The sequence below is a fragment of the Chiloscyllium punctatum genome, chromosome 41 (assembly GCF_047496795.1).
Source record: "Chiloscyllium punctatum isolate Juve2018m chromosome 41, sChiPun1.3, whole genome shotgun sequence".
Taxonomy (NCBI): domain Eukaryota; kingdom Metazoa; phylum Chordata; class Chondrichthyes; order Orectolobiformes; family Hemiscylliidae; genus Chiloscyllium; species Chiloscyllium punctatum.
This window is the reverse complement of record NC_092779.1, coordinates 50,034,187-50,178,365: the sequence shown is the minus strand read 5'-3', so window position 1 is coordinate 50,178,365 and position 144,179 is coordinate 50,034,187.

The window sequence follows — 144,179 nt, the reverse complement described above, 5'->3', positions numbered from 1 at the left end:
GATGCTCTCATCTTCCTATAGCTCAAAGGATTTAAGTGCTATTAAAAGTCAAAACCACACCACACTTGCCATTTATGATAATGCTCGTCTAGTTAGAAATGCCACACTGGTTCATTATCACACAGATAAGTTCATGAAAGATAGCATTTCAATGCAAGATCATTTATCAAATGTGCCAACAGAACCCAAAAATAAATTGAGATGAAAGTGTATGAGTTCAGCTCATTTAACTCAATTGCATTCTCATCCAGTGCAAAGTCTGTCATTTCTCACTTACCACCAGTAAGGAAGATAGTTTCTTTAATTAGGATGCTGAATACAATCTCAGGGCAGTGCTTAAACAGCAGCTTGTGAGAAATAATATTAAACACCCTGAGGGCTTATTGATGTGAGTGCACAACAACATGGCTACACTGGAGTCTGTGAGGTTTCATTTCCAACACCACAACTGATTATTTTGATTTTCATAGCAATTGCACCAGATTCCAGTCACATCCCAATAACTGTCAGCTGAAACCTGACACATTGATTTCCAACAGTCTAGTTTCAAAACCCTGAGGATGGAGATGAGCTTCCCTGAAAGATGATTTCTCAAAGCTGTGGGTCAGTTTGATAACTATTTCTATAAGTGCACGTATTTCGGTGCGGACTTGCTATAATTAATTCATGCCCTCTGCTTCCTCTTCATCCTGCTTTTCATCTTTTAGTTTAATTCAGACATCCTCAGTCTTACAAATATCTGCTTTTTGTTCCTCTGGCCAACAGCATCTTCATGTTGCTGTGTGCTCCAGCTCACTCCTGACTTAATTAACAGATCCATTTCCCTGTCCATGTTCCTGTCTAACTGATTTTCTGTTTCTTTTAGTCACTTTTGTTCAGTCTTTTATTTGCTCTGATAACATCAGCAGTGACTTTTGGATGTGAATAGACCTTTGGCTGCTTTAGTCGTTTTTCTTACGTTATCGGGAAGTAACAGATCAAGTAGCGTGAATTTAAGATGACTTGAAAATCTCATACCACTTTATTGAACAAGTCAGACTACAACTTGCAGTTACAGATTACTATGTATGCATCCATTCTCCAACATGCTTCTGCTGCACAGTATATGACTGGCGGTCATGTCGTTTCATCCCAGTCCTGGGCTCACGAGCTGCAAAGCAACACAGCTCTTAAACCAATAGCGGTGGTCAGGTCACTCCACGCTGATATTTTAAACCCTATCCCATTCATTATCACAACAGACCAGACACACAAACAGACTTACAGAGGGAGAGAAAGAGAGAAAATGAAAGATCAATGGTGTAACAGAAAAAAGGAAATTGAGAAAAGCAGAAAATCAGTTAGACAAGTAATGGGTCTGTTAATTAATTGAAGAGTGAGTTGGAGCACACTGCAACATGAAGAGGCTGTTGGCCAGAGGAACTAAATGCAGATATTTGTAAAACTGAGGATGTCTGAATTAAACTGAGGAATGAAAAACAGGATGAAGAGGAAGCGGGGGCATGAATTAATTACAGCAAGTTTGCACTGAAATACACGCACATGAAGAAACAGTTATCAAACTGACCCACAGCTTTAAGAAACCATCTTTCAGGGAAGCTCATCTCCATCCTCAGGGTTTGCATTTAGGGTGTTGGAAATCAATGTGTCAGGTGTCAGCTGACAGTTATTGGGATGTGACTGGAATCGGGTGCAATTGCTGTGAAAATCAAAGTAACCAATCGAGGTGTTGGCACTGCATTATTTTTATCCGATGTGTTTAGATTAGGTCTATATTCAGACAAGCTAACATAAATATCTTTATTGACCATCATTGTAAGTAAGCAAAGGGAAGAGAGTCATTGAGTCATAGAGATGTACAGCATGGAAACAGACCCTTCGGTCCAACCCTTCCATGCTGACCAGGTATGCAAACCTAACCTAGTCCCATTTGCCAGCACTTGGCCTATATCCCTCTAAACCCTTCCTATTCCTATACCCATCCAGATGCATTTTAAATGTTGCAGTTGTACCAGCCTCCACCACTTCCCCAGACAGCTCATTCCCTACACATACCACCCTCTGCGTGAAAACGTTGCCCCTTCGGTCCCTTTTATATCTTTCCCCTCTCACCCTAAACCTATGCCCTCTAGATCTAGACTCACCGACCCCAGGGAAAAGACTTTGTCTATTTACCCTATCCATGCTCCTCATGATTTTATAATCCTCTATAAGGTCACCTCTCAGCCTTCGACGCTCCAGGGAAAACGGCCCCAACCTATTCAACCTCTCCCTATAGCTCAAATCTTCCAACCCTGGCAATGTCCTTGTAAATCTTTTTTGAACCCTTTCAAGTTTCACAAATGCACGCAATATTCCAAAAGTGGCCCAACCAACGTCCTGCACAGCTGCAATATGACCTCCCAACTCCGATAGTCAATGCTCTGACCAATAAAAGGAAAGCATACCAAACACATTCTTCACTATCCTATCTACCTGCGATTCCACTTTCAAGGAGCTATGAACCTGCACTCCAAGGTCTCTTTGTTCAGCAACACTCCCTAGGACCTTACCATTAAGTGTATATTCCTGCTCTAACTTCATTTTCCAAAGTGCAGAACCTCACATTTATCTAAATTAAACTCCATCTGCTACTCCACAGCAATTGGCCCATCTGATCAAGATCCAGTTGTCATCTGAGGTAACCTTCTTGAAAGGGTTCAGAAACCTGAAGAAGGGCTTATGCCCGAAACGTCGATTCTCCCGCTCCTGACCTGCTGCGCTTTTCCAGCAAAACATTTTTCAGCTCTGATCGCCAGCACCTGCAGTCCTCACTTTCTCCTAACCTTCTTCACTGTCCACTACACTTCCAATTTTGGTTTCATCAGCAAACTTACTAGCTATACCTCCTATGTTCATATACAAATCATTTATATAAATGACGAAAAGTAGAGGGCCCAGCACTGATCCTTGTGGCATTCCACTGGTCATAGGCTTCCAGTCTGAAAAACAACCCTCCACCACCACCCTCTGTCTTCTACCTTTGAGCCAGTTCTGTATCCAAATGGCTAGTTCTCACTGTATTCCATGAGATCTAACCTTGCTAACCAGTCTCCCATGGGGAACCTTGCCGAATGCCTTACTAAAGTCCATATAGATCACATCCACCACTCTGTCCTCATCAATCCTATTTGTTACTTTTTCAAAAACCTCAATCAAGTTTGTGAGACATAATTTCCCATGCATAAAGTCATGTTGACTATCCCTGATCAGCCCTTGTCTTTCCAAATACATGTACATCCTGTCCCTCAGGATTCCCTCCAACAACCTGCCCACCACTGACATTAGGCTCACCGGTCTATAGTTCCCTGGCTTGTCCTTAACATCTTTCTTAAATAATGGTACCATGTTAGCCAACCTCCAGTCTTCTGACACCTCACTTGTGACAATCAATGATACAAATATCTCAGCAAGAGGCCCGCAATCACTTCCCTAGAGTCCCACAGAGTTCTAGGGTACACCAGATCAGGTCCTGAGCAACTATCCACCTTTATGTGTTTCAAGACATCCAGCACTTCCTCTTCTGTAATATGGACAGTTTTCAAGCTGTCACCATCTATTTCCCTACATTCTATATCTTCCAATTCTTTTTCCACAGTAAACCATTGATGTGAGTGTACTTATTTATTATCTCCCCCATTTCGTGCAGCTCCTCACAAAGGCCACCTTGCTGTTCTTTGAGGGGCCCAAACGCTCCCTTTTGTCCTTAATATACTTGTAAAAAGCTTTTGGATTCTCCTTAACTCTATTTGCCAAAGCTATCTCAAGTCCCCTTTTTGCCCTCCTGATTTCCCTCTTAAGTATACTCGTACTGCCTTTATACTCTTCTAAGGCTTCACCCGATCTATCCTGTTTATACTTTACATATGCTTCCTTCTTTTTCTTAACCAAACCCTCAATTTCCCTCATCATCCAGCATTCCCTACACCTACCAGCCTTTCCTTTCACCCGAACAGGATTATACTGTCGCTGGATTCTCGTTATCTCATTTCTGAAGGCTTCCCATTTGCCGGCCGTCCCTTTACCTGTGAACATCTGCCCCCAGTCAGCTTTTGAAAGTTCTTGCCTAATACCGTCAAAATTAGCCTTCCTCCAATTTTGAAGTTCAACTGTTAGATCTGGTCTATCCTTTTCCATCACGGTTTTAAAACGAATAGAATTTTGGTCGCTGGCCCCAAAGTGCTCCCCCAATGACACCTCAGTCATCTGTCCTACTTTATTTCCCAAGAGTAGGTCAAGTTTTGCACCTTCTCTAGTAGGTACATTCACATACTGAATCAGAAAATTTTCTTATACACACTTAACAAATTCCTCTCTATCTAAACACTTAACACTATGGCAATCCCAGTCTATGTTTGGAAAGTTAAGATCCCATACCATAACCACCTTATTATTCTTACAAATAACTGAAATCTCCTTACAAATTTGTTTCTCAAATTCCCACTGATTATTAAGGGGTCTATAATATAATCCCAATAAGGTGATCATCCCTTTCTTATTTCCGAGTTCCACCCAAATAACTTCCCTGGATGTATTTCTGGGAATACCTCCCTAAGTACAGCTGTAATGCTATCCCTTATCAAAAATGCCACTCCCCCTCCTCTCTTGCCTCCCTTTCTATCCTTCCTGTAGCATTTGTATCCTTGAATGTTAAGTTGCCAATCCTGTGGTACTACTAATCAGAAAATAATAAAGTAGCTCAAACACTTGTAACAGAACATTGCTAACTTTTCAATACAGACTGGAAATTCTTAGATGAGATGACTGATCCCATACTCCCAGCAAGTTCTGAGATCAGATTTGCTAAAGTATTGTAGCCTGACCTGCACCTCCTTCCTAAACAGCACTCCATGCAAAACACAGCATCAGTAAATTTAATATAGTATGCTTTTTCGTTATATGAACAGTGGTATTCGCTAGTTTATTTTGCAAAGACTATAATAGAATATAGTAAATCCACTGTCACAGTGGAGAATGAAACTTAACATTAGTGTATTAACCACCAATGTTGCAGTATCATTTCTAGCTTCAAAGTTATACAACACTTCTAACACACACTATCCTGGTGCTGCCTAAACTAACCTGATCTTATCTATTACAAGGTAACATTGCATCATGTCACTGGTTGCCTGTACAATAAGACTGATTTCTAACACTCTGAGCATATCATCAAAACCCCCTGTTTGAAAAGAATGCTCAGGAAACACACATTTATTCAGAATTCTCAGTGTGCACCTGTTTTAGCATTGCTTTTCTTGTTAGTGTTGCTGCAATAATGACTCTTCAACATCGACTTAATGAAGCTCCTCTTAAGGATGGATGTTGAAGCTGAAACAGTGTCTAATGACTAATGGAGTGCAGGCTGAGCCAGCTCGTTAATGCTTTCCTTTTCTTTGCAGCAACTAATCAAGAGCATGCATCTGAAGCCATGAGCAGCACCTTTTAGCTCCACGCTGTACACAATGTTCAGCCTCCACTGGGAGGCCTGTCATCCACCTTTCACTTTGAATTGTCCATGTTCTGAAGAGCCTGCATCATATCATTTACAATCAACCTCACGGGCTATAAATATTGCTTCAGAAACCATTGCTTGACAGTAATCAGAGTAACTAAAGATTAACCAGAATTTTCCAGTACAAGGTTTCACTCTGAAGAGGGAAAAATCTCTTTTGTTTGTAATTTATCCTAGCTCTAGTTTAGATTACTTACAGTGTGGAAACAGGCCCTTCAGCCCAACAAGTCCACACCACCCCACCGAAGCGCAACCCACCCATACCCCTACATTTACCCCTTATCTAACACTACGGGCAATTTAGCATGACCAATCCACCTAACCTGCACATTTTTGGACTGTGGGAGGAAACCGGAGCACCCGGAGGAAACCCACGCAGAATGTGCAAACTCCACACAGTCTGGCGGGAATTGAACCCAGGTCTCTGGCGCTGTGAGGCAGCAGTGCTAACCACTGTGCCACCGTGCCACCCACCCTCTAATGCATTGTCTTTTTAATATAAACTTTAGGGACCGTGTATCAACATAAAGTACAGAGATTGCAGACTTACCAGGAACTATAGATATTATTTTGAGTATAATTGTTATTCAATCATGCACTTTAATGGATATGCCAGGCTGAAAAGTTTACTTTCTGGAAATATTCCTGTTCTGCTCTAGCAGTAACACAATACCCAACAGACTAGCACCAGGTTGTGAATGTAAAGTCATCAGACCAATCAGTTACAATATAGTGGGTCAGCGAACAGCCTGTCCAGCACTTGAAATTGATACTTAAGGGATAGTCAATCACATATACCCAAGTATAAGAAGTCTCTCTAATCCCTGGCAGTCCTAATACATTGGCACCCTATGTGCTGTACACCGCCCTGTCTCAATCATTATTGACAACTTCATTCAGCTGCAAGCTTTAGAACACAGAGACCAGGGAAAGAATAGGAAACTTTGACCATGAGGGGCAATAATGTCTGCAGAACCCATTGCCCTGTATTAGCAGCTCTCAACAGACATTGATCCACTGTACTTGTACATCAATAGACATGATGATAGGCAGCAAGCTGACACAGTTGCACTCAGGGCAGAAACTCAACCATACCGACGCATTGCAAACCAATAACGTCAGACTTTATATACAGAGTAATGTCAGCTGTGCCACCGAGATGCTGTCAAAAGGATTTCTTTTGCCCATGTTTGGGTCAAGGCTATAATGACGTCAGGAGGGGGATGGCCCTGATCAAACTCAAACTGAGCAGGTTATTCCTTTGCAAATGCCATTCAATAGCAACGTTAACAACACTTAACTGATGATCAAGGGATATCCCAATCACTCAAGCGGTCACTGACAGACCTGAGTGATCCTGCTGGGCAGGCTCCTAAGAGTGCGGGAAGCCCTTGCAGCCTGCATTTAATCCCTGAGCTGCTGCTAAATCGCACAGAATAATCTGAATTAGCAACCAAAAATCCTGCTTGTGCTCCCTGACATTTTCAGGACATCACCAACAAATAGATGTTCGCCTTAGTCTTGAGTATATGGTTGCTCTGCCTTTGATTTTACCACACCAGGCTGCAGATAATCCAGGCCTTGGTTTCTCTCACCACAAAGGCCGAGAATTTTCAGCCTTTTCTTTACATTTCAGAAGAAATATTTGCTCAGAAAATGCTGAGAGTGTAATATGAACAGCTCTGCTTCAGATAATGTTCAAACGTTCTAGAAGGGAGATATAGGGGCGCCATTTAATGCCCTGTTTGAAAAATGGCACCTCTCACCGTGCATGCCCTAAGCACTGCGCTGTCTTTGCAGCCCAGACTTTGTGCTGAAGTCTTCTTCAGGTTGTGGTTAAAGGGGAGAAGGGAGTCGTGATGTATTGGGAGTTGGAGAAATGCTGGGAGGAAGCAAAGGGTTTCTGTATGGTTTCCATATGTAAAGGAAGTCAGCGTAAACTGAATGGGGATGAGAAAAGAGGAGTGTTAGTGGCAGTTGATGAAAAAGAAGAGAAAAAAATGTACCTGTGAAAACAGGGCAGAGTAGGAAGCAGAACTGTTAGTGCGTTACTATGAGAAATATTCAGGTCATCTTAGAGCAAAGGAATAACAAAATTAACAACACTTACATAACAGCATTAAAGGGAATGGATTCTTGACTTTGTAAACTATGCAACCCCTTTCTTTGTAGATATAAGAGGCCTGCATGGGCACTTGCAGGTTTCTGAGTGGTCTTACAGCTTAAGGGAGGCATTGGAGCAGAAGGAATGTTGCTGTTCTGGCTCATCATTGTTTCCCTGGAGGCTCGGACACTTTCCCAGTGTCATGAATCTGCATGGCTGCTTTTTTGAAGACGGGATTTTTAAAACGTTCAACTGGTTGGAATTGTTGCAACCCGAATTGGGAGATGGCAAACTGGCGAAAAATGCTCAGGTCAGAGGTGAGAGAACAAATTAAACACCCTCCAAGCCTGTTAAAGCCTGAGGAAAACGTTAACAAATGCAGAGAATGAGAGACTGTCACCACAGCTGTCACAGACAGACTGTCAAAAAGAAATATACACAGGAACTAGTATTTCAAGGGAGGGTCTGAGAGCTTAGAGAGGTGACAGAAAAGAGTCCAGCTTCCTGTCAAATGAGCTGGCCACGTGCCCAGAGAAATAACCACCAAGAAGAAACATTTGGGGACCTGAGGATTTCAAAACAACTGCAGGTGCTGATTGTACCTGAGGAAGCAATAAATCCACCTTGGGCTGTCGAGTCTGGGTTGTTGAGTATTTTCAAGGTTTCTAATCAGTACGGAAATCATGGGAAAGCCATGAAAGAGTTGTTATGGATTATCAGAATACCCATGATTTCATTGAACCGTGGAGCGGACTAAATGGCCTCCTTCTCTTCTTACATCTTATGGTCATATGGCTCAGGTTTAAACTAGATACCTCAAAGACATTCAAAGGACTGTAAATATGGATGTGTTTGTGTTTTTTCCAGGTCAGCAGGTAATAAAATTCATTTTATTTTCACTCAAGAGAACATTGTATTTGGCTTCCTATCTGCTAATTGTTACCTTCATTTTAATTTGGCAAATAAAACTAAAACTTCGGTTGTGAACTGTTTAGGAGGCGAAAAGAAGGGGGACTGGCTCACACTCCTCACCCAGTCATAATGACAGGTACGTTTGGCAAATCCAATCTCACAAATATCCAGAGCATGGATTGAAACCACTATCTTTGAGTCACTGGTACAAATTCACAACCTTAAAGTGTTAGCCCATTAATGTTGATGCCTATGCTGTCATTTCTTTTTAATCTAGTATATGAATTGTTCCATCATGTTGTGAGCAGAAATTTTCATTACAATCAAAAATCAATTACAATAGTTGGGAGAGACAGACAATAAAATATCTTCATAAGTCCTTGTGACAGCAGAGCTCAGGAAAGAAAAATATCCACCAACTTCCTCCAGGAATAATTTCGGTCAAAAAAAGGTATAGAAACAGTTAATGATTTCTTGCGGTTCGATGGGTTCCTTTTTTTGGTAAGCAATTTCTTAATGAATTGACTTTCACATCCTTCTGTGGCAATGAATTCCATAGATTCACCACGCTCTGGCTGAAGAAGTTTCTCTTTATCTCCATTATAAAAGGTATTCCCTTTCCCTTTCAGGTCCTAGTCTCTCCTACCAATGGAAACATGTTCCCAGCATCCACTCTGCCCAGGCCATTCAGTATTCTGTAGGTTTCAATTAGATCCCACATCCTCTAAACTTCAGCAAGTACAGACCCAGAGTTCTCAAACGTTCCTCACATGTTAAGCTTTTCATTCCTGGGACCATTCTCATAAGCTTCCTCTGGACATCCTCCAGGGCCAGTATATCATTCCTGAGATATGGGACCCAAAACTGTGGACAATATTCCAAATGTGGTCTGACCAGAACTTTGTAGAGCCTCAGAAGTACATCCCTGCTTTTATATTCAACTCCTCTCAAAATAAATGCCATCATTGCATTTGTCTTCTTAACTACTGACTCAACCTGTAAGGTTACCTTGAGAGAATTCTGGACTAGAACTCCCAAGTCTCTTTGCACATCAGACTTCAGAATTTTCTCCCCATTTAAGAAATCATCCATGCCTCTATTCTTCATACCAATGTGTGTGACCTCAACTTTCCCACTTGTATTCCATCTGTCACTTCTTTCCCCACTCTCCTAACCTGTCCAAATCCTTCGACAGCCTCCCCTCCCCTCCCCTCCCTCAAGGCTACTTGTTCCTCTACCTATCTTTGTATCACCTGCAAACTTAGCCAGAATGGCCTCAGTTCCTTCATTTAGATCATTAAAGTATAAAGTGAAAAATTGTGGTCCCAACACCGAGCCTTGTGGAACACTACTTGTCACCGGCTGCCATCCTGAGAGGGACTCCTTTATCCCCACTCTATGTTCTGCCAGACAGCCAAGCTTCTATCTATGCTAGTACCTGGCCTCTCACACCATGGGCCCTTATCTTATTCAGTAGCCTCCTCTGCAGCACCTTGTTAAAGGCCCTCTTGAAGTCCAGGTAGATAACATCCATTGGCTCTCCTTAGTCTAACCTGCTCATTAATTCCTTAAAAAATTCTAACAGATTTGTCAGGCATGACCTTCCCTTGATTAAACCATGCTGACTTTGCCCTTTTTTTACTGTACACTTCCAAGTATTCAGTTAAGTCAGGTTTGGTAGAGTGATTCTTGTTGCAAGGTTGAGCAAGCTTTCTAACCAAATCTTACCAAACTAACTGCCATTCCAGACCCATGGCATTTAGCACATCCAATTTCCATGCCATTCTAGAATTAACTTGCCACTCATCGAACATCCAAAGATCAGAATCTTTTGTGTTCACATTGTCTTTGAATAGGTCACCTAGAGAAGCAATGGCATTTGGCAGCTGTCCTGTATGTAGTGAGGAGAGATGGCAGAGAAGAAGGGCGACACAGTGGCTCAGTGGTTAGCACTGCTGCCTCACAGTACCAGGGTGCCAGGTTCAATTCCCACCTCAGGTGACTGTCTGTGTGGAGTTTGCACATTCTCCCCATGTCTGCGTGGGTTTCCTCTGGGTGCTCCGGTTTCCTCCCACAGTCCCAAAGATGTGCAGGCCAGGTGAATTGGCCATAGTACTAGGTGCATGAGGGAGATGGGCCTGGGTGGGTTGCTCTTCGGAGGGTTGGTGTGGACTTGTTGGGCCAAAGGGCCTGTTTCCACACTGTAAGGAATCTAATCAGGTGACTGTTGCCAGGGTACTGAAGCGAAGAGAGGCTCCATCAGTAGGCAGAGAGGAAATGAGCAGGTTGGAGGAGTGGTTTCAGACAGCTATAAGGAGAGAATCCTCACCTTTTGAGGAGAGTACTAGGACCACTGTTGCAGAAATACTGAAACCTCCATGTCCTGGCAGCCAAGTCAGTACCAATCATCATTCCATTACGTCAGTGCTCTGCAGGGGGTGGCCACTCCTAAGCAATGGCTTTTCTGTCTTACAGCTGCACCAACTCACCAGAGCACCTCAACTCCCCTGACAACAGTGAGGGCTTGCTGGAGGAAACATCTGCAATGCTTCCTCAGACAACCCCCACCCACCAGCTGGGTGAACAACAGTGCTCAGTGTGGGATTGGGAGACAGGGTACTGCACAGAGACCATCCCACAGCAGATCCAGGGAGAACCACCTCAGGATATGTCCGCACCAGCAGGAGATGTTCCTGTACTTTTGTCCATAAGGGACTTCATAGAAAGTGCACCGTGAGGAGCAGCAGCAGCAGCAAGCAGGAATACTGGTCTTCATTGCTGTAAAACTGGAATGATGTAGCCAGTCCTGCAAGACACTGGCCATTATTGTCCAAAAGTTGCAGCAATACAGCCTGTCCTGCGACCTCTGTGGACAGGTTGGGAGCTGACTTGGAGGTACAGGCTGAACACTTTGCCCCCAGACTGGTCCCTATGGAAACAAAGAGCTGGCCATGACCTGCTTCTGGGAGCATAGAGCCGTGGAACCCTGTGCAAAGCCACCCGGATCAGATACCTGACCTTACCTGAAGGTCAGCACTGGGAATAGACTCTGCCCCTAATGGGCACGTGCTCTTACAGACTTCACTGAGACTGCTCCCCCTCAGATGTTCAGACATGTCTGACTACTTGCTGCAGGTGCCATGTATTTGCAAAGGCTGCTGCCGCAGGAGCTAGCCTGATGTCGCAAACTGACATATAAGATGATACACATGCCTAATCCTTGACTGAGGATTACCATACAGAAAATCCACCTGGCTGGTCATGTGACCACACCCATTACCATTGCTAGGCAATGGTGTGCCCACGTCAGTGGGCAACAGGTGGACGCCCACTGAGAAGGTAAAGGAGCAACTCTGGGAGGTAGCCTGGTCATCACCATCGACTGACCTCCTGACCCCTTGTGGTACCTCTACGTGATATAGCCATACACTGCGGGTTGCCAGCATGCCCTCCCAAGACCCCTTGCAGAGCACAGTGTTAGTGCATTGCAGGATACCAGGATGAGAGTGTCCGTGAAAGGCAGGTGCCAGTGTCCTTGGCAGAAGTGTGGGTGAAAAACGATGCTGATGGAACATGCCCTGTCCTGCTCTGCAGCTCAGACATGGACCAAGACAGAAGTCACTTGGAAGTGGCAGTGAGCTGAACTCACCAAGCATCTGCTCTGGTTTCAATGGTGTGTTTTCCCAGCGTCTGGTTTGTTGGCTGAGTTTGGTAAGATAACAACCGGAATATTAACGAGGCAGAAAGAGCCGCGGATGCTGCAAATCAGAAACAAAAACAGAAGTTGCTGGAAAAGCTCAGCAGGTCTGGCAACATCTGGGAAGAGAAATCAGAGTTATTGTTTCAGGTCCAGTGACCCAAAGCTTCTAAGCATTTCCAGCAACTGCTATTTTTGTATTAATAAGGCGGGTTGGGCTGTCAAAAAAGGAATTTACCGAGTATTAATTGGCATTGACTGGCAACTCACCACTGACCAGCAAGAATCGACCCATGCCACTTGTGGAAAGTACAGAAGCTGGGCGTGATGAGCTCAGCATCAAGGTGGTAAGCCGAATAGGTTGGGGCTTTTTTGCACTGGAGTGTAGGAAACTGAGGAGTGAACTTACAGAGGTTTATATATTTATGAGGGGCAGAGATAAGTTGAATAGCAAGGGTCTTTTCCCGAGAATGGGGCAGTTTAAACTAAGTGGCATGTTTTCAAGGTGAGCGGGGAAAGGTTTAAAAAGCGCATGAAGGGTAACATTTTTACACAGGGAGTGGTTCCTATGTGGAATGAACTTCCAGAGGAAGTGGTGGACGTGGGTACAGTTACAACATTTCAAAGACATTTAGATAAGTACATGGATAGGAAAGGTTTGGAGGGATATGGACCAAGTGCAGGCCGGTGGGACTAGTTTAGTTTGGGAATACGGTGTGGATTTATTGAGCTGAAGGGCCTGTTTCCATGTTGTATGACGCTATGACTCGACGTGACTCAATACCCTTCTCTCCTGATTCCGCCCACATTACTCAGGCCCCAACAAGATTTAACCCCCTGTTAGTACCTATGAGCATATCCCCATAATTTATCAATTAAAATTTAGGACAATAAGAAGGAAACATAATCAGGCAATTGTAGAACCTAAAAGAAAAATAGTAAATTTTATGTGATCAGTGGTTTCAATCACTGATGTTAGAGGAAGATTTTGAAAACACGAATGTGACAGCATTCCAAAAGAGCATTCTAGTAAAACCTTCAGACTAATCTAGATGAATGACAATTATTAAAGATCAAGGAAGCCACAGATTTAGCAGATACCCCTGAGGTCTCTCACAGACTGTTACATGTAGGGACATCATCATATGGGAATCCACAAGGAAATGGGGAAATAGAAAATCTGGGAATGGAAAAGGCATTAGTTTTAGGGAGTAAATAGAAGGATGGCAAATATACAAAAAAATCGGAACCTCAAACTGATATAAAGAAAATACTATGCTTCCATTGTAATAAGGCTGGAACACTAAAACCAGTTGTTAGAAGTTAAATAAGAGAGTTATTGCAGTAACGGGAATGCCTAAAGAATCCTCATAAAAGACGTATCGGCAAAATAAATCAATATTAAACTGTAGCTGTTGTACAAGGGGAGCATATTCCTTTACAAGCTAATAAGAAGGGAGAGATGACTCAGGATATTCCAGAAAATTCATCCCAGGATCCCTTCAGTGCAGGTAGAAGCCATTTGGCCCACCAGTCCGCATTGACCCTCTGAAGAGCATCCCACCCAGATCCAGCCTTCCACCCCATCCCTGTAACACCCCATTTTCCCATTGCTAATCCCCCTAACCTACATATCCCTGGACACAACGGGACAATTTAGCATGGCCAATCCACTAACCTGCCCACCTTTAGAGTATGGAAGAAAACCAGAGCACCCAGAGGAAACTCACACAGACGTGGGGAGAATGTGCAAACTCCACACAGACGGCCACCCAAGGTTCGAATTAAACCTTGGTCCTGACATTGTGAGACAGCAATACTAACTATGCTACCATGTCACCCTTAAGTTATGGATAAAGAGAATGAGACCACCAGAGGTTCTGAATATTGTGTTGACTGCCAATAGTTCTTGGGTAAGGATCTGGAGCAGGGGGAAAGGGCAACAATAGGAATACTGGTCATATGACATCAGGGGTCCACAGGAGAGCTGTGAAGCTGCCTCTTATCCTGATTCATCAAACCCTATCAGCATCTTTTTTCATTGCTTCTTTTTCCCAAGTATTTGCCTCCTCTGATGATTTGTATCGATACCATTCACTTCACACATGCCAGGTGGTAGAAAGCATAACCTTCTCAACTCTCTGAAGCTTTTCCTGGCTTCCTTATTTAGTCACTGCCTTATGTTGATTGCCCCATTTTTGGATTCAACACAAGTGGAATCATGTGATAACCAGAAACAACTAAACTGATGAGATCATGATATTGCACAGGCCATATTGACTGATGCAGCACCCAGTTTTCAAATCAACGCTTGAAGTCAATGAATTTGGCCATCATTTATTCAAGCTCAAGGGCCGATTGCTGTTTGGCTGTGCATCACCCAATCACTAGAACGGAATACTAGACGTATCAGTGTGTTTAATCAGCCTCAGGATTCAAGTGACCTCCACCACCCTTCCCTTCCCGAACACCCACCCAAGGACATGGTCAATGTGTTTGCTGCATTAGAATCTTAGCACCCACTACATGACACTTCTACACCTAGAGCTATTTCAGATTTTCAGCATTCCCCATGAGATTGGTATTTCATAATATTTTTGCAGAATGAATTCAGCCCTTATTTCTAGCCAATTTACTTCTTTAAGGTTGTATTTTGATTCAAACAAAGGTCTTAATGACAGTTCAGAATGCTCCAAGGAAGGTAACCTGCTTTGAATGACTGATTCCTGATGAAAGGCTTTTGCCCGAAACGTCGATTTTACTGCTCCTCGGATGCTGCCTGAACTGCTGTGCTCTTCCAGCACCACTAATCCAGTATCTATTACCGACAGTGTAGTAATAGCACAGTTTCCATGGGAACACCAGCAAAATTGTCTGCAACTAATTACATTCATCTCAATTTGACCCTTTTCTGCTCAGCAGAGTTTCCCCTTGTGTTTTTCTTCTCTCTGCTCAGTCCTTTTGTTGAAGTGATTGCGCCTCTTATTCACACAAGGCTACTTCCCTCAGCCGAGAGAGAGTTAGTGGCTTGAGGAGCCTGCGGTCACTTTATGTCCATCCTCATTCCACATGATGCCTTTCAAAACTCCAGCACTCAACCTTTGACTCAACCTGTCTCATGCTGCAGCTCGCTGGAAACAATTCATTTGACACCTCTATTCCACTAGTACAGATACAGAGTAATAATCCGTGTCTCCTTGTAAAATTATCCTTTTACTTGCTTATGGCATTTAGAAATATCATCCACTCTTGATACTTGAAAAAGCACTGGTGAATCCCAAGTTATCAGCTTTTCTGAAAGCTCAGTGACACCGTTGCATTGATTTGGAAAGCCACTTATCATTATCACCATGTTTTCGGCGATTATGCTTGACCTGATATTAATCTTATAGTACAGTCCCAAGTTAAATGACTTGCATTTATGTAGCATTGTTTCACAGCTTCGGGAGGTTCCAAAATGCCTTCCAGCCAATGAAATCGTTTAGAAGCATGGTCAGTGTTGTAATGTATGAAATGCAGCAGCCAGTGCATGTACAGAAAGGTCCCACAAACAGCAACAGGACAATGGCCAGATAATCTCTTGTGATATTGGGTGAGGGATGAATATTTCTCAGAATACCAGGCTGATGTCCTTGGTCCTCTTTGAAATAGTGATATAGATTCTTTCACTTCCGTCTGAGAAGACAGACAGGGCATCAGTTTAATATCAACATCTGACAAAGCCACAATCCCCCTGTACTGCACTGGGACCACTAACCTAGATTTTATGCTCAATTTTCTAGAGTGGAACTGTGAAACCATAACTTACCTATGCAGAGTCAAGATGGCTACCATTGAGCCACGGCTGACACCATAAATTTCCTTCAGCAGTTTGACCTCTTCATTAAAAATTAAAGATTAACATTGCTTGTAAAACAGCAGAGAAAAACACTAGTGGACGCTTTTTATGATCCAATGTTTAGGGCTGCCTGAACATAACAAACTCAGAAAAATCAGGATTCAAGTGTCTGGGGTCTTAATTTCTCACAGTTTTGGAAAGGTCACATCTAATTATATTAAATGGCATCTCAAATTTCTGCTATTGTCTACATTAATATTGCAATACTGAACCTTTTTATATGGTAGATTTCAGACTGAAAATTGTGCACCATTCTAAAAGTTCATCAAAGACTTCAAAGTGCTAGAAAATACACAACTGCATATTGGAGAAAACAGAATTCACCAATATCTTTAAATAATATGAAAAAGACATTGAAAAATCAATGTTATGCCAAGTTTTAATTCTGGAGCAGATCTTTTAAATGTTATTCTCAAACACTTGCAGTGTTTTCAATTAACTGTTTGTAAAAAAGACAGATTCTCTTAAGGATCATGACCTCAAAGCACAGAGTATTATCAGTTCATTAACAAGTTTAAATAAGTTTACCTGTCCCCAAAATCCAGGTTAGAACAGAGATGGTGGCACAGAAGATACAGTATATAAAGCCCGGAAAGCAAACAGCAGTAAAACTTATGAATGACGCATACTGGTCCAACCCATCTTCTTTACCTCAAAATGGACGACCAGTACAGCCAGTCATTTCATTTTCATGTATGATTGGTTTTTCCTCTTTGTGTATAGATACTTTAATTGAAAAAAAAAATCAGCTGGCTGGTTCAGTCCTCTCTCGCCTTTAATACCATCAGGATGACAACTCTTGAGCAATGCTGTCAAGATGTAATAGCTTTTTATTGTGTGTGCGTGTGAACCAAAATGGCTGCCTTTCACTACAAATAACTGGAAAGATGAGTGGCCTAAGAAGTAACATTTGTGAGTGCTTATGTACCGTGACATTAGGCTGTCAAAAAAGCCAGTGGGTGGTAGGAACTGAAATCTATAATTGCCAGTGGCCCCCAGGCTATCAAAAATTTTAAATAGGCTATTAGCTTTTTAACATGAGGAGCCTTCAGTTGTCAAGCTGACTGGCTGACAGAAGGAAGGGAAAAAACTCACCAGGGAGTCCACCTCAGTTCACAGGACTGGTGCTGATTTGAGACGGTGGAGATGTCTGCAGTGGGGCAGCTGTCCTTTCTGATGAAATTGTGAGACTGTTGGTGATAGAAGAGAGAAAAATATGAATCAAATACACATTCAATTTGGAAAAACAAGGACAGGTGACTTGTTCCCCTTTGACTAATTTGAATAGTGTGTGCAGTATAGAACTGCTTAACCTGCCCAGAATATAAAAACAGGATAGATTGATTTAATTTCTCTGGAATTATCCATGTATTAACCATGTGCCAGCATCCTCTCTCAGTGTTTTCATTCTCACCTCATAGTCAGAATATTATGGGTTTAAATCCAATGCAGTGACCTCAGAATACAAAGTGGATTGACACTGTAGTACAATACTGAAGGAGTGCTGCAGTGCCAGGGATACTGTCTTTTGGATGAAATATTAAATTGGCTTTCTCAGAGTGTATGGAAAGATCCAATGGCAGTATTTTATAATCAAATCAGGATTTCTCCCCAAGTCTCTCATCCCTCAACCACTGTCACAAGAGCAGATTATCTGTTCATTTTAAAATTCTCTTAGGGAGCATGCTGTGTGCAAATTGACTGCTGTTTTTCCTACATTAAACCGTGACTACAACTCCAAAGTTCTTCAATGACTGCAAAGAGCACTAGGTTGTGAAAAGTGTTATGTCAACACAAGCTATTTCCTTTTTAATTCTTGTATGAACAGGAACCAAATGGAAGGGACCAGTTGCTTTTGATTTCGGCTTTGTTTCTCTCCTCCGTCACTGGTGTTGGGATATAGATTCACAATCACCACCCTCAGACAGTGCATCAAGCAGGTGCTGATTGTTCAAGGGCAAGCTTAATTAATGAGCAATTTGACTGAGGAAGGCATCAAAGTAAAGCTAATTCTATACTCATTTGGTATTTACACACTTGCACTTTGTAGTTAGAATTTCCAGGAAATGAACAATGTTGAAAATCCTGACAGATTTTCGTTTTCAACATATTATGTGGTTTGGATTTTGCCAGTAATGTCAATATTTATAGATTGACCTTGATTGTCCTTAATGTAGTGGTGGATCTATCTTTTAAACTCCTGTGTTCCAGATTGTGAAGGTATTCCAGCAGATCTATTAGATAGAACTAAACACAGCAACAATAAAGTTACAGTGATAGATAGCAGTTGTGACCAGGTACAACTTGGAGGGAAAATTTGGAAGTTCTGTTGCTTCTTCTGCACTTGCAGCCATTCCTTTTCGGGAGGGTGAAAGTTCTGGCTTTAGATATCCTACCTGTAACGTAGATTATGTGATTTATACTGGGTTTTTGGTTTTTAAGTTAATAATGTGTGGATTTTCTGTGTTAATTATTAACTTGTAAGCATAGCTGTAGCCATGGTGATTTCTCTTAAAATAGTTTTAAAGCCTAGCTTTGGAATGAATGGGTTTTTGTGTGCATTAGTAGAGTCTTTACGACTGGACAAGATTGACAAGTTGGAGAAACTCAGCAGGTCTATTGGTATCTGTGGAGAACGAAACAGTTCATGTTTCAAGTCCAGAACTGACTTCTGAAGTGGAGTCATATTGAACTTAAAACTTTAACTCTTTGTCTCTCTCCACAGCTGCTGCCAAACCTGTTGAATTTCTCCAGCATTTGCATTTTTCTTTGGATTTCTAGCATCTGCAATATTTTGCACTGAAGTAAAATGTTCTTGTTTAGGCCAGGAAAAGTTTATTAAGTTTAAGGGTAGCACCCTCAGCTTACAGAGAGAGAAAGATTACATGTTAGCTCATTTTGAGTTTTGGGCGGATTTGTGAAGTCCTTCGATGAAGATATTTGTATTGACCAGTGTTCCTGAAAAGGGACGGTTACAATGATAATTACATTACCTTGGAATAAAGATTTAGTGATAGTACCAGACCAGAAATGTGTGGGTAAAACCCTGAAGAGATTTCTTAAAGCTGAATACATTTAAACTCAACTATACAATAGCTCCAGGAATAAGCCATCTGCAGTTCTCGTCCCTAAATTTATGTTATAAGAGACTTAAACCTACCGCTAAAGGTATAAATATTGCAAGAGTGGTGTTTTTGGGAATTATATAAAGTTTTTGATATGGTACCAGAATGTTTTTTGGGTGCTATCCAAGGGCTGTTGTTTCTCTTTTCAATTTATAAAGGAGTGCATTAAGATTAATGGGATTATATTTCTACTGTGAGTTTGAAAATCATTGAAGTTGTACCATAGGTACATAGTTTGGTTTATTTGATTTTATCTTTATTTCTTTTGTTAATGAAATTTTGTTTTATTGATGAAGCAAAATCTGCATTGTGTGTACTTATGTTTTAGTGAGAAATCGCTTCATTAAAACAAAACGAAAACAAATATATCAAGCTGATTTCAGTCTGGGATCCGATTTCTCCAATAATAAGACCAGCTGGGATTATAACATACCAAAATGTCTTGTAAATTACTGAAGTTTGTCCTCAGCTTCCTTGGAGATTCTTCAGCTACTTAGTAAAATTAATTTCAGAGATGCAGCATTTGAAATTCCTTCGGAACTATTAGGTCTGTCTAATCGTAAGACTGGTGCCAGCTTTGGGTTTGATATCCAACCTTATCAACATTAGTTTGGCAAACCTGTCACAAGTCTGGGACTAACTCACCGATCTGTAAAAGCTCAAAAACCGATCTGCATTCTCGTGAAATGTTGACTCTGCAACCCTCTCTACAGACGGTGCCAGATCTATTGAGTGTTTGAGCACTTTCTGTTCTTACTGTTGATGTCTGACTGTTTGCTACACCTAAAGCTAAGTCCTGAGGAGCTGAAAGGATAGGCAGCGATCTGAGTGGGACATCGTTGTAGGTTAGCAACAGCTTAAAATCCCAGGAGATTGGCAGCCATTTCAGAAAATCATAATTTTTGGGTACAGAGCTTTTGCCCTAAGTTTTAACACCATTGTTCTTATCTTTGGCAAACATACAAGCTCAGAAATATGGATGATGGTAGCAGGTTATGGATATAATATGGATGAAGGTGTCAGGTTATAGATATAATATGGATGAAGGTGGCAGGTTATGGATAAATATGGATGAAGGTGGCAGGTTATGGAGATAATATGGACGAAGGTGTCAGGTTATGGATGGAATGTGGATGAAGGTAACAGGTTATGGATATAATGTGGATGAAAGTAGCAGGTTATGGATAAAATATGGATGATGGTAGCAGGTTATGGATATAATGTGGATGAAAGTAGCAGGTTATGGATAAAATATGGATGAAGGTGTCAGGTTATGGATATAATATGGACGAAGGTGGCAGGTTATGGACGAAACGTGGATGAAGCTGGCAGGTTATGGATATAATATGGATGAAGGTGGCAGGTTATGGATATAATATGGATGAAGGTGACAGGTTATGGATACAATATGGATGAAGGTGGCAGGTTATGGATATAATATGGATGAAGGTGACAGGTTATGGATACAATATGGATGAAGGTGGCAGGTTATGGATATAATATGGATGAAGGTGGCAGGTTATGGATGGAATATGGATGAAGGTGACAGGTTATGGATACAATATGGATGAAGGTGACAGGTTATGGATATAATATGGATGAAGGTGGCAGGTTATGGATATAATATGGATGAAGGTGACAGGTTATGGATACAATATGGATGAAGGTGGCAGGTTATGGATATAATATGGATGAAGGTGGCAGGTTATGGATGGAATATGGATGAAGCTGGCAGGTTATGGATGGAATGTGGATGAAGGTGGCAGGTTATGGATGGAATGTGGATGAAGGTGGAAGGTTATGGATAAAATATGGATGAAGGTGACAGGTTATGGATGGAATATGATGAAGGTGAAGGTTAACCAAGTAACCTAGTGGCCTGCCCCCCAGGGTCAAATCTCCAAAAACAGCAATGACTGCAGGGAGCTGGTGATGTTATGACAATATCATTGGACTCACAATCTAGTAACCTAGGACAAAGGTTCAAATCCAACCATGACTGATGTGAAGTATTGAACTCAACTAAAAAAATCTGGAATGAAAGTGATAACCGAATTGATTGTTGTTTAAACCGAATCTAGTTCACTAGTATTCTTTAGGGAAGAAACTGCTATCTTTACCTGATCTAGATTTCATGTGACTCCACCCACAAGCTGCCTCCTCACTGCTTTCTTGGCAATAAATAATGGCTTCACCAAAGATACCCATATCTTATACCAAATATTAAAAAAACTCACATGATCCTTGCTTAATACATGCTAATTAATTGTCATACCAACATTTCTGATTATAAAGCAATCCAAGTAGGGAACTGTTACTTGTCTGAATTGATTTTTCTACTTGATTTTTTTTCTTTCTATAATCCTTTTTCCTTCTGGCTTTCATTTTCTCTCTTTATCTTCAATTAAAATTTCCCCTCGTTCATTGGATGTCAGTGAACATCGTTCAAGAACATCAACCAGGTACCTAGAACTCAATGCCACGAAACGGCTTGACACTGTTAACAGAACCAGACAAACAGAAGACCATAGTCAGTGATTTATTTCCATGTTATTAATCAAGAACAAAGCACATTGCATCAAAATTGTTCAGCCTTTTCTTAAACAGATTTTGCATGACCTCCCAAATGGTATCCCACTTTCGATCTGACCCTAAGGAGTTACCTGAGGCAATTCAAGTCTAAAATTTTCATCGTATTATACAATACATATATACATTTTACAGACTAGTTAGAGGGGAAAGTAACAACAATTCAGATTTGGTACAAACTATGATGTTTAGTAATAATGGCTCAGATACATCGATTTTCTTGCTTACTACAAAAGCAATCCTAATCAAATCTTTCTACTGCACTATTGGGACACCCACAAATGGAACAGCATGGTGGCACAACGGTTAGCACCACTTCTTCACAGTGCTAGTGACCTGGGCTCGATTCCAGCCTTGGGTGACTGTCTGCATGGAGTTTACACAATCTCGCCTTGTCAGCATGGACTTCCACCAGGTTCTCTGGTTTCCTCCTATGGTCCAAAGGTGCGCAGTTCATGGGTGGATTAGCCATGCAAAAAACAATGTTCTGGGATGTGTGGGTTAGCCATTGGTAAAACTCCGTGTGGAGGGCTCGGTCTGGTCGTGGATTCAATGGGCCCAATGGTCTCTGTTTGCAGTGCAAGATCCTATGATTCTGAACATCACACTGAGGGGAGGAGAAAGACATGAGAGCTTTATTCTCTAAATATGTGCTCACGGTAGCAAATCTTGACCTACGGCAATGCCGATTGTAAAACAACAGACAGATTGCTCCCCTTTCACTATCGAGTACAGGGTCCTTTAATATGCACAGTCAGTAGATTGAATCTTTCCATCTCCAAATTTGGCAAGGTAGAGAAACCAATTATAACAGTGATTTCATGGTCAAATGGATTTTTCTAGCTTTCAAAATATCCACTGTTTCCTTGTCTCAGCCTTTGGCTCACATGTTGTATTTTGTAGGCATTAATTGAGGGATTTTAAGGCTCATTCGGGAAACTTCAGCATGTGATCTCGCTGTACTGAGGCAGTGCTGTCTCTCTGTGGATAGGTCGTTCAAACTGGGGCATGGTCTGACCTCTTTGGTGAATGATGTGTAACAATTTAAAAGCTTGCAGTGGAATTCGCCCTCTTGTCCCAGCCAATATTTATCCCTCCATGAACATAACTGAAACAGATTAATCAATTAAACAAACTATCAGGTCATTAATCTCGTTGCTGTCTATGGGACTTTGCCAACTGCAAATTAACAACTTCTGTTTCCCTTCATTACAACAGTGATTACACTTCAATAGCACATCTTTCAAGGGCTGTTAACCATCTGAGGTGGTGGTGAAAGGTGTGATGCAAATGCAAGTTTTTTTCTTGTTTGCCATCACTAACACTGAGATACAATACCTCTGATCAACTTAAGTTGCACACGGTCTAAAATTTCTAAATAACCACAACTATATTCTTCTTTCTTCAGTTCTTTAAAGTGCCATTCATCATTGAGTATCCGACTACAAATGATGACAGAAATGAATGTTCCCATCTCCGAGATAAGATCGCCTCTACATGTAACCATTCTTTAAATCTACTGTGCGTACCATCATTGTTCTTTTCTCCTCAGTTTCTTGCCTGGACGTTGGAGATAATATAGAGAGTAATGGATGGGCTGTGTGAATTATAGAGCCTGGTGTGCTCCTGAATTGGTTTTGCTCCAGTATATGCATGAATTGTGACACTATGAATACACATTCAATGACAACACGAACCTCTTAGTCTTCCTGCAGTTCAAGATTTTCGCTCTCGTTAATAACCAATTATTAACGAGTTTAAAAACAAGTTTGCTGCAGGATACAGAATCAACCTCTCAAACCTCCACCTCCCACAACACAAAGTTATCTTGACTTGACTTCAGCAATTAATGAACTACGATAACCTTAATTGTGTACATTTCAGCATTCATACATTCTCTTGGCTAAATCATTGTCTCCTCCAGGACTATTATATGCAGAACACCAACTGCTGATCTTTGTTGTCAATTCTGCAAGGTTTATTTCTGTTGAAGTCGTATGCTACAGGACACATGCCCTCAATGCACCAGCATAACTGCATGTCCATCAGTAAATCCTCTTAGAAAATTAGGTGGGAATTTCACCTGAATCATAGTTTTCAAGTCAGCATGATTAAAGTTGAAGCTCTTGCAATGATATAAGTTTCTACTAAAAGACTCGTTGGTAAAAGTTGAGTCACTACATATTCATTTGTCCCTGCAAGAGGATGACTCTGAAAGTTATGAAAATCACCTATATTGTACAGTATTACAGACAGATTCCTCATCTCCTCTGAGCTGTTCTGTTACAGAAGGGCAGGGGTAATGTGTCATTGGTGCTACTGAGACACGATAATGATGAGGCATTGACAATTCCTCTCATAATATTTCCACATATCAACCTCTGCACACAGCCTGTTACCAGAATGTTATCTCCTCTCCATCTCCTGGAGTCTGTCCCTGTGCAGATGCCAGTGCAGTAATCTTTGTCAGGTCGCTCACGAGACCCAACGAATGGAGTTTGTCAACTGCAAACAGCTCAATAAACAGAGGAGAGCAGCCTGCCACAAACTCAGCTGCGACCACAGGATTGCACCGCGTGGAACTGCTAGCCAGCGAGAAAGAGACACTTACCAAATTTTAGAGATGCACCAGAAAGCACCTGGAAGCATCACGGCTTGGTATGGCAACTGCTCTACCCAGGACTGTCAAAAACTCACGCGAGTTGTAAACACAGCCCAGTCCATCACATAAGTCCACCCACTGACTCCATTTGTACTTCTCACTACTTCAGGAAGCGCAGCCAACGTAGTCAAAGACCCCTTCCACCCCGGTTATAATCTCTTCCAACCTCTTCCAGAAGAACTTAAACACAAGTACCAACAGATTCAACAACAGCTTCATCCCTGCTGTTTTAAACTTCTGAGTGGATCTCTCAACTTAACTTCACTCTTTGTGCACCTTCTCTGCAGCTGTCCTACTGTATTCCTCGCTCTGCTCTATTACTCTAATGCACTTTGTATGGTATGATCTGCCTGTTTTACATGCAAAACAAAACTTTTCACTCTACCTTAAACAATGGGTCTAAACAATGGGCTTGGGTAAAATTTGTGCAAAAATCAGACCAGAAGAGCTGCTAGGTATATCGCAACATCAGGAACATCTCGTACTGTCTTTGATGCTTCTGCTGAGTAGTGTGACAACTTTCTCATTCTGCAGCAGTGAGTAACTAATTCAGGAAGATTACAGATTGCTCAATGCTTTATTAATGGTCCAGCTTGTCTCATTAATATTTAGCTTCCCATCTCTAAATGAGCCAAGAGAAATGAAAGATAGAGAAACATTGATATGAAAATCAGAGCAGGTACCTGGCAACATCAGCTCACCTCTTCCACCAAAGGACCTTCATGTTGGACACTGGTATCTCAGGACACATGGGCACTGGCCACAAGCACCCCACATCCATAGACCATAACATAGACCATTCAGCCCCTAAAGTCTGCTCCATCATTCAATTTTGGTTGATATGTTTCTCAACTCAATTCTCCTGCCTTCTCCCTATAATATCAATCTCTGTCTTAAATACACTCAATAACTTTGCCCCATAGCCTTCTGCAACAATGAGTTGTACAGACTCACCACCCGCTGACTGAAGAAATTCTTCTTCATCTAAAAGGTCATCCATTCACCCTGAGACTGTGTCACAGTCTCTCCTACTGGTGGAATCATCTTCTCCATGTCCACTCTATCCAGACCACCTAGTATTCTGCAAGTTCAATGAGATCCCCCTTCATCCATCTAAACCCCATGGAGTACAGACCCAGAGTCCTCAACAGCTCCTCATATGACACCCCTTCATTCCTCGGATCATTCTTGTGTAACTCCTCTGACACTGGCATCAGCAATGTGCCATTTTATAAGAACCCTCATATCACATCTCTGATTCACTACAGTACATTTCTGCACTTAACTGCTGCACCTTGGTCCATACCTGCAACCATCATTGCAGCAGGGACACTCAGGGACAGAGGGTGGTGGCTGACAGTTGTTTATCAGACTGAATGCTAATGGCCAGTGGTATTCCACAAGGATTGGTACTTGGTCCTTTTTTGTTGTCACTTATAAAAGTGCTGTGGAAGAGGATATAGGAGCCAAAAAGTGTGACGCTGGAAAAGCACAGCCGGTCAGGCAGCGTCTGAGGAGCAGGAGAGTCAATGTTTTGAGCATAAGCTCTTCATCAGGAATGAGAATATAGGAGGCATGGTTAGTAAGTTTGCAGATGACACCGAAATTGATGGTAGAGTGGACAGTGACGAAGGATATCTAAGATTACAAAGAGTTGGGTCAATGGGCCGAGGAGCAGTCAATGGAGTTTAATTTGGAGAAATGTGAGGCATTGCATTTCAGGAAAACAAACAAGGGCAGGACTTATCCAAGTTATGGTATGGCCCTAGGTAATGTTGTAGAACAGAAGGACCTAGAGGTTCAGGTACTTAATTCTTTGGAATCTGCATCACAGTTAGACAGGCTGTTTAATAATGTATTGACCATGCTTGATTCATTGCTCAGACCTTTGAGTATAGGAGTGGAGATGTCATTTTGAGGTTGTACAGGACATTGGTGAGGCCTCTTCTGGAATACTGCATGTAGTTCTGGTCATCCTGTCATAGGGAAGTTAAAAATCACACAACACCAGGTTATAGTCCAACAGGTTTATTTGGAAGCACTAGCTTTCAGAGCACTGCTCCTTCATCAGGTGGTTGTGGAGTATAAGATCATAAGACACAGAATTTATAGCAAAAGTTTACAGTGTGATATAACTGAAATTACATATTGAAAAAAACCTGGATTCTTTGTTAAGTCTCTCATCATTTAAAATGATTTGGAAATACCAGCGTTGGACTGGGATGTACAAAGTTAAAAATCACACAACACCAGGTTATAGTCCAACAGGTTTAATTGGAAGCACACTAGCTTTCAGAGCACTGCTCCTTCATCAGGTAATTGTCCATCACCCGATGAAGGAGCAGTGCTCCGAAAGCTAGTGTGCTTCAATTAAACCTGTTGGACTATAACCTGGTGTTGTGTGATTTTTAATCTTTTAGAATGACCATGTTGGTTTCAGTTCTTTCATAAGTAAATCCCAGAACTTTTTTGAAGTTACATTCTCAAGTGAACTTTAACAATTGGTGCCATGTCGGCCGAGATAATGCATTGAAGGTGTGAGCTGCCCTGTGTGAGGCTGTCTGTGCCACAATGTTCAGAATTATTCTAATCTAATAAAGGGATTTACAGAATCTTACATGGATTGATGCAGTTTTTGAGCAAAGTAAAGTGTAATTCTGCAAGTAAAAATTCTCCCGATAAACGTGTGTGTGTGTGTGTATGTGTGTATGCATGTGGGTGTGTCCACACACGCACACGCGCACGCTCACAGACAGACTGACAGACACACACATAGATACAGACTCATACACTCATGCAGACTCTCTGTCATACACAAGCTCTCTCATACACTCACACATACACTCCCACACACTGACGCTCACACGTATCCTATCACAGACTTATACTCCTTTACATTCAGACTCACACACATGCACACACTCTCTCACAGACACTCATAACCACCTGCATTCCCCCCACACACGCCCACATGCACACACACACGTAAGTTTGTGAGGTGAGGTTGTACTTGCAGAATTACACTTTGCTCAAAAACTGCATTAATCCATGTAAGATTCTGTAAAACTGTTCTTTTGATTAGTATCAAAATGACCGTTGTGGCACAGACAGCCTTACACAGGACAGCTTACACCTTCAATGCATTATCTGGGCCGACATGGCACCTATTGTTAAAGTTCACTTGAGAATGTAACTTTAACATAATTCTGGGATTTACATATGAAAGAACTGAAACCAACATGTTCATTCTAAAAGATGAGAGACTTAACAATCCCGGTCTTTTTCAATATGCAATTTCAGTTATCACACTGTAAACTTTTGCTATAAATTCTGTGTCTTACGATCTTGTACTCCACAACCACCTGAGGAAGGAGCAGAGCTTTGAAAGTTTGTGCTTCCAAATAAACCTGTTGGACTATAACCTGGTGTTGTTGATTTTTAACTTTGTCCACCCCAGTCCAACACTGGCATCTCCAAATCAAGACTGTTATTAAAATGGAGAGGGTTCAGAAATGTTTTAGCAGGATGTTGCTGGGACTGGAGGGGGTTGAGATATAAAAATAGACTAGAGGGACTGGCACATTTTTCACTGGACCATAGGAGATGGAGGGGTAACCTTATTGTGGTTTATAAACTATGAGGGGATTCGGTAAGGTGAATAACATGGGTGTTTTCCCAAGGATGGGTGCGTTCAAAACTCGGGGGCATGTTTTTAAGGTGAGAGGAGAAAGGTTTAAAAGGGACACGAAGGGGCAATGTTTTTACACAAGGAGTGGTTCATGTGTGGAATGAAACGCCAGAGAAAGTGGTGGATGCAGGTACAGTTACAACATTCAAAAGACATTGGGAGAAATTCATGAAGAGGAAAGGTTTGGAGGGATAAGGCCAAATGCAGGCAGGCAGGACTAATTTGGTTTGGGAACATAGTTGGCATGAAGGGTCTGTTTCCCTGCTGTATGGCACATGCCCAGCTTATGGAGTGGACCAGGCTGCATCACTGAGCTTTTTGCTCACTGTCATAGCACTCACTCAGAGTCTACCCAGATACTCATAGCATCCCTGCCCACATTGCCTTACCTTACTGTACTTTGCCCCCTCAGCCAGGGTTACAGACTCATTTTATTCCTGAAATAAATACGGGCGGCACGATGGCTCAATGGTTAGCAATGCTGCCTCACAGCACCAGGGACCCGGGTTCATTTCCAGCCTCGAGTAACTACCTATGTGGAGTTTGCACATTCATCACATGATGCGTGGGTTTCCTACGGGTGCTCTGGTTTCCTCCCACTCTCCAAAGATGTACAGGTTAGGTGAATTGGCCATGCTAAATTACCCATAGTGCCCAGGGATGTTTAGGTTAGGTGCATAGTTCAGGGGTAAATTTAGGATAGGGAGGATGGATCTGGGTGGGTTACTCTTTGGAGGGTCAGTGTGGACCTGTTGGGCCCAATGGCCTGTTTCTACACTGTAGGGATTCTATCCATTCTATACAAAAAGGAAGAACTTTGGATGCAGCAAATCTGAAGGTACTGGAGAAACTCTGCAGATTTGGCAGCATCTGTACAGAGAAAAACCAAGTACAGGTTTTGAGCCCAGTAACCCTTTGTCAGAGCTGCAAAAAACTGGGAGAGATATTTATGCTGATGACAGGATGGAGGAGTGAATAGAATACACAGGGAGACAGGGAACCAAAGAGAGAGAGAGAGAGAGAAAAAAGGTAGCAGGCAAAAAAAGAGATTGTTGATGATGAGCCAAATCAGAAAAATACTGGGCAGGGTGCTAATGAGAAGTGTGAATTATTGAAAATGGGTTGGTTGTATGAAGAGTAACTCATACGCAACAGAATTCAGAATGTCCTTTATTTTCATTTATACTCCAGTACAGAAGGAGAAGAGTGCAGTGAAAAGTATTTACAATGGCTGCCTTGTTGGGTGCCATCTTGGGTACAAGTACCTTGATACAAATCTTACAGAGTAGAAAGGTATAGTGCTGTCAATCAAAGAGGATTAAAAGAAAAGCAGGAAGTTTACCGACAGAATCTGAGAATGTGTTGGAAATGAGGTAGTTATAACATTGTGAAAAGAATTTAAATAACAGTCTTGTAAGAATTCCAAACAGCAGCAGCTCAGTATGTGGCACAAGGCCCAAGTCCAATACTGTCCCACAGTGCTGCAGTCACAAAGCGCTCCTCACACCGTCGCTCCAGGAATTGACCTGTTTGTTGTTCCAGGAATCGGCCCTTCCATCGCTCCAGGAATCAGCGTGTCCATCGCTCTGGGAATCAGCCCGTCCGTCGCTCTGGGAATTAGCCTGTCCATCGCTCTGGGAATCAGTCGGTCCATTGCTCTGGGAATCAGTGTATCTGTTGCTCTGGGAATTGGCCTGTCCATCACTCTGGGAATCAGTCCACCTGTCGCTCTTGGAAATGACTCATCTGGCTCTCTGGGAATTGGCCTGTCCATTGCTCCGGGAATTGGCCTGACATTATTCCAGGCATTGGCCTGTCTGGTACACCAGAGTGATGGACAGGCTGATTCCTGGAGCAATGCACAAGCTGATTCCCAGAGTGATGGACAGGCTGATTCCCAGAGTGATGGACAGGCTGATTCCCAGTGTCATCGACAGGCTGATTCCCAGAGCATTGGACAGGCTGATTCCCAGTGTGATGGACAGGCTGATTCCCAGAGCAATAGACAGGCTAATTCCCAGAGCGACGGACAGGATGATTCCCAGAGTGATGGACAGGTTGATTCCTGGAGCAAAGCACACGTTGATTCCCAGAGGGATGGACAGGCTGATTCCTGGAGCAATGGACAGGCTAATTCCCAGAGTGATGGACAGGCTGATTCCCAGAGCAATAGACAAGCTGATTCCTGTAGCAATGCACAAGCTAATTCCCAGAGCGACGGACAGGATGATTCCCAGAGTGATGGACAGGCTGTGGCTGTGGCTCAAAGGGACTGTTAGTGATTGTGGTGCAATGGGAATTTTAGAGATTCTGGTGCAATGGTAATATTGGTGAATGGGATGCAATGGGAATGTTAGTGACTGTGGTGCAGTGCGAATGTTGGTGATTGTGGTGCAATGGGAATGTCAGAGATTCGGGTGCAATGGGAATGTTAGTGACTGTGGTGCAATGGGAATGTTTGTGACTGAGGTGCTAATGGCTGTGGTGCAATGCGAATCTTTATAAATGTGGCGCAATGTGAATGTTAGTGTCTGTGGTGCCATGGGAATTTTAGTGATTGTGGTTCAATGGGAATGTTAGTGATTGTGGTGCAATAAAAATGTTTTTTACTGTGGTGCAATGGGTATAGAACATACAACATAGAAAAGTACAGCACAGAACAGGCCCTTTGGCCCATGATATTGTGCCAAGGTTTAATCCTCATGTAAAATACAGTAACTTAACCTACGCACCCCTCAACTCACTGTTATCCATGTGCATGTCCAGCAGTCGCTTAAATGTCCCTAATGACTCTGCTTCCACCACCACCGCTGCTTCCACCACCACCACCACCGTTTCTGGGTAAAGAACCTAACCCTGATGTCTCCTTTATACTTTCCTCCTAATATCTTCAATCTATGACTCCTTGTGCCAGTCAATCCTGCCCTGGGAAAAAGTCTCTGGCTATTGACTCTATCATTATTTTGTACACTTGGATCAGGTCTCCTCTCTTCCTCCTTCTCTCCGGAGAGAAAAGTACGAGCTTATTCAACCTTTCTTCATGAGGCAAGCCCTCCAGTCCAGGCAACATCCTGGTAAGCCTCCTTTGCACCCTCTCCAAAGCCTCTGTATCTTTCCTATAGTAGGGCGACCAGAACTGGACACAATAATCTAAGTGTGGTCTCACCAGGGACTTGTAGAGCTGTAGAAAACCTCGCGGCTCTCAAACTCAATCCCCCTGTTAATGAAAGCCAAAACACCATATGCTTTCTTAACAACCCTATCCACTTGGGTGGCAACATTGAGAGATCTATGTACTTGCACACCCAGATCCCTCTGTTCCTCCACACTGCCAAGAATCCTGTCATTAATCCTATATTCAGCCTTCGAGTTCGACCTTCCAAAATGCATCACTTCACACTTATCCAGGTTGAACTCCATCTGTCATTTCTCAGCCCAGCTCTGCATCCTGTCTATGTCACGCTGCAGCCTGCAGTAGCCCTCTATACTATCAATGACACCTCCAACCTTTGTGTCATCTACAAATTTACTAACCCACCTCTCAACCTCCTCGTCCAAATCATTTATACAAACTACAAAGAGCAGAGGCCCAAGAACAGAGCCCTGCAGCACCCCACTCAACACTGACCTCCACAAAGAATACTTTCCATCTGCAACCACTCTCAGCCTTCTGTCAGTCAGCCAGTTCTGAAGCCAGATCGCCAAATCTCCCTGTATCCCATACCTCCTGACTTTATGAATGAGCCTACCATGGGGAACCTTATCAAATGCCTTGCTGAAGTCCACACACACCACATCCACTGCTCGATCGTCATTGACCTGTCTTCACACCTCCTCAAAGAACTCAATAAGATTTGTGAGGCATGACCTGCCCCTCACAAAGCCAGGCTGACTGCTTTTAATCACACTATGCTTTGCCAAATAGTCATAAATCCTATCCCTCAGAATTCTTTCCAAAACTTTGCTGACCACATACGTAAGACTGTAATTGCCAGGGATTTCCCTATTACCCTTCTTGAAAAGAGGAACAACATTCGCCTCCTTCCTATCCTCCGGTACGACTCCCGTGGAGAGTGAGGAGGCAAATATCCTCGCCAATGGCTTAGCAACCTCCTTTCTCGCTTCCCGGAGCAGCCAAGGATAAATCTGGTCTGGCCCTGGGGACTTATCAATCTTAATGTTTTCCAAAATTTCCAGCACATCATCTTCATCAATCTTGATCTGGTCAAGACTGTATCCCAGCTCCTCTAAGTTTTCATTTACAACAAATTCCCTTTCCTTGGTGAAAACCGAAGCAAAAAACTCATTTAGGGCTTCCCCTATCTGCTCAGACTCCACACACAAGTTCCCTCCGCTATCCCTGATCGGCCGTACCTTCTCCCTGATCATTCTCTTATTCCTCACGTATGAGGAAAATGCCTTTAGGTTCTCCCTAATCCTTCCTTCCAAGCTTTTTTCGTACCCCCTCCTGGCTCTCCACAGTCCATTTCTGAGCTCCTTTCTAGCAAGCCTGTAATCCTCTAAAGCTGTGCTAGATCCTTGCTTCCTCCACCTTACATAAGCTGCCTTCTTCCTTTTGATGAGAAGCTCCTCTGTTCTCGTCATCCAAGGTTCCTTAATCTTACCCCTTCTTACATGCCTCAGAGGAACAAATCCGTGCATCACTCGCAACAACCTATCCTTAAATAGTCTCCACATGTCTGCTGTGCCCTTTCTGTGGAACAATTGCTCCCAGTCTATACTTCCCAACTCCTGCCTGATAGCCTCATAATTTCCTTTTCCCCAATTAAATATCTTCCCTTGGTAACTGCTCCTTTCCCACTCCAAGGCTATACTAAATATGCGGCAGTTGTGATCACTTTCACCAAAGTGCTCTCCCACCGTGAGATCTGATACCTGTCCTGGCTTGTTGCTGAGCACCAAATCCAAAATGGCCTCTCCCCTCGTTGGCCTGTCTACATACTGAGTAAAGAAACCCTCCTGAACACACCTGACAAAAACGGCTCCATCCAACCCATCTGCACTGAGGAGGTTCCGGTTGATATTGGGAAAATTGAAATCATCCATGATAACAACCCTGCCTGCCTATGAGATCTTCAACCTCTCTACTGCTATTAGGTAGTCTGTAGAAAGCCCCCAGTGTGGTGACTGATCCCTTGTTCCTAGCTTCCACCCATACTGACTCAGTAGACAAACCTTCCTCAACAACCTTGGTTTCTGTAGCTGTGATGCACTCTCTGATTAGCAATGCTGTACCCCCTCCTCTTTTTCCACCCTCCCTGTTCTTTTGAAACATTCTAAACCCTGGAACATCAAGCGACCATCCCTGCCCGTGTGAAACCCACGTCTCCGTTATGGCCACAACATCGTAGCCCCAAGTACTGACCCATGCTCTAAGTTTGTATTATTCTGGACACTTGTTGCATTAAAGCAGACACACTTTAACCGATCCCTTTGTTTCACTGCGTGAGAAACCTTCCTGATAGATTTAATATATCCTGTCACTGCCCCGTCTGCAACTGATCCCCTCTCAGACATGTGATTCCCACCCCCACTAAACTAGTTAAAACCCTCCTGAATCACACGAGCAAATCTCCCCCCCAGGACATTTGTGCCCCTCCAGTTCAGGTGCAACCCGTCCTTCATCTACAGGTCCCACCTTCCCCAGATGGTATCCCAATGGTCTAGGTATCTGAAGCCCTCCCTCTTGCACCAGCCTCGCAGCCACGTGTTAAGCTGTATTCGCTGACTGTTCTTCACCTCACTGTCTCATGGCACCAGTCGCAAACCTGAGATCACTACACTACCCGTCCTGCTCTTCAGGTTCCAACCTAGCTTTCTGTAGACACTTTTCAGATCCTCAATCCTGTTCCTGGCTATCTCACCAACTTAAAACCTTCCCAGTAGGTTTTGCTCCTCCCTGAAGGTGGTGCATTGGGAATGTTACTGATTGTGGTGCAATAAGAATGTTAATGGTTATAGCAACATGGGAATGTTTGTGACTGTGGTGGAATGGGAATTTTAGTGATTGTATGGCAATGGGAATGTTAGTGACTGTGGTGCAATGGGAATGTTAGTCACTGTGGTGCAATGAGACAGTGATTGTGGTGCAATGGGAATGTTAGTGATTGTGGTGCATTGGGAATGTTAGTGACTGTGGTGCAATGGGAATGTTAGTGATTGTGGTGCATTGGGAATGTTAGTGACTGTGGTGCAGTCAGAATGTGAGTGATTGTGGTGCAATGGAAATGCTAATGGCTGTGGTCCAGTGGGAATGTTTATGAATATGGTGTAAAGGGAACGTTAGTCACTGTGGGGCAATGGGAATGTTAGTGATTGTGGTGCATTGGGAATCTGAGTGATTGTGGTGCCATGGAGATGTTACTGATTGTGGTGCAATGAGAACTTTAGTGATTGTGATACCAATGGAATGTTAGTGGCTGTGGTGCAATGGGAACGTTAGTGAATGTGCTACAATGGGAATATTAATGATTGTAGTGCAATGGGAATGCTCATGAATGTGGTGCAATGGGAATGTTCGTGACTGTGGTGCAATGGGTTTGTTAGGGATTGTGGTACAATGTGAATGTGACTTACTGAGGTGCAATGGGAATGTTAGGATTGTGATGCAATTGGAATGTTAGTGATTGTGGTGGAATGGGATGTTAGTGATTGTGGTGCAATGGCAAAATTAGTCAATTGTGGTGCAATGGGAATATTCGTGACTGGTGCAATGGGAATATTAATGATGGTGGTGCAATGGGAATGTTTGTGACAGTGGTGCCATTGGAATGTTAGTTACAGTAAAAGCAAAGGAATGTTAATGAGTGTGGTGTAATGGGAATGCTAGTAAGTGTGGTGCAATGGGAATGTTAGTGACTGTGGTGCAATGGAAACGCTAATGACTGTCGTGCAATGTTTATGTTTATGATTGTGGTGCAATGGGAAGGTTAGTGATTGTGGTGCAATGAGAATATTCGTGACTGGTGCAATGGGAATATTAATGATGGTGGTGCAATGGGAATGTTAGTGAGAGTAATAGCAAAGGAATGTTAATGAATGTGGTGCAATGGGAATGCTAGTGAGTGTGGTGCAATGGGAATGTTAGTGACTGTGGTGCAATGGGAATGTTAGTGACTGTGGGACAATGAGAATGTTAGTGCTTGTGCTATAATAGGAATGTCTGTGGCTGAGGTGCAATGGGAATGTTTGTGACAACGACAGCACAGGAATGTTAGTAACTGTGGTGCAATGGGAATGTTAGTGACTATGGAGCAATGAGAATGTTAGTGATTGTGGCACAATGAGACTGTTAGGGATTTTGGTGCCATGGGAATGTTAGTGATTGTGGTGCAATGTGAATGTGCCTTACTGTGGTGCGATGGGAATATTAGGAATTGTGGTGCAATTGGAATGTTAGTGATTGTGGTGCAATGGGAATACTCGTGCCAGGTGCAATGGGAATATTAAATGATGGTGGTGCAATGGGAATGTTAGTGACTGTGGTGCAATTGGACTGTTAGTGATTGTGGTGCAATGGAAATGTTAATGAATGTGGTGAAATGGCAAAGTTAATCACTGTGGTGCAATGGGAATACTCGTGACTAGGAGCAATGGGAATAGCTTGCGATACAATAGGAATGTCAGTGGCTGAGGTGCAATGGGAATGTTAGTGACTGTGGTAAAATGAGAATATCTGTGACTGTGGTGCAATGGAAGTGTAAGTGATCATGGTGCGATAAGAATGTGAGTCACTGTGTTGCAATGGGAATACTTGTGACTGTGGTGCAATGGAAGCACTAACACCAGTCGTGCAATGGGAAAGTTTATGAGTGCGGTACAATGGGAATATTAATGATTGTGGTGCAAAGGGTGGATAAGTGAATGTGTTGCAATGGGAATGTTAGTGATTGTGGTGCAATGGAAACGCTAATGCCTGTCGTGCAATGGGATTGTTTATGAATGTGGTGAAATGGGAATGTTAATGATTGTGGTACAATGGGAATGTGAGTAAATGTGTTGCAATGGGAATGTTAGTGACAGTGACAGCATAGGAATGTTAGTGATGTGGTGCAATGGGAAGGTTTGTGATAGTGGTGCAATGGAAATGCTAACCGCTGTTGTGCAATCGGAATGTTCATGAATGTGGTGCAATGGGAATGTTAGTGATTGTGGCGCAGTGGGAATGTTAAGGATTATGGGGCAATGGGAATGTTAGTGACTATGGGACAATGGGAATGTTAGTGACTATGGGGAACTGAGAATGTTAGTGACTGCGTTGCAATGGGAATGTTAGTGACAGTGATAGCAAAGGAATGTTATTGAACGTGGTGCAATGGGAATATTAGTGATTGTGGCGCAATGGGAATGTTAACTATTGTGGGGCAATGGGTACGTTTGTGATTGTGGTGGAATTGGAATGTTAGTGACTATGGAACAATGAGAATGTTAGTGACTGTGGCGCAATGGGACTGTTAGGGATTGTGGTGCAATGAGAATGCATGTTACTGTGGTGCAATGGGAATGTTAGTGACTGTGGTGCAATGGAAACACTAATGACTGTCGTGCAATGGGAATGTTTATGAATGTGGTGCAATGGGAATGTTAGTGATTGTGGTGCAATGGGAATGTTAGTAATTGTGGTACAATGGCAAAGTTAGTCACTGTGGTGCAATGGGAATATTCATGACTGGTGCAGTGGGAATGTTAATGATGCTGGTGCAATGGGAATTTTTGAGACAGTGGTGCAATGGGAATGTAAGTGACAGTGATAGCAAAGGAATGTTAGTGAGCGTGGTGCAATGGGAATGTTAGTGACTGTGGTACAATGGGAGTGTTCGTGGTGGTTTTGCTTTCAGAATCTAAGAGACTGTGGTAAATTGGGAACGTTAGTGATTGTGGTGCAATGAGAATATTAATGATTGTAGTGCAATGGGAATGTTCGTGATTGTGGTGCAATGGGAATGTTTGTGACTGTGGTGGAAAGGAATATTAGTGAATGTGGTGTAATGGTAATGTCAGTGACTGTGGTGCAACGCGTTTGTTAGTGACAGCGATGTTAGTATGTTAGTGGGTGTGGTGCAATGGGAATGCTTGAGTGTGGTGCAATGGGAATGTTCATGGCTGTGGAGCAATGGGAATGTTTATGAATGTGGTACAATGGGAACGTGAGTAAATGTGTCGCAATAGGAATGTTAGTGACAGTGACAGCATTGGAATGTTAGTGATTGTGTTGCAATGGGAAGGTTCGTGACTGTGGTGCCATGGGAATGTTAGTGACTGTGGGGCAATGAGAATGTTAGTGGTTGTGTTGCAATGGGAATGTTCGTGACTGTGGTGCCATGGGAATGTTAGTGACTGTGGGGCAATGAGAATGTTAGTGGTTGTCGTGCAATGTGAATGTGACTTACTGTGGTGCGGTGGGAATGTTAGGGATTGTAGTGCAATGGGAATGCAAGTGATTGTGGTGCAATGGAATCACTAATGACTGTGGTGCAAATGATATGTTAGTGATTGTGGTGCAATGGGAATGTTAGTGATTGTGGTGCAATGGGAATGTTAGTGATTGTGGTGCAATTGATATGTTAGTGATTGTGGTGCAATGGGAATGTTAGTGATTGTGGTGCAATGGGAATGTTAGTGATTGTGGTGCAATGGCAACGTTAGTCACTGTGGTGCAATAGGAATATTCGTGACTTGTGCAATGGGAATGTTTGTGACATTGGTGCAATGGGAATGATAGTGACAGTGATAGCAAAGGAATGTTAGTGACTGTGGTGCAATGGGAATGTTAGTGACTTTGTGCAATAGGAATGTTCGTGCTTGTGCTACAATAGAAATGTCGGTGGCTGAGGTGCAATGGGAATGTTAGCGACTGTGGTGGAATGAGAATGTTAGTGACTGTGGTAAAATGGGAATATCTGTGATTGTGGTGCAATGGAAGTGTAAGTGATCATGGTGCAATGAGAATGTGAGTCACTGTGTTGCAATGGGAATATTTGTGACTGTGGTGCAATGGGAACATTTGTGAATGTGGTGCAATGGGAATGTTAGTAATTGTGGTGCAATGGAAACGCTAATGACTGTCGTGCAATGGGAATGTTTATGAATGTGGTGAAAAGGGAATGTTAGTGATTGCGTTGCAATGGGAAACTTTGTGATTGTGGTGCAATGGAAATGTTCATGACTGTGGTGCCATGGGAATGTTAGTGATTGTGGTGCAATGTGAATGTGACTTACTGTGGTGCGATGGGAATGTTAGGGATTGTGGTGCAATTGGATGTTAGTGATTGTGGTGCAATGGGAATGTAAGTGATTGTAGTGCAATGGAATCACTAATGACTGTGGTGCAAATGATATGTTAGTGATTTTGGTGCAATTGGAATGTTAGTGATTGCAGTGCAATGGGAATGTAAGTGATTGTGGTGCAATGGCAAAGTTAGTCACAGTGGTGCAATGGGAATATTAATGATAGTGGTGCAATGGGTATGTTCGTGATAGTGTTGCAATGGGAATGTTAGTGACAGTGATAGCAAAGGAATGTTAGTGACTGTGGTGCAATGGGAATGTTAGTGACTGTGGTGCAATAGGAATGTTAGTGCTTGCACTACAATAGGAATGTCAGTGGCTGAGGTGCAATGGGATTGTTAGCGATTGTGGTAAAATGGGAATATCTGTGACTGTGGTGCAATGGAAGTGTAAGTGATCATGGTGCAATGAGAATGTGAGTCACTGTGTTGCAATGGGAATATTTGTGACTGTGGTGCAATGGAAGTGTAAGTGATCATGGTGCAATGAGAATGTGAGTCACTGTGTTGCAATGGGAATATTTGTGACTGTGGTGCAATGGGAATATTTGTGATTGTGGTGCGATGGAAATACCAATGGCTGTAGTGCAATGGGAAAGTTTTTGAGTGCGGTACAATGGAAATGTTAATGATTGTGGTGCAATGGGAGTATGAGTGAATGTGTTTCAATGGGAATGTTAGTAATTGTGGTGTAATGGAAACGCTAATGCCTGTTGTGCAATGGGATTGTTTATGAATGTGGTGAAATGGGAATGTTAATGATTGTGGTACAATGGGAATGTGAGTAAATGTGTCGCAATGGGAATGTTAGTGACAGTGACAGCATAGGAATGTTCTTGATTGTGTTGCAATGGAAATGTTAGTGATTGTGGTGCAATGCGAATGTTAGTGATTGTAGTGAAATGGGAATGTGAGTGACTATGGGACAATGGGAATGTTAGTGACTGTGGCGCAATGGGACTCTTAGGGATTGTGGTGCCATGGGAATGTTAGTGATTGTGGTACAATGGCAAAGTTAGTCACTGTGGTGCAATGGGAATATTAATGGTGGTGGTGCAATGGGAATGTTAGTGACAGTAATAGCAAAGGAATGTTAATGGTGCAATGGAAATATTAATGATGGTGGTGCAATGGGAATGTTCATGACAGTGGTGCAATGGGAATGTTAGTGACAGTGATAGCAAAGGAATATTAATGACTTTGGTGCAATGGGAATGTCAGTGGTGGTTTTGCTTTCAGAATCTAAGGGACTGTGGTACAATGGGAACATTCGTGCTTGTGCTGCAATGGGAATGCCAGTGGCTGAGGTGCAATAGGAATGTTAGTGACTGTGGGACAATGAGAATGTTAGTGACTGGGGCGCAATGGGACTGTTAGGGATTGCGGTACCATGGGAATGCGACTTACTGCGGTGCAATTGCAATGTTAGTGATTGTGGTGCAATGGCAAAGTTAGTCACTGTGGTGCAATGGGAATATTCGTGACTGGTGCAATGGGAATATTAATGATGGTGGTGCAATGGGAATGTTAGTGACAGTAATAGCAAAGGAATGTTAATGAATGTGGTGCAATGGGAATGCTAGTGAGTGTGGTGCAATGGGAATGTTCGTGGCTGCGGTGCAATGGGAATGTTTATGAATGTGGTGAAAAGGGAATGTTAATGATTGTGGTACAATGGGAATGTGAGTAAATGTGTCACAATGGGAGTGTTAGTGACAGTGACAGCATAGGAATGTTAGTGATTGTGTTGCAATAGGAAACTTTGTGACTGTGGTGCAATGGAAATGTTTGTGACTGAGTGCGGTACAATGGGAATATTAATGATTGTGGTGCAATGGGAGTATGAGTGAATGTGTTGCAATGGGAATGTTAGTAATTGTGGTGCAATGGAAACGCTAATGCCTGTTGTGCAATGGGATTGTTTATGAATGTGGTGAAATGGGAATGTTAATGATTGTGGTACAATGGGAATGTGAGTAAATGTGTCGCAATGGGAATGTTAGTGACAGTGACAGCATAGGAATGTTCTTGATTGTGGTGCAATTGGAATTTTTGTGACTGTGGTGCAATGGAAAAGTTCATGAATGTGGTGAAATGGGAATGTTAGTGATTGTGGTGCAATGCAAATGTTTGTGAATGTAGTGAAATGGGAATGTTAGTGACTATGGGACAATGAGAATGTTAGTGACTGTGGCGCAATGGGACTCTAAGGGATTGTGGTGCCATGGGAATGTTAGTGATTGTGGTGCAATGGCAAAGTTAGTCACTGTGGTGCAATGGGAATATTAATGATGGTGGTGCAATGGGAATGTTAGTGACAGTAATAGCAAAAGGATGTTAATGAATGTGGTGCAAAGGGAATGCTAGTGAGTGTGGTGTAATGGAAATGCTCGTGAGCCTGGTGCAATGGGAATGTTAGTGCCAGTGGTGCAATGGAAACGCTAATGACTGTTGTGCAATGGGAATGTTTATGAATGTGGTGCAATGGGAATGTTCGTGATTGTGGTGCAATGCAAATTTAGTGACTGGTACAACGGGAATGTTAGTAATTGTGGTGCAGTGGGAATATTCGTGACTGGTGTAATGGAAATATTAATGATGGTGGTGCAATGGTAATGTTCGTGACTGTGGTGCAATGAGAATGTGAGTCATTGTGTTACAATGGGAATATTTCTGACTGTGGTGCTATGGGAATGTTTATGACTGCGTTGCAATGGGAATGTTAATGACTGTGGTGCAAACGGAATGCGAGTGAATGTGTTGCAATTGGAATGTTAGTGACTACGGTACAATGGGAATGTTAGTGATTCTGCCACAATGGGAATGTTAGTGATTGTGGTGCAATGGGAATCTGAGTGAGTGAGGTGCAATGGGGATGTTACTGATTGTGGTGCAATGAGAACTTTAGTGATTGTGATACCGAGGGAATGTTAGTGGCTGTGGTGCAATGGGAATGTTGGTGATTGTGGTGCAATGGGCATGTTAGTGATTGTGGTGCAATGGGAATATGAATGAATGTGGTGCAACGGGAATGTGAGTGGCTCTGGTCCAATAGGATTGTTAGTGACTTTGGTGCAATGGTAATGTTAGTTACTGTGGTGCAGTGGGAATATTCGTGAATGTGGTGCAATATGAATGTTTGAGAATAGCGTGCAATGTGTTTGTTTGTGACTGTGGTGAAATGGGACTGTTAGTGATTGTGGTGCAATGGAAATACTAATGACTGTCATGCAATGGGAATGTTCATGAATGTGGTACAATGGGAATGTAAGTGACTGTGGTGCAATGGGAATGTTAATGATTGTGGTGAAATAGGAATGTGAGTGAATGTTAATGATTGTGGTCCAATGAGAATGTGTGTAAACGTGTCGCAATGAGATTGTAAGTGAGTGTGGTGCAATGTTAATGCTAATGACTATCGTGCAATGGGAGTGTTCATGAATGTGGTGCAATGGGAATGAGAGTGCTTGTGCTACATTAGGAATGTCAGTGGCTGAGGTGCAATGGGAATGTTAATGACTGTGGGACAATGGGAATGTTAGTGAACATGGTGCAATGGGAATGTTACGATTCTGGGGTATGTGAATGATAGTGACTGTCATGCAATAGGAATGTTAGTGACGGTGGTGCACTGAAAATGTTGGTGATTGTAGTGCAATGGGAGTTGTGATGCAATGCAAATGTTAGTGATTGTGTTGCCATGGGAATGTTAGTGATTGTGGCGCAATGGCAATATTGTTGACAGTGATGCAATGGGAATGTTCATGACTGTGCTGCAATGGGAATGTTATTCCTTGTGGTAAAATGGGAACATCTGTGACTGTGGTGCAATGGAAGTATAAGTGATTGTGGGGAAATGAGAATGTGAGTCACTGTGTTGCAATGGGAATATTTGTGACTGTGGTGCAATGGGAATGTTAGTGATGGTGCTGTCATGGAATGTTCGTGATTGTGGTGCCGTGGGAATGTTAGTGAAAGATGTGCAAAGGGAATGATAGTGACAGTGATCCAATGAGAATGTTAGTGACTGTGGTGTAATTGGAAGGTTAGTGACTGTGGTGCAATGAGAATGTTAGTTAATGTGGTATAATGGTAATGTTTGTGATTGTGGTGCAATGGGAATGGTAGTAAAAGTGGTGCAGTTGGAATGTTAGTGACTGTGGAGCAATGGGAGTCTTAGTGAATGTGGTGCAATGGGAATGTTATTGACTGCGGTGCAATGAGAATGTTAATGATTGTGGTGCAATGGGAATGTTAATGAATGTGGTACAATGGGAATGTTACTGATTGTGGCGCAATAGGAATGTTCACGGTTGTGGTGCCATGGAATGTTATTGAGAGTGTTGCAATGGAAATGTTAGTTACTGTGGTGTAATGGGAATGTTAGTGACTGTGGCGCAATGAGAATGTGAGTGACTGTGGTGTAATGGGAAGGTTTGTGCTTGTGGTACAAGGGAATGTTAGTGCCTGTGGTGCAATGGGATTGTTAGTGACTGTGGTACAATGGGAATGTTAGTAATTGTGGTGCAATGGGAATGTTAGTGACTGTGGTGCAATGGGAATGTTAGTAATTGTGGTGCAGTCAGAATGTTAGTGACTGTGATGCAATGGGAGTCTTTGTGAATGTGGTGCAAGAATGTTAGTGCTTTTGGTGCAATGGGAATGTTAGTGACTGAGGAGGAATGGTAATGTTAGTGATTGTGACGTAATAAAAATGGTAGTGACTGTGATGCAATGAGAATGTTAGTAATTGCGGTGCAATGCAAATGTTACTGATTGTGGTGCAATAGAAATGTTCACGATTGTGGTGCCATGGGAATGTTATTGAGAGTGCTGCAATGGGAATGATAGTGACTGTGATGCAATGTGACTGTTAGTTACTGTGGTGCAATGAGAATGTGAGTGACTGTGATGCAATGGGAGTCTTTGTGAATGTGGTGCAATAGGAATGTTAGTGCTTTTGGTGCCATGGGAATGATATTGATGCGGTGCAATGGGAATGTTATTAATTGTGGTGCAATGGAAATGTTAATAATTGTGGTGCAATGGGAATGTTAGTGACTGAGGAGGAATGGGAATGTTAGTGCCTGGGGTGCAATGAGAATGTGTGTTACTGTGGTGCAATGGGAATGTTAGCGACTGTGGTGCAATGGGAATATTAGCGACTGTGGTGCAATGAATATGTTAGTACTGGTTTTGCAGTCAGAATCTAAGTGGCTGTGGTCCAATGGGAATGTTAGTAGTTGTGCAACAATAGGACTGTCAGTAGCTGAGGTGCAATGGATGTTAGTGACTGTGGGACAACGGGAATGTTAGTGAACATGGTGCAATGGGAATGTTATGATTCTGGTGTAATGTGTATGATAGTGACTGTCGTGCAATAGGAATGTTGGTGACGGTGGTGCACTGAAAATGTTGGTGATTGTAGTGCAATGGGAGTGTTTGTGATTGTGATGCAATGAGATTGTGTGTTACTGTGATGCAATGCAATTGTTAGTAATTGTGTTGCCATGGGAATGTTAGTGGTTGTGGTACAATGGGAATATTGCTGACTGTGATGCAATGGGAATGTTTGTGACTGTTCTGCAATGGGAATGTTATTGCTTGTGGTAAAATGGGAATATCCATAACAGTGGTGCAATGGAATTGTAAGTGATCCTGGTGCAATAAGAATGTCAGTGACTGTGGTAAAATGGGAATATCTGTGACTGTGGTGCAATGGAAGTGTAAGTGATCATGGTGCAATGAGAATGTGAGTCACTGTGTTGCAATGGGAATATTTGTGACTGTGGTGCAATGGGAATGTTTGTGATTGTGGTGCGATGGAAATACCAATGCCTGTCGTGCAATGGGAAAGTTTATGAGTGCAGATCAATGGGAATGTTAATGATTGTGGTGCAAAGGGAATATGAGTAAATATATTGCAATGGGAATGTTAGTGGTGGTCGTGCAATGGGAATGTAAGCGACTGTGGTGCAATGGGAATCTTTGAGACTATGGTGCAATGGAAATGTTAATGATTGTGGTGCAATAGGAATGTGAGTAAATATATTGCAATGGGAATGTTAGTGGTGGTCGTGCAATGGGAATGTAAGCGGCTGTGGTGCAATGGGAATGTTAGTGGCTGTGGTGCAATGGGAATGTTTGTGAATGGTGCAATGGGAATGTTAGTAACTGTGGTGCAGTCGGAATGTTAGTGACTGTGAAGCAATGTGAGTGTTAGTGAATGTGGTGCAATAGGAATGTTAGTGCTTTTGGTGCAATGGGATTGTTAGTGACTGAGGAGGAATGGGAATGTTAGTGACTGAGGAGGAATGGGAATGTTAGTGACTGTGATGTAATGGAAATGTTAGTGACTGTGGTTCAATGGGAATGTTAGTGACTGTGGTACAATGGGAATGTTAGTGACAGTGGTGCAATGGGAATGGTACTGATTGTGGCACAATAGGAATGTTCACGATTGTGGTGCCATGGAAATGTTATTGAGAGTGGTGCAATGGGAATGTTAGTGGCTGTGGTGCAATGGGAATGTTAGTAACTGTGGTACACAGGGAATGTTAGAGATTGTGGTGCAATGAGAATCTTGGTGACGGTACTGAAATGGGAATGTTACTGATCATGGTGCAATGGGAATGTTAGTGATTGTGGTGCCATGGGAATGTTAGTGAGTGTGGTGCAATGGGAATGTTAGTGATTGTGGTGCAATGACATTTTTAGTGACTGTGGTACAATGGGAATGTTCGTGATTGTGGTGCATTGGGAATGTTAGTAACTTGGTACAATGAGAGTGCTGGTGATTATGATGTAATGGGAATGATACTGCTTGTGGCGCAATGGGAATGTTAGTGACTGTGGGGCCATGGGAATGTTAGTGAAAGTGGTGCAAAGTGAATGATAGTGACTGTGATGCAATGTGACTGTTAGTGACTGTGGTGTAATGGGAATGCTGGTGATTGTGGTGCCATAGGAATGTTGGTGATTGTGGTGCATTGGGAACGTTAGTGACTGTGGTATAATGGGAATGTTAGTGACTGTGGTGCAGACGGAATTTTAGTGACTATGGTGCAATGGGAGTCTCAGTGAGTGTGGTGCAATAGGGATATTAGTGCTTTTGGAGCAATGGGAATGTTAGTGATTGTGGTGCGAGGGAAGGTTAGTTACTGTGGTGCATTGAGAATGCTGGTGATTACGATGGAATGGGAATGATAGTGCTTGTGGTGCAATGGGAATGTTAGTGATTGTGGTGCAATGGGATTTTTGGTGACTGTGGTACAATGGGAATGTTCGTGATTGTGCTGCCACGGGAATGCTAGTGACTGTGGTGCATGGGAATGTTAGTGATTGTGGTGCAAGGGAAGGTTAGTAACTGTGGTACACAGGGAATGTTAGTGAATGTGGTGCAATGGGAATGTTAGTGACTGTAGTGCAATGGGAATGTTCACGATTGTGGTGCCTTGGGAATGTTATTGAGAGTGGTGCAATGTGAATGTTAGTTACTGTGGTGGACTGAGAATGTTAGTGACTGTGGTGCAATGAGAATGTCAGTGATTGTGGTGCAATAGGAATGTTTGTGTATGTGGTGCATTGGGAATGTTAGTAACTGTGGTGCAGTCAGAATGTTAGTGACTGTGATGCAATAGGAGCCTTAGTGAATTTGGTGCAATAGGAATGTTAGTGCTTTTGGTGCAATGGGAATGTTAGTGACTGAGGAGGAATGGTAATGTTATTGAGAGTGGTGCAATGGGAATGTTAGTTACTGTGGTGTAATGAGAATGTTAGTGACTGTGGTGCAATGAGAATGTGAGTGACTGTGGTGTAATGGGAAGGTTAGTGCTTGTGGTGCAATAGGAATGTTTATGTATGTGGTGCATTGGGAATGTTAGTAACTGTGGTGCGTTAGAATGTTAGTGACTGTGATGCAATGGGAGTCTTAGTGAATTTGGTGCAATAGGAATGTTAGTGCTTTTGGTGCAATGGGAAGGTTAGTGACTGAGGATGAATGATAATGTTAGTGATTGTGATGTAATGGGAATGTTAGTGACTGTGGTACAATGGGAATGTTAGTGACTGCGGTGCAATGGGAATGGTACTGATTATGGCGCAATAGGAATGTTCACGATTGTGGTGCCATGGGAATGTTATTGAGAGTGGTGCAATGGGAATGTTAGTGATTGTAGTGCAATGGGAATGTTAGTGACTGTGGTGCAATGGGAAAGTTAGTGACTGTGGTACACAGGGAAGGTTAGTATTGTGGTGCAATGGGAATGTTAGTGATTATGGTACACAGGGAATGTTAGAGATTGTGGTGCAATGTGAATGTTGGTGACGGTACTGCAATGGGAATGTTACTGATCATGGTGCAATGGGAATGTTAGTGACTGTGGTGCAATGATAATGCTGGTGATGATGATGGAATAGGAATGATAGTGATTATGGTGCAAGGGGAATGTTACTGATTGTGGTATAATGGGAATGTTCGTGATTGTGGTGCCATGGGAATGGTAGTGATTATGGTACACAGGGAATGTTAGAGATTGTGGTGCAATGAGAATGTTGGTGACGGTACTGCAATGGGAATGTTACTGATCATGGTGCAATGGGAATGTTAGTGACTGTGGTGCAATGATAATGCTGGTGATGATGATGGAATAGGAATGATAGTGATTATGGTGCAAGGGGAATGTTACTGATTGTGGTATAATGGGAATGTTCGTGATTGTGGTGCCATGGGAATGGTAGTGATTATGGTACACAGGGAATGTTAGAGATTGTGGTGCAATGAGAATGTTGGTGACGGTACTGCAATGGGAATGTTACTGATCATGGTGCAATGGGAATGTTAGTGACTGTGGTGCAATGATAATGCTGGTGATGATGATGGAATAGGAATGATAGTGATTATGGTGCAAGGGGAATGTTACTGATTGTGGTATAATGGGAATGTTCGTGATTGTGGTGCCATGGGAATGGTAGTGACTGTGGTGCAATGGGATTGTTAGTGATTGTGGTGCAAGGGAAGGTTAGTAACTGTGGTACAATGGGGATGTTTGGGACTGTGGTACAATGAGAATGTTCGTGATTGTGTTGCCATGGGAATTTTAGTGACTGTGGTGCAATGAGAATGCTGGTGATTATGATGGAATGGGAATGATACTGCTTGTGGTGCAATGGGAATGTTAGTGATTCTGGTGCAATGGGAATGGTTGTGACTGTGGTGCAATGGGAATGTTAGTTACTAGGGAGCAATGAGAATGCTGGTGATTATGATGGAATGGGAATGATAGAGCTTGTGGTGCAACGGAACCTTAGTGACTGTGGTACAATGGGATTGTTAGTGATTGTGGCGCAAGAGGAATGTTCACGATTGTGGTGCCTTGGGAATGTTATTGAGAGTGGTGCAATGGGAATGTTAGTGACTTTGGTGCAATGATAATGCTGGTGATTATGATGGAATAGGAATGATAGTGATTATGGTGCAATGGGAATGTTACTGATTGTGGTGCAATGGGAATGTTAGTGATTGTGGTGCAATGGGATTTTTGGTGACTGTGGTGCAATGGGAATATTAGTGATTGTGGTGCAAGGGATGGTTAGTAACTGTGGTACACAGGGAATGTTAGTGATTGTGGTGCAATAGAAATATTAATGATTGTGGTGCAATGGGAATGTTAGTGATTGTGGTGCAACAGAACCTTAGTGACTGTGGTGCAATGGGATTGTTAGTGATTGTGGTGCCATGCAAATGTTAGTGACTGTGGTGCAATGGGAATGTTACTGATTGTGGTGCAATAGGAATGTTCACGATTGTGGTGCCTTGGGAATGTTATTGAGAGTGGTGCAATGGGAATGTTAGTTACTGTGGTGTAATGAGAATGTTAGTGACTGTGGTGCAATGGGAAGGTTAGTGCTTGTGGTACAAGGAAATGTTAGTGATGGTGGTGCAATGGGATTGTTAGTGACTGTGGTACAATGGGAATGTTAGTGATTGTGGTGCAATGGGAATGTTGGTGTAAGTGGTGCAGTCAGAATGTTAGTGACTGTGATGCAATGGGAGTCTTAGTGAATTTGGTGCAATAGGAATGTTAGTGCTATTGGTGCAATGGGAATGTTAGTGACCGAGGAGGAATGGTAATGTTAGTGATTGTGATGTAATGGGAATTTTGGTGACTGTGGTGCAATGGGAATGGTACTGATAGTGGCGCAATAGGAATGTTCACGATTGTGGTGCCATGGGAATGTTAGTGATTGTGATGCAATGGGAATGTTAGTGATTGTGGTGCAATGAGAATGTTAGTGACTGTGGTGGAATGGGAATGCTCGTGACTGTGGTACAATGGGAATGTTAGTGACTGTGGTACACTGGGAAGGTTAGTGACTGTGGTACACAGGGAATGTTAGAGATTGTGGTGCAATGAGAATGTTGGTGATGGTACTACAATGGGAATGTTACTGATCGTGTTGCAATGGGAATGTTAGTGACTGTGGTGTAATGATAATGCTGGTAATTATGATGGAATAGGAATGGTAGTGATTATGGTGCAATGGGAATGTTACTGATTGTGGTGCAATGGGAATGTTAGTGATTGTGGTGCAATGGGATTTTTGGTGACTGTGGTACAATGGGAATGTTCGTGATTGTGGTGCCATGGGAATGCTAGTGACTGTGGTGCAATGGGAATATTAGTGATTGTGGTGCAAGGGATGGTTAGTAACTGTGGTACAATGGGAATGTTAGTGATTGTGGTGCAATAGAAATATTAATGATTGTGGTGCAATGGGAATGTTAGTGATTGTGGTGCAACAGAACCTTAGTGACTGTGGTGCAATGGGATTGTTAGTGATTGTGGTGCCATGCAAATGTTAGTGACTGTGGTGCAATGGGAATGTTACTGATTGTGGCGCAATAGGAATGTTCACGATTGTGGTGCCTTGGGAATGTTATTGAGAGTGGTGCAATGGGAATGTTAGTTACTGTGGTGTAATGAGAATGTTAGTGACTGTGGTGCAATGGGAAGGTTAGTGACTGTGGTGCAATGATAATGCTGGTAATTATGATGGAATAGGAATGGTAGTGATTGTGGTGCAATGGGAATGTTATTGATTGTGGTGCAAAAGGGAATGTTCGTGATTGTGGTGCAATGGGAATGTTAGTCATTGTGGTGTAAGGGAAGGTTAGTAATTGTGGTACATAGGGAATGTTAGTGTTTGTGGTGCAATGGGAATGTTCGTGAGTGTGGTGCAAGGGAATGTCAGTGACTGTGGTACACAGGGAATGTTAGTGATTGTGGTACAATGGGAACGTTAGTGACTGTGGTACAATGGGAATGTTCGTGATTGTGTTGCCATGGGAATGCTAGTGACTGTGGTGCAATGGGAATGTTAGTGATTGTGGTGCAAGGAAAGGTTAGTAACTGTGGTGCAATGGGAAAGTTAGTGACTTTGGTGCAATGATAATGCTGGTGATTATGATGGATTAGGAAAGACAGTGATTATGGTGCAATGGGAATGTTACTGATTGTGGTGCAATGGGAATGTTAGTGATTGTGGTGCAATGGGATTGTTGGTGTATGTGGTGCAATGGGAATATTAGTAACTGTGGTGCAGTCAGAATGTTAGTGACTGTGATGCAATGGGAGTCTTAGTGAATTTGGTGCAATAGGAATGTTAGTGCTTTTGGTGCAATGGGAATTTTAGTGACCGAGGAGGAATGGGAATGTTAGTGATTGTGGTGCAATGAGAATGTTAGTGATTGTGGTGGAATGCGAATGTTCGTGACTGTGGTACAATGGGAATGTTAGTGACTGTGGTACACAGGGAAGGTTAGTATTGTGGTGCAATGGGAATGTTGGTGATGGTACTGCAATGGTAATGTTACTGATCGTGGTGCAGTGGGAATGTTAGTGACGGTAGTGCAATGATAATGCTGGTGATTATGATGAAATAGGAATTATAGTGATTGTGGTGCAATTGGAATGTTACTGATTGTGGTGCAATGGGAATGTTAGTGATTGTGGTGCCATGGGAATGCTAGTGACTGTGGTGCAATGGGAATGTTAGTGACTGTGGTGCAATGGGAGTCTTAGTGAATTTGGTGCAATAGGAATGTTAGTGCTATTGGTGCAATGGGAATGTTAGTGACCGAGGAGGAATGGTAATGTTAGTGATTGTGATGTAATGGGAATTTTGATGACTGTGGTGCAATGGGAATGGTACTGATAGTGGCGCAATAGGAATGTTCACGATTGTGGTGCCATGGGAATGTTAGTGATTGTGGTGCAATGGGAATGTTAGTGACTGTGGTGGAATGGGAATGCTCGTGACTGTGGTACAATGGGAATGTTAGTGACTGTGGTACACTGGGAAGGTTAGTATTGTGGTGCAATGGGAATGTTAGTGACTGTGGTGCAATGGGAAGGTTAGTATTGTGGTGCAATGGGAATGTTAGTGACTGTGGTACACAGTGAATGTTAGTGACTGTGGTACACAGTGAATGTTAGTGACTGTGGTGCAATGATAATGCTGGTGATTATGATGGAATAGGAATGGTAGTGATTATGGTGCAATGGGAATGTTACTGATTGTGGTGCAATGGGAATGTTAGTGATTGTGGTGCAATGGGATTTTTGGTGACTGTGGTACAATGGGAATGTTCGTGACTGTGGTACACTGGGAAGGTTAGTGACTGTGGTACACAGGGAATGTTAGAGATTGTGGTGCAATGAGAATGTTGGTGATGGTACTACAATGGGAATGTTACTGATCGTGTTGCAATGGGAATGTTAGTGACTGTGGTGTAATGATAATGCTGGTAATTATGATGGAATAGGAATGGTAGTGATTATGGTGCAATGGGAATGTTACTGATTGTGGTGCAATGGGAATGTTAGTGATTGTGGTGCAATGGGATTTTTGGTGACTGTGGTACAATGGGAATGTTCGTGATTGTGGTGCCATGGGAATGCTAGTGACTGTGGTGCAATGGGAATATTAGTGATTGTGGTGCAAGGGATGGTTAGTAACTGTGGTACAATGGGAATGTTAGTGATTGTGGTGCAATAGAAATATTAATGATTGTGGTGCAATGGGAATGTTAGTGATTGTGGTGCAACAGAACCTTAGTGACTGTGGTGCAATGGGATTGTTAGTGATTGTGGTGCCATGCAAATGTTAGTGACTGTGGTGCAATGGGAATGTTACTGATTGTGGCGCAATAGGAATGTTCACGATTGTGGTGCCTTGGGAATGTTATTGAGAGTGGTGCAATGGGAATGTTAGTTACTGTGGTGTAATGAGAATGTTAGTGACTGTGGTGCAATGGGAAGGTTAGTGACTGTGGTGCAATGATAATGCTGGTAATTATGATGGAATAGGAATGGTAGTGATTGTGGTGCAATGGGAATGTTATTGATTGTGGTGCAAAAGGGAATGTTCGTGATTGTGGTGCAATGGGAATGTTAGTCATTGTGGTGTAAGGGAAGGTTAGTAATTGTGGTACATAGGGAATGTTAGTGTTTGTGGTGCAATGGGAATGTTCGTGAGTGTGGTGCAAGGGAATGTCAGTGACTGTGGTACACAGGGAATGTTAGTGATTGTGGTACAATGGGAACGTTAGTGACTGTGGTACAATGGGAATGTTCGTGATTGTGTTGCCATGGGAATGCTAGTGACTGTGGTGCAATGGGAATGTTAGTGATTGTGGTGCAAGGAAAGGTTAGTAACTGTGGTGCAATGGGAAAGTTAGTGACTTTGGTGCAATGATAATGCTGGTGATTATGATGGATTAGGAAAGACAGTGATTATGGTGCAATGGGAATGTTACTGATTGTGGTGCAATGGGAATGTTAGTGATTGTGGTGCAATGGGATTGTTGGTGTATGTGGTGCAATGGGAATATTAGTAACTGTGGTGCAGTCAGAATGTTAGTGACTGTGATGCAATGGGAGTCTTAGTGAATTTGGTGCAATAGGAATGTTAGTGCTTTTGGTGCAATGGGAATTTTAGTGACCGAGGAGGAATGGGAATGTTAGTGATTGTGGTGCAATGAGAATGTTAGTGATTGTGGTGGAATGCGAATGTTCGTGACTGTGGTACAATGGGAATGTTAGTGACTGTGGTACACAGGGAAGGTTAGTATTGTGGTGCAATGGGAATGTTGGTGATGGTACTGCAATGGTAATGTTACTGATCGTGGTGCAGTGGGAATGTTAGTGACGGTAGTGCAATGATAATGCTGGTGATTATGATGAAATAGGAATTATAGTGATTGTGGTGCAATTGGAATGTTACTGATTGTGGTGCAATGGGAATGTTAGTGATTGTGGTGCCATGGGAATGCTAGTGACTGTGGTGCAATGGGAATGTTAGTGACTGTGGTGCAATGGGAGTCTTAGTGAATTTGGTGCAATAGGAATGTTAGTGCTATTGGTGCAATGGGAATGTTAGTGACCGAGGAGGAATGGTAATGTTAGTGATTGTGATGTAATGGGAATTTTGATGACTGTGGTGCAATGGGAATGGTACTGATAGTGGCGCAATAGGAATGTTCACGATTGTGGTGCCATGGGAATGTTAGTGATTGTGGTGCAATGGGAATGTTAGTGACTGTGGTGGAATGGGAATGCTCGTGACTGTGGTACAATGGGAATGTTAGTGACTGTGGTACACTGGGAAGGTTAGTATTGTGGTGCAATGGGAATGTTAGTGACTGTGGTGCAATGGGAAGGTTAGTATTGTGGTGCAATGGGAATGTTAGTGACTGTGGTACACAGTGAATGTTAGTGACTGTGGTACACAGTGAATGTTAGTGACTGTGGTGCAATGATAATGCTGGTGATTATGATGGAATAGGAATGGTAGTGATTATGGTGCAATGGGAATGTTACTGATTGTGGTGCAATGGGAATGTTAGTGATTGTGGTGCAATGGGATTTTTGGTGACTGTGGTACAATGGGAATGTTCGTGACTGTGGTACACAGTGAATGTTAGTGACTGTGGTGCAATGATAATGCTGGTGATTATGATAGAATAGGAATGGTAGTGATTATGGTGCAATGGGAATGTTACTGATTGTGGTGCCATGGGAATGCTAGTGACTGTGGTGCAATGGGAATATTAGTGATTGTGGTGCAAGGGATGGTTAGTAACTGTGGTGCAATGGGATTGTTAGTGATTGTGGTGCCATGCAAATGTTAGTGACTGTGGTGCAATGGGAATGTTACTGATTGTGGCGCAATAGGAATGTTCACGATTGTGGTGCCTTGGGAATGTTATTGAGAGTGGTGCAATGGGAATGTTAGTTACTGTGGTGTAATGAGAATGTTAGTGACTGTGGTGCAATGGGAAGGTTAGTGACTGTGGTACACAGGGAATGTTAGAGATTGTGGTGCAATGAGAATGTTGGTGATGGTACTACAATGGGAATGTTACTGATCATGGTGCAATGGGAATGTTAGTGACTGTGGTGCAATGATAATGCTGGTAATTATGATGGAATAGGAATGGGTGTGATTGTGGTTCAATGGGAATGTTATTGATTGTGGTGCAAAAGGGAATGTTCGTGATTGTGGTGCAAAGGGAATGTTAGTCATTGTGGTGTAAGGGAAGGTTAGTAATTGTGGTACATAGGGAATGTTAGTGTTTGTGGTGCAATGGGAATATTAATGATTGTGGTGCAATGGGAATGTTAGTGATTGTGGTGCAATGGGAATGTTAGTGACTGTGGTACAATAGGAATGCTCGTGATTGTGTTGCCATGGGAATGCTAGTGACTGAGGTACAATGGGAATGTTAGTGATTGTGGTGCAATGGGAATGTTAGTGATTGTGGTGCAAGGGAATGTCAGTGACTGTGGTACAATGGGAATGTTAGTGATTGTGGTACAATGGGAACGTTAGTGACTGTGGTACAATAGGAATGCTCGTGATTGTGTTGCCATGGGAATGCTAGTGACTGTGGTGCAATGGGAATGTTAGTGATTGTGGTGCAAGGAAAGGTTAGTAACTGTGGTGCAATGGGAACGTTAGTGACTTTGGTGCAATGATAATGCTGGTGATTATGATGGATTAGGAATGACAGTGATTATGGTGCAATAGGAATGTTACTGATTGTGGTGCAATGGGAATGTTAGTGATTGTGGTGCAATGGGATTGTTGGTGTATGTGGTGCAATGGGAATATTAGTAACTGTGGTGCAGTCAGAATGTTAGTGACTGTGATGCAATGGGAGTCTTAGTGAATTTGGTGCAATAGGAATGTTAGTGCTTTTGGTGCAATGGGAATTTTAGTGACCGAGGAGGAATGGGAATGTTAGTGATTGTGGTGCAATGAGAATGTTAGTGACTGTGGTGGAATGCGAATGTTCGTGACTGTGGTACAATGGGAATGTTAGTGACTGTGGTACACAGGGAAGGTTAGTATTGTGGTGCAATTGGAATGTTAGTGACTGTGGTACACAGGGAATGTTAGAGATTGTGGTGCAATGGGAATGTTGGTGACGGTACTGCAATGGTAATGTTACTGATCGTGGTGCAATGGGAATGTTAGTGACGGTAGTGCAATGATAATGCTGGTGATTATGATGAAATAGGAATTATAGTGATTGTGGTGCAATTGGAATGTTACTGATTGTGGTGCAATGGGAATGTTAGTGATTGTGGTGCCATGGGAATGCTAGTGATTGTGGTGCAATGGGAATGTTAGTGACTGTGGTGCAATGGGAATGTTAGTGAATGTGGTGCAATAGTAATGTTCACGATTGTGGTGCCTTGGGAATGTTATTGAGAGTGGTGCAATGGGAATGTTAGTGACTGTGGTGCAATGGGAAGGTTAGTGCTTGTGGTACAAGGAAATGTTAGTGTCAGTGGTACAATGCGATTGTTAGTGACTGTGGTACAATGGGGATGTTAGTGATTGTGGTGCAATGGGACTGTTGGTGTATGTGGTGCAGTCAGAATGTTAGTGACTGTGATGCAATGGGAGTCTTCGTGAATTTGGTGCAATAGGAATGTTAGTGCTATTGGCACAATGGGAATGTTAGTGACCGAGGAGGAATGGTAATGTTAGTGATTGTGATGTAATGGGAATGTTAGTGACTGTGGTGCAATGGGAATGGTACTGATAGTGGCGCAATAGGAATGTTCACGATTGTGATGCCATGGGAATGTTAGTGACTGTGGTGGAATGGGAATGTTAGTGACTGTGGTGGAATGGGAATGTTCGTAACTGTGGTACAATGGGAATGTTAGTGACTGTGGTACACAGGGAATGTTAGAGATTGTGGTGTAATGAGAATGTTGGTGATGGTACTACAATGGAAATGTCACTGATCGTGGTGCAATGGGAATGTTAGTGACTGTGGTGCAATGATAATGCTGGTAATTATGATGGAATAGGAATGGTAGTGATTGTGGTGCAATGGGAATGTTATTGATTGTGGAGCAAAAGGGAATGTTCGTGATTGTGATGCAAGGGAAGGTTAGTAATTGTGGTACATAGGGAATGTTAGTGTTTGTGGTGCCATGGGAATATTAATGATTGTGGTGCAATGGGAATGTTAGTGATTGTGGTGCAACAGGAATGTTCACGATTGTGGTGTCTTGGGAATGTTAGTGACTGTGGTGCCATGCGAATGTTAGTGACTGTGGTGCAATGGGAATGTTACTGATTGTGGCGCAACAGGAATGTTCACGATTGTGGTGCCTTGGGAATGTTATTGAGAGTGGTGCAATGGGAATGTTAGTTACTGTGGTGTAATGAGAATGTTAGTGACTGTGGTGCAATGAGAATGTGAGTGACTGTGGTGTAATGGGAAGGTTAGTGCTTGTGGTACAAGGGAATGTTAGTGACTGTGATGCAATGGGAATGTTACTGATTGTGGCGCAACAGGAATGTTCACGATTGTGGTGCCTTGGGAATGTTATTGAGCGTGGTGCAATGGGAATGTTAGTTACTGTGGTGTAATGAGAATGTTAGTTACTGTGGTGTAATGGGAATGTTAGTGACTGTGGTGTAATGGGAAGGTTAGTGCTTGTGGTACGAGGGAATGTTAGTGACTGTGATGCAATGGGATTGTTAGTGACTGTGGTACAATGGGAATGTTAGTGATTATGGTGCAAGGGAAGGTTAGTAACGGTGGTACATAGGGAATGTTAGTGACTGTGGTACAATGGGAATGCTGGTGACGGTGGTGCCATGGGAATGTTGGTGGTTGTGGTGCAATGGGAATGTTAGTGATTGTGGTGCCATGGGAATGTGAGTGACTGTGGTGCACTGAGAATGTAGATAATTGTGGTGTAATGGGAATGTTGGTGGTTGTGGTGCAATGGGATTGATAGTGACTGTGGTGCAATGGGAATGTTACTGATTGTGGTGCAATAGGAATGTTCACGATTGTGGTGCCTTGGGAATGTTATTGAGAGTGGTGCAATGGGAATGTTAGTTACTGTGGTGTAATGAGAATGTTAGTGACTGTGGTGCAATGAGAATGTGAGTGACTGTGGTGTAATGGGAAGGTTAGTGCTTGTGGTGTAATAGGAATGTTTATGTATGTGGTGCATTGGGAATGTTAGTAACTGTGGTGCGGTCAGAATGTTAGTGACTGTGATGCAATGGGAGTCTTAGTGAATTTGGTGCAATAGGAATGTTAGTGCTTTTGGTGCAATGGGAATGTTAGTGACCGAGGAGGAATGGGAATGTTAGTGATTGTGATGTAATGGGAATGTTAGTGACCGTGGTGCAATGAGAACGTTAGTGACTGTGGTACAATGGGAATGGTACTGATTATGGCGCAATAGGAATGTTCACGATTGTGGTGCCACGGGAATGTTAGTGACTGTGGTGCAATGGGAATGTTAGTGATTGTAGTGCAATGGGAATGTTAGTGACATAGGAGGAATGGGAATGTTAGTGATTATGGTGCAATGGGAATGTTAGTGACTGTGATACACAGGAAATGTTAGAGATTGTGGTGCAATGAGAATGCTGGTGATGTTACTGCAATGGGAATGTTACTGATCGTGGTGCAATGGGAATGTTCGTGACTGAGGTGCAATGATAATGCTTATGATTATGATAGAATAGGAATGATAGTGATTGTGGTGCAACGGAACCTTAGTGACTATGGTGCAATGGGATTGTTCGTGATTGTGGTACCATGGGAATGTTAGTGACTGTGGTGCAATGGGAATGGTACTGATTGTGGCGCAATAGGAATGTTCATGATTGTGGTGCAATGGGAATATAATTGAGAGTGGTGCAATGGGAATGTTTGTGATTATGGTGTAATGTGATTGTGTGTTACTGTGATGCAATGCAATTGTTAGTAATTGTGTTGCCATGGGAATGTTAGTGGTTGTGGTACAATGGGAATATTGCTGACTGTGATGCAATGCAATTGTTAGTAATTGTGTTGCCATGGGAATGTTATTGCTTGTGGTAAAATGGGAATATCCATAACAGTGGTGCAATGGAATTGTAAGTGATCCTGGTGCAATAAGAATGTCAGTGACTGTGGTAAAATGGGAATATCTGTGACTGTGGTGCAATGGAAGTGTAAGTGATCATGGTGCAATGAAAATGTGAGTCACTGTGGTGCAATGGGAATATTTGTGACTGTGGTGCAATGGGAATGTTTGTGATTGTGGTGCGATGGTAATGTTTGTGATTGTGGTGCGATGGAAATGTTTGTGATTGTGGTGCGATGGTAATATTTGTGATTGTGGTGCGATGGTAATATTTGTGATTGTGGTGCGATGGTAATGTTTGTGATTGTGGTGCGATGGAAATACCAATGGCTGTCGTGCAATGGGAATGTTTATGAGTGCGAATCAATGGGAATGTTAATGATTGTGGTGCAATGGGAATGTTACTGATTGTGGTGCAATGGGAATGTTAGTGATTGTGGTGCCATGGGATTATGAGTGACTGTGGTGCAATGAGAATGTAGGTAATTGAGGTGTAATGGGAATGTTAGTGAAAGTGGTGCAAAGTGAATGATAGTGACTGTGACGCAATGTGAATGTTAGTGACTGTGGTGTAATGGGAATGCTGGTGATTGTGATGCCATAGGAATGTTGGTGATTGTGGTGCATTGGGAATGTTAATGACTATGGTGCAATGGGAATGTTAGTGACAGGAGTGCAGATGGAACTTTAGTGACTATGGTGCAATGGGAGTCTTAGTGAATGTGGTGCAATAGGGATATTGGTGCTTTTGGTGCCATGGGAATGTTAGTGACTGTGGTACAATGGGAATGTTAGTGATTGTGGTGCAAGGGAAGGCTAGTAAATGTGGTACAATGGGAATGTTAGTGATTGTGGTGCAATGAGATTACTGGTGATTATGATGGAATGGGAATGATAGTGCTTGTGGTGCAATGGGAATGTTACTTATTGTGGTGCAATGGGAATGTTAGTGATTGTGGTGCCATGGGAATGTTAGTGACTGTGGCGAAATGAGAGAGCAGGTGATTGTGGTGCAATGGGAATGTTAGTGATTGTGGTGCAAGGGAATGTCAGTGACTGTGGTACACAGGGAATGTTAGTGATTGTGGTACAATGGGAACGTTAGTGACTGTGGTACAATGGGAATGTTCGTGATTGTGTTGCCATGGGAATGCTAGTGACTGTGGTGCAATGGGAATGTTAGTGATTGTGGTGCAAGGAAAGGTTAGTAACTGTGGTGCAATGGGAACGTTAGTGACTTTGGTGCAATGATAATGCTGGTGATTATGATGGATTAGGAATGACAGTGATTATGGTGCAATGGGAATGTTACTTATTGTGGTGCAATGGGAATGTTAGTGATTGTGGTGCCATGGGAATGTTAGTGACTGTGGCGAAATGAGAGAGCAGGTGATTGTGGTGCAATGGGAATGTTAGTGATTGTGGTGCACGGGAATGATAGTGACTGTGGTACAATGGGAATGTTAGTGACTATGGTGCAATGAGAATGCTGGTGATTGTGGTGCAATGAGAATGTGAGTCACTGTGGTGTAATGGGAAGGTTCGTGCTTGTGGTACAAGGGAATGTTAGTGCCTGTGGTGCAATGGGATTGTTAGTGACTGTGGTACAATGGGAATGTTAGTGATGGTGGTGCAATGGGAATTTTAGTGACTGTGGTGCAATGGGATTGTTGGTAATTGTGGTGCAGTCAGAATGTTGGTGACTGTGATGCAATGGGAGTCTTTGTGAATGTGGTGCAATAGGAATGTTAGTGCTTTTGGTACAAAAGGAATGTTAGTGACTGAGGAGGAATGGTAATGTTAGTGATTGTGATGTAATGGGAATGTTAGTGACTGTGGTGCAATGGGAATGGTACTGATAGTGGCGCAATAGGAATGTTCACGATTGTGGTGCCATGGGAATGTTAGTGACTGTGGTACAATGGGAATGGTACTGATTATGGCGCAATAGGAATGTTCATGATTGTGGTGCCATGGGAATGTTAGTGATTGTAGTGCAATGGGAATGTTAGTGACTGTGGTGCAATGGGAATGTTAGTTACTGTGATGCAATGAAAATGCTGGTGATTATGATGGAATGGGAATGATAGTGCTTGTAGTGCAATGGGAATGTTAGTGATTGTGGTACACAGGGAAGGTGAGTATTGTGGTGCAATGGGAATGTTAGTGATTGTGGTACACAGGGAATGTTAGAGATTGTGGTGCAATGAGAATGTTGGTGACGGTACTGCAATGGGAATGTTACTGATCGTGGTGCAATGGGAATGTTAGTGACGGTAGTGCAATGATAATGCTTGTGATTATGATGGAATAGGAATGATAGTGATTGTGGTGCAATGGATATGTTAGTGTTTGTGGTACAATGGGAATGTTCGTGATTGTGGTGCCATGGGAATGTTAGTGACTGTCGTGCAATGGGAATGTTACTGATTGTGGCGCAATAGGAATGTTCACGATTGTGGTGCAATGGGAATGTTATTGAGAGTGGTGCAATGGGAATGTTATTGAGAGTGGTGCAATGGGAATTGTACTGATTGTGGCGCAATAGGAATGTTCATGATTGTGGTGCCTTGGGAATGTTATTGAGAGTGGTGCAATGGGAATGTTAGTTACTGTGGTGTAATGAGAATGTTAGTGACTGTGGTGCAATGGGAAGGTTAGTGCTTGTGGTACGAGGGAATGTTAGTGACTGTGATGCAATGGGATTGTTAGTGACTGTGGTACAATGGGAATGTTAGTGATTGTGGTGCAATAGGAATGTTTGTGTATGTAGTGCATTGGGAATGTTAGTAACTGTGATGCAATGGGAGTCTTAGTGAATTTGGTGCAATAGGAATGTTAGTGCTTTTGGTGCAATGGGAATGTTAGTGACTGAGGAGGAATGGTAATGTTATTGAGAGTGGTGCAATGGGAATGTTAGTGACCGTGGTGCAATGGGAACGTTAGTGACTGTGGTACAATGGGAATGTTACTGATTATGGCGCAATAGGAATGTTCACGATTGTGGTGCCATGGGAATGTTAGTGACTGTGGTGCAATGGGAATGTTAGTGATTGTGGTAGACAGGGAAGGTGAGTATTGTGGTGCAATGGGAATGTTGGTGTCTGTGGTACACAGGAAATGTTAGAGATTGTGGTTCAATGAGAATGTTGGTGATGTTACTGCAATGGGAATGTTACTGATCGTGGTGCAATGGGAATGTTAGTGACTGTGATGCAATGGGAATGTTAGTGACTGTGGGACAATGGGAATGTTAGTGACTGTGGTGCAATAATAATGCTTGTGATTATGATAGAATAGGAATGATAATGATTGTGGTGCAATGGGAATGTTACTGATTGTGGTACAATGGGAATGTTCACGATTGTGGTGCCATAGGAATGTTAGTGCTTTTGGTACAAAAGGAATGTTAGTGACTAAGGAGGAATGGTAATGTTAGTGATTGTGATATAATGGGAATGTTAGTGACTGTGGTGCAATGGGAATGGTACTGATGGTGGCGCAATAGGAATGTTCACGATCGTGGTGCCATGGGAATGTTAGTGACTGTGGTGGAATGGGAATGTTAGTGACTGTGGTACAATGGGAATTTTAGTGACTGTGGTACACAAGGAAGGTTAGTATTGTGGTGCAATGGGAATGTTAGTGACTGTGGTACACAGGGAATGTTAGAGATTGTGGTGCAATGAGAATGTTGGTGACGGTACTGCAATGGTAATGTTACTGATCGTGGTGCAGTGGGAATGTTAGTGACTGTGGTGCAATGATAATGCTGGTGATTATGATGGAATAGGAATGTTAGTGATTGTGGTGCAATGGGAATGTTAGTGATTGTGGTGCAATGGGAATGTTAGTGATTATGGTGCAAGGGAAGGTTAGTAACTGTGGTACATAGGGAATGTTAGTGATTGTGGTGCAATGGGAATGTTAGTGTTTGTGGTGCAATGGGAATGTTCACGATTGTGGTGCCTTGGGAATGTTATTGAGAGTGGTGCAATGGGAATGTTAGTTACTGTGGTGTAATGGGAATGTTAGTGACTGTGGTGTAATGGGAAGGTTAGTGCTTGTGGTACGAGGGAATGTTAGTGACTGTGATGCAATGGGAATGTTAGTGACTGTGATGCAATGGGAATGTTAGTGATTGTGGTGCCATGGGAATGTTAGTGACAGGAGGGCAGATGGAATTTTAGTGACTATGGTGCAATGGGAGTCTTAGTGAATGTGGTGCAATAGGGATATTGGTGCTTTTGGTGCCATGGGAATGTTAGTGACTGGTGCAATGGGAATGTTAGTGATTGTGGTGCAAGGGAAAGCTAGTAAATGTGGTACAATGGGAATGTTCGTGATTGTGGTGCCATGGGAATGTTAGTGACAGGAGTGCAGATGGAATTTTAGTGACTATGGTGCAATGGGAGTCTTAGTGAATGTGGTGCAATAGGGATATTGGTGCTTTTGGTGCCATGGGAATGTTAGTGACTGGTGCAATGGGAATGTTAGTGATTGTGGTGCAAGGGAAAGCTAGTAAATGTGGTACAATGGGAATGTTCGTGATTGTGGTGCCATGGGAATGTTAGTTCCTGTGGTGCAATGAGAATACTGGTGATTATGATGGAATGGGAATGATCGTGCTTGTGGTGCAATGGGAATGTTACTGATTGTGGTGCATTGGGAATGTTAGTGATTGTGGTGCCATGGGAATGTTAGTGACTGTGGTGCACGGGAATGATAGTGACTGTGGTGCAATGGGAATGTTAGTGACTATGGTGCAATGAGAATGCTGGTGATTGTGGTGCAATGGGAATGTTAGTGACTGTGGCGCAATGAGAATGTGAGTCACTGTGGTGCAATGGGATTGTTAGTGACTGTGGTACAATGGGAATGTTAGTGATTGTGGTGCAATGGGAATGTTAGTGACTGTGGTGCAATGGGAATGTTGGTAATTGTGGTGCAGTCTGAATGTTGGTGACTGTGATGCAATGGGAGTCTTTGTGAATGTGGTGCAATAGGAATGCTAGTGCTTTTGGTGCAAAGGGAATGTTAGTGACTGAGGAGGAATGGTAATGTTAGTGATTGTGATGTAATGGGAATGTTAGTGACTGTGATGCAATGGGAATGGTACTGATAGTGGCGCAATAGGAATGTTCACGATTGTGGTGCAATGAGAATGTTAGTGATTGTAGTGCAATGGGAATGTTAGTGACTGAGGAGGAATGGGAATGTTAGTGGCTGGGGTGCAATGAGAATGTGTGTTACTGTAGTGCAATGGGAATGTTAGCGACTGTGGTGCAATGAATATGTTAGTACTGGTTTTGCAGTCAGAATCTAAGTGGCTGTGGTCCAATGGGAATGTTAGTAGTTGTGCAACAATAGGACTGTCAGTAGCTGAGGTGCAATGGGAATATTAGTGTCTGTGGGACAATGGGAATGTTAGTGAACATGGTGCAATGGGAATGTTATGATTCTGGTGTAATGTGTATGATAGTGACTGTCGTGCAATAGGAATGTTGGTGACGGTGGTGCACTGAAAATGTTGGTGATTGTAGTGCAATGGGAGGGTTTGTGTTTATGGTGTAATGAGATTGTGCGTTACTGTGATGCAATGCAATTGTTAGTAATTGTGTTGCCATGGGAATGTTAGTGGTTGTGGTACAATGGGAATATTGCTGACTGTGATGCAATGGGAATGTTTGTGACTGTTCTGCAATGGGAATGTTATTGCTTGTGGTAAAATGGGAATATCCATAACAGTGGTGCAATGGAAATGTAAGTGATCGTGGTGCAATAAGAACGTCAGTGACTGTGGTGCAATGGGAATATTTGTGACTGTGGTGCAATGGTAATGTTTGTGATTGTGGTGCGATGGAAATACCAATGGCTGTCGTGCAATGGGAATGTTTATGAGTGCGGATCAATGGGAATGTTAATGATTGTGGTGCAATGGGAATGTTACTGATTGTGGTGCAATGGGAATGTTAGTGATTGTGGTGCAATGGGATTTTTGGTGACTGTGGTACAATGGGAATGTTCGTGACTGTGGTGCAATGGGAGTCTTAGTGAATTTGGTGCAATAGGAATGTTAGTGCTATTGGTGCAATGGGAATGTTAGTGACCGAGGAGGAATGGTAATGTTAGTGATTGTGATGTAATGGGAATTTTGATGACTGTGGTGCAATGGGAATGGTACTGATAGTGGCGCAATAGGAATGTTCACGATTGTGGTGCCATGGGAATGTTAGTGATTGTGGTGCAATGGGAATGTTAGTGACTGTGGTGGAATGGGAATGCTCGTGACTGTGGTACAATGGGAATGTTAGTGACTGTGGTACACTGGGAAGGTTAGTATTGTGGTGCAATGGGAATGTTAGTGACTGTGGTGCAATGGGAAGGTTAGTATTGTGGTACAATGGGAATGTTAGTGACTGTGGTACACAGTGAATGTTAGTGACTGTGGTACACAGTGAATGTTAGTGACTGTGGTGCAATGATAATGCTGGTGATTATGATGGAATAGGAATGGTAGTGATTATGGTGCAATGGGAATGTTACTGATTGTGGTGCAATGGGAATGTTAGTGATTGTGGTGCAATGGGATTTTTGGTGACTGTGGTACAATGGGAATGTTCGTGACTGTGGTACACAGTGAATGTTAGTGACTGTGGTGCAATGATAATGCTGGTGATTATGATGGAATAGGAATGGTAGTGATTATGGTGCAATGGGAATGTTACTGATTGTGGTGCCATGGGAATGCTAGTGACTGTGGTGCAATGGGAATATTAGTGATTGTGGTGCAAGGGATGGTTAGTAACTGTGGTGCAATGGGATTGTTAGTGATTGTGGTGCCATGCAAATGTTAGTGACTGTGGTGCAATGGGAATGTTACTGATTGTGGCGCAATAGGAATGTTCACGATTGTGGTGCCTTGGGAATGTTATTGAGAGTGGTGCAATGGGAATGTTAGTTACTGTGGTGTAATGAGAATGTTAGTGACTGTGGTGCAATGGGAAGGTTAGTGACTGTGGTACACAGGGAATGTTAGAGATTGTGGTGCAATGAGAATGTTGGTGATGGTACTACAATGGGAATGTTACTGATCATGGTGCAATGGGAATGTTAGTGACTGTGGTGCAATGATAATGCTGGTAATTATGATGGAATAGGAATGGGTGTGATTGTGGTTCAATGGGAATGTTATTGATTGTGGTGCAAAAGGGAATGTTCGTGATTGTGGTGCAATGGGAATGTTAGTCATTGTGGTGTAAGGGAAGGTTAGTAATTGTGGTACATAGGGAATGTTAGTGTTTGTGGTGCAATGGGAATATTAATGATTGTGGTGCAATGGGAATGTTAGTGATTGTGGTGCAATGGGAATGTTAGTGACTGTGGTACAATAGGAATGCTCGTGATTGTGTTGCCATGGGAATGCTAGTGACTGAGGTACAATGGGAATGTTAGTGATTGTGGTGCAATGGGAATGTTAGTGATTGTGGTGCAAGGGAATGTCAGTGACTGTGGTACAATGGGAATGTTAGTGATTGTGGTACAATGGGAACGTTAGTGACTGTGGTACAATAGGAATGCTCGTGATTGTGTTGCCATGGGAATGCTAGTGACTGTGGTGCAATGGGAATGTTAGTGATTGTGGTGCAAGGAAAGGTTAGTAACTGTGGTGCAATGGGAACGTTAGTGACTTTGGTGCAATGATAATGCTGGTGATTATGATGGATTAGGAATGACAGTGATTATGGTGCAATAGGAATGTTACTGATTGTGGTGCAATGGGAATGTTAGTGATTGTGGTGCAATGGGATTGTTGGTGTATGTGGTGCAATGGGAATATTAGTAACTGTGGTGCAGTCAGAATGTTAGTGACTGTGATGCAATGGGAGTCTTAGTGAATTTGGTGCAATAGGAATGTTAGTGCTTTTGGTGCAATGGGAATTTTAGTGACCGAGGAGGAATGGGAATGTTAGTGATTGTGGTGCAATGAGAATGTTAGTGACTGTGGTGGAATGCGAATGTTCGTGACTGTGGTACAATGGGAATGTTAGTGACTGTGGTACACAGGGAAGGTTAGTATTGTGGTGCAATTGGAATGTTAGTGACTGTGGTACACAGGGAATGTTAGAGATTGTGGTGCAATGGGAATGTTGGTGACGGTACTGCAATGGTAATGTTACTGATCGTGGTGCAATGGGAATGTTAGTGACGGTAGTGCAATGATAATGCTGGTGATTATGATGAAATAGGAATTATACTGATTGTGGTGCAATTGGAATGTTACTGATTGTGGTGCAATGGGAATGTTAGTGATTGTGGTGCCATGGGAATGCTAGTGATTGTGGTGCAATGGGAATGTTAGTGACTGTGGTGCAATGGGAATGTTAGTGAATGTGGTGCAATAGTAATGTTCACGATTGTGGTGCCTTGGGAATGTTATTGAGAGTGGTGCAATGGGAATGTTAGTGACTGTGGTGCAATGGGAAGGTTAGTGCTTGTGGTACAAGGAAATGTTAGTGTCGGTGGTACAATGCGATTGTTAGTGACTGTGGTACAATGGGGATGTTAGTGATTGTGGTGCAATGGGACTGTTGGTGTATGTGGTGCAGTCAGAATGTTAGTGACTGTGATGCAATGGGAGTCTTCGTGAATTTGGTGCAATAGGAATGTTAGTGCTATTGGCACAATGGGAATGTTAGTGACCGAGGAGGAATGGTAATGTTAGTGATTGTGATGTAATGGGAATGTTAGTGACTGTGGTGCAATGGGAATGGTACTGATAGTGGCGCAATAGGAATGTTCACGATTGTGATGCCATGGGAATGTTAGTGACTGTGGTGGAATGGGAATGTTAGTGACTGTGGTGGAATGGGAATGTTCGTAACTGTGGTACAATGGGAATGTTAGTGACTGTGGTACACAGGGAATGTTAGAGATTGTGGTGTAATGAGAATGTTGGTGATGGTACTACAATGGAAATGTCACTGATCGTGGTGCAATGGGAATGTTAGTGACTGTGGTGCAATGATAATGCTGGTAATTATGATGGAATAGGAATGGTAGTGATTGTGGTGCAATGGGAATGTTATTGATTGTGGAGCAAAAGGGAATGTTCGTGATTGTGATGCAAGGGAAGGTTAGTAATTGTGGTACATAGGGAATGTTAGTGTTTGTGGTGCCATGGGAATATTAATGATTGTGGTGCAATGGGAATGTTAGTGATTGTGGTGCAACAGGAATGTTCACGATTGTGGTGTCTTGGGAATGTTAGTGACTGTGGTGCCATGCGAATGTTAGTGACTGTGGTGCAATGGGAATGTTACTGATTGTGGCGCAACAGGAATGTTCACGATTGTGGTGCCTTGGGAATGTTATTGAGCGTGGTGCAATGGGAATGTTAGTTACTGTGGTGTAATGAGAATGTTAGTTACTGTGGTGTAATGGGAATGTTAGTGACTGTGGTGTAATGGGAAGGTTAGTGCTTGTGGTACGAGGGAATGTTAGTGACTGTGATGCAATGGGATTGTTAGTGACTGTGGTACAATGGGAATGTTAGTGATTATGGTGCAAGGGAAGGTTAGTAACGGTGGTACATAGGGAATGTTAGTGACTGTGGTACAATGGGAATGCTGGTGACGGTGGTGCCATGGGAATGTTGGTGGTTGTGGTGCAATGGGAATGTTAGTGATTGTGGTGCCTTGGGAATGTGAGTGACTGTGGTGCACTGAGAATGTAGATAATTGTGGTGTAATGGGAATGTTGGTGGTTGTGGTGCAATGGGATTGATAGTGACTGTGGTGCAATGGGAATGTTACTGATTGTGGTGCAATAGGAATGTTCATGATTGTGGTGCCTTGGGAATGTTATTGAGAGTGGTGCAATGGGAATGTTAGTTACTGTGGTGTAATGAGAATGTTAGTGACTGTGGTGCAATGAGAATGTGAGTGACTGTGGTGTAATGGGAAGGTTAGTGCTTGTGGTGTAATAGGAATGTTTATGTATGTGGTGCATTGGGAATGTTAGTAACTGTGGTGCGGTCAGAATGTTAGTGACTGTGATGCAATGGGAGTCTTAGTGAATTTGGTGCAATAGGAATGTTAGTGCTTTTGGTGCAATGGGAATGTTAGTGACCGAGGAGGAATGGGAATGTTAGTGATTGTGATGTAATGGGAATGTTAGTGACCGTGGTGCAATGAGAACGTTAGTGACTGTGGTACAATGGGAATGGTACTGATTATGGCGCAATAGGAATGTTCACGATTGTGGTGCCACGGGAATGTTAGTGACTGTGGTGCAATGGGAATGTTAGTGATTGTAGTGCAATGGGAATGTTAGTGACATAGGAGGAATGGGAATGTTAGTGATTATGGTGCAATGGGAATGTTAGTGACTGTGATACACAGGAAATGTTAGAGATTGTGGTGCAATGAGAATGCTGGTGATGTTACTGCAATGGGAATGTTACTGATCGTGGTGCAATGGGAATGTTCGTGACTGAGGTGCAATGATAATGCTTATGATTATGATAGAATAGGAATGATAGTGATTGTGGTGCAACGGAACCTTAGTGACTATGGTGCAATGGGATTGTTCGTGATTGTGGTACCATGGGAATGTTAGTGACTGTGGTGCAATGGGAATGGTACTGATTGTTGCGCAATAGGAATGTTCATGATTGTGGTGCAATGGGAATATAATTGAGAGTGGTGCAATGGGAATGTTTGTGATTATGGTGTAATGTGATTGTGTGTTACTGTGATGCAATGCAATTGTTAGTAATTGTGTTGCCATGGGAATGTTAGTGGTTGTGGTACAATGGGAATATTGCTGACTGTGATGCAATGCAATTGTTAGTAATTATGTTGCCATGGGAATGTTATTGCTTGTGGTAAAATGGGAATATCCATAACAGTGGTGCAATGGAATTGTAAGTGATCCTGGTGCAATAAGAATGTCAGTGACTGTGGTAAAATGGGAATATCTGTGACTGTGGTGCAATGGAAGTGTAAGTGATCATGGTGCAATGAAAATGTGAGTCACTGTGGTGCAATGGGAATATTTGTGACTGTGGTGCAATGGGAATGTTTGTGATTGTGGTGCGATGGTAATGTTTGTGATTGTGGTGCGATGGAAATGTTTGTGATTGTGGTGCGATGGTAATATTTGTGATTGTGGTGCGATGGTAATATTTGTGATTGTGGTGCGATGGTAATATTTGTGATTGTGGTGCGATGGTAATGTTTGTGATTGTGGTGCGATGGAACTACCAATGGCTGTTGTGCAATGGGAATGTTTATGAGTGCGAATCAATGGGAATGTTAATGATTGTGGTGCAATGGGAATGTTACTGATTGTGGTGCAATGGGAATGTTAGTGATTGTGGTGCCATGGGAATATGAGTGACTGTGGTGCAATGAGAATGTAGGTAATTGAGGTGTAATGGGAATGTTAGTGAAAGTGGTGCAAAGTGAATGATAGTGACTGTGACGCAATGTGAATGTTAGTGACTGTGGTGTAATGGGAATGCTGGTGATTGTGATGCCATAGGAATGTTGGTGATTGTGGTGCATTGGGAATGTTAATGACTATGGTGCAATGGGAATGTTAGTGACAGGAGTGCAGATGGAACTTTAGTGACTATGGTGCAATGGGAGTCTTAGTGAATGTGGTGCAATAGGGATATTGGTGCTTTTGGTGCCATGGGAATGTTAGTGACTGTGGTACAATGGGAATGTTAGTGATTGTGGTGCAAGGGAAGGCTAGTAAATGTGGTACAATGGGAATGTTAGTGATTGTGGTGCAATGAGATTACTGGTGATTATGATGGAATGGGAATGATAGTGCTTGTGGTGCAATGGGAATGTTACTTATTGTGGTGCAATGGGAATGTTAGTGATTGTGGTGCCATGGGAATGTTAGTGACTGTGGCGAAATGAGAGAGCAGGTGATTGTGGTGCAATGGGAATGTTAGTGATTGTGTTGCAAGGGAATGTCAGTGACTGTGGTACACAGGGAATGTTAGTGATTGTGGTACAATGGGAACGTTAGTGACTGTGGTACAATGGGAATGTTCGTGATTGTGTTGCCATGGGAATGCTAGTGACTGTGGTGCAATGGGAATGTTAGTGATTGTGGTGCAAGGAAAGGTTAGTAACTGTGGTGCAATGGGAACGTTAGTGACTTTGGTGCAATGATAATGCTGGTGATTATGATGGATTAGGAATGACAGTGATTATGGTGCAATGGGAATGTTACTTATTGTGGTGCAATGGGAATGTTAGTGATTGTGGTGCCATGGGAATGTTAGTGACTGTGGCGAAATGAGAGAGCAGGTGATTGTGGTGCAATGGGAATGTTAGTGATTGTGGTGCACGGGAATGATAGTGACTGTGGTACAATGGGAATGTTAGTGACTATGGTGCAATGAGAATGCTGGTGATTGTGGTGCAATGAGAATGTGAGTCACTGTGGTGTAATGGGAAGGTTCGTGCTTGTGGTACAAGGGAATGTTAGTGCCTGTGGTGCAATGGGATTGTTAGTGACTGTGGTACAATGGGAATGTTAGTGATGGTGGTGCAATGGGAATTTTAGTGACTGTGGTGCAATGGGATTGTTGGTAATTGTGGTGCAGTCAGAATGTTGGTGACTGTGATGCAATGGGAGTCTTTGTGAATGTGGTGCAATAGGAATGTTAGTGCTTTTGGTACAAAAGGAATGTTAGTGACTGAGGAGGAATGGTAATGTTAGTGATTGTGATGTAATGGGAATGTTAGTGACTGTGGTGCAATGGGAATGGTACTGATAGTGGCGCAATAGGAATGTTCACGATTGTGGTGCCATGGGAATGTTAGTGACTGTGGTACAATGGGAATGGTACTGATTATGGCGCAATAGGAATGTTCATGATTGTGGTGCCATGGGAATGTTAGTGATTGTAGTGCAATGGGAATGTTAGTGACTGTGGTGCAATGGGAATGTTAGTTACTGTGATGCAATGAAAATGCTGGTGATTATGATGGAATGGGAATGATAGTGCTTGTAGTGCAATGGGAATGTTAGTGATTGTGGTACACAGGGAAGGTGAGTATTGTGGTGCAATGGGAATGTTAGTGATTGTGGTACACAGGGAATGTTAGAGATTGTGGTGCAATGAGAATGTTGGTGACGGTACTGCAATGGGAATGTTACTGATCGTGGTGCAATGGGAATGTTAGTGACGGTAGTGCAATGATAATGCTTGTGATTATGATGGAATAGGAATGATAGTGATTGTGGTGCAATGGATATGTTAGTGTTTGTGGTACAATGGGAATGTTCGTGATTGTGGTGCCATGGGAATGTTAGTGACTGTCGTGCAATGGGAATGTTACTGATTGTGGCGCAATAGGAATGTTCACGATTGTGGTGCAATGGGAATGTTATTGAGAGTGGTGCAATGGGAATGTTATTGAGAGTGGTGCAATGGGAATTGTACTGATTGTGGTGCAATAGGAATGTTCATGATTGTGGTGCCTTGGGAATGTTATTGAGAGTGGTGCAATGGGAATGTTAGTTACTGTGGTGTAATGAGAATGTTAGTGACTGTGGTGCAATGGGAAGGTTAGTGCTTGTGGTACGAGGGAATGTTAGTGACTGTGATGCAATGGGATTGTTAGTGACTGTGGTACAATGGGAATGTTAGTGATTGTGGTGCAATAGGAATGTTTGTGTATGTAGTGCATTGGGAATGTTAGTAACTGTGATGCAATGGGAATCTTAGTGAATTTGGTGCAATAGGAATGTTAGTGCTTTTGGTGCAATGGGAATGTTAGTGACTGAGGAGGAATGGTAATGTTATTGAGAGTGGTGCAATGGGAATGTTAGTGACCGTGGTGCAATGGGAACGTTAGTGACTGTGGTACAATGGGAATGTTACTGATTATGGCGCAATAGGAATGTTCACGATTGTGGTGCCATGGGAATGTTAGTGACTGTGGTGCAATGGGAATGTTAGTGATTGTGGTAGACAGGGAAGGTGAGTATTGTGGTGCAATGGGAATGTTGGTGTCTGTGGTACACAGGAAATGTTAGAGATTGTGGTTCAATGAGAATGTTGGTGATGTTACTGCAATGGGAATGTTACTGATCGTGATGCAATGGGAATGTTAGTGACTGTGATGCAATGGGAATGTTAGTGACTGTGGGACAATGGGAATGTTAGTGACTGTGGTGCAATAATAATGCTTGTGATTATGATAGAATAGGAATGATAATGATTGTGGTGCAATGGGAATGTTACTGATTGTGGTACAATGGGAATGTTCACGATTGTGGTGCCATAGGAATGTTAGTGCTTTTGGTACAAAAGGAATGTTAGTGACTGAGGAGGAATGGTAATGTTAGTGATTGTGATATAATGGGAATGTTAGTGACTGTGGTGCAATGGGAATGGTACTGATGGTGGCGCAATAGGAATGTTCACGATCGTGGTGCCATGGGAATGTTAGTGACTGTGGTGGAATGAGAATGTTAGTGACTGTGGTACAATGGGAATTTTAGTGACTGTGGTACACAAGGAAGGTTAGTATTGTGGTGCAATGGGAATGTTAGTGACTGTGGTACACAGGGAATGTTAGAGATTGTGGTGCAATGAGAATGTTGGTGACGGTACTGCAATGGTAATGTTACTGATCGTGGTGCAGTGGGAATGTTAGTGACTGTGGTGCAATGATAATGCTGGTGATTATGATGGAATAGGAATGTTAGTGATTGTGGTGCAATGGGAATGTTAGTGATTGTGGTGCAATGGGAATGTTAGTGATTATGGTGCAAGGGAAGGTTAGTAACTGTGGTACATAGGGAATGTTAGTGATTGTGGTGCAATGGGAATGTTAGTGTTTGTGGTGCAATGGGAATGTTCACGATTGTGGTGCCTTGGGAATGTTATTGAGAGTGGTGCAATGGGAATGTTAGTTACTGTGGTGTAATGGGAATGTTAGTGACTGTGGTGTAATGGGAAGGTTAGTGCTTGTGGTACGAGGGAATGTTAGTGACTGTGATGCAATGGGAATGTTAGTGACTGTGATGCAATGGGAATGTTAGTGATTGTGGTGCCATGGGAATGTTAGTGACAGGAGGGCAGATGGAATTTTAGTGACTATGGTGCAATGGGAGTCTTAGTGAATGTGGTGCAATAGGGATATTGGTGCTTTTGGTGCCATGGGAATGTTAGTGACTGGTGCAATGGGAATGTTAGTGATTGTGGTGCAAGGGAAAGCTAGTAAATGTGGTACAATGGGAATGTTCGTGATTGTGGTGCCATGGGAATGTTAGTGACAGGAGTGCAGATGGAATTTTAGTGACTATGGTGCAATGGGAGTCTTAGTGAATGTGGTGCAATAGGGATATTGGTGCTTTTGGTGCCATGGGAATGTTAGTGACTGGTGCAATGGGAATGTTAGTGATTGTGGTGCAAGGGAAAGCTAGTAAATGTGGTACAATGGGAATGTTCGTGATTGTGGTGCCATGGGAATGTTAGTTCCTGTGGTGCAATGAGAATACTGGTGATTATGATGGAATGGGAATGATCGTGCTTGTGGTGCAATGGGAATGTTACTGATTGTGGTGCATTGGGAATGTTAGTGATTGTGGTGCCATGGGAATGTTAGTGACTGTGGTGCACGGGAATGATAGTGACTGTGGTGCAATGGGAATGCTGGTGATTGTGGTGCAATGGGAATGTTAGTGACTGTGGCGCAATGAGAATGTGAGTCACTGTGGTGCAATGGGATTGTTAGTGACTGTGGTACAATGGGAATGTTAGTGATTGTGGTGCAATGGGAATGTTAGTGACTGTGGTGCAATGGGAATGTTGGTAATTGTGGTGCAGTCTGAATGTTGGTGACTGTGATGCAATGGGAGTCTTTGTGAATGTGGTGCAATAGGAATGCTAGTGCTTTTGGTGCAAAGGGAATGTTAGTGACTGAGGAGGAATGGTAATGTTAGTGATTGTGATGTAATGGGAATGTTAGTGACTGTGATGCAATGGGAATGGTACTGATAGTGGCGCAATAGGAATGTTCACGATTGTGGTGCAATGAGAATGTTAGTGATTGTAGTGCAATGGGAATGTTAGTGACTGAGGAGGAATGGGAATGTTAGTGGCTGGGGTGCAATGAGAATGTGTGTTACTGTAGTGCAATGGGAATGTTAGCGACTGTGGTGCAATGAATATGTTAGTACTGGTTTTGCAGTCAGAATCTAAGTGGCTGTGGTCCAATGGGAATGTTAGTAGTTGTGCAACAATAGGACTGTCAGTAGCTGAGGTGCAATGGGAATATTAGTGTCTGTGGGACAATGGGAATGTTAGTGAACATGGTGCAATGGGAATGTTATGATTCTGGTGTAATGTGTATGATAGTGACTGTCGTGCAATAGGAATGTTGGTGACGGTGGTGCACTGAAAATGTTGGTGATTGTAGTGCAATGGGAGGGTTTGTGTTTATGGTGTAATGAGATTGTGCGTTACTGTGATGCAATGCAATTGTTAGTAATTGTGTTGCCATGGGAATGTTAGTGGTTGTGGTACAATGGGAATATTGCTGACTGTGATGCAATGGGAATGTTTGTGACTGTTCTGCAATTGGAATGTTATTGCTTGTGGTAAAATGGGAATATCCATAACAGTGGTGCAATGGAAATGTAAGTGATCGTGGTGCAATAAGAACGTCAGTGACTGTGGTGCAATGGGAATATTTGTGACTGTGGTGCAATGGTAATGTTTGTGATTGTGGTGCGATGGAAATACCAATGGCTGTCGTGCAATGGGAATGTTTATGAGTGCGGATCAATGGGAATGTTAATGATTGTGGTGCAATGGGAATGTTACTGATTGTGGTGCAATGGGAATGTTAGTGATTGTGGTGCCATGGGAATGTGAGTGACTGTGGTGCAATGAGAATGTAGGTAATTGAGGTGTAATGGGAATGTTAGTGAAAGTGGTGCAAAGTGAATAATAGTGACTGTGATACAATGTGAATGTTAGTCACTGTGGTGTAATGGGAATGCTGGTGATTGTGGTGCCATAGGAATGTTGGTGATTGTAGTGCAATGGGAGGGTTTATGATTATGGTGTAATGAGATTGTGCGTTACTGTGATGCAATGCAATTGTTAGTAATTGTGTTGCCATGGGAATGTTAGTGGTTGTGGTACAATGGGAATATTGCTGACTGTGATGCAATGGGAATGTTTGTGACTGTGCTGCAATGGGAATGTTATTGCTTGTGGTAAAATGGGAATATCCATAACAGTGGTGCAATGGAAATATAAGTCATCATGGTGCAATGGGAATGTTAGCGATTGTGGTAAAATGGGAATACCTGTGACTGTGGTGCAATGGAAGTGTAAGTGATCATGGTGCAATGAGAATGTGAGTCACTGTGTTGCAATGGGAATATTTGTGACTGTGGTGCAATGGGAATGTTTGTGATTGTGGTGCGATGGAAATACCAATGCCTGTCGTGCAATGGGAACGTTTATGAGTGCGGATCAATGGGAATGTTAATTTTTTGTGGAGCAATGGGAATGTTACTGATTGTGGTGCGATGGAAATACCAATGCCTGTCGTGCAATGGGAATGTTTATGAGTGCGGATCAATGGGAATGTTAATAATTGTGGTGCAATGGGAATATGAGTAAATATATTGCAATGGGAATGTTAGTGGTGGTCATGCAACGGGAATGTAAGTGGCTGTGGTGCAATGGAAATGTTAGCGGTTGTGGTGCAATGGGAATGTTTGTGAATGTGGTGCAATGGGAATGTTAGTAACTGTGGTGCAGTCGGAATGTTAGTGACTGTGAAGCAATGTGAGTCTTAGTGAATGTGGTGCAATAGAAATGTTAGTGCTTTTGGTGCAATGGGATTGTTAGTGACTGAGGAGGAATGGGAATGTTAGTGATTGTGATGTAATGGAAATGTTAGTGACTGTGGTACAATGGGAATGTTAGTGACTGTGGTACAATGGGAATGGTACTGATTGTGGCACAATAGGAATGTTCACGATTGTGGTGCCATGGGAATGTTAGATACTGTGATGCAATGGGAATGTTAGTGACTGTGGTGCAATGGGAATGTTAGTCACTGTGGTACAATGGGAATGATAGTCACTGTGGTACACAGGGAAGGTTACTATTGTGGTGCAATGGGAATGTTAGTGACTGTGGTGCAATGGGAATGTTAGTGATTATGGTGCAAGGGAAGGTTAGTAACTGTGGTACATAGGGAATGTTAGTGATTGTGGTGCAATGGGAATGTTAGTGTTTGTGGTGCAATGGGAATGTTCACGATTGTGGTGCCTTGGGAATGTTATTGAGAGTGGTGCAATGGGAATGTTAGTTACTGTGGTGTAATGGGAATGTTAGTGACTGTGGTGTAATGGGAAGGTTAGTGCTTGTGGTACGAGGGAATGTTAGTGACTGTGATGCAATGGGAATGTTAGTGATTGTGGTGCCATGGGAATGTTAGTGACAGGAGGGCAGACGGAATTTTAGTGACTATGGTGCAATGGGAGTCTTAGTGAATGTGGTGCAATAGGGATATTGGTGCTTTTGGTGCCATGGGAATGTTAGTGACTGGTGCAATGGGAATGTTAGTGATTGTGGTGCAAGGGAAAGCTAGTAAATGTGGTACAATGGGAATGTTCGTGATTGTGGTGCCATGGGAATGTTAGTGACAGGAGTGCAGATGGAATTTTAGTGACTATGGTGCAATGGGAGTCTTAGTGAATGTGGTGCAATAGGGATATTGGTGCTTTTGGTGCCATGGGAATGTTAGTGACTGGTGCAATGGGAATGTTAGTGATTGTGGTGCAAGGGAAAGCTAGTAAATGTGGTACAATGGGAATGTTCGTGATTGTGGTGCCATGGGAATGTTAGTTCCTGTGGTGCAATGAGAATACTGGTGATTATGATGGAATGGGAATGATCGTGCTTGTGGTGCAATGGGAATGTTACTGATTGTGGTGCATTGGGAATGTTAGTGATTGTGGTGCCATGGGAATGTTAGTGACTGTGGTGCACGGGAATGATAGTGACTGTGGTGCAATGGGAATGTTAGTGACTATGGTGCAATGAGAATGCTGGTGATTGTGGTGCAATGGGAATGTTAGTGACTGTGGCGCAATGAGAATGTGAGTCACTGTGGTGCAATGGGATTGTTAGTGACTGTGGTACAATGGGAATGTTAGTGACTGTGATGCAATGGGAACGTTAGTGACTGTGGGACAATGGGAATGTTAGTGACTGTGGTGCAATAATAATGCTTGTGATTATGATAGAATAGGAATGATAATGATTGTGGTGCAATGGGAATGTTACTGATTGTGGTACAATGGGAATGTTCACGATTGTGGTGCCATAGGAATGTTAGTGCTTTTGGTACAAAAGGAATGTTAGTGACTAAGGAGGAATGGTAATGTTAGTGATTGTGATATAATGGGAATGTTAGTGACTGTGGTGCAATGGGAATGGTACTGATGGTGGCGCAATAGGAATGTTCACGATCGTGGTGCCATGGGAATGTTAGTGACTGTGGTGGAATGGGAATGTTAGTGACTGTGGTACAATGGGAATTTTAGTGACTGTGGTACACAAGGAAGGTTAGTATTGTGGTGCAATGGGAATGTTAGTGACTGTGGTACACAGGGAATGTTAGAGATTGTGGTGCAATGAGAATGTTGGTGACGGTACTGCAATGGTAATGTTACTGATCGTGGTGCAGTGGGAATGTTAGTGACTGTGGTGCAATGATAATGCTGGTGATTATGATGGAATAGGAATGTTAGTGATTGTGGTGCAATGGGAATGTTAGTGATTGTGGTGCAATGGGAATGTTAGTGATTATGGTGCAAGGGAAGGTTAGTAACTGTGGTACATAGGGAATGTTAGTGATTGTGGTGCAATGGGAATGTTAGTGTTTGTGGTGCAATGGGAATGTTCACGATTGTGATGCCTTGGGAATGTTATTGAGAGTGGTGCAATGGGAATGTTAGTTACTGTGGTGTAATGGGAATGTTAGTGACTGTGGTGTAATGGGAAGGTTAGTGCTTGTGGTACGAGGGAATGTTAGTGACTGTGATGCAATGGGAATGTTAGTGACTGTGATGCAATGGGAATGTTAGTGATTGTGGTGCCATGGGAATGTTAGTGACAGGAGGGCAGATGGAATTTTAGTGACTATGGTGCAATGGGAGTCTTAGTGAATGTGGTGCAATAGGGATATTGGTGCTTTTGGTGCCATGGGAATGTTAGTGACTGGTGCAATGGGAATGTTAGTGATTGTGGTGCAAGGGAAAGCTAGTAAATGTGGTACAATGGGAATGTTCGTGATTGTGGTGCCATGGGAATGTTAGTGACAGGAGTGCAGATGGAATTTTAGTGACTATGGTGCAATGGGAGTCTTAGTGAATGTGGTGCAATAGGGATATTGGTGCTTTTGGTGCCATGGGAATGTTAGTGACTGGTGCAATGGGAATGTTAGTGATTGTGGTGCAAGGGAAAGCTAGTAAATGTGGTACAATGGGAATGTTCGTGATTGTGGTGCCATGGGAATGTTAGTTCCTGTGGTGCAATGAGAATACTGGTGATTATGATGGAATGGGAATGATCGTGCTTGTGGTGCAATGGGAATGTTACTGATTGTGGTGCATTGGGAATGTTAGTGATTGTGGTGCCATGGGAATGTTAGTGACTGTGGTGCACGGGAATGATAGTGACTGTGGTGCAATGGGAATGTTAGTGACTATGGTGCAATGAGAATGCTGGTGATTGTGGTGCAATGGGAATGTTAGTGACTGTGGCGCAATGAGAATGTGAGTCACTGTGGTGCAATGGGATTGTTAGTGACTGTGGTACAATGGGAATGTTAGTGATTGTGGTGCAATGGGAATGTTAGTGACTGTGGTGCAATGGGAATGTTGGTAATTGTGGTGCAGTCTGAATGTTGGTGACTGTGATGCAATGGGAGTCTTTGTGAATGTGGTGCAATAGGAATGCTAGTGCTTTTGGTGCAAAGGGAATGTTAGTGACTGAGGAGGAATGGTAATGTTAGTGATTGTGATGTAATGGGAATGTTAGTGACTGTGATGCAATGGGAATGGTACTGATAGTGGCGCAATAGGAATGTTCACGATTGTGGTGCCATGGGAATGTTAGTGATTGTAGTGCAATGGGAATGTTAGTGACTGAGGAGGAATGGGAATGTTAGTGGCTGGGGTGCAATGAGAATGTGTGTTACTGTAGTGCAATGGGAATGTTAGCGACTGTGGTGCAATGAATATGTTAGTACTGGTTTTGCAGTCAGAATCTAAGTGGCTGTGGTCCAATGGGAATGTTAGTAGTTGTGCAACAATAGGACTGTCAGTAGCTGAGGTGCAATGGGAATATTAGTGTCTGTGGGACAATGGGAATGTTAGTGAACATGGTGCAATGGGAATGTTATGATTCTGGTGTAATGTGTATGATAGTGACTGTCGTGCAATAGGAATGTTGGTGACGGTGGTGCACTGAAAATGTTGGTGATTGTAGTGCAATGGGAGGGTTTGTGTTTATGGTGTAATGAGATTGTGCGTTACTGTGATGCAATGCAATTGTTAGTAATTGTGTTGCCATGGGAATGTTAGTGGTTGTGGTACAATGGGAATATTGCTGACTGTGATGCAATGGGAATGTTTGTGACTGTTCTGCAATGGGAATGTTATTGCTTGTGGTAAAATGGGAATATCCATAACAGTGGTGCAATGGAAATGTAAGTGATCGTGGTGCAATAAGAACGTCAGTGACTGTGGTGCAATGGGAATATTTGTGACTGTGGTGCAATGGTAATGTTTGTGATTGTGGTGCGATGGAAATACCAATGGCTGTCGTGCAATGGGAATGTTTATGAGTGCGGATCAATGGGAATGTTAATGATTGTGGTGCAATGGGAATGTTACTGATTGTGGTGCAATGGGAATGTTAGTGATTGTGGTGCCATGGGAATGTGAGTGACTGTGGTGCAATGAGAATGTAGGTAATTGAGGTGTAATGGGAATGTTAGTGAAAGTGGTGCAAAGTGAATAATAGTGACTGTGATACAATGTGAATGTTAGTCACTGTGGTGTAATGGGAATGCTGGTGATTGTGGTGCCATAGGAATGTTGGTGATTGTAGTGCAATGGGAGGGTTTATGATTATGGTGTAATGAGATTGTGCGTTACTGTGATGCAATGCAATTGTTAGTAATTGTGTTGCCATGGGAATGTTAGTGGTTGTGGTACAATGGGAATATTGCTGACTGTGATGCAATGGGAATATTGCTGACTGTGATGCAATGGGAATGTTTGTGACTGTGCTGCAATGGGAATGTTATTGCTTGTGGTAAAATGGGAATATCCATAACAGTGGTGCAATGGAAATATAAGTCATCATGGTGCAATGGGAATGTTAGCGATTGTGGTAAAATGGGAATACCTGTGACTGTGGTGCAATGGAAGTGTAAGTGATCATGGTGCAATGAGAATGTGAGTCACTGTGTTGCAATGGGAATATTTGTGACTGTGGTGCAATGGGAATGTTTGTGATTGTGGTGCGATGGAAATACCAATGCCTGTCGTGCAATGGGAACGTTTATGAGTGCGGATCAATGGGAATGTTAATTTTTTGTGGAGCAATGGGAATGTTACTGATTGTGGTGCGATGGAAATACCAATGCCTGTCGTGCAATGGGAATGTTTATGAGTGCGGATCAATGGGAATGTTAATAATTGTGGTGCAATGGGAATATGAGTAAATATATTGCAATGGGAATGTTAGTGGTGGTCATGCAACGGGAATGTAAGTGGCTGTGGTGCAATGGAAATGTTAGTGGTTGTGGTGCAATGGGAATGTTTGTGAATGTGGTGCAATGGGAATGTTAGTAACTGTGGTGCAGTCGGAATGTTAGTGACTGTGAAGCAATGTGAGTCTTAGTGAATGTGGTGCAATAGAAATGTTAGTGCTTTTGGTGCAATGGGATTGTTAGTGACTGAGGAGGAATGGGAATGTTAGTGATTGTGATGTAATGGAAATGTTAGTGACCATAGTTCAATGGTAATGGTTCTGATTGTGGCACAATAGGAATGTTCACGATTGTGGTGCCATGGGAATGTTATTGAGAATGGTGCAATGGGAATGTTAGTTACTGTGGTGCAATGGGAATGTAAGTGACTGTGGTGCAATGGGAATGTTAGTGACTGTGGTACAATGGGAATGTTAGTGACTGTGGTACAATGGGAATGGTACTGATTGTGGCACAATAGGAATGTTCACGATTGTGGTGCCATGGGAATGTTAGATACTGTGGTGCAATGGGAATGTTAGTGACTGTGGTGCAATGGGAATGTTAGTCACTGTGGTACAATGGGAATGTTAGTCACTGTGGTACACAGGGAAGGTTAGTATTGTGGTGCAATGGGAATGTTAGTGACTGTGGTACACAGGGAATGTTGGAGATTGTGGTGCAATGAGAATCTTGATGACGGTACTGCAATGGGAATGTTACTGATCATGGTGCAATGGGAATGTTACTGATTGTGGTACAATGGGAATGTTACTGATTGTGGTGCAAAGAGAATGCAGGTGACTGTGGTGCCATGGGAATATTAGTGATTGTGGTGCAATGGGAATGTTACAGATTGTGGTGCAATGGGAATGTTAGTGAATATGGTACAATAAGAATGTTCGTGCTTTTCTTGCCATGGGAATGTTATTGACTGCGGTGCAATGGGAATGTTAATGATTGTGGTGCAATGGGAATGTATAGTTCTTGTGGTGCAATGGAAATAAGAGTAAATATGTTGCAATGGGAATGTTAGTGGTGGTCATGCAACGGGAATGTAAGTGGCTGTGGTGCAATGGGAATGTAAGTGGCTGTGGTGCAATGGGAATGTTAGTGCATGTGGTACAATGGAAATGTTAGCGGTTGTGGTGCAATGGGAATGTTTGTGAATGTGGTGCAATGGGAATGTTAGTAACTGTGGTGCAGTCGGAATTTAGTGACTGTGAAGCAATGTGAGTCTTAGTGAATGTGGTGCAATAGAAATGTTAGTGCTTTTGGTGCAATGGGATTGTTAGTGACTGAGGAGGAATGGGAATGTTAGTGATTGTGATGTAATGGAAATGTTAGTGACTGTGGTACAATGGGAATGTTAGTGACTGTGGTACAATGGGAATGGTACTGATTGTGGCACAATAGGAATGTTCACGATTGTGGTGCCATGGGAATGTTAGATACTGTGATGCAATGGGAATATTAGTGACTGTGGTGCAATGGGAATGTTAGTCACTGTGGTACAATGGGAATGTTAGTCACTGTGGTACACAGGGAAGGTTAGTATTGTGGTGCAATGGGAATGTTAGTGACTGTGGTGCAATGGGAATGTTAGAGATTGTGGTGCAATGAGAATCTTGATGACGGTACTGCAATGGGAATGTTACTGATCGTGGTGCAATGGGAATGTTAGTGATTGTGGTGCAATGAGATTCTTAGTGACTGTGGTACAATGGGAATGTTCGTGATTGTGATGCCATGGGAATGTTAGTTACTATGGTGCAATGAGAGTGCTGGTGATTATGATGGAATGGGAATGATACTGCTTGTGGTGCAATGGGAATTTTAGTGATTGTGATGCAATGGGAATGTTAGTGACTGTACTACAATTGGAATGTTACTGATTATGGTGCAAGGGAATGATAGTGACTGTGGTGCAATGAGAATGCTGGTGATTGTGGTGTAATGGGAATGTTAGTGATTGTGGTGCAATGGGAATGTTAGTGACAGTGGTGCAATGGGTGTCTTAATGAATGTGGTGCAATAGGGATATTAGTGCTTTTGGTGCCATGGGAATGTTAGTGCTTCTGGTGCAAGGGAATGATAGTGACTGTGTTGCAATGGGAATGTTAGTGATTGTGGTACATTGAGAATGCTGGTGATTATGATGGAATGGGAATGATAGTGCTTGTGGTGCAATGGGAATGTTAGTGATTGTGGTGCAATGAGAATGCAGGTGACTGTGGTGCCATGGGAATATTAGTGATTGTGGTGCAATGGGAATGTTACTGATTGTGATACAATCGGAATGTTAGTGCTTTTCTTGCCATGGGAATGTTATTGACTGCGGTGCAATGGGAATGTTAGTGACTGTGGTACAATGGGAATGGTACTGATTGTGGCACAATAGGAATGTTCACGATTGTGGTGCCATGGGAATGTTCGTGATTGTGATGAAATGAGAATGTTAGTGATTGTGGTGTAATGGGAATGATGTTGATTGTGGTGCCATAGGAATGTTGGTGATTGTGGTGGATTGGGAATGTTAGTGACTGTGGTACAATGAGAATGCTGGTGATTATGATGTAATGGGAATGATACTGCTTGTGGTGCAAGGGAATGTTAGAGATTGTGGTACACAGGGAACGTTAGTGATTGTGGTACAATGGGAACGTTAGTGACTGTAGTGCAATGGGAATGTTAGTGACTGTGGTGCAATGATAATGCTTGTGATTATGATGGAATAGGAATGATAGTGATTGTGGTGCAATGGGAATGTTACTGATTGTGGTGCAATGGGAATGTTAGTGATTGTGGTGCAATGGGATTTTTGGTGACTATGGTACAATGGGAATGTTCATAATTGTGGTGCCATGGGAATGCTAGTGACTGTGGTGCAATGGGAATGTTAGTGATTGTGGTGCAAGGGAAGTTTAGTAACTGTGGTACAATGGGAATATTAATCATTGTGGTGCAATGGGAATGATGTTGATTGTGGTGCCATAGGAATGTTGGTGATTGTGATGCATTGGGAATGTTAGTGACTGTGGTACAATGAGAATGCTGGTGATTATGATGTAATGGGAATGATACTGCTTGTGGTGCAAGGGAATGTTAGTGACTGTGGGACATAGGGAATGTTAGTGATTGTGGTACAATGGGAACGTTAGTGACTGTGGTGCAATGGGAATGTTAGTGATTGTGGTACACAGGGAATGTTAGTGATTGTGGTACAATGGGAACGTTAGTGACTGTGGTGCAATGGGAATGTTAGTGATTGTGTTGCCATGGGAATGCTAGTGACTGTGGTGCAATGGGAATGTTAGTGACTGTGGTGCAATAATAATGCTGGTGATTATGATGGAATAGGAATGATAGTGATTGTGGTGCAATAGGAATGTTACTGATTGTGGTGCAATGGGAATGTTAGTGATTGTGGTGCAATGGGATTTTTGGTGACTGTGGTACAATGGGAATGTTCATGATTGTGGTGCCATGGGAATGCTCGTGACTGTGGTGCAATGGGAATGTTAGTGATTGTGGTGCAAGGGAAGTTTAGTAACTGTGGTACAATGCGAATATTAATCATTGTGGTGCAATGGGAATGTTAGTGACTGTGGTGCAATGGAAGTGTTAGTGAATGTGGTGCAATGGGAATGTTACTGATTGTGGCGCAATAGGAATGTTCACGATTGTGGTGCCTTGGGAATGTTATTGAGAGTCGTGCAATGGGAATTTTAGTTACTGTGGCGTAATGAGAATGTGAGTGACTGTGGTGTAAATGGAAGGTTAGTGCTTGTGGTGCAATGGGAATGTTTGTGTATGTGGTGCATTGGGAATATTAGTAACTGTGGTGCGGTCAGAATGTTAGTGACTGTGATTCAATGGGAGTCTTAGTGAATTTGGTGCAATAGGAATGTTAGTGCTTTTGGTGCAATGGGAATGTTAGTGACTGAGGAGGAATGGGAATGTTAGTGATTGTGATGTAATGGGAATGTTAGTGACCGTGGTGCAATGGGAATGTTAGTGACTGTGGTACAATGGGAATGGTAGTGACTGTGGGACAATGGGAATGTTAGTGACTGTGGTGCAATGGGAATGGTTCTGATTATGGCGCAATAGGAATGTTCACGATTGTGGTGCCACGGGAATGTTATTGAGAGTGGTGCAATGGGAATGTTCGTGATTGTGGTGCAATGGGTGTGTTAAAGAATGTGGTGCTCAGGGAATGTTAGTGATTGTGGTGCAATAGGAATGTTAGTAACTGTGGTGCAATGGGATCGATAGTTACTGTGGTGAAACGGGAATGTTAGTGATTGTGGTGTATTGGGAATGTTAGTTACTGTGGTGCAATGGGAATGATAGTTACTGTGGTGAAACCGGAATGTTAGTGAATGTGGTGCAATGGGAGTCTTAGTGAATGTGGTGCTAAGGCAATGTTATTGATTGTGGTGCAATGGGAATGTTAGTTACTGTGGTGCAATGGGATTGATAGTGTGGTGAAACCGGAATGTTAGTGACTGTGGTGCAATAGGCGTCTTAGTGAATTTGGTGCTAAAGGAATGTTAGTGATGGTGGTGCATTGAGAAATTTAATGATTCTGGTGCAATGAGAATGTTAGTGACCGTGGTGTAATTGGACTGTTGGTGATGGTGGTGCAAAGGGAATATTAGTGAATGTGGTGCAATGGGAAAGCTAGTGACTGTGGTGCAATGGGAATGTTAGTGATTGTGGTGCAATGGGAATATTAGTGAATGTGGTGCAATGGGAAAGCTAGTGACTGTGGTGCAATGGGAATGTTAGTGATTGTGGTGCAATGGGAATATTAGTGAATGTGGTGCAATGGGAATGCTAGTGACTGTGGTGCAATGAGAATGCTAGTGACTGTGGCGCAATGGAAATGTTAGTGACCATGGTGCAATGGGACTGTTGGTGACTGTTGTGCAAAGGGAATGCTAGTGATTGTGAAGCAATAGGAATGTTAGTAATTGTGAAGCAATAGGAATGTTAGTAATTGTGTTGCAATGGGATTGATAGTTACTGTGGTGAAACGGGAATGTTAGTGACTGTGGTGCAATGGAAATGTTAGTGACTGTGGTGCAATGGAGATGTTAGTGATTGTGGTGCTAAGGGAATGTTAGTGATTGTGGTGCAATGAGAATGCAGGTGATTGTGGGTGCCGTGGGAATGTTAGTGACTGTGGTGCAATGGAAATGTTAGTGACTGTGGTGCAATGGGATTGATAGTTAGTGTGGTGAAACGGGAATGTTAGTGACTGTGGTGCATGGCAGCCTTAGTGAATGTAGTGCTAAGGGAATGTTAGTAATTGAGGTGCAATGGGATTGTTAGTTACTGTGGTGAAACGGGAATGTTAGTGGTTGTGGTGCAATGGGAGTCTTAGTGAATGTGGTGCAATGGGAATGTTAGTGATTGTGGTGCAGTGGGAATGTGAGTGACTGTGGTGCAATGGGAATGTTCGTGAATGTGGTGCAAAGTAAATGTTAGTGATTGTGGTGCAATGAGAATGTTAGTAACTGTGGTGCAATGGGATTGTTAGTTACTGTGGTGAAAAGGGAATGTTAGTGATTGTTTTGCACTGGAAATGTTAGTGAATGTATTGCAATGGGAATGTTAGTGATTGTGGAGCAACAGGAATATTAGTGAAGGTGGTGCAATGGGAATGTTGGTGATTGTGGTGCAGTGGGAATGTTCGTGACTGTGGTGCAATGGGAATGCTAGTGACTGATGCAATGGGAACGTCAGTTCTTGTGATACAATGGGAATGTTTGTGACTGTGGTGCAATGGGAATGCTAGTGACTGTGGTACAATGGGAATGTTGGTGACTGTGGTGCAATGGGAATGTTAGTGATTGTGGTGGTGCAATGGGAATATTAGTGACTGTGGTACAATGGGAATGTTAGTGATTCTGCTGCCATGGGAATGTTAGTGATTGTGGTGCAGTCGAAATTTAAGTGATTGTAGTGCTTTGGGAATGTTAAAAGACTTTGGTGCCATGAGAATTTTGGTGATTGTGATGAAATGGGAATGTTAATGACTGTGATGCAATGGGAATATAAGTGACTGGTGTAATGGGAATTTTAGTGCTTGTGCTCAATGGGAATGGTAGTGACTGTGGTGCAATGGATAATGTTGATGTATCTGCCATAGCTGAAAAGCCTCATGTACTTGGGCACATTGAATGGTGGGTGTGAGACTGGCTGCATTGATATATACGAGATGGTAAAGTGTGGTGTTTGGTGGGGAGATATCAAATAAGGAAGAATTGCCAGAATCCTTTGTCATAGGGTTTGGTGCTGAGTGTGTGATTTAAATCTGGTACATCAAACCGAATGAGAAGCTCGTGTTACGTTGGACAAATCCATTCACCAATGTTTACACACATATGATTTAATTTAGCTTCGTCTGATACCACTCTTATCACAGGGTCTGGGAATTCACTTGCTGGCTTGCCTGCTCCACCCTTAGGGTGGTCTTTTCCTGGCGTGATGTGGGACTCTAGTACCTTTCCTCTGGTCTACCTGCACCAAGCTCATTGGTACATGTCACTGTTGGACCCTCTCTCTGCCTTGGTGACAATTTTTCAATAATTTACCTTGTCACATTCATTTTGGGGTTTCCTTTAAGAGACAGCATGCCTCTAAGAAGAGCCAGCTGGCTCTATCACATGGTGCTGCTAACCATTTTGCTGACCTCTTGGCTGATCATAGAGACCGCAAACAGCTTGGAAATACAGACTGCTGCTTGGCAGCCAATCAGTCCAACACTACACTCATAGAGATAAAATAGGAGTACTGAGTTTGCTTATTACTGACCTTCATCTGTAGAGTCAAAAGTAGATCTGATTTCTGTGCCCAAAATGAAATGAGGAACACCAGTATCTAGCCAAGCACAAATGTGATGAAGAACAGATTCATCATAGAATTCAGCACAGAGTTCTGCAGCTGAGTTCTGAAATCTGATGCTCCTCACTGTTTCAGCAATGAAGCCAGATTGCTTTTCCCATCCACCATATAGTGACATCAACCCTTTAATCGCATCGCTACTTCAGCGTAAAGACCTCTGCATGGCTCAGTTGGAGCTGTTAACTTCACCACAGAATGCAGTGGAAAATGAAACAAAATTTACCAAATGGCAGTTTTAAAGTTAAGCCCAGAGGTGACAGCCAGGTGTGAATTTCAGTTAAGTCCTGCATTTCCAAAGACAGCATTAGAATCCAGGAATGTGGTGTTAAAGTTAATTCACATCAGCAGTTGTAGTAAGCAAAAAAAAAATTACCTGGACCTAGCAAAGAGCCACTTCTACTGTGTGGACAGCTTCCTGTTCAACAGCTGGCTTGATAAGGAAAGACTGATTCAGCTGTATATCAGAGGTATTAATAACTATGAACATGGAATCAATTAGCCCACACAACATGGGCATATCATCTCCATCCTCTCAGGAACACCATTATACTCTCTGTAAATTACTGAAATGATAAAGAATCATTTTGATCTTAGATTTATGTATTGATTTATTTTAAAATGATCAGGGCAACAAATGCCAAATTGAAATGATGATACAAATAATACATTCATAAAATATGTCCAGGCAATCATTAAAATAACTTTAATATACAAATAATTACAACACATTGCAAACCGAAGGTCTGCTGCTCTCTGTATTTTGCATTAAATCCATGAGTCATATATTGTTGGGTTGAGTTCATTAAATTCTCAAACATTCACATACTCTTCATGAGCTTTATAAAGTAGAGGGTTATGCTGTCTTATGGTCTATCCATTCTTTGTCGTAATTTGGTGAATTGTTCTCTCAAATGTTGATTTGTCTCAGATGATTTTTGAGATAAATATTTTTCTAAATTAAGGCTATAATATGATGTTTCAGTAATTTAGATTTACACTGCAATGAAGTGAAAAAACTTAAAAAGTACTTTATTGGTTATAAAATGTTTTATAAAGCCTGAGTTTGGAAAAGACATTATATAAATATAAGTTCTTTCTTTGTCAATATATTGTGTATCATAATTCTGAAGGTGAGAGAATAGCCCATTTGGTTGGAAGACAATCAATCTCATCAGTTTCTGAGAAGGAACAAGAATGAGGGGAGTGATTACATTTCCTGTTAAGAACAGGATATTATGAACAGTACATTTTGGCACCTGGCATTCACTCTTTGATAAGCACACAGTTTTAAGCAGGTGAGATCAGCAGATAGATCAGTTCTCTCCAGAACACTGACTCCATATTTTGCTGGAATTATTTTACATTCAAATATGCAGGTTTTAATAAAATAATCCATTCTCCAAATGTTCTGGAGATAGCAGCTGTACAAATTGTTATTTACAACCTCTGGAAATGCTAGTTACTTAGTGACAGACTGTGTACACACAATAAAAGAAAAAGAGATTAATTATCTGCAAAATGTAGCTTTTTTTCATGTAGACTTTTCATTACAGCATACTCCATATTCCATGACATCACAGCTCAGACACTAACCCACAATTTTTACTACACTGTCTCTTAGATCACTGACAATGACCATAGGTTTGTGATATATCTCAGTGGCGAATCATGGAAGTTTTACTTTCCACTACAGAGACATTGCTTGATAGGTAAGGGTTCAATAGAGGAGATATTGCCTGCATGATCTCTGAGGATTAACTTGGGCAGATATTTCCAGGTCACTGCATCTTTAGATGGGGACACACTTCCGAATCAATAAAGCTCATTGAGGGAGATGTTGCTCACTCTCTAAGATTGTAGGAGGGGAGAAATCAAATAAGGAAGAATTGTCAGATCACTGAGTGTTTACTCTGGGGCACAACTGACTGATTTGTTGAAGAATGCAATTGTCTGTTCTCTTTGAGAATGCTGCCTGACCTGCCGTGGGAGAGAAGGTTCTGACTTTATCAAATGTAAAGCTTTGCAAGAGCGCTGTTGTAAATCTAAAGTTAATTTATTTAGGAAATCTATATTAAGAAAATGAAGACTGTATAAAATCACTTATGTTGCCCTGTCTTATTATTGAACAGTGAGATGTTAAAGTGTCAGATTTAAATGAACAATTAACAGATTAGCAGCTGTTTGAAGTGCACTAATGCCCACCATTTGCATTTTAAGCATACATTGTCTACACTAACTTCATAACCATGTATTTGAATGCAAATTATCCAAGTATTTTCTGTAGAAATTAAATCAGGATATACCCTGATTATATTTGCTACATTAGGCAGACAGTGAACAACTTGGGCTGAAATTTCCACTCCCTTGAGTTACATGGAAAATGGTGCAAAAGTGGAGAAAATATGGCAAAAATAGAAAAATCAGATATTCAACATCATGAAAACAATTCTGTTTTTTCCCCTTAGAATTTAAATGGTGAGTTCCGAATTTTGCTAATGAGCCCACTTGATTTCCATACATTTTACATGTCATTATTAAATAACCTCATCTCGTTTCTATGCAGCCCCCAGTTCTCCTCTCCTTGCTTGAGAAACCAGACTTTGCCAACTCCCAACATGGACACCAGATCAGCTGCCTGGCAGCAGCACCTCGCTGCTAACTTCTCCAGGCAATCACCCAGCTCTGTACTCATCACAATTAGATTAGATTAGATTAGATCCCCTACAATGTGGAAACAGGCCCTTCGGTCCAACCAGTCCACACCGACCCTCCGAAGAGTAACCCACCCAGAGCCATTTCCCTCTGACTAATGCACCTAACACTATGAGCACATCTTTGGACTATGGGAGGAAACTGGAGCACCCGGAGGAAACCCATGCAGACACAGGGAGAGTGTGCAAACTCCACACAGACAGTTGCCTGAGGCGGGTATTGAACCCGGGTCCCTGGTGCTGTGAGGCTGCAATGCTAACCACTGAGCCACCATGCCGCCCTGCTACAATATCTCTACATTCTCCATGAATGCCACCATCCTCCACCCTTTATCTATGCAACTGGGTATTGGCAAAGCCATAGCCTCATCAAATCACCTTGCCGGCTTTTGAACTAACCCATACATCACTTCGGCTCTTCAGGACTTCACGCTGGGAGTGAAAGGGACACTTACGATTTGCATGTCTATCAGTTCTCTTTGCCTGTAGTGACACACATTCATTTCATACATTTGCTAATGACCCTCCCCACCAAAACTAGAGGTGTAGTAGACTGTGAAGAAGGTTATCTCAGAGTGCAACAGGATCTTGATCAAATGAGCTGATGGGATGAGGAGTGGCAGATGGAGTTTGATTTAAATAAATGTGAGGTGCTGTATTTTGGAAAAGTAAATCAGGGTAGGATTTATATACTTAATGGTAGGGTCCTGGGGTGTGCTGCTGAACAAAGACACCTTGGGATGCAGGTACATACTTCCTTAAAAGTGGAGTCACGGGTAAACAGGGTAATGAAGAAGGTATCTGGTATGCTTGTCTTTCTTGGTCAGTGCATTGAGTATAGGAATTGGGAGGTCACGTTGCAACTGTACGGGACATTGATTCAGCTACTTTTGGAATACATGTTCAATTCTGGTCTCCCTGCTATAGGAAAGATGCTGTGAAATCTGAAAGGGTTCAGAAATAATTAACAAAGATGTTGCCAGGGTTGGAGAGTTTGAGCTGTAGGGAGAGGCTAAATAGGCTGAGGCTGTTTTTCCTGGTGTGTCGAAGGCTGAGGGGTGACCTTCGAGAGGTCTATAAAATCACAAGGGGCATGGATAGGATAAATAGACAAAGTCTTTTTTCCCCATGGTAGGAGTGTCCAAAACTAGAGGTCATAGGTTTAGGGTGAGAGGGGAAAGATATAAAATAGACTAAAGAGCCAACTTTGCCACACAGAGGGTGGTGTGTGGGTGTGTGTGTGTGTGTGTGTGTGTGTGTGTGGAATGAGCTGCCAGAGGAAGTGGTGGAGGCTGGTATAATTACAACATTTAAAAGACATCTGGTTGGGTACATGAACAGGAAGAGTTTCGAGGGATATAGGGACTAATTGCTGTCAAATGGGACTAGAATAGTTTAGGGTATGTGGTTGGCATAGACAAAGTTGATCAGCTGTGCAACACTATGACTCTATTTGCATAATGTACAATTTAAGCTCTTAATTTCCTTTCTTCGCACTCATTCATTGATTGTTAAGAAGTTGTCAGTCTTTCTGGAAAGCATCACTTTTTAGGGCTATGGGGGAAGGCAGAGAACTTGTGACGGTTCAGAACACTGAATGGTCAAGAGGTGGACATGTTGCTGTACAGCACTGTACTATGTCAATCTTACACCTACAGTACATTCCAGCAGTACAGTCAGCAAACACAGTACACGTGCTTCAATCAAATAGCCATGTCCAAAAGTCAAAGAACACAGACCAGTCCTGAGAGAGGTCAAGGAGAGTGAGGTCAAGGAGAGATCAAGGACTGTCAAGGGCTATCCAGTAACCAGTGCAGGGGGTTTGACCATGGCCGGCCTAGCGTGTCAGGTAAAACCACCCCAGGGATCACAGGAACGTCAATCAGCTGTTATAAAGCCATCAGGTCCAGGGTCAGCCCAAATTCTCCTGCAATGAGAAAAAGGGAAGGATTAAGTATGCTGGAAAAGCAGCTATCAGTGGAGAATGAGCAGAAGTGCCTTCAGTGAGTGAATAAAAAGCACAGAAGGCAGGAATCATAGATACTTTGAGAGGATGGGGGGTGATGGGTGGGGGGGGGGGCGGGGGAAGGTGGGTGATCCATTCATCAAGGTGATGAAAACAAAACTGAGAGTGATAGTCCATGAGCCTTGGAGAGAGGTAGGTGCAGTGGCGGAGTTAGAGTAAGCAGTGATCCTGTGGATGTGGGGTAGCAGAGAGAGAGGGTAGTGGCACTTTCCCTTGTGGAATGCCAAAGATCATTAATCATTCCCCCTGGGAAATTGTACTGACCTAAGCAACTAGTTCAGTCCAGGCTTGGTCTGGTAGCATGGCTGGTTAGCAGGAAACAGCACTGCCTTTCTTTCCTCCTTTCTGTCTCCCAGCTCCTCCAGGATTCTCTCGGTAAATCCTAAGGAGCTAGCCTGCCTTTCCGGGCCATCTCCTTGGTGATAATGGTGCGGGACAACAGTGTGAGAGCCACTTCCGAGCTTGCAGTCATTAGAATTGTTGCAGAGCAGGCATTTTGATATTACGCCAATGAAGTGAACATCACAAAATCCAGGCAGCAGTGAATCTTTCTGCCTCTCCTACCACACAATACCAGGGAATGAGTGTCGGACAGGCCAGTTGCATAATTGTTTGACCAGCCCCCAAGCAAGCTTCCCCAATTAGTTCCAGTTCCAGACTGAGTACCTCAAACTATTGAGGGCTCAGGAGGTTTAATGGCCTCCCTTGGCTATTCATCCACTGCCTCGGTTATGTTTATTCAAGGAATGTGGACGTCACTAGCTGGCTAGCATTTATTGCCTGCCTCTGGTTGGTTTTGAGGTTGCAACAGGGTTAATTTTGGGAGGATGTCTTCCCTTGTCAATGTCTTTCTCTGATGTGTCTCTGAAATGAACTTATGTTTCAAAAGGGCGGCACGGTGGCACAGTGGTTAGCACTGCTGCCTCACAGCGCCAGAGACCTGGGTTCAATTCCCACCTCAGGCGACTGACTGTGTGGAGTTTGCACGTTCTCCCCGTGTCTGCGTGGGTTTCCTCCGGGTGCTCTGGTTTCCTCCCACGGTCCAAAGATGTGCAGGTCAGGTGAATTGGCCATGCTAAATTGCCCATAGTGTTAGGTAAGGGGTAAATGTAGGGGTATGGATGGATTGCGCTTCGGCGGGGCGGTGTGGACTTGTTGGGCCGAAGGGCCTGTTTCCACACTGTAAGTAATCTAATCTAATCTAAAAAGGAGGCAATTTAACCATGCTACCTTGAATTAACAACAAGAGTGAGCTTATTCATCACTAAATTCAAGAAGAAATAGTAATATGACACACATATTCACAAATTAAACATAATTAGTGAGTGTAAGAGATAAAAGTTGAAACAAAATCGGATTCAGTGTCTGAATTGTTCATGAAGAACAGAACAGATAGTTGAACATTGCAACCATTGAGTTAGTTGTCACAGTCATATTGATATTCGTAGATGAACTGTCTATTTGGAGATTTCAGGCAGAATTAAACTCTATGGCTTGATTCCTTTAGCAGTGGTTGACTGATAGGGTAAGCGTTTTTCCCTTTTCTTTTACCTGTAGTGCAGGGGTGTTTAAATGGCTGTTCCCAGAGCTGGAATCCTCACAGCTCATTGGTCCACACATGAGGATATCAGGCTGCTAACATTCACAATATAGTGTTGCAGTCAGGTTATAACATTTTAGAAAATATATTCAGGAAGACCAAACCCCAAAATTCTGTAAGAGGTGGCTTTTTGCTGAAGGAGATTGTCAACCCATTTGTTATCTCTTCCTGTTACATTTCTGTCTCTGCTTGAAGTTTCCCTGACACTGTACAGATGTTACATTCCATGGGTCCTACAAACAACTTTGCCAGACAATGACTAAACGTACATCTACAATTATTTCTTGTCTTAAGACTTATTTTTAAAATATATTTTGCAGTTAAAAGTTAACAGAGCCCATGATACTTTGGGGTCATGATCCATTGTCATGACCTAATTAACGATGTGTAGACAGGAACATTGTATGAGAATAGGTATGACCATTGGAGACCATCGGCCATGAATCTCACTTCAAAAGAAAAACATCTTGCTGAAAAATAGAATATTCAGTCCATTCATTCTCAAACAGTGACAAGGATGGAACACTAAAGGTGAAGGAAATACCAAGAAAAATTAAAACCGTAAAGAAACTTCATGCAGAAATGGGAAAAGACTATTTGGAAGTCACTCATAAGGAGTTATCAAAATTAAATTACCACCTTGAGGAAGTTAGATAAATACTTTTTTGTGTATTAACTTGTCGGAGTCTGGAATGTTACAGGGAGTAGTTGGGACAAATTAGAAAAAATTCTAAAGTGAAGTAGATGTAAACAGAAGAAATGACAGAACAGTTGAATTAGTTTTGGATTGTTCAAATAAACAACCAGTGTTAAAAGCATGGACCCAATGTATTCCATCTGTCCGATAAATGACAATGTTTCTAAGGAAGAAAGAAAGACTTGTATTAATGTGGTATCTTTCATAACCTCAGGATATTCCAAAGCACTGTTCATTCAACTTTGGTGCTGTTGAAGTGCAGTCACTATTATCATGCAGGATGCGATGCAGCCAAATAGCAGTGTTCTCCAACACAATTATATAAATAACCAGACACCGGTCTTCAATGTTGCTTAGGGATATGTGTTTGACAAGCAGAATTCCTCTATTGTTCTTCACATAGTGCCAAAGAATTTTTATGAGCACCTGAGAGGACAGAGGTTTACTTCTTTGTTCAAAACAAAACTGTTCGAATGCCTCTGTACTGCCCAGGAGTACCAGCCTAAATAATATGTTCATTTCCCTGAAATGGCTTTGAATCTATAAATCCCTGACACAGACATGACAATTCTTATCACCACGCCAAGTTTGACAACTGACAATCGTGACGAAGCTGTTCTTTTAACAAGGTTATGTTGTTCTTGGTTCTTTTTCAGAGGGGTTGTAAAAGACCAAGACTCCGAAAAGTCTAAGTTGAAGGGTTTTAAGGCTAGTTTGATTGTAGCTAACTCCCTCAGGTAACAAGCTTTCAGGATTTTGGAAAAAGAGCACTTGTACAATGAAAGGGGAGTGGCCAGTTCTCCCAGCTCAGCTTTTCTCTGGCTTGGTTTGGTTTTCAGAAGTGGTATTGTAAAAGCTGCTGGACCCAAAAAAGCAGGTCCAAGCTGGTCCTCTCTCTCTCTGATTTCTCTCCTGTCAGACCCTGTATTTGATTTTTGATTTTGTGCCGGGGGTGTCGATGGGGATCGTTGCAAGTATTTGGAACAGCATTATTAAACTGGGATAATTTGTTGGATTTTCAGATAGGTTAAGCTATTCTGTATTCTGTTCTCTTTTGTTTGTGTTTCATTCGGTAATCTTGTAAATAAATTCTGTTTTATTTAAAACTAAGTGGTTTGACCAACTGCATCCCTCCTGCAATATCCTCTTCACACCTGCTTAAAATGAGTAAAGTTATGGTCAAGGCTCTTTCTTGAATTGTCTTGGGGGGTGGTCTACCTGGTCCATAACACAGCAAAATGACCCCTTCCATTGTTCATATCAGTTGAATATAACTCTCCCAATTAATACTTTTGGAGTGAACAAATCCAATGGATTAAGGTATTCTACAGTTATAAGATCTGATATACCTGTAATTCAAAAAATCAGGAGAAATAACTTTTGGCTAAAAGTTTGGTGTTTTTTGGTCCAAATCTCTCTTCTATTACTTGCCACTTCTAGGTCAGGAAAGAACTCACAGGTGGGTAAGGCTCCATCGAAAGCAGACATCCTCAAGAAAAGCGTGTTCTGCTGTAATGCATGTTTCATTAACGTGAATTTACTCTAACATGATTGATGAATTAGGGACACTGTTTCTAAAGTGCGAACTTTTAAAACATGTGTTGGCTGTAACGCAATTACATCACCAACACTTTAAGCGTTGTTTCTAAAGCACAAATTTTCTTTAACATAGGATTGCACAAGAATGCAACCATCGCGTTATGGAAGAACTACCCGTATGTCTTTAAAGAGTATTTTGGCACAAGGGATTCACAAGAAATGTAAACAGTCTAACTAAAAACAAAACAGGAGAAGTGAGCACGAGGGAAGAATAAAGTAAGAACAAACAAGGAGTAAATAGAGCTGTAGAAAAATAATTTTAAAAAGATGGAACACCATGTAAGGGGAAATTCTCTTCAAAAGATCATTAAGTTATCAGTAGAGAATGCACCGCAGTAAAGAATAGGATTGGAAGCAAGTGTGCATTAGAAGATTCAAACAGAATAGAGATTGCTGATACACAGCTACTGAAAAATCTGCAAAAGGAATTATGCATTTCAGGGTACAAGACATTCGGAAAGGTGGGAAAGGACAGAAGGAAGGATGGAGTGAATGTAGTTACTCAGGATGACACAATGGCCGTAGAAAAAAGGAACACAGCTTTCAGCGAGACAAAAATAGATTCCATATGAATGCTTTCTATCCTGCCATGTTAAATCCCCAACAAGGAGAAATTTCTGTTTGGTCTAAAATAGGGAATAAAACAACAGATAACAGATAGGGGGACATCAAGGCAGTAGTGATCACAAATGCTTTAAGATGACAATACAGAAGGTGCTATTCAAGTTAATAGATTGGAGACCAGTTGATTTTGCGGGGCTGAGAATAGGAAATGGAAAATTAAATTGGACAACAATATTGGCAAACCACAATGTTGAGCAACAAGAGAAAGCATTTAAAATTAGATTCAGCACAGTGTGGAGAAATATTTGGAGAGATTCTTGCGACAAGGCCCAATGAGATTTCTCACGATATATTACAAAACGCATCTCATAAACTACAAACCCTGGTACTGTAGCACTCCTTACACTGGTTCAAGCTCAATCTGACCACACAGTTTTAGGAACTCAGCTGACATCGCCAGAAGTCTGGCACCTCTTGCACCTACTCCATCTTTAAAGGTCCATTCTAGACCCAGACAAGTATTGTCAATCCAGAACTGGATATTTATCCAAGACATGGTGGAGGGGGGTGAGATTGGCAAGCTGCTCTGTGTGCAGGGAAAAGAGGCCTTGTTCAATGGGATGATTTAGACACAGAGTATCCTCTTCCCCCATGAAGGCCATAACACCAGACCATGCCAGCCTGGCCTGAGATTCCCATCCAGGTCCATGTAGTCTCCGCCAACTGGAAGGATGCCCAATGACATAGGAAAAGGTCAATGACCTCCTCCACGCTGCCAGTCCAAGTGCCTGATGAAGGGCTTTTGCCCGAAATGTCGATTTTCCTGCTCCTCGGATGCTGTCTGACCTGCTGTGCTTTTCCAGCACCACTCTGATCGAAACTCTAGTTTCCAGCAGCTGCAATCCTCACTTTTGTCAAGTACCAATACACTTTGTCTTTGGTGTTGTATTCACCTCCCACCAAGACTCTGCAATTATCACCATTACCTGCAATATCTTCACCACTTGCTCTCACCCAGCTGAATGCCACAAAACTAACTCTGTTTGCCCTTTCTGCTGCCTACCCACACACTCTTGACACTTCCCCAGCAGAGCTGAAAGTATGACATGCCACACACTTTTGTCCCCTACAATACCAGCTTCTCTTTCATTCCGAGAGGAAAATAGCTCCTAATAGGCCAGAAGGAGTCACACATGTGGTCTGTCCAACAGTCACCTCCTCATTCCGTTCGACAACAGCATCCTGACACTCACTGCTCCAACTGATTGATTGACCATGTCCAAGGCCTGAGGCTGTTGACAGAGCTGCCATTGACGTACCTTGCCGGGAGCCCCTGAGAGAAGACCAGCCCTGTTGGTTTACTCGGGGCCCCCACTGACAATTATGACAAGCTTCCTGCCTTTGTCAGCAATAAATGCAAAAAAGGGACAGCAATAATATGAGCCTGGAATCATTGACAGAGAGGGGAAAAGCGCAGAAAAGCAAGGCAATGCGACACAGATAGGGTTCAGAGTGAATGAGCACTATGACAGTAAATGATGCCTGGAGATGCAGCCGAGTCGAATCCATGAGCTGGGTGTGTGTTCCTGAATGCACAGTGTCTTTGCTGCAGCATGACAATGATAGTTTCTGGTGCAGACCGAGGTGTAGCATTGAAATGCTGAACTGTTCTGTAGGTGGATTGTAGATACCCCAAGAGGGTCTTTAGAGGTTGGCGCAAGCCTGTAGATGTGAAGTGCATATGGCCAATGCCAGTGAAGTGTGTCCTAAGAGATTGGTGCTTAGTGTCCAACATGGAGGTTCTTTGCAATAAACAATCAGCTGACGTTGTCAGGTCCCTGCTCTGGCTTCAAGTTTATTATTGGTGAAGGTGGAAAGCTGAATATTAATGATGTGAGTTGCAGTGTTAATAAGATGCTTAACAAGCTAAAGCCCTTTAACTGGAAACTCACTTCTGCCTCACAGAAAACCACATCACTCATCAAAAGCATAAAAGTTGGTGTGAGATACTCCTAACGTCAAGTGCAGCCTCACTGGGGTTCTCATCTGATTCTGCCTCACTGTAGCCCACATTTCACTGTTTCCATTCATAAAAGCATCAGGCACAAGAATTAATGTGATTTTAAAAGAGATAAATGCAGTGCCAGAAAACATTTTCTCTCACAGCAAATGTTCAGGCCTAAATTGCAGTGCCTGGAAAGATGATGGAGGCAAGTTCAGTTGAAGCATTTAAGTGGATATTGGATGGTTGTTTAAGTGGAAACAACACACGGGATTGCAGAGCAAGGGCAGGAAAATGGCATTCAGTCACAATGATACACATTGTCCTTCAGTGGGGGAGGGAGTGAATGTTCAAGGTGGAGGTTGGGGTGCCAGTTAAATGAACTTTTTTGATCTGCATCATATTTAGCTTCTTCCCATTGCTGTGGGAGTTGCAGCCAGAGAAGTAAAGTTTATTACAGCAAATTGATGATGTGTTCCTTGCAGATGCTATTTGGGCTGTGGTGAGTCAGGACGCAAGTTAATTGTCACATAATCCCGAGGCTCCGACCAGCTCTTCTCGCCATGGGATTTGTATGGCTGGTCCAGTATGGTTCTTGATCAATGGTAACACTCAAGATACTGATAATGGTGGATTTAATGATGGTAATGCCATTGAATAGCAAGGGACAACATTTAAATTCTCTCTTGTTGATGATAATAATTGCCTGGCACTTGTATGGTGCAATTATTACTTGCCAGTCACACCCCTCAAGGTAAATTAGAACTGGGCAATATGTACCAGGTTTGTCCATGGTATTTATATCAGATAAACAAATAGAAGGGAAAATTGGAATTGAAATTTCTTTTATTCTGTTACAGGACATGGATTTTACTGCTAATGTCTGGCAGTTAAGAGTCAATCACATTGCTGTGTCTGGAATCACAAGTATGCTAAAATATTCCATTCTCGAAAGGTCTTGAGTGAACCAGATGGGTTTTTATTGATAATACTTACATAAAAAGTAAAGTTACCTGAGTCCCACCAGACCATAGGCTAATCTCTCATTAGTGAGAAACAACTGGCAGTGGTTTAAATTGAGTGTTACCACATTTCAGGTGAGGGAAAGCTTTATTGTAACCTCAGCTAATAGGGAAATTGAGCCGAGGCCTTTGGTATGGCTCTGCATTGTAACGTAGCCATCAAGTCAACTAGGCGAACCAAACTCTAGTATTTAAATGGTCACCATTAGGCGAGCCTTTTATTCCAGAATTTAAATTTTACTATCTCCCATAACACCATATGCCCTTGGAGCAGAAATAGACCATTTGGCCCACCAAGTCTGCTCCGCCATTCAATGAGATCATGGCAAATCTGATAATTCGTAACTCAACTTTCCTGCCTTTTCCCAATAACTCCTGATTCCCTTACTGATTAAAAACGTGTCTGTCTCAGCCTTGAATATACTTAATGACCAGGCCTCAACAGCCCTCTGCAGAAAGTAACTCCACTGATTCACCCGCCTCTGAGAGAAGAAATTCCTCCTTATCTCTGTCTTAAATGTGTGGCCCTTTACTCTGAGATTATTAGATTTTCCCACAAGTGGAACCAACCTTTTTTGCACCAACTCTGTCAAGTCCTTTCAAAACTTTTCAGTAAGGTAATCTCTCATTCGACTAAATTCCAGGAAGTACAGGCCTAACTTTCTCAACCTTTCCTCCATATGTAGTATCAACTTAATTAATTTTCTCTGGACTGCCTCCAGCACCAGTCTATCTTTCCTTAGATAAGGGGCCCAAACTGTTCACGGTATTCTGGCTGTGGTATGCAGGATTTGAACTCATGCCACTAAAACAGCAGCCTCAGGCTCTGCTAGACAAGTAGTATTGCCACTATGCTTACAACTTCCCACATAACAATAGCCCACAAGTGATTAAAAGCAAGATTGATTAAATCGCTGTGGAGAAAACTGCTAAAGGAAAAAGAGAGAATTAACAAGGTACAAGATCTTTTAAAGGACGTTTCAGCAAGTGGAACAGGCATTCCTTGAAAAAGAAATGGTGGACAAGAATGCAAAGCTTTCCCAGAGGAAGAAGAGCACTGAGTGAACAGGAACATAGTGCCGAAGGAGGTCACAGAGAGTGGGATGGGGGACACATGTACTCAAATAAATACTGTGAAAAGTTGTCACTTACAGCACCACAAAAGTACCTAGGTCCAGATTCTTGAGTACAAATTCTTAAGGGAAAGAAAAAATTAAAAAACTAAAGAAATAAAATGTTCAAAGTAACTGTCCTTCCAATCCAGTCCATGCCAGCAGCTAGTCTCTAGTCCACACCTTGCCTTGATTCCTGACCCTGCTGGGCTTTACCTCATGGTTCTTGGGGCCGGGATACTGCTCTGGAATTACCTTGAGGCCGGAAGTCCACACTGAGGCCACGCTGGGCCGAAAAACTGCCAATGAGAGGCCTCTATCCACATAACCGAAGACTCTCATCCCTGAGACTGTACTGTACATCTTTCTTGCACTCACTTTAATCTACAATACAACAGGTGCAAGTTAAAATGTTACCAAGGAGCCAATGGATTAGATGGCATTTGTGCCAGGGTATTGGAGCCAATGACCCAGCCATTTTTGCCTTCTTTAAGTACCGGTTGCTTGGATAATGGGGGTTGAGTTGTGGGAGAGACACCTATTTATAGGTCTTGGAGAGAAGAGGGACATACCACTAGCGCTTCACCGGAGACTCTCACTGATGGTGTTACCTAGTGTGGTGACGAAATGTCTGAAAACAAGTCTTCAAGCTCAGCGAGCTAACTTACATACTTATAAATATCTTTTATTGCATGAGACTAATTGGAGGTACAGTGGACAGCGAAGAGGGTTGCCTCAGATTACAACAGGATCTGGACCAGATGGGCCAATGGGCTGAGAAGTGGAAGATGGAGTTTAATTCAGATAACTGCGAGGTGCTGCATTTTGGGAAAGCAAATCTTAGCAGGACTTATACACTTAATGGTAAGGTCCCAGGGAGTATTGCTGAACAAAGAAACCTTGGAGTGCAGGTTCATTGCTTCTTGAAAGTAGAGTTGCAGGTAGATAGGATAGTGAATGAGGCGTTTGGTATGCTTTCCTTTATTGGTCAGAGTATTGAATACAGGAATTGGGAGGTCATGTTGTGGCTGTACAGGACATTGGTTAGGCCACTGTTGGAATATTACATACAATTCTGGTCTCCTTCCTATCGGAAAGATGTTATGAAACTTGAAAGGGTTCAGAAAAGATTTACAAGGATGTTGCCAGGGTTGGAGGATTTGAGCTATAGGGAGAGGTTGAACAGGCTGGGCTGTTTTCCCTGGAGCATCGAAGGCTGAGGGATGACCTTATAGAGGTTTACCAAATTATGAGGGGCATGGATAGGATAATTAGACAAAGTCTTTTCCCTGAGATCAGGGAGTCCAGAACTAGAGGGCATAGGTTTAGGGTGAGAGGGGAAAGATATAAAAGAGACCTAAGGGGCAAATTTTTCACGCAGAGGGTGGTATGTGTATGGAATGAGCTGCCAGAGGATGTGGTGGAGGCTGGTACAATTGCAACATTTAAGAGGCATTTGGATGGTTATGTGAATAGGAAGGGTTCGGAGGGTTATGGGCCGGGTGCTGGCAGGTGGGACTAGATTGGGTTGGGATATCTGGTCGGCATGGACAGGTTGGACTGAAGAGTCTGTTTCCATGCTGTACATCTCGATGACTCTATGACTCTGTATTATAGGTGTACTTAACCAATGTCTACAATATCAGTACATAGCTAAAAATAAGGTTTAACTGAGAGTATAAAAGAGCAATTATAATGTCTGCTAGCCCCACAAAAAATAATATCTATGAAACATCAAGTATACAGCCGCTGTGAAATCATGTGAACACACACACGGGTGCAAAGTTAAAATAGATAGTATCCAGTATAAAAAAGATGAAAGAAATATACAGTTTAAAATTCTTATGGTATCCTTGAGATATAAATATTTAACATGAGACTACAGTGCTTTAATTGATGGCTTTTACCCTTAGTTGTAGCATCTCTTTAAAATGCTCAGTGTCATTCCAGTTTGTGCTGTAATTTATCCTGTAACAGACAGTGAGAAAACTTTTCTCCAATTCTGCAGTCACAACCCATCTCCCCTGCTCTGCTACAAGCAATTCCTTGAAATACAAACTGGTTTGCGTACCTCTATCTGTGCCTATTGTTTCCAAGCTTACTAACTGCAGAAAACGTATTTCATCTCCAATTTGTGAAACTTTTAAAAACTGAAAGAACAGCAGATGCTGTAAATCAGAAGCGAGAAAAAATGTGCTGGAAAAGTTCAGCTGGTCTGACAGTACGTGCAAAGAGAAATCAAAGTTAACATTGCAGGTCTTGTGACCAATCCTCAGTTCTGAAATGTTTACTTTGATTTCTGGTCACATGTGCTGTCAGACCAGCTGAACTTTTCCATCAACTTCTGTTTGCCTTTGTGAAACGTACAGATGCAAATCAAAATACAAGTGGAGGGTTTCTTAACACCTGACTGGGTGAACTTGTTTGAAGATCTTATAATAGCAGTAATTTCACTTCACAACCATTTTGTGAAGCTTGGTTCATCTATTCATTAAATACCATGGCTACTTTGAATCAGTGGTTTTCCTTTCTAAAACCAGTTCAATCCAGAAAAGTCTCAAGCATTAAAATATGGTAATATAATTTGAAAATCAATAGTCCATACTATAATGGGGCCATTTCACTCATTGGCTCTCAGGTTAGGGAAAGATTAAAAGTAACTTCCCATTAGATTTCTATTGTACTTATTAAACACCCACAAGGAGAAGGTTAATGGACTGGATATTTGCCCTTTGTTCGGAAATCACAAATCAATCCTTTTCCTGACAATAAGACCATGGGATGTAAGAAAATATGGGGAAAAAGAGTTCATTTTCCTACCTCATAGAGGTATCAAATTGACCAGTTATTTGTAGTCTCAATGCATAAAGCATCAGTGGAATAGGCTTGATGGGCTGATTGGCCTAAACCTGGTTCCTATGTACCTAATATCTGTTAATCCCAATAATTTTGGCTAAATAAACAAGCAGGCCCAAACCACCTTAAAAAAGGATAAGTTGTTACAATCTGATAAACCTGTCGATCAAACAAAGCTCACACTACCCTTCAAGATGAGTAGACCAACTCCAATGAGCTGACTCGATTACGTATTCTTGGAGTTCAGCCAAGTATTCATAATGAGGCCATTTGGAAACTGTATCAAGTGCAGCAATTTGAACAGATGGCCAGAGATTTACAAAGTGGAAAAAAATCCTCTGTGTGCTTTTCAATTTATTAAATGGTGTCAAGAGACAGAAGGGGATTAGTGCAGTGTTTGACATTTACTCAGTGGTATAGTTACTCTTGTATTTCAGGTAAACATAGCAAGCAATTCAAGTGCAAGTGAGAGAAATTATTAGTTAACCTTTTTTTTGTTGTGGTGGTTTACGTACTGGTTCTTGGCTAGGCTCCTGGGACAAGTATTTCATATTTACATTTTGACAAATGTTCCTTCTTTTGATTGAAAAGCTTTCCATACAACAGATGTTACAATACCTAGTAAAAACTTTCAAAATAATACCTTAATCCTTGAGGCTGGAAGGGAGTAGAAAGTTCAGTAGAAAAAAGTACATTCCGAAAGGATTAAGACAGTAAATCAGTTTCACATGCATTGTTCCTCACTTTCACAAATTGCTTTTGGATTAAGCATTCACTGCAGTGGGTTATATCCTATCTCTGAGGAGTTTTCACAGATTTCTGTGGAAGGTCATTCTTATCAATTTTGTGACTGCGGCATCTCCTTTGGTACCAGGGTCAGATTCGTGTTGATGGTATAGGATACATGAATCACCCAGCTATGTCAAAGGTTGTACCTCAGGTTGCTAAAGTGTGGTTCATGAATGATTGTCACTCCTCTTTGATAATGCAATGCCAGGTGAGAAAAATAAAGCACGTATTATCATTGCTGGAATCCATTGGCTCAACTCATTTTCTGAGCATTGTCACTTAACTAAAATAATTGACAGAAAAAGAAGATAGTGGCACAGGCAGTCCTCATGCATCTACCGATATTTTTTAATCAACCTGCATGAGGGATATTATCACACACTTTTTGATAGTGAGTCCATAAGATATAGGAACAGAACTACAACATTCAGCTTATTGAGTATGCCCCACCATTTCTCATGGCTGTTATGTTTCTCAACACCATTCTCTGGCTGGAGAGATTCCTCCTGATCTCAGTTCTAAAAATGGTTATTCCTTCACCCTGAGGCTGTGCCCTCAATCCTATTATTTCCTACTAGTGGAGATATCTTCTCCACATCCACTCTATCCAATCCTCTAATGTACTGTAAGTTTCACAGGTCACTCCCTCATTGTTCTAAACTCCATCAAGTACAGACCCAGAGTCCTCAACTGCTCCTTATATGACAAGCCCCCCGCATTCCTGGAATCATTCTCGTCTGGACCCCTCCAAGGCCAGCAAAACCTTCCTTTGATACAGACCCAAAACTGCTCACAGTTATCCAAATGTGGGCTGACCTGAGCCTTATACAGCCTCAGTAGTACATCTCTGCTCTTGCATTATAGCCTTCTTAAAATGAATGCTAACAGCACACTTGCCAATTGATACTGCATCCTAATCTTAACAGAATCCTGAACCAGGACTCCTAAGTCCCTTTGTGTTTCAGATTTCTGAAACGGTTCTCCATTTAGAAAATAATCTCCATCTCTATTCTTCCTACTAAAGTGCATAACCTCACACTTTCCCACATTGTATTCCATCTGAGATTTATTTGCCTACTCTCCTAGCCTGTCCATGTCCTTTTGCAGGCTGAAGTGGGACTTGAACCCAAGTCTGCTGGCTCAGAGGTAGGGATACTACCACTGTTCCACAAGCACCCTGAAATATTACCCCCAACCCTGCAGTACTCTGACAGCAATACACTGAATTGCAAGACTAGCATTCATCAAACAGTTATACTGTTAGGATTGTTATCAATCCAACTGGCCTTCATTTACATAGGCTCAGTAAGTGTTATCAGTTCTGTCAGAGGAATGTGAATTCAAATTCCACTCTGGAGATTTGAGCATTTACTTTAGGCTGATACTCTTGTGTAGTTCTCAGGGAGTGCTGTACTATTGAGGTGCTATTTCCACATGAGAAATAGAAAATATTGTTCTCTCAGGTGAATGTAAAATATTCAAAGGAAGGCTGTTCTCTCCTGTGCCCTCAACTTGATGATCTTTGCAATTTCTGTTTTTGGGAAGTTGCTGCATGCAAATCATGTGAGTACATGTGACAATAAGCTAATTCTAATTCTATATTTCTATATTACCAGTGACCACAATAAATTCCAGTGGGACTTCCTGAAGTTACAAAAGATCCTATTTTTGTTCTTTCATTGTTAGAATCAGAAAAGTTTACAGCACAAGAGAAGAACTTTTGTGACATATAGCTGTATTGGTTCTTAGTTGAAACAATTTCAAACCAATTCATCTGTTCGGCTTTGTTTTTATAGTCCCTGATCTTCTTTGTTTCAATTATTTATCCAGTTATCCCTTAAAATCAAATTATTTGACTATAAAGCACTAGGAACAATCTGAATTGCGAAATGGTAATTGATGGCAAATCTTTGGTTAGATCCCATTACTGACTGCACAATGCATGATCCTTCGACCTGTACCTTCAGCAGTGCACATTGGTTACAAGAATTTACAGAAAGTTGGATGATTGGCTACAGGGCAACCCTGTTCACACACATTACATTCATACCCATTAATATTAACAATGAAGGTAGTTGTTAAAAAGCACAAAACATGGAATTTTAAGATTGAAATGGTGTAAGATGGAAGAAGCCAAACAAATTTAAACTTCATGTAGCTGTCAATAATCAATAATCTTTACCAACACTGTCCCATGTACCTGACAGTGAGTGTGAATCGTAGCTTTGTGTCAGCACTAATTATAGAATTGTTCCAGCTGCTGCAAGGTTACATAGTATAGAGTATGGTGCAAAGTATGCCAAATGATCACCATCACCCTCAATGTTAGAAAAAAATTGTCCATTTTCACTGCACAGTTAATTTTTCCAAAGCACAGGAATTATTATTGGCATTCCAGTTGGGCAGCTGAGGTGCAGGCTCTGTTTCTCCACTGCTCGTGCCACAGGTGAACAGGATGCTAACAGTGACTTGGAAACAGTCAGCCCTGCAGATGCTGGAAGCCAGAGTCAATAGATGTGGAACTGGAGAAGCACAGCAGGTCAGACAGCAGGAAAGTTGACGTTTCAGACCAAGACTGTTCATCAGGACTGGGGAGGGGGAATGAAGCCCAGAACTAAATAAGGGGTGGGATGGGTGGGGCTAAGGGAAAGGTAGGTGGATGGTGATTGATGGATGCAGGTAATCGTGATTGGTTCATGGTGAGGGGTGGAGTGGTTAGGTGACTACGCACATGGAAAGGTTAGATCAGGTCAGGTCAGGAAAGTGGGGAGGAGAGGGAAGGCTGGACAAGGGACGCGGTTGAGGGTGGGGAAATTTTGAAGCCATTGAATTCTATATTGACGCCACTGGGTGTAAGCCTCCAAAGTGGAATATAAGGCTTTGTTCCTCCAGTTTGCATTTTGCTTAACTTTGACAGTGGAGGAGGCCCAGGATGGACATGTCACCAGGGGAGTGGGAGGAGGAGTTGAAATGGATGGCAACTGGAAGGTCATGTTGATTGATGCTTGTGGAGCGCAGGTGCTCCGGGAACCAGTCTCCCAGTCTACGTTTGGTCTTCCTGATATAGAAGAGACCACATCAGGAGCAACAGATACAATATACCAGGTTGGAAGATGTGCAGGCAAATCTCTGCTGGATCTGGAAGGATTGTTTGAGGCCTTGGGTTGAGGTGAGAGGGGAGATGTGGGGGCAGGCATTGTATCTCTTGCGGTTGCAGGCAGAGATCTCAGGTATGGTGGAGAGGTTGGTGGCGAGTTCAGAGCTAACAAGGGAGTCGTGGAGGGAATGGTCCATACAGAAAGCAGTCACCATTAGAGTGGTGCTGGAAAAGCCCAGCAGGTCAGGCAGCATCCGAGAGGCAGGAAAAATCGATGTTTCGGGCGAAAGCTCTTCATCAGAAAACTTCAGGAGTTCCTGATGAAGGGCTTTTGTCCGAAACGTAGATTTTTCCTGATCCTCAGATGTTGCCTGACCTGCTGTGCTTTTCCAGCACCACTCTAATCTTGACTCTGATCTCCAGCATCTGCAGTACCCACTTCCGTCATATAGAAAGCAGACAGGGGTGGGGAAGGAAATAGCATTTTGGTGGTGGGGTCTGAATGTAGGTGGCGAAAATGACAGAAGATGACACGTTGGATTTGGAGATTGGTGGGGTGTTATGTGTGGACCGGGGGACTCTATCATTATTGAAGTTAGTGGGAGGGGTTTGAGGGCAGAGATGTGGGAAAAGGGGGAGATGCAATTGAGGGCATCTTTGATCATGGCAGAGGGGAAATTACAGTCCCTAAAGTAGGACATCTGGGATGTCCTGGAGTAGAACGCCTCATCCTGGGAGCAGATACGGTGGTGCCGGAGGAATTGGGAGAATGGGATCACATTTTTGCAGGAGAGTGAATGTAGTCAATGCAGCTATGGGAGTCAGTGGGTTTGAAATCGATGTCAGTTTCCAGAAATAGAGATGGAGAGGTCCAGGAAGGGAGGGAAGTGTCAGAGATGATCCAAGTGAACTTGAGGTTGGGGTGGAAGGTATGGGTGAAGTTAACAAACTGGCTGAGCTCTTTTTGGGAGTACAAGGCAGCTTCGATACAGTCATCAATGTAGTGGAAGAAAAGGTGGGGGATGGTGTTGAGGTAACTGTGGACAAGGGACTGTTCCACATACCCAATTTAGAGGCAAGCATAGCTGGTGCCCATATGGATGCCCACAGCCAATCCTTTGGTTTGTAGGAAGTGGGAGGAATCAAAGGAAAAATTGTTGAGGGAGAGGACCAATTGCGCCAGGCGGATGAGAATGTCAGTGGAGGGGGATTGGTTGGGCCTACGGGAGAGGAAGAAACAAGCACTTCTAGGCCACTGGCAGTGGAGGGGGGGGGGTGGTGGGGGAGGGGGTTGGGGGGTGGAGGGTGCAGGTGTACAGGAACTCAATGTCCATGGTAAAAATGAAGTATTGGGGGCGGGGAATTGAAAGTTTTGGTGAAGGTGGAGAGCGTGGGTTGTGTCCTGAACATCAGTAGGAAGTTCCTGGACCAAAGGGAAAAGAATGGAGTCGTGGTTGGGCAGGAGCAGGCAGAGACAATGGGTTGACTGGGACAGTGGGGTTTATGGATTTTAGGTAGAATATAGAAATGGACAGTGCTCAGTTGGGGAACTATCAGGATGGGGGCTGTGGATAGGAGATCTCCCGAGGTGACGAGGTTGTTGATGGTTTGGGAGATGACAGTTTGGGTGGCACGGTGGCACAGTGGTTAGCACTGCTGCCTCACAGCGCCAGAGACCTGGGTTCAATTCCCGCCTCAGGCGACTGACTGTGTGGAGTTTGTATGTTCTCCCCGTGTCTGTGTGGGTTTCCTCCGGGTGCTCCGGTTTCCTCCCACAGTCTAAAGATGTGCAGGTCAGGTGAATTGGCCATGCTAAATTGCCCGATGTGTTAGGTAAGGGGTAAATGTAGGGGTATGGGTGGGTTGCGCTTCGGCGGGTCAGTGTGGACTTGTTGGGCCGAAGCGCCTGTTTCCACACTGTAATGTAATGTAATCTAATCTAATCTAAAAGGCGGGGTCGTGATCGAGGAGACAGTAGGAGGAGGTGTCTGAGAGTTGGCGTCTGGTCTCTGCAATGTAGAGGTTGGTGCGTCATACTACCACCTAGCACCCATCCCATCGACCCTTCCCCAACCCCAGCCCTGATGAAAAGCCTCAGCCCAAAATACCAACTTGCCTGCTCCTCCGATGCTGTCTGACCTGCTGCGCCTACTGACTCAGGATGTGAACAATGCTTTGGTTTATCAGCTGCTCATCTCATCCTACAGTTAGAGAAAAATGGAGAGTTGCTGCTATGACCTCTGCAAGACTAGCTTTCGAATACAACTTGCATTTCAAGGTACACTGTGCCATACTTGATTGCAGGTTCATATCTGCTGATGAGTGAGTGAGAAAGAGAAGACATAATTTAACCAAATGGCACTATCCAGTCAGAAGCCGAGTGGACCTGGTGAGAATCCAAACTGAGTAGTAATGAGGAGATTATTGCTGAGTGAGTGTACTTCACTGATTAGAATTAGAATTAGAATTAGAATTAGCTTTATTGTCATGTGTACTCCAATGAATACTGTGAAAGGTTTTATGAATCACCACTTCTGGCACGGTCTTAGATACCAAGGTACCTAGGTACAGATTCTTACGTACAAATTCTCAGAGAAAAAAGACTAGAAAAATAAAAATCTATAAGTCCAGCAATAAATTATAAAAATTGAGAAATAAGAGCTCAGAATAACAGTTCTTCCAACCCAGTCTGCGCCAGGGTTCAACTCAAGGCCAGGAGTCAAATCCACGCTGAGGCCAGGAGTCTGAGTCCACACTGAGGCCGGAAGTTTGAGTCCACGCTGAGGCCAGGAGTCTGAGTCCATACTGAGGCCGGGAGTTTGAGTCCACGCTGAGACCGGGAGTTTGAGTCCACGCTGAGGCCGGGAGTTTGAGTCCACGCTGAGGCCGGGAGTTTGAGCCCACGCTGAGGCCGGGAGTTTGCGTCCACACTGAGGCCAGGAATTTGAGTCTACACTGAGGCTGAGAGTCTATGCCAGCTATCACCCCAGAAATCACCGCTGCTATCCAAGGACCAGAGTTAAAACCAGAAAGAGAAAGAGACAAAAAAAAAGGCAAAAAGAGAGAGAAGAGAAGAAAAGAAAGGGATGGAGTGGTCAAGTTCCAGCTCAGCAGACATACTTATCCGCCATCTTGGAAAATACATTGGTTTGCTGCTTGATAGTTTCAGCTTCAAATTTCAGATGAAAGTGTGTCATCTTGTATTTCTTCAACATTATCAAGAATGAATCAAGGCTAGCATGAGCCAGCAGTAAATATGTCATGATTGACAAAAAAATCATTGTGGCATGGAAATTTGCAACATTTACCTAAGCATGTATTGCAATAAGCTAGCCACACTTACAGTAACTTCCTTAAGATCATGAATCTTCCAGGATCCATAAGCACTGGACATTGTGCTGACTCTGGTTATGAGCTTCAGCCAAGTACTGCACTGCTAGCCTCTGAGCTGTGTGAAATGGGACTTGTACCTGATACTCACCAAAGCTCAAAATACATGGGTTGGAGTGAGAGATGTGACATGCAAATCAGTCCCCAAAATCCCCAAACTGCTCTCGAAAATTAGATTTAGGTTTAGATTTCTATTGTCACGTGCACTCAAGTACAGGAATATAGGAATACAATGAAATGTGTGGAAAGTTGCTATTTTTCAGTGCGCCATTTTAGTATACAACGGACAGGATTAAAAACAGAAGGAGAAATAAAAGAAACAGCCAAATGAGAAGGAGACACCCAGGTCACTCCACCTTCTCCATCAGGAACCCTCACCACCAGAAAACCAGAGGCACAAAGTCCATCCCTCAGTCTGTGAACACGCTGGAACCATGTGACCAAACTTCGGCGCCATTTTGTCGCCACTGGCATTGTCACTGCCGTGGGTCCTCACTGGGCCGATCTCGACAATGCTGCCACTGCTGATGTTGCCAATCCCAAGCTAGGCTCAAACTGGACACCGGGCACACCGCTGCCAACACTCTGAGAAGGAGCTGCTCCTGACACCCTGGGAAGGAACCACTGCCACCTCTGCCAACACTCTGGGAAAGAACTGCTCTGGAAAAGAACTGTTCTAGGTCCAGCCAACACTCTGGGTAGGAGCTGCTTTGGCTGCTCCAGCCAACACTCTGGGAAGGTGTTGCTCTGGCTGCTCCTTCTAAAACTCTGGGAAGGAGTTGCTTTGGCTGCTCCGGCAGGCACACTGGGGAGGAACTGCTTCCACTATAAAAGGGAAAAGAAAATAAAAAAAGGGAAAAAAGATCAAAAGTAAAAGAAAGAGAGAAGAAAGAAAGGCAGACGGAAGTGAAGGAGCCCTGGGTTCAGGACCTGGGCACAAACGCACTATTCTGATGCTGCCATCTTGACATTTATAGATTATCACATCTCAAAGCATCTTACATAATATCAACTGCTTAATGTGCAGAGGCTGCGGCAGAAATACGTGAACAGTATACCCATCTAGATGTGACGTCACTAATCCATGGAAGGCATGCTTAGGGTGATGGCTTTTTGAGTGTAGAAGTGGGTGATTGTTTTTTTTTAAATCCTTTGTTGCTAACTTATGCATGTTATCTTGTGCCTATCTGAATACTGTGTTGTCCAGTAACTTCATGTGTTCCTGGTATGGTGTGGTTTGAAGTTCAATGGATCAATGGAAATGATTGGGAATTTTTGATACATTCTTTTAATTCTGCTTCTCCTGAAACCCAATCCTCCTTATACCAACACAAATACTAAGTGAGTTGCATTGCCCTTCAGAGGAGTTAATAAGGCTGAGTAAGGAGCCCCTGAAACTCTAAAAGTAGCCCACAAAAAGCAAAACATAGTGAAAAGTATATATTTGAGCCCTACCTCATTGCCAATATTTCCACATCACTACCATCAATTTGGAGTGTTGAGGGCTAGCAGTTGTTCAAGACCACTTAACAACGAGGCAAAAAATGCTGTCACCCAGAGTTATGCCAAATCTTCCTTTTCACATCACTCTCATCATTCCACCTTCAATAATTATTCCCGACTCAGAAAATTCTGCCAGTCCCTTACGCTTGCCTTCATTATCATCTCTGCCTCCATAAGCTTCTGCTCACCATATTGGACATTCCATACTCTTCAGTCAGTTTCCCTTTAAATTAACATCCAGTATCAAAGAGCAATTATTCTTTAATAGATCTCACTTTGTATTTAATTTTAGCCAGGGGACTAATCTCAAAAGTACAATTCTATATTAGCAGCAAATAGTGCATGATTCCCTTGAGTTGTTCAGGGAGAGGTGGGCGCCGCAGGGAATGGAGTGCATTATTTCCCCCTCCAATTCTATTTTGATTTAATCCCTGCCCTCCCCTTCACTGTTTGATCACACAGCATTGCCCTTCGATGTGAAGGGCACTGCTTGTCACTGGCAGTGTTTCCTATCTTCCTGGTGGTGGAAACTGAATAAAGATTCGTGCACCTTGTGTCTCTCACTGTGTCTCACACCTGCACACACACACAACATGGGTGCTGGGGAAAGATTAAGCAGTATGGCAGTTAGGCGAAAAAAGAAATAAACAACCAAAAAAAAAGAAAAGAAAAAGAAAAAAAAACAATAGTGCACGATTGTACACTCCTGTTGGAGAGCATGCAACATACAGTCAACAATATCACAGCAGATCTGCTACCTTTTATTTTCAACTTTTTGTAGCATGAATATCTTTAACAATAACTAATAATATGAAGTAATTCCAGAAACAAAAGGATGGAAGAGGTTAACCATCATGACAATTTGCTGAAAGGAGAAGATTAAAGTGTGATTTAGTTGAATTATTCAGCACCGATGCATGGTTTCCAATGGCAACATTTGCACTGTCTTAAAGGACCAAACAGAATGTAGTGCATAATAATAATAATGGTGAAGGTACGGAAATATGTGCATTACCTTGGTGACTAGCTACAAGATATGCTGTTTCTTCACATCCTTAGGTCTTGCATTGAAACACTCAGTATTCCATAGGCAGACTGCCAGTGCCTGAATTTGATTAGCAAGGCAAGCATTAATACTATAAAGGACACTTCTTTCTCAGACACATCACCAAGAAGTATGGAACTTCAGTCAAACAAACAAACAAATTTTGAATGTTGAGAGCTGTGATTGCATGTGCTGTCTGATTCCTTTGCTGCAAATCTACTAACCTTAAAGGTGAGAATGAGTTGACGCATTGTTATAAGTTCAAAAATGGGAGCAAACAATTTATACTCAGAAAACTCTCGCGGTAATCTAATAATGACCGGATAATTTACTTTAGTAATGTTGCTTGAAGGATAACTTGAGGCCAGAAGATTGTAAGGATCAGAGATTTCCTGAGAAAGTATCCTGAATGAAGAGTAACAAAAAGATGGGGTACTGGGCTAATGGTCGGATACTTGGTAGTGTGGAAGAGCAGAGGGATCTTGGTGTCCATGTACACAGATCTCTGAAAGTTGCCACCCAGGTAAATAGTGCAGTGAAGAAGGCATATGGCGTACTGGCTTTTATTGGTAGAGGAATTGAGTTCCGGAGTCCTGAGGTCATGCTGCAGTTGTATAAGACTCTGGTGCGGCCGCATCTGGAATATTGTGTGCAGTTTTGGTCGCCATACTATAGGAAGGATGTGGAGGCACTGGAACGGGTGCAGAGGAAGTTTACCAGGATGTTGCCTGGTATGGTAGGAAGATCCTATGAGGAAAGGCTGAGGCACTTGGGGTTGTTTTCATTGGAGAAAAGAAGGTTTAGGGGTGACTTGATAGAGGTGTACAAGATGATTAGGGGGTTAGATAGGGTTGACAGTGAGAACCTTTTTCCACGTATGGAGTCAGCTTTTACAAGGGGGCATAGCTTTAAATTAAGGGGGGGTAGATATAGGACTGATGTTAGGGGTAGGTTCTTCACTCAGCGAGTCGTAAGTTCATGGAATGCCCTGCCAGTAGCAGTGGTGGACTCTCCCTCTTTATGGGTATTTAAGCGGGCATTGGATAGGTATATGGAGGATAGTGGGTTAGTCTAGGTTAGGTGGGCTTGGATCGGCGCAACATCGAGGGCCGAAGGGCCTGTACTGCGCTGTATTCTTCTATGTTCTATGTTCTATGTTCTAATTTGGATGATGCTTTCCAAAGAATGGAGCTTCTTGTTAGGCCTTGTCAAACAGGAGATCACAATGAATGGAACTGATGGCAGGTTCAGTTCCATAAATGGCACTTAGGAACCATTAGTCCGAACAGCCAACGGCTTCATTGCCACTTTAACTGATACCAGTATTTTAGTTACAGATTTTTTGTAAAAAAAAATGTGTATGATTTCTCAAGCTGTCATAATGGAATTTGAAATAGCATTCTCTGGATTATTTGACAAAGCCTCTGGATTAGTAAATATCATGTGCAAATCCCTAAGGATCCATTGTGTGAAACAAATTGACATGCACTGAAACATCATTCACTTGAATGAGTGGGCACTTCATTCACAAATTTGGCATATCATGGTTCGAGTGTCGCATCTTCATTTAGGTAGAAAATCTGTTTTCCAAACCAAGCTGCTTACTCTGCCACTTCTGATTGCATAAATCAAAGGGAATTCGAGAATGAATGGCAAATGAGATGATTACGCTAGTTAAAACTGTTTACAAAACACGTACGCTATTTGTTAAAGTGCGTGACTTTGTGAATCAGCATTCTTGAGCAACATATTATGGAAGAAAGAAATTACAATTGCATAAACACAATTTGAAACGTGCCATTGCAAGGGGGTGTCCATCCGCACGATTAACAAAATAGATGGTACGATGCCTCCCAGTCTAGATCCAAATGTGACCTCCCTTTAATGCCACAAACATCATGTGACTCCAGGCTGAGAATTTGGGAGTTACGGAAGTTGTCGATTGGAGGAAGGCTTCAATTATTAAGCAGAGGTTGGTGAGGAGTTGAGCATTCCCCATCTCCCCCTTCCTTCACTTCGTGTTCCCCCTGACTCACTTCCATCTCCCCCTTCCTTCACTTCGTGTTCCCCCTGACTCACTTCCATCTCCCCCTTCCTTCACTTCGTGTTCCCCCTGACTCACTTCCATCTCCCCCTTCCTTCACTTCGTGTTCCCCCTGACTCACTTCCATCTCCCCCTTCCTTCACTTCGTGTTCCCCCTGACTCACTTCCATCTCCCCCTTCCTTCACTTCGTGTTCCCCCTGACTCACTTCCATCTCCCCCTTCTTAACTCCAACCTCCTCTTTCTTCACCTCCTATCTCCCTTCCATCCCTCCTATCTCATCCCCCTTGCCTTCAAGTCACCCGTTCTTTCACACATCCATTTCTCCTTCCTTCATTCAGATCGCTCCCTTCTTCACCCTTCATCTCCCTCTTGTCCACACCATATCTCCCTTCTCCACCTGCACATTCCCCCCTTTCACCTCCTATCTTGTCTCCTTCACCTCCCCATCTCCTTTCCTTCAGCACCCTCCCCCATCTCTTTCTGTTTCACCCCCATTTCCCCATCCTACTGAGTAGCAGCTCATGACAGCCAATTCTTACAGCTGAGCCAAGACTGAAGCCAGGAAACTGGAAGCTGCCATGCTGCTGACCCTCATTGTGATTTGTACAAATTAGACCAGGGAAGACATGAGAAGGTTAGGAGACTCAGGGATAAAAGTGGAAGAAAAACCTTTTAAAGATGCCTAATGGGTGGAAATATCTTTGGCCTAATTTTCCTTATTCTAACAATGTCCTGTAACTTTTAAGCATTGGTAAACCACTGTAAATGGGAAGGATATACCCTCTCTATTTATCATCTGCTTCACAAATATCACACATTATAATCTAACACACGTCAGACCTTCAGTTACACATTTAGATCAATTAAAGATGAAATTCCAGGAAACTTCTAATAAATAATATGATGGCATTTGACCCATGAACAGAAACAATAGGAAACGTTACTAGGGGACACAGCTTTAAATTAAGGGGTGGTAGGTATAGGACAGATGTTAGGGGTAGATCTTTTACTCAGCGGGTTGTGAGTTCATGGAATGCCCTGCCAGTATCAGTGGTGGACTCTCCCTCTTTATGGTCATTCAAGCGGGCATTGGACAAGCATATGGAGGTTATTGGGCTGGTGTAGGTTAGGTAGGCTTCGGTCGGCGCAACATCGAGGGCCAAAGGGCCTGTACTGCGCTGTATTTTTCTATGTTCTATGAAATGTCTTGCAAATCTGTAAACATTTGGGAAGGGAAATTTAAGAATTTATATAATTTTAATTGTACCAATTGTAATTTTCTTGTATAATAAGAAAAACTGGCCTATGTGATCTGTGACCCTTGACCTGGAGATAGAGCCAACAGGAAAGGGCTTAAAATATGAAATTAAAATGACCAGACACAAACGAGAGCTGTAATGCAGGAGAGATGTCATCAAAGGTGATCAGTACAGAGAAAGCTAAAAGGGAGACTGAAGAAGAGCTGCAAAATTCACAAAATTCAATTCCTTTTTTAACTCAAATAAGAAAAGTAGAATTCTAAATACTGAAAGGGAGTGATCTACAAATTAAAAGCCCTACATCCTAAAAGCATGTGAATAGCTCAAACATCCAAAGTAATTGAAAATTTGTATTAGAGCATTTGATCATGTCTGAATATTGTTGGCTGTTCAGTCAAAAGGGAATCACAGAAAGTTAAATTTGAATGAGACAAGTAGGAGTGTTTGTAAATGTGCACCTTGTTGGTGTTAACCATATCCAGGGGCCTCAGATGGTACATGGCAACTATTGAATGCAACTCAAGGATCAAGTGGATTGATTAAGAAGTGAGAAATCACCAGCAGTTGTACGAAATAACGTTGGAAAGGCCTGTGGTGTAACATGTGTGGGGGAGTGACAAGGTACAGGTGCATCCGAAATGCTCGGGACCAGCTTGTTTTCGGAATTCAGAATTTTTCAAATTTCAGAGTAAATGATAGTTTGATGGTGAAATTTTTAAAGATTGTACCAGAGGTCCATGACTCACCCAGTAAAATGGGGCCTTGAGAGAGGATCGAAGCCTGCCAATGCTGGGCCACACCCCCTCCAACGTTGCATCTGAGCGACAGCATCGAGTGGGTGTGGACGGAGTTAACTGTTTGCATGCCAAACAACCTTGTTAATGAGAAAAAAACTTCACAAAAAAAACCCTTCAGATTTTGGAGCGTTTTGGATTTCGGATAAAGGGTTGTCTACCTGTGCATACGGTTATCTAAGACCTATCTTTGTTGCATTGACTATTTAAAGTGAATGTACCTTTTCATTTGAAGTATCATTTGTCTTTTCATTCATGTTTATATTAATTCTGATTTGTGCTAAAACAGAAGTGAAATAATTCTGAAAAAATTGCTCCTTTTTCTAATTTATTCATGGGATGTGGGCATTGATGGCAGGCCCAGTAGGTACTGCCCTTCAGTATTTTCCCAATTAAGAGTCAACCACATCAATGTTAGTATGGAGCCACATGCAGGCCAGACCAAGTGATGACGAGAGATCTCCTTCTTACCCTGAAAGAGACTAATTAGATGGATTTTTACAACAATCAGTCATGGTTATATGGCCACCATCAGTTTAATTCCAGATTTTTGTTAAATTTCAATTCCACCATTTGCCATGGTGAGAACTCTAGCTTTTGTTTCTTGATGACTTCAGACCACTAGGTGACTTGATTTGGAACTTAATCAACTTGGTTATTTTGGCATCATAATAACTACACAAGAAATGGTATGTGTTTTTTTCATTCATTTCCTTATGCTTATAATTTAAAAAAAACAGAATTGATAAAAAGCTTGCTTGTCAAACTTCATTGAATTGGATAATTACAAACTTGTTCATTTTCTGATTGATTTAGGAAGGTCATGTGGTGCGAGGAGAGACTGGCAGTCATACTTTATTAGGTGAGGGATTGAAGTTGGAAGGTCACATCATGAAACTTTCAGAATACAAAGTTACCATCCATATAAACAACTGAGGGTTGATTTCCACTGACCAATACCTTGAATGGCGTGGTTGATGGGGACTGGGAGAATTCTTATCAAAATCTTCAATCAGGAAATCACTCTTGATTCTTCTTCTCATTATTCGATGAATTTGAAAAAAACTAAAGCTTTGCAGGCCTCCATTTACTGAGTCAGATTCTCGGGTGATCCACTCTACACCAAGGGAACCTGAAGAAGCAGTCAGTCTTCCGTCAGAGAGAGAAAATACTGAATCAATATGTTCCGAGCGTTTTCACGCCACTTTTCTTAATAGAATAGAATGGATATTGGCTCTCTGATGCTGAACATTCTGTACTCAGCAAAGGTCTCAGCTTTATCCCTCTGCATTCCTACCTTGATGAATTTTGGGCACGATATGATGTTGAACTCTTCTTCTGATGCCTTCACCTCTATGCCCATTTCTTTGAACAAGAGTCGTCTCCCTGTTCCAAAGACCCCTTCACCCACATCCAACATTGTCCCTCCACCTGGATCCCTCCCTCTGGGCTTTTACCTGCACTCAATCTGTTCAATTTCTCTGAACCGCTCACCTATTCCAACTTATCCTTCTTGAGCTGACTACACTCTGTGCTCTCAGATCCAACTCTGACTTTGTCATTAAGCCTGCAGAAAAGGATGGTGCTGTTGTTGTCTGGCACACTGATCTCTACATTGAAAAGGTTAAATGCCAGCTTTCAAATACATAGATTTTCATAGATTCATAGAATCCCTACAGTGTGGAAACAGGCCCTTCGGCCCAACAGGTCCACACCTACCCTCCGAAGAGTAACCCACCCAGACTCATTCGCCTACCCTATTATCCGATACTTACCCCTGACTAATGCATTTAATCTACATATCCCTGAACACTATGGGCAATTTAGCAAAGCCAATCCACCTAACCTGCCATCTTTGGATTCTGAGAGGAAACCAGAGCATCCGGAAGAAACACACGCAGACACGGGGAGAATGTGTAAATTCCTATCTCCCCCTGGACCATGCCTCCACTGTGGAATATCAGGCCATTGTGTCCACTATGATCACCAGCCTCATTTCATCTTGCTCTCCCCACTGCCTCCAAGTCGATAGTTTCCCAACCTGCACAGCCAGCTTCTATCCTCCATCCCAAAATCCACCAGCAGGACTGCCCAGGCAGACCCATTGTTTCTGCCCACCCCTGCCCCACAGAACCGATCTCATCCTACCTCAACTCAACGTGTTTTCTCCCTTTGCCCAGTCCCTGCCCACTTACATCTGCAATTCCTTTGACATTCTCCACCACTTTCAGAGTTTTCCTGTTTGCAGGTTTAAGCAGCCTTCTCTTTCCCATGGATGTGCAATCCCTTTGTATGTCCATCCCCAACCAGGATGGTCATATGGTCTACTATTACACAAAGGCAAAAGTGAACACTGCAGATGCTGGAAACCAGAATTTAGATCAGAGTGGTGCTGGAAAAGCACAGCAGGTTAGGCAGAATCTGAGGAGCAGGAAAATCATCATTTCGGGCAAATGCCCTTCGTCAGGAACCTTTGAATCCTCCCACTGGACATCCAATCCCTCTACACCTCCATCCGCCATGACTAGGGCCTCCAAGCTCTCCATTTCTTCCTCTTCCGACATCCCCAACAGTATCCTTCCACTGACACTCTCATTCGTTTGGCTGAACTGGACCTCACCCTTAACAATTTCTCCTTCGAATCCTCCCATTCCTGATTAGATTTAGATTAGATTACTTACAGTGTGGAAGCAGGCCCTTTGGCTCGACAAGTCCACACCACCTACCCTCCGAAGAGCAACCCACCCAGATCCATACGGGCAATTTAGCACGGCCAATTCACCTAACCTACATATTTTGGACTGTGGGAGGAAACCGGAGCACCCAGAGGAAACCCACACAGACACGGGGAGAATGTGCAAACTCCACACAGACAGTTGCCTGAGGCAGGAATTGAACCCGGGTCTCTAGCACTGTGAGGCAGCAGTGCTAACCACTGTGCCACACTGATGAAGGGCTTTTGCGCAAAACATTGATTTTCCTGCTTCTTGGATGCTTCCTGACCTTCTGTGCTTTTCCAGCACCACTCTGATCTAAGCACTGCCATTACACAAAGCCCATTGTTAGCCACTAATGGTCCCTATTAATAGTGATTATCCATTCCTTTATCTGTCCAGCTGTTCATCTCCCTCTTTGGGCTCTACCTCCACCTATCGTTTACTCCTTAGCCTCTCCCCTATCTAATCTTCTGCATAAAAAACAACATTTTCCTAGCTATGCATAACCCTTCTGAGGAAGGGTCACTGGACCCGAAACGTTAACTCTGATTTCTGTCCACAGATCCTGCCTGATCTGCTGAGCTTCTCCAGCAACGTTTATTTTTGTTTCTGATTTCCAGCATCTGCAGTTCTTTTGATTTTGGTTTAGCATTTTACTTCAAACCACTCTCAAGCCAATAAAGCAAACCCTAAATCCATGAACTTAACTTTGACTTTGGCACAGTCTTTCTTCCTTACAGAAACTGTCTTACAACTAACTACAGTGAAATGGGACATAATTCTATCCCTCTCTTGCTTAACCAAATCAAAGTTATCAATTGCCGGAAAATAACTCAATCTTATAATGGCAGCACCAGAAAGAGTAACTGTCAAGTCAGGCCGCTTAAAATTCACCTGCAAACAAGGGCCATCCTCTAGCCAACAGCATCGGCCTTTCCTTTTCATTGGAGCCTAAATGCAGATCAAAGATCAGATTGCTGTAATAATTAGAGTCGTACAGTACTGCCCATTGATGTTCCAGACAATATAACAGAGTTGACAGCTGCACTCTTTTGCTTATCTTTTGCTTTATCTGCAGTAACATGTAAATCGCATGTAAATTTTGCCTCAGTTGTCCTTAATGTTAAAAGATATGTGTGTAACTCCTGTTACAACCCGTCCTATTTATTAGACAGTGACTGGTTTGTATAGGAACAAAAGAAATGGAACAGTTCAGTTCAAAGAACAAAGTAATGAAAGTTTCCTGAGTCTGTTTACAAAGGTGTGGTGCATTATGCAAGTTCCGGATAATTTGCAAAGCAACTGAATTCCCGAGGAGAATGTAACATGAGGCATAATGTACTTGTGGACTCAGCATATATTCAGGTTAAGGGGAGATTGACATGGAGGGAAATTGTTGTGGGACCCAGATATATGGAATCTCAACCCATTCAACCTATCCTTGGGCTTTCCCCTGGAAATATGAGAGACATTGCTTGAAGGAGGAAATATTGAGATGGCAATACCCACTATAATTCCCTCTATTCTTGACTCTAATGCCTTTAATATACTGCACACCTACAAGAGGTAGATGTACACAGTCATGTTCTAACCACGAATCCTACCTTGGATCAACAGGAGACATTCTCAATGCAATGTACAATCTCATTGATTCCCCAATCAGTGAACTTAACCCCTGTCATTCACATTAAATTCCATGCAATACTTGAAACAAATGTGATTCTATCCTGTAAATTAGTTAACACCCAGGATCACCAAGTTGCATCAACCTTTGGTAATAGCTATGCCACTGGGCTTCTGTGATACTACGCTATTAAAAGTTTGTAAATATCAAAGGCCGTCATTCAATGACAATTTCACTTTGACTTCTACAAATGTTGGCAAACTTAAAAATCCCTTAAAGAGTTTCCATGAATAGATTTACATTAATCAACATGGAACAGATCTTTTGCAATGTAATAAAGTAAACTTTAATGAGTGTTTAATGCCTTAAATCATGAAAGGTCACCTTTCCCCTGTGACCGTCCTTTACGATAACAACAAATTGCATCTGTAAGAAGCACCACACCTGCACCAGCACAACATAGTTTTCATCCTTGAAATGAAAAAAATGCAGGTCAAACCAAACCATTCGCAACCATTAAGCCAATTTCCTGTTTATACTGAAGACATCTTAAGAGACAATGGTGTACGCATTTTTGCTTTCTAGAAAATTGGAGCTGATTAGAAATTTGTATTTCTTCAGAAGCGAGATGGACATGTTAAATATAACCTTCCTATCTGTTCCAGTTTGTAGAATATACCCCTCAGACCTTAAAAATTGGTCTTGAATGCACTTATTCATAATCAACTCAAATACAGCTTTCATAAAAGACCAAGAAGTCACACCCACACTGTGTGGAAATTGACAAATAGTAATAGGGATTGGAAACAACTCATGTAGCTGCAGAGAAAGAGTGAGCAATTAAAATAATATATTTGGAAAGATTAAAACTGAATAAAACATTTTGGAAATCTTTTTTTCTGCTGCCATGTTGGGTTCTCAGGCACTTCACAAGATAAACATTAGAAATTGGGGTTAGAACTGACTGCACAGAATTTACTGCTGACGAATATCAGACATCCCAGAAGGCAAAATTTGTAAATGACACAGAATTGCCCAAATTGTCATGTATATTTCCAAATGCAGCTCCAGTATGCTGAGTGCATTCATTTCTAAGTTGTATTGACCTTCCCTCTGGGATTGGAGTGAGATCTGCTGATCATCCCTAGGCAGCTCATGAGTAAAGATGGTTTGAATTTCTGGTCAATAATGGGAACAAAGCACAAGCACTTCAATGACATTTTTTAAATCTTAAATTGCTTTGTGACCCAGCAAAATAAATGATGAGGCTTCAATGTTTCTTAAAGACATCTGGAACTTGTTTTGTTCTAAGCTGTTAGAGAGATGAACTTAGGGTTCAGTTTTCCTTTGAGTGGGATAGTCCTGGTGAGGCTGTTGGATGGGGGTAGCTGTCTAAGCCAGTGTTCCTGAGAAGGGAAAGATAGTCAACTAGGTTACCTGGAATGGAACATTAATATTAGTCTCAGACCAAAAGTATTGGAATAAAACCGTGAAGAGCTTACTTCATGCTAAGTATATTTAATCTCAGGTGTATAATAGCTCCAGGAAGAAGCTATCTGCTTTCCCAACATAACCCCTTCTTCTTGGATTAAAATGCTGCCATTTTGTGGATAGAAGCAATTTTGAAATCCCGATACCTCTGTGGGGAGTTGTAATTCAAAAGGGCAATGCAGCAGAGAATTGGAACTACAGAAGCCCAGTCTCAAACCCAGATTCACTGCGACTCTCCTGAAGGTGCGGGATCATGGGAGCACTTCTCATTTCTTAGCATTATCATTTTGATGGAGGGGTTAAGGAGGTTTCTCTGGACAAACACGGTAAAAGGTTTATTTTTCAAATATCTGCTCCCAGGAAGGAGTTTCACTTACCCAGAGTAGGTATAGGGAATTTGGTTTTATGATTTCATCATTTAAACTTTCTACCAGGACTCAGTGCCGACTCTCACCTATTTGTGTTACATACCTTGAACTGTACCTCACGGCTGTGACAGATTTTCTCTCAGTGCAGTGCAATATCGTAAGGGGAAAAGGTCAATGCGAGCAACACTTCTTGACAATTGTCTTCCCATTTTCCTTTTAGTTATGTTCCACATCTTCAAAATCTTTGCTTTTAATTTGCTCCCTTGGTACAGCCATTGAAATTTCATATTAAATTGTTTAAATCCCCATCCTTGGCATAGATAATTAATTCCACAAAGGTCTGTTGCTATGGCACCATTGCATCAACAGAAGCAATCCTTAATCAAATTTCTGTAGAAATGTAATAATAATCCATCACCCTCACTATAATTGCTATTTTTATTCCATGCTGTATCACAGAAGATTAAGGAAGATGCTGCATCTTAATCAGTAGTACATTTGCGTCTAACTCAAACCAATTGCAAATGCTTTCTGTTCCTTTGTAGTAAAAGATTTTCTGACATTTAGCCCAGAGGTAGGAGCCTCCTGTACTTTGCACAATGGACAGGAGGTGAAATCTTAGTGTGACATTTGAACCTCTGTGTCTTTACGTAAGCCAGTTGAAGTTGCTGTCTAGACAACTGCCTCTAGTTACTATTTTCCATCCAGCACAGAGCGATTGGTTTAATGGCAGATCGATCACATATACATTAAAAAGCTGATGGTATGAAACAGCAGCTGCCTTTTGGAGGATTAGATTAGATTAGATTACATTACAGTGTGGAAACAGGCCGTTCGGCCCAACAAGTCCACACCGCCCCGCCGAAGCGCAACCCACCCATACCCCTACATCTACCCCTTACCTAACACTACGGGCAATTTAGCATGGCCAATTCACCTGACCTGCACATCTTTGTGACTGTGGGAGGAAACCGGAACACCCGGAGGAAACCCACGCAGACACGGGGAGAACGTGCAAACTCCACACAGTCAGTCGCCTGAGGCGGGAATTGAACCCAGGTCTCTGGCGCTGTGAGGCAGCAGTGCTAACCACTGTGCCACCGTGCCGCGGAGGAGTTGCATTACGATGTGCAAGCAAACAAATAAAGAACCTGTTTACCAAGGTGAAGAATCTAAATTTCCACCGTCTGTTCAGAACAATTGGAGGGAGTTTTAATCCATCAAATGGTGTCGGTGGTAGGTTAAAATGGCTGAAACTATTGGTGAATGAGGAAGCTTACCAATGTTCAAGTTCGGATTGAGTGCTAACTGTGGTGAGCAGGAAACCCCAATAGGGACTGGTGTTTATACAGCTGAACAGTTCATTAGCTGCTTCTTTTCAACCCAAGATCCTGAATTTAAGAAACAAAAACAGCAATTGTTGGAAAAGCTCAGCAGGTCTGGCAGCATCTGTGGAGAGAAATCTGAGCTAATGTTTCAGATTGCATGACCCTTTCTCAGTGCTGGTTCGAAATATTAACTCTAGTTTCACTCCACAGATGCTGTCAGACCTGCTGAGCTTTTCCAGCAAATTTTGTTTTTTATTTATGATTTACAGCAGCCGCAGTTCTTTTGGTTTTTATCTTGAATTTAAACACGTACTCATGGACTTCATGGATTTCCTGGAGCTGAGCAAAGTGAGAGGACAGCGGATTTGACAATGCTGAGCAATTGAGAGGTATGAAATGCTTTAAATACTGACAACTGCATGACACTCACATGACATTCGGCGTTTAGACAGCTGACAGCTGACATCTGCTTCATTTCATTCCTTGTTCTGAGTAATCTTTTGAGGATGGTTTCTAATAACTATATCAGCCAAAGCTCCACTGGAAGCACAGGTCCCACCTGCAATTCTGAAGGGCCAGGATGTGAATACAAGAAATCTTCAGCTGAAATTCCAGTAGTGCAATGCTGAGGCAGTTCTGCAGTGTCAGAGGTGCCACCTTTTTGATAAAATGTTTCACCAAGATCCTGTCTTCGCTTTAGGCAGAAGATAATAGCCCCAACAAATCCTACACAGGCAGTAAAACTCTTCTTTGTGCTTCTGCCCATTCAGTTCTCTGGCTTTTACCAGATCCGCTGGTAAGATTTGTTGGTTCTTGCAGCCTGATCAAACATTGTGAAGCAATTGCCATAATGTGAAGGGGTTTCTTAGATATGCAAATCTCTGGAGAACAATCCACAGAGCCTTGCTATTTACTGAGTCAGACCAGGTGAGATGGTAGATTTCCTTCCCTGAAGGACATTGGGGAACCAGATGAGGTTTTTTTTCTGAAAATCGACAGCGGTTTCATGATCACAGCAGATTGTTAATTCCTGATTTTTTTAAATTGAATTCAAATTCCACATCTGCCTCAGTGGGATTCAAATCTGAGCCCCCCCCCCAGAACACTAGCTGACTTCCTGGATTAATAATCGAGCAATAATGCCACCAAGCCAACACCTCCCTGTAAATTGTATTCTTTACAGTTTAGAAGAATGAGAGGGGATCTTATTAAAACATACAATCCTTAGGGACTTGACATTGTAGATGCAGAGAGGTTTGTACCTCTTGTGGGAGAGTTGAGGGCAAGGGGGGAATGACTCAGAATAAGGGGTCCCCCTTGAAAGACAAAGGTAAGGATGAGATTCTTCTCTGAAAGTGGGTAATTAAGTCATTTCAACGCTGCGTAGACAGATTTTTATTCAGTAAGAGAATCAAGGATTATTGGAGTAAGGCAGATAGGTAGAATTGAGGATTATCAGATCAGCCATGATCTCATTGAATGACAGAGCAGACTTAATGGGCCGAATGGTCTACTTCTTCATCTACATCTTATGGCCTTATGATCTAAAAAACCGTTGTCAGGAAGAAACAAAGAATTTGCAAAGGGATGCAGGTAAGTGAAGTGGGTGTACCAGTGTTTGACAGATGGGGTAAAATGTGGGAATGTGTAAGGTGATCCACTTTGGCAGGAACAATGGAGAAGTTGGCTCCTACTTAAATGGGGAAAGACTGCAGAATCGTGAGGTACCGAAGGAATTGGTGGCCCTTCTACATGAAACACAAATATCAGCTTTTGGATACAGCAAGAAAGAAACTGAGGGAGGATGTGATTGAGATCTTGAAAATTATGAGCAGCATAGATAGGGTAAGCAGAAAGGAACTTTTCCCCTTGGTGAAAGGATCAATGACTGAGGCATAGATTTAAGATAAAGACCAAGAGGTTTCAAGGGGATGTGAGGAATAATTTTTTTTCACCCAGAGGGTGGTGGGAATCTAGAACTCACTGCCTGTGAGGGTGGTAGAGGCAGAAACGCTCATGACATTCAACAAGTATTTAGATGTGCCCTTGCGATGCCAAGACATTCAAGGTGAGGGCCAAGTGCTAGAAAATGAGATTAAAATAGTGAGGCGGTTGTTTCTGACCAGTGCAGACACGATGAGCCATAGGGCCTTTTTCTGTGCTGTTGACCTCCCTGACTCGAAGGAGGGGTTGAGAGGGCAGACGCTGAGAGGATATTTCCAGTTTTGACCAAGTCTAGAGGGCGGAATTAAAATAAGGGAGCTCCCATTTAAAATGGAGATGGGAAGGAATTTCTTTCCTCAGAAGGCTGTTAGTCTTTGGAATTCTGTTGCATAGAGAGTAGCGGAGCTTGCATCACTGAATTAAGTTACACTCATTTTTAAAATAAAATGGAGCCAAGGGTGATAATGGTTGGGTTGGCAGGAGTACGGTCAGGCAGGAAAATGGAATTAAAACCACTATCAGATTGAATGGCAGAGAAAGTTCGATGGGCCAAATAACCTACTTCTTCTCCATACAATAGCATGAAAGGGGACTTCAGGTTTGTGCTCCTTGGCCAGTGCCTCAGCAATCTTAGTTATAGAACATAGAACAATACAGCACAGAACAGGCCCTTCGGCCCACGATGTTGTGCCGAACTTCTATCCTAGATTAAGCACCCATCCATGTACCTATCCAAATGCCGCTTAAAGGTCGCCAATGATTCTGACTCTACCACTCCCACGGGCAGCACATTCCATGCCCCCACCACTCTCTGGGTAAAGAACCCACCCCTGACATCTCCCCTATACCTTCCACCCTTCACCTTAAATTTATGTCCCCTTGTAACTCTCTGTTGTACCCGGGGAAAAAGTTTCTGACTGTCTACTCTATCTATTCCTCTGATCATCTTATAAACCTCTATCAAGTCACCCCTCATCCTTCGCCGTTCCAATGAGAAAAGGCCGAGAACTCTCAACCTATCCTCGTACGACCTATTCTCCATTCCAGGCAACATCCTGGTAAATCTTCTCTGCACCCTCTCCAAAACTTCCACATCTTTCCTAAAGTGAGGCGACCAGAACTGCACACAGTACTTCAAATGTGGCCTAACCAAAGTCCTGTACAGCTGCAACATCACTTCACGACTCTTGAATTCAATCCCTCTGCTAATGAACGATAATACACCATAGGCCTTCTTACAAACTCTATCCACCTGAGTGGCAACTTTCAAAGATCTATGTACATAGACCCCAAGATCCCTGTGTTCCTCCACCTGACTAAGAACCCTACCATTAACCCTGTATTCCGCATTCTTATTTGTTCTTCCAAAATGGACAACCTCACACTTGGCAGGGTTGAACTCCATCTGCCACTCCTCAGCCCAGCTCTGCATCATATCTAAGTCCCTTTGCAAACGACAAATGCCCTCCTCACTGTCCACAACTCCACCTATCTTCGTATCATCTGCAAATTTACTGACCCACCCTTCGACTCCCTCATCCAAGTCATTAATAAAAATTACAAACAGCAGAGGACCCAGAACTGATCCCTGCGGAACTCCACTTGTAACTGGGCTCCAGGCTAAATATTTACCATCTACCACCACTCTCTGACTTCGACCGGTTAGCCAGTTTTCTATCCAATTGGCCAAATTTCCCACTATCCCATGCCTCCTGACTTTCCGCATAAGCCTACCATGGGGAACCTTATCAAATGCCTTACTAAAATCCATGTACACTACATCCACTGCTCTACCCTCATCCACATGCTTGGTCACCTCCTCGAAGAATTCAATAAGACTTGTAAGGCAAGACCTACCCTTCACAGTTATCTACAGGAGGACAGCAAACTGGACTACAATCACCCCGGAGAGCTCCGTTGAACACTAGTACCAGCAGCCATGATGGCATGAGCCTGCTTGGTGGCAACAAGTGAGGACTTCATGACCTCAGTCAGAGCCTTCTCAGATTCACAATAGCTTCCGTCTGTGCTGCTTTGGAGGCTCAGGCATCAGGACTTTGCATCAAGATTGAAGTTGATAGTGTTCTCCTGGAGTTGACCACCATTTCCACACTGAAAAGGTTGCCTCAATGTTCTGCCCAAAGTCTTGTTTCAAGTTGGAGTCAGATTCCTCCACACTTCCTGACCAAGACAACAGGTTTTCGGGAAGGCTTGCCAATGCATCGAGTTCTGTGTGAAGCTCCACCACTATTTTCTGTATGGTTCTCAGTTGAACTGTCTATAGCAGTATTCATGTGCAAACTCATTCTCCAAGCACCTGGTAACTGAATGATACTTACCCCGGCCTTGACTGCAGGTCACTCTTACCCAATATCTCACGCACAGTTCCATCTCTGCATGATTCCATGGTACCCTACAGGCACTATCAGTATCAGAGCTGGTGGCCGTAAGCATAAGACCAGGATTTTTTCTGCCTCTGTCCTTTTTTCATCAAACTGAAGGCACAATAAAGGCACATAGGGAGAGCGAAGATTGAATGAATTATGACTCCATCTGCAGTTTGTAAATCATAACAGCATGTGGGATGAGTGTGAAGTGAGATGCGTGAAAGTGGATTAGGCCTGAATATATCATTGTTGTCAATGATTTCAACCCTCCTGTTGGCCCCTGGTAATGGCAAGAACCATCTTCTCCATGGGAGTGAATACGTGGAGGAGAAAGTGAGGACTGCAGATGCTGGAGATCAGAGCTGAAAATGTGTTGCTGGAAAAGCGCAGCAGGTCAGGCAGCATCCAAGGAGCAGGAGAATCGACGTTTCGGGCGTGAGCCCTGCCATTTGGGAAGGCAGTCATGCAGTCTTGCCATTCCTGCATCCACGAGCTGCTCGCTGCCCATAATGGACCACCTGGTCCTGTAAAAGTGAGGGAAATGTGTTCTTGCTGATGTGTGCAACATGCGTGAATGATGTGCCTGCTGTAATCAAACAGTAGGTGACACTGTCAAGTATGTAAGGATGAAATGAAGTGCTTGAGCGTGAGATTGAAGCTCGTTTGAGATTATTGTTAGGTGGCTGAAGTGATAACAGTGAAGGGAGCAAACTGTGGGATTACTGGTGCACTTGGGAAGGTGCGGCATATTAACGTGTATTCACGGACTTTGAGCACTTGTGCAAGTTCATTTAAACTCTTTCAGGTCCTCAGGGCTAGCTATTGGCGTTGACTGCAGTAGCTGCCTGCTCTCAGTAAATGATTGGCCTTCTGCTGCCCTAAAGCAAGAGAATGTCTCTCCTCCTGCCCATGTCCAGGGCCTGCATTGAAGAATATTGGGGTGACCCTCTGCTGCCTGTTATAACATTTACATAACTTCTTTCTGATTGTCAATTTTCTTCAAGCATTGTAAATGCACTTTACCGATGCAGCCAAACTACAAATAGTGATGACCATTCATGAACCTGCACTCCTGCTGAGGCCAGCACCCAGTGTTCAGCATTGGGCTGCATACCTCACTGTATTTACTCGGCAGTATGAGGTATGTGTACTGCATACATCACTTTAGATGGTTAAAAATTACACAACATCAGGTTATATTCCGACAGGTTTAATTGGACGCACTAGCTTTTAGAGCTCCTTCATCAGGTGGTTGTGGAGTATAAGATTGTAAGACGCTGAATTTATAGCAAAAGTTTACAGTGTGATGTAACTGAAACTATATCTTGAAAAAGACCTGGATTGTTTGTGAAGTCTCTCACCTGTTAAAATGACCATATTGGTTTCAATTCTTTCATATATAAATCATAAGACCTTTGTTTAAAAGGTACATTCTCAAGTGAACTTTAACAATTGGTGTCTGTCAGCCCAGATAATGTATTGAAGGTGTGAACTCCCTTGTGTGATACTGTCTGTGCCACAATGTTGAATCACGTAATGATTCAAGTAAAGACCTGATACTTTCACGTACCAGATACTTTCAACGGCTATTTACTTCTTTAAATTTTATGAGATGAAGGCATCACTGGCTGTGCCAGCATCCAGCCCTGGTTGCCTTTGAGAAAGTGGTAGTGAACTGCTTTCTTGAACTGCGGCTAGGTAGAGCCACAATGCCCTTAGGAAGGGAATTCCAGGATGTTGGTCCAATGACACTGAGAGAACAGTGATATATTTTCAAGCCTGGATGGAAAGTGGTTGTAAGGGGGCCCTGCACATGATGATATTCCTACACATCTGCTGTGCTTGTCCTTCTGGATGGCCATGGTCATGGGTTTGGAAAGCTCTGACTGAGGAGGCTGAATAAGCTGTATGAATCCCCAGCCCTCTGACTCAGGATGCTGCGGACCGGATCAGAGCTGAAACCTGCTGGCCGGAGGAAAAGCACTCAGTGAAAAATGGAGTCATTTAAAATTCTCACCTCACTCCAAGTGCAATCACAGAAAGCTGAAAACAACACCTGGACTTTCGCTCGACGTTGGCAGGTTCGTCAACCAGATGGGAGCCAAGCGTGTGTGGAACAGGACAATCTGGCATTACACATATGTCAAAATCAAAACCCAAACTGGCACTATGTGAGAATCAACTGGATTCTTGTTTCTTAAAGAATATGCTGTCAGAATTAGGTAACATTTGCATTTTGTCACATAAATGTTAATCACACAATTCAGATTAACTCTTATTACCATATCTATGTTTCCCCCTGCACAGAAGCAGCCTAACATGCTGAGCGTTTCCAGCCTTTTTTTGTTTGCATTTCCAATCTCTAGTATCAACAATATTATACTTTTGTATCAAATGTTACGTTCAGGAATTTGGAGCAGAGGCTGCTATTTAGATTAAAGCACTCATCTAACTAAAATATTGCAGATATTAGTGCAACCATAGGAAATACTGGAGAAACTCAGCTGGTCTGACAGCATCTGGAGACAGAGAAACTCGGGTCGTGTTTCAAATCCAACGTGACTCTTGAGTTCTGAAGAAGACTCTATTTATCTCTCCACAGATGCTCCCAATTCTACTGGGTTTCTCCACCATCTACCCAATTAAAAATATAAGACTGCGAGTCCAAATGCCCAACTCCCACTAAACAATGGCCTGGATTTCCAATGGCCAGATAGTCATTTCTGAAGAGCAGATGGGATTAAGTCTGGGGACTCCGTGGAATTAATTCCACTGAACAATCCTCCACCCTGGAACCCTCCAAAGTATCCATTTAAATTGAAGAAGGCAGAATGTTCCACCCAACACACTGGTGGCATGGTGGCTCAGTGATTACCACTGCTGCCTCACAGTGCCAGGGTTCGATTCCACCCTCGGGTGACTGTCTGTGTGGAGTTTGGCCATTCTCCCCATGTCTGTGTGGGTTTCCTCCTGGTGCTCCAGTTTCCTCCCACAATCCAAAGATGTGCAGGTCAGGCGAATTGGCCATGCTAAATTGCCCATAGTATCTGGAGATCTACAAACCAGATGGGTAAGCCACGGGAAATGTAGGTTACAGGGCCAGGATAGGGAGCTGGGGACTGAATGGCCTGCTTCCACACTGTAGGATTTCTATGAAGTTAAGTAGTCAATCTGAAAAAGCTAGACCATTAAATAGCTAGGTTAACTCCTGAGAAACTATGCAACTGACCCATACCTTAGCTTACTCACCCCCAAAGCATACCATCCAAACCCTTACACCATCCAAATTCTGACCTGATAAACCCTTTTTCAACCTTCACCCAGTCCAACGGTAACATCCCTACCCCACTGCCTGACCTGACACTCCACCTTCCTCTGTTCTGACTCACCTCAATCAGTGCTGCTGTAGACTCTAAGCCTCCTTCCCCTTCTCCCAGACCTGACCCCTCCTTTCCTCTGCTCTGGGCCCAATACCCCTGCTCCACCACTGGACCCCACCTCCAGACGTGACTGTCCTTCTTCAAATCCAGACCCCGTCAATCGTACCACCAAGACACCCAATCACCTCCCCTTTCCCACTCCCCCTTTCCCCCCCCACTCCCCGCCACCTTGCAGAAGCCAGCCGCCCCTACCCTGAACACTCCAATGCTTGCTTGGTCACCTAGCATCCAGGCACTATTATTAGCTGACACCCTTCCTACTTAGCACCTGGTTTGACTGCTATCCTACCTACCTGGAACGCTAGCCCCCTCCTTCTTGGCACCTTACCCTCCTGGCATCCTAACCTTACATTTACCTGACATACATAGCTTTTGGTTACAGCTGTCAAAGTGGCTTTCAATGACTCTGGGTTTCAGAACAGGCCAGATAACTGCTGGGAAAGAGCAAGTATAGTTTGCCGTCCCCTGACAGTTCTTTCAGAATGGTTACGCAGTTTCCTCATTTCTGAAGTAGCTCTGACCAGAGTCTCCTGTCCAAAACACACAGCTCTCTTTCAAGGTGTCAAAAAGCAGTTGGTGGGAAATCAAGTGCAACTGTCTTCATGAATAGCTATTCACCCTCCCAGCCAGACCATTATCCACTCCGGCAACTGTCTGTGTGGAGTTTGCACATTCTCCCCGTGTCTGCATGGGTTTCCTCCAGGTGCTCCGGTTTCCTCCCACTGTCCAAAGATGTGCAGGTTAGGTGAATTCTGGATTAGTGGTGCTGGAAGAGCACAGCAGTTAAGGCAGCATCCGAGGAGCAGTAATATCGACGTTTCGGGCAAAAGCCCTTCATCATCAGGAATAAAGGCAGAGAGCCTGAAGCGTGGAGAGATAAGCTAGAGGAAGGTAGGGGTGGGGAGAAAGTAGCATAGAGTACAATAAGTGAGAGGAGGAGGGGATGAAGGTGATAGGTTAGGTGAATTGGCCATACTAAATTGTTCGTAGTGTTAGGTGAAGGGGTAAATATAAGGGAATGGGTCTGGGTGGGTTGCTCTTCGGAGGGTCGGTGTGGACTTGTTGGGCCAAAGGGCCTGTTTCCACACTGTAAGTAATCTAATCTAATCTAATCTCACTCCTTTGTCTGTCTGACTGATCTTTTCTCTCTTTGGGCTGTATCCCGAACTATTGTTTAATCCTTACCCTATCCCCCCACCCTATCTTCTGTATATAAAGTGACATTTTACTAACTACCACCAGTTCTAAGGAAGGGTCACTGGACCCAAAATATTGTCTCTGATTTCTCTTCACAGTTGCTGTCAGACCTGCTGAGCTTTTCCAGCAACTTCAGTTTTGTGGTGTGTGCATTATGTTGTGAGTTTGCTTTCTCATTCAGAAAGAGTAGACTCTTGTCAGATTAGATAGATGTTTTAAAATTATGATGCCATAAACCTGTCTAAAGGATCATTTACTGTGTAAAGGGACAATGAGAAGATACAGGACTGGCAATAAGTCAGTCTGAAAGGTGTCGCAGTCTGCTCAGGGACAATCTTGCAGTAGTGACATACCCATTTAATTCTACCTCCTGGGTATCAGTTTGGTGATTCTGTAAAAACAGATCATTCAGGAACATGCATCCTGGAAATCAAATTGGATATTTTTATTGAAGTGAAATTATTTGTTCAGCTGAATAATACATGTGATATTAAACCTGTGTTGAACAATAGTTCAAACTGATCAATGGGTTGGTTTTACTCCAACTGTAAATTGCTCTTTAGTACAGTCATGACATTCCATATCATGTGAATTTGAGTGTTTTGATGTAAACCATTGCAAATATTTTTTTTCCAACTTTTCCTAAAAGTCACCATAACTTTCATCATTTTTATTCCACATTTTTTAAAAATGGGACATTGTATTGTTGGTTTCCTAATCAGGATAATTCAAATTCATGAAAAGGTTATACGTACTCACACCCCCACCCCACACTCAAATGTCTACACAATAATCTTGTTTTAATGACCTCCCAGTAAAGTATGAATGGTGACAGATTGTGAAGAGGTTCTATAACCTCTTATTGTTGCTGGGCAGATTTTAATGTGCTGTGAGTTGAAGGTGTGAGGTGAGGCACGCAATGAACTTCCTAAGCTCCATCACTTTCACTCCCACACAAGCACGGGAAGATTTCTCCCAGGTATCTGACTGCTTCCCCAAAGCAGGTGGGAATGATGGGCAGAGTCAAATTTAGTAAAGGATAGTAAGGCCACTGCCAGGAATCCATGGATAGTCTCCTTCACAATGGAAGTATGGAATTATAGTGTGATTGACAAGTAGTGTATCGAAGTAATTATAGGGCTATAAAGGCCCAAAGCATCATTATTGAGCCAGGAGAATGTCCTCTTCCTCCAGATTCACAAGGGACCTTCAAAATATTTTAGAGGCAGTCACTACAGATACTCGTTGCCATCATCATTTTCTGAAGGGGCTGAGTTGGGCCGGTGGTTAAAATATCATCCACATCCCAAGGACATCGTAAGGTATCACAACTTCAATTGAACTTAGGGCAGTTTGGCAAGCCCTTCCAACCTGTAGAGACAGGTCGGTAGCTGGTGGGTGAAGGGAATGTGTTCGTCACCGCCCCTCCCCCACAATCTTCTGCACAGTTTCCTCAAGCGAGTTGAGGGGAGAGCTGTTAAGGTAGGCACTTTGCTTTCACCCTCTCATTTTAATCGTCATTAGTCCCGTTGTAAAATATTAAATCGTCATGTTCCTATTTTAGAATGCCAATAGAATGCATATTTTGGGGTTTCTAAATGAACATTTCCAAGGAGGAAAAACATTCTACTATCGCAATAATACAGAATGATTATTAACAGCAATAATCATAGAATTGTAGAATTCTTACAGTATGGAAACAGGATAACGAAGATAAAGCCAGCAATATTTTTATAAAGTAAATGCAACCACATATGTAATAAATTATGGAAGTACTACAATTTAAAAGTCAAAGTTTTGAAGGAATCAGCAAGATATTTATTTTTAGCTTTAGGAGACTAGCATACTGGAAATAAAATAAACTCCTCAAGAATCAGCAATTCAAACTGACTCAAACTGAACACTCCTGTCTGGTCTCAGCCATGATGTCAGTATTAAACAGACATTGTGGAAAAGACTCCAGGCAATGATCAAATCCAATTTCATTTACCCCACACAGTCCCTGTCTATTAGATATTCAAGGGAAGTCAAGCTTCAGTCAATTGTTTTCGTAAAGAACAATAAAATGTTCACGTTGCCCTCATATGTTCTTTTCAATGTCTATTCAAGTAAATGATTACTTAACTGCTGCCATTTTTACAACGCTAATTTCATGTGCATTCTTGTGCCTGGTATCAGATCTCCTTCACCTGCATGTTATATAACTGGGGGACATGTGTACAATGAAATGCTTGGAGGTGTCTTCAAAGGACAATCCCTCTTCCTCCATAACCAACCAGTCCTATCATCATCCACTTATTGTCTTCCTCCAATTCTGGCCTGATCATGTCTTCTTCTACACCACCATTATTGACCGTGCTTACAACCACTTAAACTGAAAACTTTGAAATTCACTCCTAAACCTCATTACCACTCCACTTCACTTTTTCACCCTTTAGAGACTGTTTAAAGTCTTTTTATTTGGCCAGGCATCTGTGTCCAAGCATCACTCCAAGACTTGGAAATATATTGCCATTCCTTTACTGCCACTAGGTCAAGATCTTGGAATTCCTACCCTAAGGGTCAACCTATAGCATCTGGTCTGCAGAGGTATGAGAAGAGAGCTCATCACCATCTTCTCAAAGGCAACAAATGTTGGCCCAGCCAGCAATACTCGCATCCAACAAATGAATAATTTTTGAAGAAAGCATTTCGGCACCTGTTCTTCTTTGGCTCAGTATCAATTTTTTATTCCAGTTACGCTTTTGTGATGCTTCTTGGATATTTTGTTACATTGGAAGGTGCTTATGCATCTGCAAATTGTCATTATTGTTGAAAATGATGAGTGAATTCCTTTTCTTGAACAGAAATTCTTCAGCACACAAACTTATTTTTATTTCATACCACTTATGGACTTGAATTTCATGTATCCTACAGTAAAACGATGACCTAAAGTGTTGAAGAATGTTCTAGGTGAAATTCTCTGGCATTTTTATTGCATCGTTCAGTATTAAAGTAATCAATGTAATAGACAGTTTTAGCGACTATGATCCAAGAAATAACAGTGAGCAGAGACAGAGGCAACACGGTACATAATACTTTACACCATTTGTTGTCTTGATAAACTTGTTCCTTAAATATCGTTCTTAAGTAAATGACTCCAAACATTTACAGGAAAGATCATATCACCTGCAGCTGTGTTCACTCGTTACTCACTTTACTGCCCGTACAAATTAAATATTAAGTCGAACACAGGCTGCCAAACATGCTGCTTCCAGACACTAAGCAGAGGTTTTTTTGTAAATGATGCCAGATTTATCTTGTTTGCCTAATTATCCCATTAGCCTGTACCTAAGATCCAATTACTCCAGTTATATCATGACAAATGGCCTGTGGAAGACTCTTCCTTGAAAGAGGGCATGTCATTCCCTTGCCACCACTTCCTACATTAATGAGTTTTAGGTAAGTAGCTCACAGATAACTGCTTAAGATTGGAAATGCAGAAATCTTACCAACTTCTCTTAATTCAGTTTCAAATTCCTGCACTTGACTGCATCATAGATGTGTCTACACAAATGCCTCCCCTTGACTGCACTACAACAGTATCATTCCGAACCCCGACTCCCTCCCCTCTCAGTGTACAGACTACTTTTAATTATCAATAAATCTAAGTGTTCAAAAACTGCATAGTTTTTTAATGTGTTGTTTTTCATCAGACACTGAGGATATCAAACAGCGCAGGAAAATCGTGATGGAACTGAGGTCTGTCCTGTTTCAAGTTATGATAATTTGCTATTGCGTTCATGTCTCTTCATTCAAAATTCAACTGGGCCAGGTCTGTGCCAGCTGCCTGTGTGACACAAGCATGATGTGTGTTTTCAACCAAATGGTCATGTTGTAAAGTGACTGGGGGCTAGTCCTCAGTTCAGTCAAGGTGGGGGGTGGCGCCAGTGTCCGTCTCCATCAGTCATGGGTACAGCCAGCAATATTGTCCAGGGGTTTAACCACAGTCAATCACCCACATGGGTCATGCGCAGTCAGAGTCATGTCCACTTACAGTCTGGACAGAAGACAGTGGTTAGTCCTACAGGGCCATCAGATGCAGTCAAATAAATGCTATATCATCTGTTATGGAGCTTCAAAGGCAACAGTCAGGACACCAAGTCAGTTGTATCTAAGCTCTGCTCATTGAAGATGAGCAGAGGTCTGTGCTGAATACAGTGTTTAGATTCCATGCATTAATCATTTAGGAAAAGGCAAAGGGAGCCTGGAGAGGGGGGGGGGTCACTGCCAAAGCTGCGGCGTAGTCAGGGATGGGGGAGTGAGGGGAAGCAGAGACACGTGATCTTGTGGGGACAAGGATGGTGGCTGATGGGAGCCCAAGGGACATGGGGAGTAAATGGAACAGCAGAGGATGTGGCAAGGTTACGGGAGTATGAAATATCAACAATAACCATCATGGGGTGTCCATAAGCTCAGCGTAGAAGATCAGAGTGGCCATGATTAATGCGTAATGTCAGGGCTCAGTGAACAGGGAGAACAATTGGAAGCAAAATTCAAAAAGGTGGATCTCCATTTAGGGGGATGGTTTGGAATGGGCTATTGGGGTAGAGCAAGGTTAAAGGGGATACAGGGAATTTGGCTAGGGAAAGTACCTGGTGACCAGGCATAGCCCGGTTCTGGTCCTGTCCATCACCAGTTGCATTCCCTGCCATCATTTGTTGTTCTTGATGTCGTACCAGCAACTGGAAAATGACAAATGCCCAGGTTGTGAAGAATCTTTGTCAGTTTGATGGGTAAAAGTGGAGTACTGTCTGTTCTGAATAGTAGGACGTTACATGATCCATGTGTTTGCAAACTCCAGCAACAATTCATTTGCAATCACCTCATCAGCCATTTGCAATGAATGTGGAGTGAATGTGCTGGCTCTGATCAAGGGCAATTTGCTCGATGCCATTGGTGCTTGCCAATCAACCAAACCGCCCCGCCCCGTGGCCCAACATTTCAACTCCCCCTCCCACTCTGCCGAGGACATGGAGGTCCTGGGCCTCCTTCACCGCCGCTCCCTCACCACCAGACACCTGGAGGAAGAACGCCTCATCTTCCGCCTCGGAACACTTCAACCCCAGGGCATCAATGTGGACTTCAACAGCTTCCTCATTTCCCCTTCCCCCACCTCATCCTAGTTTCAAATTTCCAGCTCAGTTACTGTCTCCTTGACTTGTCCGACCTGCCTATCTTCTTTTCCACCTATCCACTCCACCCTCTCCTCCTTGACCTATCACCTTCATCTCCTCCCCCACTCACCCATTGTACTCTATGCTACTCTCTCCCCACCCCCACCCTCCTCTAGCTTATCTCTCCATGCTTCAGGCTCACTGCCTTTATTCCTGATGAAGGGCTTTTGCCCGAAACGTCGATTTCGCTGCTCGTTGGATGCTGCCTGAACTGCTGTGCTCTTCCAGCACCACTAATCCAGTGCTTGCCAATCTAACCTTGGCATCTCAATGATGATACATTCATTGCAGCAATGACTTAAGAAGAGATGAATTCTGACTGAAAGTGCCCCATCACTTGTGAAACCTCCAAGGGTGCTGTTGAAAGAGGGGAACATTACCTTTTCATGAGTCACACGAGTATGATGATGACTCTACAGAATGGAATGAGAGGTTGAATGGCTAATGTGGGCCTGGGTGGGAAGGGGTTCAGACTGGAGCTGGCATTCATTGTGTGGAATGTATTTATCGCTCAACTGGCACTGCCCCTTCACCAAATCAGTGCATATGAGTGCAGGTTCATAGCTCCTTGAAAGTGGAGTCGCAGGTAGATAGGCTAGTGAAGAAGGCGTTTGGTATGCTTTCTTTTATTGGTCAGAGTATTGAATACAGGAGTTAGGAGGTCATGTTGCAGCTGTACAGGACACTGGTTAGGCCACTGTTGGAATATTGCATGCAATTCTGGTCTCCTTCCTATCGGAAAGATGTTGTGAAACTTGAAAGGGTTCAGAAAAGATTTACAAGGATGTTTCCAGGAATGGAGGATTTGAGCTATAGAGAGAGGCTGAACAGGCTGGGGCTGTTTTCCCTGGAGCGTCGGAGGCTGAGGGGTGACCTTCTAAAGGTTTACAAAATTATGAGGGGTGTGGATAGGGTAAATAGGCAAAGTCTTTTCCCTGGGGTCGGGGAGTCCAGAACTAGAGGGTTTAAGGTGAGCGGGGAAAGATATAAAAGAGACCTAAGGGGCAACTTTTTCACACAGAGGGTGGTACAGGTAAGGAATGAGATGCCAGAGGAAGTGGTGGAGGCTGGTACAATTGCAACATTTGCAAAGCATTTAGATGGGTATATGAATAGGAAGGGTTTGGAGGGATATGGGCCGGGTGCTGGCAGGTGGGACTAGATTGGGTTGGGATATCTGGTCGGCATAGACGGGTAGGACCGAAGGGTCTGTGTCCATGCTGTACATCTCTATGACTCTATGCCAGGGTCATGATGATGAGGCTGCAGACGATGCAGTTCCACCACCTGGACCTTTCTTCAACAAGGCCTTTGAGAGCTTCCCTGAGGATCTCATTTTAATGAGACTCTGAAAAAATCTCAAAGTTAATGGAGTGTTTCTGGATATCTCTGAAAACAGTGATGCATTGATGTCAATCAGAACCTAAGGTGCCAAGGCATCTCTTTGGCTCTTCAGGTGTTATCATGCATTCTAAGTGAGAACATTATTTTAAGATCACAAAGCAAAGTTGAACGTTCTGACAGGGTTGGCAGTTTCCCAACAGAGACATATCCCTCCTACTGTTCCTCCTCCCAGAAACAGCAGAGGAAACAACAGTGCGATGTTCCTGGCTGGAGCCTCACATCTTTCTAGAGAATAATAGGCAGGTAGTAAGACCAAAGGTTCCATCTGGAAAATGTTAATATAAATTAAGATGTGTCTCGTTAATTTAAAACCAACTTTCTTCAGATGAGTCTGATGTGGGAATTGTCACAGCAATGCGCCCATTGCCAGTTTCATTGGTTCCATGGGTCTGGGCCTCGGAACCATGTGGGAGGATCTGGAATAGACCCACCTTGCCTCGTTAATATGTATCTGTTACAGAAAAGCTCTATTCCATCTTTTCTTCACCCATCCGTATCTTGGGCAGATATTGCAATATCCCAAACAGTGAAGTGGAGATCTGGCCTAATGGATGTGTGGTCCTTTCTCTTGTTCTTTGTACCCAGGAAATGTCATTGTTCAGAATCAACAAAAAGACAGTTAGTCCTGATAAACTGGAGAGAGTAATTCTTTGGGCTTTTGTTGCCAATGAGAGGCCTTTCCCATCAACTATGAACATTAGGAGCTAATGGCCATGTAGTCTTTCATCTGCTGTGATTTTAAAATAGATAGAGAATTGCAGATGGAATGCCAACCATTTTGCTGGCCTCTGGCATTAAAACATCAAACTATTGGTGACAGTAACATTGTTCATGTTCTCTTAGATGGGGGCATAAAAACCACATGATAAGAGCTTGAATTCAAGACAGACTGAAGAAAAGAGGTGAAGAACTAACTTTGACATAACTTGTTTCAAACTATTTACTTCATATCAATAATACTATTAATCATGGTACTCTGAGATATACCAAGCCAAATCTTACTGTTACCTTAATGAAAAGTTATTGTCTATATCTTCCTCTATTAATTTGATACTGATCTCTCCAACGTAACCCACAACCTGCTGTTTCTGCCCAGTGAAAAGTAGCTCTGTCACATCACCAAAAGGTTGTTCCAGGGCCTTAAAGCCGTTTCACAACATATCTTCCAAAATTTTCTCCCATATCATAAGCATTTCACGCAGAGGGTGGTACGGGTATGGAATGAGCTGCCAGAGGAAGTGGTGGAGGCTGATACAATTACAGCATTTAAGAGGCATTTGAATGGGTATATGAATAGGAAGGGTTTGGAGGGATATGGGCCGGGTGCTCCTCTCTCAAGTGAGTAAAACTGGACCATCAATAGAGTTATCCAAGTTATCCTCTATGATATCTGATCAGATAGCACATGGGAGGCACGGAAGGTAAGTGCAGAATGTTTGATCCATTAAGAGCTCTGGAGGGGTCATACTGTTGTGTAAAGTTGTGGACTGGTAATTAAGCAAGTTCGGATCAAAATCCTGTTGAGAAAAAACACCATGAGTGCCCAGTTCAGCCTCACAGTTGGCTTGTGGGCTTTGAGGTGAACTTGTAACACCACAAAACTCGAAGAGTATGGTGCTGGAAAAGCACAGTCGGTCAGGTAACACCTGAAGAGCAGGAGAGTCGACGTTTGAGCATAAACTCTTCATCAGAAATGAGGGGGTGGCCCAAGGGGACTGAGAGATAAATGGGAAGGGGGAAGAGGGGGTTAGGAGGGGAGGTTGGTGCTGGAGAGTGGAAGGTGCTGGGGAGTGGAATGTAGCTGGGAATGTGATAGGTAGATGAAGATGGGGGCCAAGGTCATAGGTCGGAGAGGAGGGTGGAGCAGAATACTGGGGAGGGGGCGGTGCAGTGAGAGAGAGACTCACTGAGATCCTTTTAGAGGGAGGAAGAGAACTTCTTCAAGGTCGGCATCCTTGGAAGCAGCTTCAGAGTAAGGTTATAATCAACTAGGAGAAAGTGAGGACTGCAGATGCTAGAGATCAGAGTCGAGAGTGTGGTGCTGGAAAAGCACAGCAGGTCAGGCAGCATCCAAGGAGCAGGAGAATCGACGTTTCGACCATAAGCTCTTCATCAGGACTCAGCCCTCTTGGGCCATCCCCTTGTTCCCCTTTAAGATAATTCACCTTTTAAAGACTCCATGAGTTGTGTCGATACAATGTGTGAATTCTTTAGGCAGCCAGTTTGCAGTTGGTTTCCAAACTATGCACAGAGGAATCAGTTGGTTGCTGTAATGTGTTACATTGTTTTAAATAAACTAAACCGCAGAGTGAATCAATCCTTGATGAGTGAGTGATTATTAAATCATTACCATTAGGGCATTATCATTAACCAGACACGATAAGAAGTGTTTGAAAACATTGTGCTGATAAGGCCTATCTTACTTTAACAGACAGCAAGCAAGTTAATATCCAGGTGAAATGCATGGTCAACAGTCTTAAAGGGTGTTAAACTGCGAGCTTTGGTATCTTTGTACATTATAACATTGGAGTGTTGAAAACGTAACTTACTGGTACACTGACAAATCTCTATTGATGGTCCAGTTTTACTCACTTGAGAGAGACTAGTAATTGTGATGTGTACAGGATGGATAATAAACCAAGATCGAAGGTTTATCGGCAGAATGGCTGCAAATTCCTCTAGTTTAAACTGGGACATAGAAGACCTCCTAACAGGTTTAAAAATGTTTAAACAGCATTCTTAGCAAAGTTAAAACTCATCAGGTAGTTCTCAACTATCTGACGAAGGAGCAGCACTCTGAAAGCTAGTGCTTCCAAGTAAACCAGTTGGATTATAACCTGGTGTTCTGTGAGTTTTAACTTTGTCCACCCCAGTCCAACACCGACTCCTTCACATCATGGCTTCTTAGCTATGGTTCATAGATTCAGGTGTGGCAAAAGTGAGGACTGCAGATGCTGGAAATCAGAGTCTAGATTAGAGTGGTGCTGGATAAGCACAGCAGGTCAGGCAGCATCCAAAGAGCAGGAAAATCGATGTTTCGGGCAAAAGCCCTTCCTCAGGAATCATAGATTCAGGTTTGTCTAATGCAGAAAGGTAAGTAATTAAGATTTGCTTGGCCATTGGAATGGAAGTTGGCATCATCCTGATATATCAGAATTAACATCCAAAGAGATTAAAGATCCCCAAAAGATATGGGCTATAGTAGAAGATG